The 143,673-nt window shown below is 41.9% G+C and overlaps 8 protein-coding genes and 1 long non-coding RNA gene across 11 annotated transcripts in view; 2 read left to right on the top strand and 7 right to left on the bottom strand.

Annotated features, from left to right (window-relative positions):
- LOC115787363 (peroxidasin homolog) overlaps positions 1-809 on the top strand; it is a 6,325-nt gene extending 5,516 nt beyond the window's left edge. Inside the window, exons 5-7 of the mRNA XM_030740041.1 lie at positions 1-141; positions 231-356; positions 586-809. The exon at positions 1-141 is cut by the window's left edge and continues 117 nt beyond it. Coding sequence (XP_030595901.1) covers positions 1-141; positions 231-356; positions 586-782 — 464 coding nt within the window. The 3' untranslated portion in view covers positions 783-809. The remainder of the gene's footprint in view (positions 142-230; positions 357-585) is intronic.
- Positions 810-31,266: 30,457 nt separating this feature from the next.
- LOC115787182 (uncharacterized) lies at positions 31,267-34,839 on the bottom strand. The gene is made up of 5 exons (XM_030739762.1): positions 34,773-34,839; positions 34,274-34,594; positions 33,848-34,099; positions 32,223-32,260; positions 31,267-31,413 (listed from the first exon to the last, which is right to left on the bottom strand). Exons 1-5 carry the CDS (start codon positions 34,837-34,839, stop codon positions 31,267-31,269), a joined length of 825 nt encoding a protein of 274 aa, XP_030595622.1.
- A 10,318-nt stretch (positions 34,840-45,157) lies between these two features.
- Positions 45,158-48,284, bottom strand: LOC115787181 (uncharacterized). The gene is made up of 6 exons (XM_030739761.1): positions 48,064-48,284; positions 46,662-46,848; positions 46,424-46,538; positions 45,571-45,857; positions 45,214-45,284; positions 45,158-45,169 (listed from the first exon to the last, which is right to left on the bottom strand). The coding sequence occupies exons 1-6, from the start codon at positions 48,151-48,153 to the stop codon at positions 45,158-45,160; spliced, it is 762 nt and encodes a 253-aa protein (XP_030595621.1). The 5' UTR covers positions 48,154-48,284.
- A 1,639-nt stretch (positions 48,285-49,923) lies between these two features.
- On the bottom strand, positions 49,924-51,924 carry LOC115787365 (uncharacterized). The gene is made up of 3 exons (XR_004020497.1): positions 51,902-51,924; positions 50,749-50,798; positions 49,924-50,357 (listed from the first exon to the last, which is right to left on the bottom strand). It is a non-coding gene; the product is annotated as an uncharacterized LOC115787365 (long non-coding RNA).
- A 6,035-nt stretch (positions 51,925-57,959) lies between these two features.
- Positions 57,960-73,548, top strand: LOC115787179 (uncharacterized). The gene is made up of 7 exons (XM_030739757.1): positions 57,960-58,795; positions 62,939-65,508; positions 65,591-65,710; positions 70,549-70,695; positions 70,883-71,843; positions 72,133-72,497; positions 72,625-73,548. Exons 2-7 carry the CDS (start codon positions 62,962-62,964, stop codon positions 73,546-73,548), a joined length of 5,064 nt encoding a protein of 1,687 aa, XP_030595617.1. The 5' UTR covers positions 57,960-58,795; positions 62,939-62,961.
- A 5,333-nt stretch (positions 73,549-78,881) lies between these two features.
- Positions 78,882-83,241, bottom strand: LOC115787177 (uncharacterized). Its single transcript, XM_030739755.1, has 6 exons — positions 83,076-83,241; positions 80,456-80,776; positions 80,030-80,281; positions 79,682-79,687; positions 79,521-79,634; positions 78,882-79,066 (listed from the first exon to the last, which is right to left on the bottom strand). The coding sequence occupies exons 1-6, from the start codon at positions 83,122-83,124 to the stop codon at positions 78,882-78,884; spliced, it is 927 nt and encodes a 308-aa protein (XP_030595615.1). The 5' UTR covers positions 83,125-83,241.
- An 8,614-nt stretch (positions 83,242-91,855) lies between these two features.
- Positions 91,856-104,650, bottom strand: LOC115787249 (uncharacterized). The gene is made up of 6 exons (XM_030739847.1): positions 104,321-104,650; positions 93,840-94,157; positions 93,390-93,647; positions 93,144-93,290; positions 92,939-93,052; positions 91,856-92,749 (listed from the first exon to the last, which is right to left on the bottom strand). The coding sequence occupies exons 1-6, from the start codon at positions 104,367-104,369 to the stop codon at positions 92,574-92,576; spliced, it is 1,062 nt and encodes a 353-aa protein (XP_030595707.1). The 5' UTR covers positions 104,370-104,650; the 3' UTR covers positions 91,856-92,573.
- A 9,023-nt stretch (positions 104,651-113,673) lies between these two features.
- On the bottom strand, positions 113,674-116,841 carry LOC115787172 (hemicentin-2-like). The gene is made up of 5 exons (XM_030739751.1): positions 116,763-116,841; positions 116,347-116,442; positions 114,550-114,867; positions 114,107-114,364; positions 113,674-113,768 (listed from the first exon to the last, which is right to left on the bottom strand). The coding sequence occupies exons 2-5, from the start codon at positions 116,393-116,395 to the stop codon at positions 113,674-113,676; spliced, it is 720 nt and encodes a 239-aa protein (XP_030595611.1). The 5' UTR covers positions 116,396-116,442; positions 116,763-116,841.
- Positions 116,842-126,108: 9,267 nt separating this feature from the next.
- On the bottom strand, positions 126,109-130,345 carry LOC115787440 (uncharacterized). 3 transcript variants are annotated; one of them, XM_030740147.1, is made up of 9 exons: positions 130,285-130,345; positions 129,885-129,997; positions 129,261-129,351; positions 128,811-129,173; positions 127,525-127,845; positions 127,114-127,371; positions 126,714-126,833; positions 126,470-126,523; positions 126,109-126,364 (listed from the first exon to the last, which is right to left on the bottom strand). In XM_030740147.1, exons 3-9 carry the CDS (start codon positions 129,313-129,315, stop codon positions 126,159-126,161), a joined length of 1,377 nt encoding a protein of 458 aa, XP_030596007.1. In that variant the 5' UTR covers positions 129,316-129,351; positions 129,885-129,997; positions 130,285-130,345; the 3' UTR covers positions 126,109-126,158. The 3 variants fall into 3 exon arrangements, with proteins under 3 accessions (XP_030596007.1, XP_030596009.1, XP_030596008.1); XM_030740149.1 differs by having other exon boundaries at positions 126,714-126,830; XM_030740148.1 differs by lacking the exon at positions 129,885-129,997 and having other exon boundaries at positions 130,285-130,342.
- Between the last annotated feature and the right edge of the window lie 13,328 nt (positions 130,346-143,673).

The raw sequence follows: 143,673 nt of genomic DNA, 5'->3' as shown, positions 1-143,673 counted from the left end.
CACTGACAAATGCTGAGCTCCTTTCTGGAAATAATGAGGGTAACATCATCACTCTGAAACAGCACATCTCAGGACATCTGGTCTGCTCAGTCAGGAACAACGTCAGTAATGTCTCCATAAAACAAAGGATATCTACCTGTGGTGAGTGAGAACATCATGAATACAAGCTAATAAGCACAAATGTAATTTCATGGTCATCATGTCATTAACTATCTGTTTACTTACTCTAGGCTTTATTTTCATTAACTGCACATCAATGAATGGGACACAGATATCAGGGTGGGTACATAAAGATGACAACACCCTGTGCATTGAACCAACAACAGACCCCATCATGACCAGTGGCAGTACTGCAGGTAAGCAGAATAGAATAGTGTCAGTTCTACCATCACACATATGATACCCATCAATCTAATTGCCAGCATTGATAACCCATGCAACATTAGTAAGTAAAATCTAACTCTAAATCTCTAACTCTAAATCTAAATCTAACTTCTTCTTCTCTGGCTCACATACCATAAATACATAAGTGAAAACTCTCCCCTCACAGCTCTGCTTAACATGTGATTTTGTGTCTCTGAACAGGAAACTCCCTGCTTATATGTGGTTTGAGAGCAGTTGTAGTAATTCTCCTATTAATTGGGATTTCCATCTACTTTGCCTGGAAGAAAAAGAAAAATGAGAAAGCTGAAGCCTCTGCTGTCCCAGAAACGATGAATTATCCCAAGAACTCTGTTCTGATGGTTGAAATGACAAGTTCTGGAACTTACACCAACACTTAATTTCACCTTTTGCCTTCTGTCATTTGACCTGTGTTCACAGGTGTGAAAAAAGCATTTAGGGGGAAATTCTTTTGTTCTTTTTATTCCCCGCTCATTAAATATTTTCAGCATGTTTTTTTTTTTTTTAATTTTGTTCTTTAAAATGATTAAATATTTAATATTGATTTTAGGTGACTTTGTGTCTGTTTTTATAAGTATCTTGGTTCTTGTTCACAAGTGAGGGAAGTGGAAGTGGAAGACTGACTTATGGTTTGGGTCCACATCTGCAGTGATGTGGATGCTGTTGTCCGTTGTAGTGAAGAGAGAGCTGAAAAGTGTTAAGGAGAAGTGTTAAGTAGATTGTATTGTAACTGTTTTTATCTCCTTTTTTATGTTTGTAACAGGTCTCTCTTGTAAATGAGACAATAAGTCTCAAGAGATTTTCCTGTATAAATAAAGGATTAATAATAAAAAATAATATGTAGAGTTATCAATTGATCTGCATCCCTACCCTAAGGCCACGAGCTCTGGGTAATGACCAAAAGAGATCGCAGATACAAGGTAAATAAGAAATGAGATTTCTCCAAGGCTTGGCTGGCCTGTCCCTTAGAGATTGGGTGAGGAGTTTAGTCATTTGGGAAGTTTTGCACAATATTTTACTATGCTCAGTTTGAATAGCTTACAACATAGTCAAATACCTTTTTGGAGCAAAGGTATTAGTGTGAATTACTGCTTACTAATAATGTTAAACTGCTCATGATAAGCTAGCGTATTACCTTCAGCTGGGTGCAATGTTATAAAAACTGTTGGAGATGGAGAATGATCACTTGGATGAGGCCGCAGAATCTCAAAAACCAAGGGGTGGAGCTGTTTGATGGAGCTTCTTTTGTAAGTGGGTAGTAATCGAGAAAGAATTGTGTAGTTCTTTGACATCACATAGCTTCACATGGCTGTGATAGATAATATCAGATAAACTGGGCAAAGGATGTTGAAGATGTTGGAGATGCCAGGGAAGAGGAAAAGGAAAAGACCACATAGAGGATTCATCCATGCAGTGAAGGAGGACATGCAGAGGGTTGGTGTGACAGAAGAGGATGCCAGGGATACAGATCTGCTGTTGTGACCTGTAAAGGAGACAGGGGGTGCTGCAGCACCCATGACATTCCTACTGCCCTTAATGGTACTCATGACTCTGTGGGCAAAACACACTCTTTGGGCATCCAGCCAGAACTATTCTAGTGTCAGAGGAAGCAGATTAGTAACTTTTCAGTTCCTCATTACTGGCAGAGGTAACAAGGAGCTAACATCTGTGCAGTGTTGTTTCACATCGGTCTAAAACGTTTTTCACCTCTTCTCTGTTCCTGTTCTGAAGCCAACCTAATTTTCTTATGCCATCGTCCTCGTGTTTTCTATCATGTGGTGTTGCTCAGCACTGAAATTTGGTACACATAACAGTGCTTTGCCTGCATGAATATTTTTAGATCATTGTTTTCTTTAAAATACTTGCAAGTTTTAAAAAGGAGCTTCACTGAATATATAAATATCTTTAGGGAACAGCAACAACCTCAGTGAAACAAGAAGGGAAACGTAACACATCTTCTTGTTCACTTCCCGGCAGTAACCAAAGGCCTTTGCCCCAATACTGTTTGTAATTAAAATGATATGAGATAAACATAAAACAAGCTTTGTAAACTAGGTTTTTGTGTCAAATTAAAGGCTGCCCTTAAAAGATGTTTTGAAATATAAACATTTAAGAATAGCTATACTGTAAATTGTAATTAGTCAACCATTTTAAGAAAAGCATGCAAACAGATTGTCTTTAAAAACAAAAAAGAAAAAGAAAAATGTACATTGTACTAACAAAGGAATTTTAAATGAACTCTACTTACACTCAAGTTTAAGTAACAAGATTAAAAACTGTACCAAGTACTTAATATTTTAAGTCATTTATACTCTCAGTTTAGTAAAGTCTACTCAAAATTACTATTTTAAACACGGTTTACTCGTTTTATTCAAGTGCTTCAGAGGTCCATAGAGACAAATAAAAAACACGTTCAATTCCCTTAAAACACATTTATGCAATACATAAAATGAAAATGAAGGTAAAAACAGTGAAGTACAGTACTATGGATATTTTATTTCTTTTCTTCTCCTCTTATAAAAAAATTATGTTACAGTAGATGTATCAGTAGAAGGCAGTATGACAGTTAGGTGTGACATCATGAGGCTCAAATGTCAAACAAGTTTAGTCTACCACGTTAGCATTGTATACATATAAAAAAAAATCACAAAGCATAATTTTGTTTCACATGTTATGGTTTAAAACCATTTCAAGAGACTGCACAGATATTTATTTAGTTACATGCAAACTGCAAAAACGTGTAATTTTAAATGCTTGCAGACTTGTTGGAAGACTCTCCTTTTCTGTCCCAAGCGTCAGTCTTTGAATGACACAAAGTCAGGAAAGCTAGAATTTGCCAAGTCAGAAATAAAATAAATGTGTCTTCTTAATCTTAAGAAAATAATTCCAATTTCCAGTTTGGTGACTTTACATTTTTCAGATGTTCCACTTTAAAAATTCACTTGAAGTGAGAGAATAGTTTAATGGAGTAAGAGAGAGCACTGACCAGAGGCGATTGTAATGTACAGCGGCGCAGGATGGTGTCCGTTAGAGGGACGCAGTCGTGGAACACACCGTGGCACCTACTCTAGCTTTAAAAACTCTTTGAAACATTGGATGAAAACTAACTGGAGGTGCACTCATATGTAGATTACTTTTTGATTTTATTAGGGTGTCCTATCTTTACTGTAAGTTTATGTTGTTTGTGCTATATATTATATAGGTGATGTTTGTATTATTCTCTGCTCTTTATTTTGTTGGATGTTTTCTGTTCTTACCTGCCTCAGGACAACGGATGAAAACTAGCTTTTGTGCTAACTCCAGCATATTTACACTGATGCTCATTGCTGATATATTGATTAATATGCAATGTCCTAATTTAAATAAATAATTAATCATCTATGGAGAAATACTGTTATAAATATAGACAACACTGAGTACTAACACTTTCATATTATAACTTATTATTCAGATTTGTTTAAATGATGAAATTGATCAAGCATAATTTAAATAATATTTGATGTTCAAAAAGAAAATTTCAATATTTTAAGAATTGGGTTATCAGGACTGTAAAATATCTACCAGTAGTGACACTAATCCTAGCCAAATGCAAACTAGTTGAAAAAACAGTCAGAAAAGATGAGGAGGGAACAAATGTCAGTGGCCCCCGCCTGTAAAACCATTCCTGTTTTGGGGGTTGTGTCACTGTTGCCCCTCTAGTGCACCTGTTGTTAATTTCATTAACACCAAAGCAGCTGAAACTGAGTAACAACCCCCTCTGCTTCTTAACTGACCAGATCAATATCCCAGAAGTTTAACTGACTTGATGCTACACTCTGATCAAAAAGTGTTCCTTTATTTTTTTTATTTATTTTATTTAGCAGTGTATTAATTTTGTTCTTTGGGTGTTGTTAGATGATCCTTACAGTTACGCACTTACATAAAGCAAAGACCTTCAGGCATCTTGACATCACCAACTTTCAGTCTCTTTAAAGGCACCGATCACTTGAATCACCTGACTTTATGGATATTGGCATACATACAATCATCTCCTAAAATCTTGACTTGGCCATAGTCCACCTCGGCCTTTGCATCCACCTCCACCTCCACCTCTGCTCTTTGTTCAACTTCCTTCCTTTGACATTTCATGACCCTGACATCAGCGTAGGTTACGTCCTCGTCACATTCATCTGCAAATTAGCAAGCAGGGATATCAAAAACATTTTTTTCCTTCATAGCAGTTTTATATATTCTTCATAGCAGTTTTTCTGAAAGCAATCTGAGCAAAGTGAGGAAAACGAAGTTTTATTATACCTTCCTGTTTTGTAGGTTTGTTCTTTTGCTTTTTCCTCTGAGCACAGATGACTGCTGCACCCACAGCTAAGAAACTTGCCAGTGCTGAGAGAACTCCACTGATCACTGGCACATTTGTTGTTCCCAAAAACAAAGAAAGAAAGAAAGAAAAATGAACAGGTCAGCAAACACGTGTTTTTATGAAGACACACTAAGAAAGTAGGAGAAAATAACATCAATAGATCTATTGCAGTAGAGTTATTTTTTACTTACTCATGTACCATAGACAATCACTGCTCACAGCTTGATTGAAGGGTGTGATATTAGTGGAGATTTTATTTGACACTCGGACACTTTCCTTAGACTCAGCAGTTTGTGCTGTCAGTTCAGTACACAGGCTGTTATTGTCTTCATGCACCCACCCTGATATCTGTGTCCCATTCATTGAGGTGCAGTTAATGAAAATGAAGCCTATGAGCAAAAACAGATAATTGACAAAACTGACAAAAAAATTGTCCAAAAGTGATTGTCACAATGTTTTCACTCACCACAGGTAGATATCCTCTCTTCTTTGGAGACATTATTGACGTTGTTCCTGACTGAGCAGACCAGATGTCCTGAGACGTGCTGTTTCAGAGTGATGATGTTACTCTCATTGTTTCCAGAAAGGAGCTCAGCATCTGTCAGTGTGCGTCCATCCAGAGTCCAGCTGTACTGAGGACTGTCCCCTCCCTCAGAGGAGCAGGACACCCTCATCTCTCCCTGGGACAGACACTCAGAGACCAGCAGGACAGAGGACACAGGAGCTGAGAGAAACACACAGATGAGCTTTGATTTGAAATCAGATTTTATAGTCTCTAATGAAGAAGTACAAAGAATAAGAAGAAGAAGAAGAAACAGCCTTTATTGTCCCACAGAGGGGAAATTTGGGTGTAACAGCAGCCGCAGTTATTATAAATATAAATAAAGATATAATAATTCACACTATTAAGAAAAGAATATATATAAAATCAACAAACAATATTAACCTTAATACTACTAATAATAATAATAACACTATATACAATGTACATGATGTGCCTGTGTGTTGAACCTTAACAGGCCGGACTATTTACAGTATATTATATATTATCCTACATTGTGTAGGCTATTGTGGTTTTTGTTGGGAGCAGTGATGGTTATAAAGTCTTACAGCTGCTGGGAGGAAGGATCTGCGGTAACGCTCCTTTGTGCATTTAGGATGCAGCAGTCTGTCACTGAAGGAGCTCTCCAGCTCAGCAACAGTTTCATGCATGGGATGGGAGACCTTGTCCATCAGTGAGTTTATTTTGGTCAGAGTCCTTCTGTCTCCCACCACCTGCACTGAGTCGAGAGGACATCCTAGGACAGAGCTGGCTTTCCTGATGAGCTTGTCTATCCTCTTCCTCTCAGCTGTAGACAAGCTGCTGCTCCAACATACTGCTGCATAGAAGATGGCTGATGCCACCACAGAGTCATAGAAGGTCTTCAGGAGTGTCCCCTGCACTCCAAAAGACCTCAGCCTTCTCAGCAGGTAGAGTCTGCTCTGACCCTTCCTGTAGAGCGCATCAGTGTTATGAGTCCAGTCCAGTTTATTGTTTAGGTGAACACCCAGGTACTTATAAGAGTCCACTATCTCAATGTCCACTCCCTGGATGTTCACCGGTGTCCGTGTGGTGGGTCTGCGCCTGCGGAAATCCACCACCAGCTCCTTGGTTTTAGCGGCGTTGATCAGGAGGTGGTTCCGCTGGCACCAGTCCACAAAGTCCTGAGTCCACTGTCTGTACTCTGAGTCATCCTCACCTGTGATGAGGCCAACTATGGCAGAGTCGTCAGAGAACTTCTGCAGATGGCAGCGTGGGGAGTTGATGGAGAAGTCTGCAGTGTAGAGGGTGAAGAGGAACGGTGCCAGCACAGTTCCCTGTGGGGCCCCCGTACTGCAGACCAGCCTGTCAGAGACACAGCCCTGTGTCCTCACGTACTGTGGGCGGTCAGTGAGGTAGTCCAGTATCCACTCGGAGATGTGGTGGTCCACTCCTGACAGTTCCAGCTTGTCTCTCAGAAGTCCTGGCTGGATGGTGTTAAAAGCACTGGAGAAATCAAAGAACATGATCCTCACAGTGCTTCCAGGCTTCTCCAGGTGGGTCAGAGCTCGGTGCAGGAGGTAGATGATGGCGTCATCCACCCCGATGCCAGGCCGGTAGGCGAACTGCAGCGGGTCCAACGAAGACGACACCATGAGGCGTAGATGGTTGAGGACCAGCCTCTCGAGGGTCTTCATTAGATGCGATGTCAGGGCTACCGGCCTGTAGCTGCTGAGATCCTTTGGATGTTTGGTCTTTGGTACCGGTACCACACAGGAGGTCTTCCACAGTTGTGGTACTTTCCCCAGCTTCAAGCTCAGGTTGATCATGTATCCCATGATGCCACACAGCTGATCTGCGCAGCACCTCAGGAGCCTGGAGCTGATGCCGTCTGGACCAGCAGCCTTTCGCACCTTGATCTTACGTAGCTCCTTCCTCACATGATGAGTTGAGAGGGACAAGATGGAGGTGGGGGATGGGGGTTGTGAGATGGAGTCCTCAGAAGTGAAGGGGGTGGGTGATGGCTGAGAGCTGAGAGGTGTGAGGTCCCAAGAAGAAGAAAGGTTGGCAGTCATTAAAGATGGTGGGGCTGACAGCAGGGGGGACTGGGCTGGGGGAGGGGTGGGTGGCTGGTCAAACCTGTTAAAGAACTGGTTCAGGTTGTTAACCCACTCTAAGTTTCCCACAACCCTAGGGCTTGGTTTGTGGCCTGAAATTGAGTTCAAACTCCTCCAAACCCCACTGATGTTGCTCTGCTGTAGCTGGTCCTCCATCTTCTTCCTGTAGATGTTTTTTCCATCCCTGATTTTCCTTCTCAGATCCTTCTGCACGGCTCTCAGCTCCTCCTTATTTCCTGATCTAAAGGCTCTCTTCTTCTCCTTCAGGAGAGCCTTTATTTCAGAGTTGATCCAGGGTTTGTTGTTTGAAAAACACCGTACCCTCCTGGTGGGCACAGTGTTTTCCACGCAGAAATTGATGTAATCAGTGATGCAGTCCGTGATGCTGTCGATGTCCTCCCCATGAAGGGCACAAAGCTCTTCCCACACAGTGGAGCTAAAGCAGTCTCTCAGAGCTTCTTCAGTCTCCTCAGACCATTTCTTCACTGTGTGTGTCACAACTGGTTCTCTGTGTACCAAGGGTTTGTACACAGGCTGGAGATGAACCAGGTTGTGATCTGAGCCCCCCAGGGGAGGCAGAGGTGATGAGCTGTATGCCTCCTTGATGTTGGCATACAGTAGATCCAGTGTGTTGGTATTCCTGGTGTGGCAGGTGACATACTGGGTGAAGGTGGGGAGAGTGGAGGACAGGGAGACGTGGTTAAAGTCCCCTGAGATCAGAAAGAGGGCCTGTGGGTGCTGTGTTTGGAGTCTGCTGGTAGTAGCATGGAGGACATCGCAGGCTGCAGCAGCGTTAGCAGAGGGCGGCACATACACAGTTATCACAATAACATGTGAAAACTCCCGAGGAAGATAGTGCGGTCTCATACCAACAGCGAGCAGTTCAATGTCCTTACTGCAGAGCGTCTCTTTGATGGTTAGATGTCTGGAGTTGCACCATCTATCGTTCACAAACACAGCCAGACCCCCGCCCCTCTTCTTACCACTCTCCTTGGTTCTGTCAGCACGGATCAAATGAAAGCCGTCCATGTTTATGTGTGAGTCCGGGGTTAGCTCGGTTAGCCACGTCTCCGTCAGGCACATGAGGCTGCTCTCCCGGTAGCTCCTTTGATGTCGCGTTAGCGCCGCCAGCTCGTCCACTTTGTTGGGAAGAGATCTCACGTTTCCCATGATGATGGACGGGATGACGGGCCTGTACCTTCTCCCCTGGCAACGACGACCTATGCCCGCACGTCTCCCGCGTCTCTTCCTTCTCAGTTCGCGGGGAATATCGAGTCGTTCTGCAGGAGTAGGCACAGCGGAGCACCCGATGGAGATCAGCTGGTCCCGAGAGTAAACAATAGGAGCGTGGCCACTCTCGCAGTCTCCAAACATAAACACCATAAAAAGGGTAAATAAAAACAAAGTTTTCCAGAAAAAAGTCTGCTCCATCATGAGGAAAAAGAGCAGAAGATACAGAAACACAAAAACACATCTAATACTAAACAAAATGAGGAAAAACACGGAATTAGTGCGGAGCTGCTGAAACTGGCTGCCTGCTCGCGCGGCGCCCGAAGTGTATAAAATACATGTATCTGAAAATTTGTGAGATATGTTATATAGATCATCAAAACGTGCAATTCACAGAAGCATCTTGGGTCTGTTTTATTATGTTATTATAGCTGTATAAGAATATTTTTAATATATTTTTTTATTGTTGTGTGTGTTTTAAACTATGGCGACACCAACTTGCCAGGAGGACTGCAGATGAAAATTAGCTTATGGCTATAATCCAGCATATTTTACATTGGTTAAATGCTCATTAATATGCACTGTCCTCCTTAAATAAATAAAATTTAAAAAGACAAAAAAAAAAAAAAAAAATCAAAATGTTAAATGTATATCTATTATATGTATATCTGTTGGTTTAATTTCCAACAGAGAATAAAATTACCTTGAATAAACAAATGTAAAGTCCACTCAGCTGATCTTCTTCCATCTGAATCAAAGATTTGAAAGCTATAATTCCCACTGTCTGTGCTGCTGAGGTTACTGACCCTAAATGTTCCATTACTGTGAAAAATAGATCTATGCTCTATGATATTAGAAATAACCATATTATTTTTCACGTCTAGTATCTTTGATGGCGTTTTTAGCAGTTGGTATCTAAGTTTGTCTGAGGTGCTGTTCATCAGCTGGATGTCCACAGTTCCACCCAAAGCTCCATAACACTGAGCTCCATCCTGTCTAGCATCACAGCGAGTTTCCACACCTGCAAAACAAGAACAAAGTTGTCATGGGGACTGGTTTAGCTCACTATATTTGACCTCAGCCCACTAAGGTTAAATATAGTGGCCTGGGTTTGATTCTGACCTGATGTCTTTTGTTCATTGTCTATCCTTCTCCATTTCCCCTTATTTTTCTGCTTCCTCTTTACTGAAAACTATCGAATAAAGGTGCCCAAAAAATACTAATAAAAAATAAATACAGTTGTCACAACTTTGAGAGTTCAATCCTGACCATAAAGACTGCAACATATGCAAATGCACATACAACATATGCACATTCTGTATCTTCACAGTATGGTTCAGGTCAGTGTTGACCTGACCACAGAATTTCATCACATGTTCCTGCAACAAATTTTAAAATGCAGATCTACACCGAAAAAAGAGAATTGTTGAAACAATTATATTATGTCAATATTGTCAGGACTCGAGGAGGAAGAGGACACACAAGCGGTGGCTGATGAAAGCAAGGTGCAAGTTTATTTACAGTGATTGACAGAGGTGCAAAGACAAGGGGGTCCAGGAAGGCGAGGGGGGCGGCGGCTGAAGCGGGTCGAGAGGCTGAAGGAATTCCCAGGTGGTGAGGGGCCAGCTGTGGTACGGCGTGGAGCGGCGGGTTGACGAAAAGCCGGGGTTTCCGAAAGGACGAGCAGGAACTGACACGGGGATCTGAAAAAGGAGCGAACACGAAGAGCAGGTAAGTAATATACATCCACGAAAGCGAGAGTCACACCAGAGAGCCGGTACTAACTGAGAAGTAGTCAATGATCCAGCGAAGAGTGATGGTCTGCTGGCAGCTTAAAAAGACCCTGCCTGATGGCTTGATCCGTAGCAGGTGTGGTGATCTCCGCCCTAGGGAGGCGGAGACACCGGAACCTCCGCTGTGGCCCGCAGGACAAACACACATGTATACAGACACACACACACGCAGACCCTCCCCCTAGGTTATGACAGTACCCCCTCCTCAACGGGAGCCTCCTGGCGACCGAAACTTCTCGGGATGGCGCCGCCGGAACTCCCGCACCATGGCCGCATCCAGAATGTTAGCTCGGGACACCCAGGATCGCTCTTCGGGACCGTAGCCCTCCCAGTCCACCAAGAACTGATAACCCCGCCCCCGACGGCGGGCGTCCATAATGCGACGGACGGTGTAGATCCGCTGGCCATCGAGAAAACGGGCAGGAGGAGGTGAGGCAGCTGGAGGGCACAAAGGACTGGTGGCAACAGGCTTAAGTTGGGAGACATGGAAGACGTTATGGATGCGCATGGTACGAGGGAGTTTGAGGCGGACAGACACAGGGTTAACGATGGAGTCGATCTCGAAGGGCCCCAGGAAGGTGGGGGCCAGTTTCCTAGACTCGGCACGGACTGGAACATTTTTCGTGGAGAGCCATACCTTTTGGCCTGGTTGGTAGTCCGGCGCAGGGGTCCGATGGCGATCAGCGACGCGTTTGTTTTGCTCCTTCGTCCGAAGCAGAGCTGCGCGGGTGGACCTCCATAGCCGGCGACAGCGGCGAAGGTGATGCTGGACGGAGGGAATGGTGAGATCCTCCTCGATGGCAGGGAGGAGTGGCGGTTGGAAACCCAAGGAGGCCTCGAAGGGGGACACCCCTGTGGCGGAGGAGGAGAGAGAGTTATGTGCATACTCAACCCACGCCAAGTGGGAACTCCAGGTGGCCTGATTGGTGGACGCCACGCATCGTAATGCTGCCTCCAACTCCTGGTTGGCCCGTTCCGTCTGCCCATTTGTCTGGGGATGATAACCAGAGGAGAGGCTCACCTTGGCTCCGAGAGATGTACAGAACTCCTTCCAGACCTGAGATGTGAACTGGGGCCCCCGATCCGACACGATGTCTTCAGGAATCCCATGGAGCCGAAAAACGTGGGTGGTGAGAAGCCGGGCCGTCTCCAAGGCGGAGGGGAGCTTGGGTAGCGCAACGAAGTGGGTGGCCTTGGAAAACCGGTCGATAATGGTCAGGACCACGGTGTTTCCTTCAGAGGGAGGAAGTCCTGTGACGAAGTCCAGAGCTATGTGAGACCATGGTCGCTTAGGGGTGGGTAAGGGCCGGAGGAGACCTGATGGAGGTGACAGAGAAGGTTTATTTTGTGCACAAATGCTGCATGCTGCCACGTACTCACGGGTATCCTTAATCAATGTAGGCCACCAGAAATAACGCTGGAGGAAGGCCACAGTGCGATTGGCCCCGGGATGGCACGTGAATTTGGCTGCGTGTCCCCATTGCAGTACGCGGCTTCGCACTCGAGAGGGAACATAAAGGCGGTTGGGGGGTCCCGTCCCAGGATCTGGTTCAGTCCGTAGAGCTGCCTGAATGGCGGATTCGATCTCCCAGGTGATGGCTCCAATGACGCAAGAGGGAGGCAAGACAAACTCTGGCTGCGAGGAGGAGTCCGTGGAGCTGAACTGTCGGGACAGAGCGTCGGGCTTGACATTCCGTGACCCAGGTCTATAAGAGATCGTAAAGTTAAATCGGGTAAAAAACAAGGCCCACCTGGCCTGCCGGGGTTTCAAACGTCTGGCGGTTCGCAGATAGGCCAGGTTCTTGTGATCAGTCCAGACCAAGAAGGGATGCGTCGCGCCCTCCAGCCAGTGCCGCCATTCTTCCAAGGCTAGTTTGATGGCCAGCAGCTCCCGGTCCCCTACGTCGTAATTCCGTTCTGCCGGGGAGAGGCGGCGAGAGAAGAAGGCGCAGGGTCGGAGGCTACCCATGGACTGTTGGGACAACACTGCCCCTACCCCCACGTCGGACGCGTCCACCTCCACGACGAATGAGTTGGATAGGTCAGGTTGGATGAGGATGGGTGCGGAGGCAAACCGACCCTTCAGGAGCGCGAAAGCCTCTGCAGCGGCGGGGGTCCATCTGAAAGGAATCTTGGGAGAGGTGAGAGAGGTCAGAGCATGGGTGATGGAGCTGTAATCTTTAATGAAGCGGCGGTAGAAATTGGCGAAGCCCAGAAAACGCTGCAGCTGTTTCCGATCCGCTGGCTCGGGCCAATCCAGGACCGCTTGTACCTTAACTGGGTCCGCCTTGATCTGCCCTTTACCAATAATGTATCCCAAGAACGCCGTGGACTCCACATGAAACTCGCACTTCTCCCCCTTCACGAACAGACGATTCTCCAGTAACCGCTGCAACACCTGCCGCACATGTCCCTGATGCTCCTGTAATGAGGATGAGAAGATCAAAATATCATCGAGATAGACAAACACAAAATGATTGATGAAGTCCCGGAGTATGTCGTTTACGAGGGCCTGGAACACAGCTGGCGCGTTGGTTAGGCCGAAGGGCATGACAAGATACTCGAAGTGGCCGAGGTGAGTGTTGAAGGCAGTCTTCCACTCGTCTCCCTGCCGGATCCGGACGAGATGGTAAGCGTTCCGGAGATCCAGTTTGGTGAAGATGGCTGCCCCCTGCAGGAGCTCAAAGGCAGAGGTGAGAAGTGGCAAAGGATATTTGTTGCGCACAGTGATTTCGTTCAGACCGCGGTAGTCAATACAGGGCCGGAGGGTCTTGTCCTTCTTGGCCACGAAGAAAAACCCCGCGCCCATGGGAGAGGTGGAGGGTCGAATCAGACCGGACGCCCGAGCTTCGGTGATATATTTTTCCATGGCATCCCGTTCCTGCGGAGAGATGCTGTAGAGGCGGCTGGAGGGGTAGGGCGCCCCCGGGATGAGGTCGATGGCGCAGTCGTAAGGCCGGTGGGGAGGCAGGGAAACAGCCCGGTCCTTATTGAATACTTCAGCGAGGTCGTGATAGATCGAGGGGACGCCGGACAGGTCAGGTGGGGTCCCCTCCCCCAAATCGGTGGACCGAGGGAGAGAGGGAGTTGCGGATCTGAGGCAGCGCTGGTGGCACCGCTCACTCCAACCCGAGATGCTGCGATTCGCCCAGTTAATCTGTGGATTGTGCAGTTGCAACCAGGGAAAGCCGAGGACGATGGGCGTCTGTGCAGAGTCAAACAGGTAAAAGGAGAGCCGTTCAGAGTGATTACCCGACAGAGTCACAGAAAGCGGTTGGGTCTTGTGAGTGATTTCAGAAAGCTTGGCGCCGTCCAGAGCGGAGACCAGGAGAGGCGTGGGTAGCGCTGTGGATGGAACACCCCACTGCTGGGCGAGGGCACGGTCCATGAGATTTTTCTCAGCTCCGGAATCGAGGAGTGCCAAGACTGTGTGACTGCCTGATGGAAGATTTATCCTTGTCTGAAGCGTGAATCTGGGCAGGGAGGAGCATGCGTTAGCTTGACCCGCCAGTATCCCCACCATTACTGACGGGCGCGGTCTTTTGGGCAAACAGGGCATGACGCGATGTAGTGGCCCTTTTTGCCACAGTAGATGCACTCCCCCGCCTCCCATCTCCGTCGTCGCTCAGAGAGAGACAGCCGTGCGCGGCCGAGTTGCATGGGTTGCTCCTCCGCGCCGCAAGGGGGCGCCGTAGCCGAGCTGTCGTCCGCTAGGAGGCTCCTCCGGTCCGCGGAAACCGCCCGGCGAGGGGCATGCTGGGAGTTGTAGTTCCTCGGAGTCCGTCGTGCTCTCAGGCGGTCATCTACATGGATACACAATGAAATCACGGCCTCCAAGGACTGAGGCAAATCCCTAGTGGCAAGTTCATACTTGAGATCATCATTAATATTGTTCAGGAATACTCCCCTGAGCGCCTTTTCCTCCCAGCCGGCCTCCTCCGCGAGGATCCGGAAATCCACGGAGAAATCCGCCATGCTCTGTTGTCCCTGCCGCAGGCTGAGCAACTTCTGGGATGCGGATTCAGGGCGGGTGCCTTTATCAAACACCTCCTTAAATCGAGACAAGAACGCAGGGAAAGACAGATCGGGGTTTCCCCGTAACACAGCGTGCCCCCACTCTAATGCTCTACCGCGGAACAGATTGACCATAAAACCAATCTTTGCACAATCAGAAGCGTAGGCATTTCTCTGTTGCCGGAAAACGAGGGAACATTGGGTGAGGAAACCTCCACATTTCCCTAACTCACCGCGGAACACCTCCGGGATGGGCAGGGCTTTCTCCAACGCTACGGCGGGCTCGGTCGCGGAAGCCAAACCAGCCGGCGGATCTGTCGGCGGAGGGGATAAATCCTGGTGACGGGGCGTAGCGGATGACATGGTGGATTCCAACATACCTCGGAGATCGGCGAGCTGTTGGGTGGCTGCGCCCAGCTGACTGGAAACCAGACGGAGCATATGGTCGTGACGCTGGAGGGTTTCCTCTTGAATAGCCAGGGCCCGATGAACCGGATCAGCGTCCGCGGTGTCCGGTTTTGGCTGGATCATTCTGTCAGGACTCGAGGAGGAAGAGGACACACAAGCGGTGGCTGATGAAAGCAAGGTGCAAGTTTATTTACAGTGATTGACAGAGGTGCAAAGACAAGGGGGTCCAGGAAGGCGAGGGGGGAGGCGGCTGAAGCGGGTCGAGAGGCTGAAGGAATTCCCAGGTGGTGAGGGGCCAGCTGTGGTACGGCGTGGAGCGGCGGGTTGACGAAAAGCCGGGGTTTCCGAAAGGACGAGCAGGAACTGACACGGGGATCTGAAAAAGGAGCGAACACGAAGAGCAGGTAAGTAATATACATCCACGAAAGCGAGAGTCACACCAGAGAGCCGGTACTAACTGAGAAGTAGTCAATGATCCAGCGAAGAGTGATGGTCTGCTGGCAGCTTAAAAAGACCCTGCCTGATGGCTTGATCCGTAGCAGGTGTGGTGATCTCCGCCCTAGGGAGGCGGAGACACCGGAACCTCCGCTGTGGCCCGCAGGACAAACACACATGTATACAGACACACACACACGCAGACCCTCCCCCTAGGTTATGACAAATATGTTATTATGTCAGTTTTTAAAATTCAGTCAACAAGTCAGATCAACTGAAGCAATTTAAGTTACACACAACACACAGTAGGTCAAACTTCATTTGTGCGCTTTCACTTAAACAAAAATAGTAAGTTAAGGGAACAGGTTGCAATTTTTACAGAAACCCAAAAATATACCACTGACCCTAAAGCAGAAAGCCAAGTGAGAATAATTTAAAATATTGCATTACCTCAAGTACAACACAAACGCGATTTTGCAGTGTGTTGAATGTATAAATAGCCTATCAGAAAGTAATCAATAGATTATTAACCTCTAATGTTTCAGAGAGCAGCTCGGAAGGGGAATAACATAGGGGCAAAGCACAAGCAGAGCAAAACACCAGCTGTAGCGCAATTATAATGTTCATCAGCAACTTAACAGTGACAACAGTGGAGGACAACTCAGCGGCAATCATACACGTCTACATTAAGTGTGGAATTGTCGGTGTCCCCAACAAGAGTCTTCAGAAGCTCCAGTACATTCAAAACGCTGCGGCCCGGATACTGAAGGGAGTTCGCAAATATGATCATATTACACCAACTCTTCAGTCCCTCCACTGGCTTCCTGTTTCTTACAGGATTGACTATAAGGTCACTCTTCTTACTTATCAATGTGTTTATGGCAATGCCCCTTCCTATCTTAAAGAACTTCTTTCTTTAAAATGTACGGCACGCTCCTCCAGATCGGCTCACACAAACTTTGTCATCGTACCAAAGACAAATTTAGGGACTATGGGTGACCGGGCTTTCTGTGTGGCTGCCCCTCATGTATGGAACTCACTTCCATCTGAACTGAGAGCGCCTCAAACTTTGGACAGTTTTAGAAAGGGCTTAAAGACTTTTCTTTTTATAAGAGCTTTTAATCTTTGTGCATAATTCTTAGCTATTTTATCTACACCCTGGTGTATTTTAATTTACACCATGGTCTGTTATTTAGTGTGTTTTATACTTTTACTGTTTGTTATAATGTTTTTTGTTTTGTAGCACTTTGATGTTTTTTTAAAATGTAAAGTGCGTTATAAATTAAAGGTATTATTATTATTATTATTATTCATTTACTAAAGTGATGCACTGGCCCGTCTGTTTTTCTGTATAGGTCTCTACATCCTAGCCATCTCACTGATTTTTTGCAGTGAGTGACCATTAGCCACCTCCTGTACATGGATGCCATCAATCTGTATGCCAAGAGTGTGCAAGACACTGACTCCGTGATCCACCTCACCAGAATGTACAATGAGGACACTGGGATATCATTCCGACTGGATAAGTGTGGTTGAAAGGTTACAAAGAGAGGTAAGGTGAGCCAGACTGATGGGGTGGAGATGAAAAAAGGCAGAACAGTGGACACAGAGCACAGCTACAAGTACCTGGGTATCCTACAGGACAACAGGAACCATGATAAAGATGAACAAATGTCAGCCAAAGTCAAAGGATTACAGATGCTCAGACTGTAGGAATAAGATCCAAGCCATCAATACATGTGCCTAATGGTCATCTGATACCCAGCTGGAATAACAAGCTGACCACAGGAAGAGGTACAAAAACACCTCACAATGCACAGAGGTCTCCACTCAAAGTCCTGACACTCTGGGAGTCATGTGAAAAAAAAGTTGAACAGCTCACCGTGAGATACTCCGAGCAACATCAGCAACAGTCCAGCTACAGCTTCCATGTCTGCTCTTCAGCCTCTGTTGACCCGGGCAGCAGTTTTCAGACTTTTTCCTGCAAAAGCAAATGTTTGTGCACTGCTCTGAACAGGCTTCAGTGTGTCCTGTTAGCGATCAGCCTCAGAGGAGAATGTGTGAAAATGCTGGCATCAGGTTTTAGTGAAGTTGTACTTTATTCTCATGTGCTGAGAGGATGAAATGAAGTGGCACCAGTTTTTCTTCCTCTATTAGCCTGCAAGAAAAAGAATTCCTGTGAGACAGACTGAGAGGAAGAGAGGGAAACATCGTCATTCGTACTGAAAGAGGTTTTGAGACTGACAGCTTAAATTCCTAAGAAATACACGTTCCAGTTTAAAAAGGAAAAGTTCAGAAAATACATTTTCAACCCCCAGTGAGGTCAGTCTTCATGCTGAACACTCACTGTTTAAATGTACTTTACACTATAATGGTTAATTTCATATTTTAATACTTAGATAAAAGAAGATTATTTTAAAAATTATAGATTGTTCTACTGAAATCAATTAATGGTTCAGTTTCATCTTTAAACCCTGATAAGGGGTCATTTCAAATATTTATCACTCAATATTTAATATAGAACAAAACTTCAAGATCTGTTTCTGTTTTTACAATAAATGCTTATAATACAGTAATTATAAATGCAGCTAAGTGATATTTGAATTTTTATCATTTAATTTTAAACATAAACATTAAAGGAACAACACAATTAAAACTATCATGGTTTTTGACACAATGCCACACTCTAGTGGTAAAGAATAAAAATAATACTGCCTCAGAATTTATTGTTGGCCAGTTACACATTTGTTGGCTTTTTACTCTTTACTTTCTATACTGTCTTTATTCGAGTCAGTGCAATTTTATTCAATTTTATTTACATAGCACCAAAAATGCCACCATAAAGGACTTTAGCCCCTAAGATGACGGCTTTACAGTATTAAAGAAAACCAAGAGTAATAACTGTCCTTATTAAAATGTCTTTTTTTCTTTTACACTGATTTTAACAGGGGCAACAATAATACTGATAAAATTGTGTCATCAGTCTGGGATCTGGGGATGGTTAACATTTTGGCTCTCTTTTACCGACTTGCATCTGACAACTTCACAGTGGTCAGAAATGCATTATCATCGGTTTTACACCACATCACGGAGTCGATCCATGCATCAATAAAGAAAAAAAAAATTATTATACTTCAACACTAGGCGTCGCTGTAGCCCAGAACTAGGTGTGTTATAACGGTTTTCCTGACTGAGAAGCAGAAGCATAGCAAACAAGTGGCATTCGGTCTTTAAGTCCAACGTCATTTCCGGGTCCAAATGTTCTTAAATAGACAGCAATGGCATAACCAGTGACTGTTCACTGTTAAAGATGATTGTAACCAGGGTTATTATAGTTAACGAAAACGAACGAAATAACGAAAACTGAAATTGAAAAAACATTGTCGTTAACTGAAATAAATAAAAACTAAAATTAAAAGGAAAACACGAATAACTAACTAAAACTGTATTGTGAGTTTAAAAAACTAACTAAAACTTAACTAAAATTATAGATAAAAATGACCTTCCTTTTCTTGTTTGTCATTTTATTTAAAAACCTTGTGGATTGATCATTTTTCCGCTCTCCGAGTTTAAGCTGGGAGCACCGTCGGGCAGCTGTGTGCTTGCTGCGCTCACTGCGCTGGTCCACAAAGTAATGGCAGCGGTCTGCCGAGAAAGCGGCAGAGTCCCATATGGACTTTCTTTGAGTCCGATAATACAGATAGAAGAGTGTCTTGTTGTGAGTGATGAAAAATGTATGGAACACGTCTCAGTGAGGAAAAAACACCAACATCAAAGTCCACCTGAGAAGCGCACACAAGGCAGCTACGGAAACCGCTCTGAACTGACAGAATCTGGCGTTCACCTCCGGAGAAATGTGACTACTCCTCGCTGCCACACAGCCGCAAACTTGTGATAAACCTGTTCCGTCCTTGTGCGTTTCCGGCCACTTTATCAGTGAGAGAATAACAATTAGGAACAATCAATGTAAGGACTCGAGGGAATGAAGAAATAACAGGGACAAATATGTTTGCAGCCAAAAAAATAAGCACATAGATTGAGGACCAAAAGAAGTCCCAGCCGACATATAAAACACCAGCACACAACCGTGAGGTAATGAACACACACAATCCAGCTACACAAGCAGAAATGCGACATCAGGTCAGCCACATATCGAGCATCGAGTTCATGTTTACCTTTGTTTCTCCCTGTTGATGTTCATGTGTGTCCTTAATATTACACACATTTAGCATGCAATGCTGTTGTCCTGTGAACAGTTGGTTATTGAATATATTTATTTATATGGTATCTTTTGTTGAGTTTTTATTACACAAGAGTTACCCTTGTACCTTGAATCTTGCACCTGACAAAGTATGAAAAACTAAAACTAATACTGAAACTAACGAAACTAAATTAAAACTAAGCAATAAACCAAAAATAAAAACTAATAAAAATGAGCAAAACCACTCTGAAAACTAATTAAAACTAACTGAATTAAAGAAAAAAAGTAAAAACTAACTAAAACTAAACGATAATGTAAAATCCAAAACTATTATAACCCTGATTGTAACATACCTTATCAACTGCAGCCATTTCCGCTTCTTTCTCAACAGTAAAATGACAGCTGAGTGTGTTTGTTTTTTCTTTCTACGTGCCTGATTAATACGTGCACACAACAAATTGGCGACAATGTTGTGCAACTCCTTGCAACGTTCCCACTAGCCTACTGGGGAGACAAACTCGGGAAATATGAAACTAAACACAAAACGCTGGGCAAACGGCCCAGGACATGACAGTCTTAAGATTTTGATCAGGAGTGTATATCAAGACACCACCACCCTTGGCTCCCTCCCTATCTCTCCTGAACGTGGTATAACCAGGGATGTTAAGAGCTGCAGAAGGGGCATATTTAGAGAGCCATGTCTCAGATAAACAGAGGTAATCCAGATTTTACATCTAATACTCCGTCGTATAAATACTCTTTGTCGACTCAACAGGCAACTTTTAGACAAACTCTATTTTACTCAGATGCAAACAGGCACACCTACAGTACACTGACCATGTTTCTTGTTTGTGATCAGCGTCAGATAATAACTTGTAAATATAAACCTGGCAGGATGTGACTACTTTCTCAGTATTTCCGTATTAACTGTTGAAAGCAGTTGTCATTACTTGTAAGAAGTGATCAGTTTCAGATGAAAATGTCTCAGCAGGCATGAACTGCAAGAGCAGGAAGGATGTGACTACAATAGAACTATAGGTAGAAAAAAAAGAAAGAAGTTGTCTTTCAATTTAGTGATGCTAAAACTCCCAAACCAATAATAATGCAGTTTCACTTTAAATAAATAAATTAGATAAAAATAAGTTTATATGCACTTTGAAGCCAGTCGTGATAAAAATGGAGCATGTGAATGAGATATACAAATTTGATTTAATCCATTTAAATAACAGATTATTTCAAAGGAAAGAATGCCATTGTTCACAAAAGGAAGTGAAACAATAATAAAGCTCAACATACAAACCACAGGTATACATACAGCTTTTACGACAAAGAGCCTCTAAGTTATTCCACTTGCTCATATTCTTGTCCTTCACTGTATTTCAAACTAGACTGATGAATACAGGCTATAGCAGTGTTTTGTTGTTATAATAAAAGCAGTTTGAACAATGTGGATGTGTTCATATTCTTACATTTGTATACAATACAGTAAATGGAGGAAATGAGACACTAAAATATGAAAACATTACTAATACTCAATACTCCATTACAAGCAACCACATGATGTAAGGCCAAATGCAGTGGCCTGGAGTTGACTCTGACATGACACCTTTGGCTCTGTGTCTTCCATATGTTTATGTCTCTTCATCACTAAAATTGATCTAATAAAGGTAAGAAACCCCCAAAAAGTAATAATAAAAAAAAAAAAAAGATCTTACAACACTGAGTGTTGCACAGTCCTCACCAGAAGGACTGTGCAACATATGCAAATGTTTACTTCACCCTTATATACAATATTGCTCATATTTGATATCTTAGCAGTATGGTTCAGGTCACTTTTGACCTGGGCTAAGAATTTCATTGTAACGTGTGTCTACAAAAAAATTTTAACTACCGATCAGTTTAAAGCCTGTCAACGTTTGGCATTAATAAATGGAAGATTAATTTCAAATTAAAGTTTTACAGAGCAGAAAGAGTGTATTTTTTGGGGGGGTGGGGGGTGGAAAGTGCGCTGTTTAACATGAAAACATAACCATGGCCACAAATATTTTCTGAAAATGGTGAGAGCATTTTGGAACTCATGGGATTTGTTATATAACCATGTATAACCGTCACAGCTGTTAATGACCCCTCACTTCTATTTCATAAAAATGTCCTCACATTTTTCTTTTCTTTTTTTTTTAATGTTGTATACATAAGAACCTTAATTTTTACATACATATTGACTGAACAACAATCATCATGGTACATTGTTTGCACAGAGATGTAATTTCCACAACCTCCACCCTCCCCACTGTCATGGTCCTGGGCCGTCTGCCCAGCATTTTGTGTTTAGTTCTGTCTTCCCTGAGTTTTGTTGTTTTTCAGTTGTTTTGATACGTTTGTTCCCCTCGTCCCTGTCTCCCCTGCTCCATGGTCTTGTCATGATGTCTTGTCCCTGACCTCCTGTGTTTTCATGTTGAGTTTATTCCTAGTGTTGTGACTAGTCTGTGTCTCTGCCCCGTGTCTGTGTGCCAGTCCCCCGTATGTAGTCTGCGTGCGCCTTGGTTAGTCACTTCCTGTATTATTTTGACAGTCGTATGTTCCCTGTGCTTTGTGTTTAGTTTTGCTTCCCATGTTAGTTTCATTTGCTTCACCTGTTTTGCCCTGCTGTTTCTTCTTGCCCTAATTACCTGCTGTGTATTTAAGCCCTCAGTGTTCATCTGTTTCTTGTCGCGTCGTCTTCAGTGTTCCCTCGCTGTGTGTCTCCCTGCTCCTCCTCAGGTTTTGGTTTAGTTCCTTCCCAGTATAGGTTTGTTTTGTATTTTTCCAATAAATCCTGTTTTTTTGAGTCTGCATCCTGGGGTCCAATTCTGCCTGCCACACACACGCCATGACAGAACGACGCGACCATTTCAAAGACCCCGCGGACTCAGACCTGTGTGAACGGCAGCTAGCTGTGCAAGCTCACCTGCAGGAAGTGGTGAGGAGGAAGCCGTGGCTGGCTCCCGAGTACGAGGGACAGCTCCGCCGCTCTCACCGCGCTTGGGGAGACTCCAGCTGGGTTAAAGGGTCTCCGCGTCAGAGCTTGCCGCTCTCTCCACCTCCGCCGCCACAGCCCTGTTCATCAGCCGCACTGCAGCAACCGCTCGATACCACTGCCCCACCTCTGCCCCAGCCTTTAGGGATTAAGCTGGGCGGGTTCTCCCTGGCATCAGATTCGCCTCCACCGGCCTCGTCATGCCCCAGCACACCTCCTTCACAACCCGCTACGCCGGCACGTAAGCGGAATTCCCGGCGCCATAAAAGCCGAACGGAGCCAGCAGCCAGGGATAAAATGACAATGGACTCTCTGCAGTTTTCAACCACTTCCGACTCCACCACTGAATCTGTCCCTCCTTTCCCCGGCTCGTCAGACATGATTAACCACACTGCTCCACCGTCCTTGACAGCCAGATCAGACATTTGCAACAAGGCATCCAAGCTCTGTATCCTGTGGTTCCGGCTACCCAGTGAGGAGCTGGGGAATACCATCGCCCACAGGATACATGACATGTTGACAGAAAACACCTGGCTTATGGATTCCTTGCCCCGGCTAACCCAGTGTTATGCGGAACAAATACTTCATTCCGCAGCCCTCACTTTCCCCTCCGTGTCTCCCAAGGTGACTGTTTCCAATAAACCGGCTAAAGAAAAGACTGTGTGTTTCACACCTGGACTCAACCCTGACGCTCCATCCTCTGTGCCTCATGCTCCTGCACCCGCTTCTGTTCCGCGGGTGGGAGCACCAGCGCCTCAGTCACCAACGCCGCTTGTAACAGTCACCCCTCAGCCACTTCAGTCAGCAGCAGCTCCAGCAGCTCTCCCTCAGTCTGCTCCCACGCAGCCAGCCCTCCCTCAGTCTGCTCCCACGCTGCCAGCTCGTTCTCATTCTCCCCAGTCAGCTGTAGGGTTTAATCCCGGGATCCGGGATTCCCGGGAAATGCGATCAGAACCATTTCCCGTTTCCCGGGAAACGTTAGACGGGAAACCGGGAAAAAAGTCGCGCGCGTCGTTTTGACTTTCAGAAAGAAAAGAAAGCTTCAGAATGTTAAATTTAAGGAAATATTGAGAGAAGGGTTCGTTTAATGCGAAAAGCATTACTCTTCATTTCAGGCACGTTCAGCCTCCGTTTAAGGCTGGCTTCAGCCTTCATCTCAAGCGTTTTAATAGAGGTATTACACAGTTGTGCTTTTTTCCTCTTTTTGTTGAAATCGTAGGCAATGTGTTTACCCTAAGGTATTTTGTATTATATAATTTTATATTATTATATATTGTTATATTGCATTATATAGCCTATAAAATATGCCTGCCCTAAACAATAAAGAAATATCTGTTTAACTTCGAGTGTTTCTTTTCCTCGTTTGCAGCCGCTTACTAACAATCATGAATTAGGATACGGGCCTAATGTGTGAAGAAATTATCATGAAATAGATTGCTTTAACATATTTCGCTTTTAAAATGGAGTTGAGTAAAATGTATATTTTTTAGGCTATAAGGATTGGCCAGTTTTTCAAAAGACGATTCACAGCGAACCTACTTTAACCCTCAGACACGGTGTTATAAATTTGCTGTTGCCAGAATGGCAATGACCAAGTCGTGGAGCATTACTCAAGGCCCTGTGTTATGTCATATTATAGTGTAGTACGGTAGTTAACTTTTCAATGACTATTACAGCGTTCCACTGGTGGAGATATAGTGCAACAGATGTCGCCACGACAGCGTGGCTCAGCCTTTATCAATGCTGTGGAGATGAACCGTATTGTTTTGCACCAGCAGTTGTAAAATATCTTGGTATAATTCCATGTACAATGGAGGAATATTCAAATTATATTTGTTAAGGGAGTGTTGAGGAACGATACAACACCGCATAGCTCGAGCACTCGAATGTCGAGATGTAGGTTTTATTGCGTTAATCAAGCCGACGTTACCCCCTACTGGGCATAACAGGACATAGCTGGAAAGCTACCTCTACAATATCACAATAGGTTAAGGCCGACACAGGCTACAGAAGGCCTAATTAAAATAAAAAAATAAATAAACTTTTTCCCGGGATTCCCGGGAAATGGCTCGTCATTTCCCGGGATTTGATTCATGTCATTTTCGGGAAAAATATTAAACCCTAGTCAGCTGTGACGCCAGCTCATCTCCAGGAGCCCCAGGTTCTGCCAGCCTCTGTAGCTCTCCTGGGCTCAGCTTCCCCGGTGCTAGCTCTTCCCACCTCAGCACCTCAGCCTCAGCCACCCACGCCGCCTGCAGCAGCTCCTCCCCAGTTACTCCCGTCTCATGCGGCTGTAGCTCCAGCTCCTCCCCAGTTACTCCCGTCTCATGCGGCTGTAGCTCCAGCTCCTCCCCAGTTACTCCCGTCTCATTCGGCTGTAGCTCCAGCTCCTCCCCAGTTACTCCCGTCTCATTCGGCTGTAGCTCCAGCTCCTCCCCAGTTACTCCCGTCTCATTCGGCTGTAGCTCCAGCTCCTCCCCAGTTACTCCCGTCTCATTCGGCTGTAGCTCCAGCTCCTCCCCAGTTACTCCCGTCTCATTCGGCTGTAGCTCCAGCTCCTCCCCAGTTACTCCCGTCTCATTCGGCTGTAGCTCCAGCTCCTCCCCAGTTACTCCCGTCTCATGCGGCTGTAGCTCCAGCTCCTCCCCAGTTACTCCCGTCTCATTCGGCTGTAGCTCCAGCTCCTCCCCAGTTACTCCCGTCTCATTCGGCTGTAGCTCCAGCTCCTCCCCAGTTACTCCCGTCTCATTCAGCTGTAGCTCCAGCTCCTCCCCAGTTACTCCCGTCTCATTCGGCTGTAGCTCCAGCTCCTCCCCAGTTACTCCCGTCTCAGTCAGCTGTAGCTCCAGCCACCTCCCAGTCTCAGTTAGCTGTAGTTCCGGCCTCCGCTCAGTCTCAGTTAGCTGTAGTTCCGGCCTCCGCTCAGTCTCAGTTAGCTGTAGTTCCGGCCTCCGCTCAGTCTCAGTCAGCCTCAGCTCTCCCTCGCCCTCAGTCAGCTCTAGCTCCAGCCGCTCTAGTTCTCCCTGCCTCAGCTTTGCTCCCTCCAGTGGTTTCTCTTTCTGTGATCCCCTTGGTCAGTTTAGTTTCACCTCCAGTCCCTTCATCTTCAGTTTTAGTCTCAGTCCCCTCATCCTCCTCAGCTTCAGCCCCCTCGTCCTCAGTCACCTCAGTCCCCTCTTCCTCAGTCACCTCAGTCCAGTCAGCTTCCCCAGTCCCCACAGCCAGTGCTTCAGCTTTGCCCCCTTCAGTGGCGTCACTTCCCTTAAATCCCTTGGTCTCTCCAATCAGTTTAGTTTCATCTTCAGTTCTAGTCGCAGTCTCCTCGGTTTCCTCCGTGCCCTCTGTCCCTCAGGTCCCCGTAGTCCCTCAGGTCCCCGTAGTCCCTCAGGTCCCCGTAGTCCCTCAGGTCCCCGTAGTCCCTTACTCTACTTCCACTTCTGGTCCCTCAGTCCCTCAGGTCCCCGTAGTCCCTTCAGCTCTCCCTAGCGCCCGGCCTGCTTCCACGCGGCCAGTCGTCTCCCGGCCTGCTTCCACGCGGCCAGTCGTCTCCCGGCCTGCTTCCACGCGGCCAGTCGTCTCCCGGCCTGCTTCCACGCGGCCAGTCGTCTCCCGGCCTGCTTCCACGCGGCCCCTAGTGCCAGTTCCCTTAGCTTCAGTCCCTTCCGTTTTGGTCCCCTTAGTCTCCCCGGTCCCTCAGGTTCCCTTTGTTCCCTCCTCTGGTCCCTCAGCTCCTTTAGTTGTGGCTCCCCCGACTCCAGTTTCCCCGCAGTTAGCTTCGGTCCCCTCACCTCTCCCGCAGTCAGCTTCCCCAGTGTCAGCTTCCCCGTCCTCAGCTTCCACACTCCTAGCTCCCTCCGTGTCAGCTCCCTCAGTGTCAGCCTTAGTTCCCTCCTGTACTTCCATTCCTGGTCCCTCGGTCCCCCTAGTTCCCTCAGCCTCCCTGCAGTCACAGTCCATAGTGTCAGCTCCCTCGCCCTCCATAGTGTCAGCTTCCACGCACCCACCATCACATGCACCTGGTCCATCCCCCAAGCAGCCCCAGCTGCTCAGTAAAGTAGCTGTGTGCCCTACACCGCAGACCCAGCCTGCACATGCGGAGCCTCACCTTGTAGGCCCCGTTCAGCCCAAGGGTCCGGCTCAGTCGGAGCCGTGTTTGAAGCCCAAGGGTTACGCTCAGTTGGAGCGTCTGGCTCAGTTCGAGCCTCCTGCCTCGTCTTGCCGCCGCCGCCTGGAGCGCGGTCGGCCCCCAGTCTGGTCTCCTCGTCGCCGCCGCCGCCTGGAGCGCGGTCGGCCCCCAGTCTGGTCTCCTCGTCGCCGCCGCCGCCTGGAGCGCGGTCGGCCCCCAGTCTGGTCTCCTCGTCGCCGCCGCCGCCTGGAGCGCGGTCGGCCCTCAGTCTCGTCTCGCCGCCGCCGCCTGGAGCGCGGTCGGCCCTCAGTCTCGTCTCGCCGCCGCCGCCTGGAGCGCGGTCGGCCCTCAGTCTCGTCTCGCCGCCGCCGCCTGGAGCGCGGTCGGCCCTCAGTCTCGTCTCGCCGCCGCCTGGACCGCGGTCGGCCCCCAGTCTCGTCTCCTCGCCGCCGCCGCCTGGAGCCGCGGTCGGCCCCCAGTCTCGTCTCCTCGCCGCCGCCGCTGGAGCCGCGGTCGGCCCCCAGTCTCGTCTCCTCGCCGCCGCCGCTGGAGCCGCGGTCGGCCCCCAGTCTCGTCTCCTCGCCGCCGCCGCTGGAGCCGCGGTCGGCCCCCTGCCACGATTCCTCGTCGCCGCCGCTGGAGCCGCGGTCGCCCGCCTGAGAGGTTTGGACTCTGCCTTTTGGCCCCTTGGCCTGGACGGCCCCCTGAACTATGGACTGTTTGTTCCCCCTGGCCGTTGCTCTTTTTGTTTCTGTTTTTGTCATAGCTCCTGAACTGTTCCTTGTTTTGACCCCCTGTTTTGGACTTTGGAGCTCTCCGGCCTTGTGCCGTCGCTTTTTGTTTCATCCAGTTTTTTTTTCTCATCCCTGTGTTTTGTCCCTGTTTTTGGACTTTGTCCCGGCCTTGTGCCCCTGCTGTTTTTGTTTTGACATTGTGATTTTTGATGTTTTGCTCCCTGCCTGGTTTTGTTTTTGTTCCGGTCCCTCCGTCCTGGTCCCCCGCCTCCCTCCCTGGTCTGGTTTTGTTTCCTGTTTTGGCCGTCGGGTGCCGGCCTTTGAGGGGGGGTGCTGTCATGGTCCTGGGCCGTCTGCCCAGCATTTTGTGTTTAGTTCTGTCTTCCCTGAGTTTTGTTGTTTTTCAGTTGTTTTGATACGTTTGTTCCCCTCGTCCCTGTCTCCCCTGCTCCATGGTCTTGTCATGATGTCTTGTCCCTGACCTCCTGTGTTTTCATGTTGAGTTTATTCCTAGTGTTGTGACTAGTCTGTGTCTCTGCCCCGTGTCTGTGTGCCAGTCCCCCGTATGTAGTCTGCGTGCGCCTTGGTTAGTCACTTCCTGTATTATTTTGACAGTCGTATGTTCCCTGTGCTTTGTGTTTAGTTTTGCTTCCCATGTTAGTTTCATTTGCTTCACCTGTTTTGCCCTGCTGTTTCTTCTTCCACACTATGGACCCCGCTGACATTGCGCCTGTGCAAGCTTTAAAACAAAGGAACCCCACCAACATTGGAGAAGTGAGGAAGCTGTTGGGATTCATCTCATACTACCGTAACTACAGTCCCAACTTTTCGCGTATAGCAAAGCCGCTGTATGACCTTCTCTCCACAGAAAAGGCTGGTTCCAATGAAAAACACTCAAAAACTAAAGCTAACAAAAAGACACAAAGCAAAGGGGGTCAGTTGCCATCATCTCATGCAGTAGAGTGGTCAGCCAAACATCAAGAAGTGTTAGGCCAGTTGGTAGACTTTCTAATTCAGCCTCCAGTCTTAGGTTATCCTGATTTTGAGCAACCATTCATCCTGCATTGTGATGCTTCTCAGGAGGGGCTCGGGGCTGTGCTCTACCAGAGACAAAATGGAAAGTTGGTGGTAATAGCGTATGGATCCAGAATGCTAACTGCCCCAGAGAAAAATTACCACCTTCATTCAGGGAAGTTGGAGTTCCTCGCCATGAAATGGGCCATATGTGAGAGGTTCAGAGACTATCTCTACCATTCACCACCTTTCACGGTTTATACCGACAGTAACCCTCTCACATATGTGCTGACAACAGCCAGGCTAAATGCCACTACCCACAGGTGGGTAGCTGAGCTGGCCGACTTCCAGTTTTGTATTAAGTATTGACCTGGCAGAGCGAACAGGGACGCGGATGGCCTCTCACGCATACCTTTGGATATGGAACAGTATATGCAAACCTGCACTGAGGCGGTGACATCGGAGGTCCAGAACAGTGTGACTCAGGCTCTGACAGTGCAGATGCGGGCAGGTGAGCCCTGGCTTTGTCCCCTGACTATTTCAACCTCTATAGCTGGACAAAAAAAGGAGGTGGGGACGCCTGGAGTGGAAATCCCAAAACACACGCTGAGAGAGGCTCAGAAAGAGGATCCTGTAATTGGTGAAGTGCTGGAATATGTTATCTTTAACAAATGGCCAAAAGTTGGAAAGCGGACACACAGTAAGGATACGGCTGCTCTGATAAGGGAAAAACAGAAACTGCATCTTGATGAGGAAGGTTTACTGTATAGGAAAACTTCCAAGCGAACACAGCTACTCCTGTCCAAGAGGTTCCACACGCTGGTGTATAGAGAACTTCATGAGGAGATGGGTCATCTGGGAGTAGAGAGAGTCATGGCCCTCGTCCGGGATTGCTTTTACTGGCCTCATATGCAGAGGGACGTGGAACACTACATAACACAGGTGTGTAGCTGTCTGAAAAACAAGCGCCCCAACAAGCCAATCAGAGCACCCCTGACCAACATCGTTACAACTTACCCGTTTGAGCTGGTCGCCATTGACTTCTTGCATTTGGAAAAATGTAAGGGGGGATATGAATATATCCTGGTAGCAATGGACCACTTTACACGGTTTGCTCAAGCTTATCCATGCAGAGATAAAAGTGCCAAAACAGCCGCAGAAAAGATATTTGGAGATTTTGTTTTGAAGTTTGGGTTTCCAACACGGCTCCACCATGACCAGGGGAGGGAGTTTGAAAACAAACTGTTTGCTAAACTTGAAGAATATAGTGGAGTTAAAAGATCCAGGACCACCCCATATCACCCTCAGGGAAACGGCCAGGTGGAAAGATTTAACAGGACACTGCTGGCTATGCTCCGAAACCTGCCGGAGGGAGCAAAAGCAGACTGGAAGGCATCCTTGGCTAAAGTGGTTCATGCTTACAATTGTACGCGCAGTGAAGCCACGGGGTATGCACCTTATTTTCTGTTGTTCGGGAGACACCCCAGACTCCCTATTGACCTGATGTTTGGTCTCACAGCAAAGGATCAAGGCTCATCTCACAAAGATTATGCAGAGAAGTGGAAGGCTCGCATGGAGGATGCGTATAGGCTGGCTTCAGCAACAGCCCAAAAGGAGAGAAAAAGGGGGAAAGTGCTTTATGACAGGAAAGTTCATGGGGCAGAGCTACACCCGGGATGCAGAGTGCTGGTCCGAAATTTCAGTGAAAAGGCAGGACCAGGGAAGCTGAGGTCATTTTGGGAGGATCAAGTGTTTGTGGTGACACAAAGAAAACAAAATGACAGCCCAGTGTATGAAATTAAGCCAGAGAATGCTCAGGGGAGGGTCAGGATCATCCACAGGAACCTCCTGCTACCATGCGACTTCTTGCCGGTGGAAAAGGACAACTTACCTGCAAAGCTGAGAAAGAAAAAACAGAAACACAACAAAGACAGTCATGAGCAACCAGCACGAGAGTACAGTTTGGAGGATGAGAGGGAATGGAGAGGAATCGTTGGACTACCAGCAGAACAGAGAGAGCAGGGAGAACAGCGTTGGGGGGCAGAGACACCAGAGGTCAACCCAGAAAGAGGAGCAGGGGCTGTAGACAATCTCAGTGAGGAGTATCAGAGTGATCAAGAGGGGGAGATGACAGCGACCGAGGAGAACAACAAAGATGCCCAACACACTCCTCTACTCGAAACAGAAGGCAGTGACCAGGAGGATGCTGAACAGTCGCATGTCAACGTGAAAAAGTATCCTTCTAGAATGAGAAAACAAAAGTTAACATTTACCTATCATAAGTCAGGACAGCCGATAATGGCGCAGGAATAGGTAGCTGAGGCAAAAGTACAGCAAAATTAAAGTTAAATATGACATTCAAGTTGTTTACAAGTAAAGAAAAAGTTCAGAAATGTTATTAGTTGTTAAGTGGGTAGAAACCCTGTTGGGATTGTTTGGTTTCTAATATGGTGGAAAACACATAATTGGACATGGTAACCTGTCATGTCAACCGCAGTCTTTGTTGTTTAGTTAAGAGGCTACATCTAAGTGGTAAAGCCTTACTCAGAAGAGATGCAGATACCCGTCATAATGATGGAAGAGGGCAGTGGACTGTTATCGTGCACAATGACACCTACTGCAAGTATATGGCATGAAAGGGAGATACATGTCATGTATTTCACTGTGATCAGCAGCGATGCAACTTCATGGACTTTACCAGACTCTGACTCCTGTAGAGATGTAACCTTTCTAGATGCAATGTTGTATTGTCATACAGAGGCTGACAGTATTATACTGGCGGGACGCCATTACAATTTGGAGGGGAGAGTGTGAGGGAGCGTAGGTAAAAGAAGCCACCCCACCCCCCCTCAAAATTATTTGACTTTATTATAAATGTTGTGGGAGAAAATATGTCGATCTCTTAGTTGTATACAAACTGTGTTCCAGCGTCAGACATGGTACGACGCGAGCAGCTATTCTCCTGCTGTGCCACAAGGGGGAGCATCCTCATGGAGAGCAAGTTACGCAGGGGTAAAGAGGGCTGGGCCACTCCATGTAGGCAGTACGCCTAGAGTGAACCCAGAGAGAATGTGAGCTGCGAGTAACTGTGCTGTGTCTGTGTGTTTACAGGTAAATCTGTACAAACCAATGTAGTTTTATTGTGTTGTTCTGTTTGTCCATAGAGTTGCGTAAAAGGTGGGAATGTTGGCCGTGGTATCCCCGAATGTGTATCAATGGATCGAGGCGAGTAATGGTGTAAAGCGGCCGTGGAGCTAACGATTAGCAGCATCCGCTAATTCACCACCTCGCTGACTTAGATAGAGGCCTGAGGGCACGGTAGTGATCTTGTACGAGTACCTGACTGTGATTACAGCAAACGGAGAGAATTGCAGTGATGATTTGTGTACAATTGTTCTTGTGTTTTTGGTTATCTGATGTTTGAGGGAAAAGAGGGCTGGGCCACTCCATGTAGGCAGTACGCCTAGAGTGAACCCAGAGAGAATGTGAGCTGCGAGTAACTGTGCTGTGTCTGTGTGTTTACAGCATTAAAGATGGGCGAACTACAAAATACACTGTTTTATGCACTTTAATTCAAGTGTGCAACACATAGAATAAGAAAAGAAAATTGCAGACTGACTGCAAACACAAGGAATGAAGAGAGAATTTTGCTGCAAGTGCTGTTTTCACACCCATGAACACAGGTCAAATGTCAACAGGTGAAAGGTGACTTTAGATGTTGGCATAAGTTGCAGAACTTCTCATTTCAACCATCAGAACAGAGTTTTCAGGAAATTCTCTCTCAGATGCTTCAGCTTTCTTGTTTTTCTTTTTCTTCCAGGTAAAGTAGATGGAAATCCCAATTAATAGGAGAATTACCACAACTGCTCTCAAACCACATATGAGCAAGGAGTTACCTGTTCAGACACACAAAAATCACATTAAGCAGAGCTATGAGGAGAGAGTTTTCACTCATGTGCTATGCCAAGAATGAAGAATATGATATAAATGAATACGCTTCATCAGAGTGACTTTTCACTCATTATTGTGCCATGGGTCATCACTGCTGGCAGTTTGATTGAAGAATGTAATATTGTTTTAAATTTGACACTACTTCAGTCTCCTCACCCATATTCTCATCTGTTGTTGGTTCAGTGCACGGGGTGTTAGTGGCTTCATAGACCCACCCTGATATCTGTATGCCATTGATTAAGGTGCAGTTAATGAAAATGAAGCCTATGAGCAAAGAGAAATTTTATGAAAAATATTAGGGCTGCATAAAACGATTATTTTAGTAATCGAGTATTCTATCGATTATTCCAGCGATTAATCGAGTAATCGGATAAGAAATACTTTTTTTTATTAACAGTTTATCTGCATATTTTAACTTCCGTACTGCAGTTTCTCGCCATGTGAACAAACAGCGGTGAATGGAGCAGCTACAAAGTTCTCTTTTCTTCACCTTAACACTTGCTGATCAGGTGCTTGATGAAGGACCTCCAGCTGTTTCACAGATTTAATGGTGTTTACTAAAAGAAAAAGCTGCTGTTTTGGACGCTTGAAAAACGTTTCCTTTTTCACTACTTGAGCTTATCGTCACAGCTCCGCCTCTTAGCGCTTGCGCAGTTTAAACCGCTGCCTGCTATGAGTGTTTTGAAAAACTAGTGGCTGCGGGAGCCATGGCGCATGTGTGAGTAATGTTGTATGCTTTGTATTCACAAGCATTCTCGAAAATACGTTTCTACTGCAGGTCTATATTTAGTCACTAATAAGGGATTAAAGTATAAAAAATATTTTGAAGGAGCCCCTCGGTCCTGGGGGGCGGGCCTTCCGGTACCAAACCATCGCTAGTGCTAATGGCCCGCGCTCGCTAGCAAACCAGTTCTGGTAGCTACAGCTGAAGTAAAGACAAAAATAGCAGCTGAAATTCTCAGCGAGCACAACACACACAGACACACAGAGAGCAGTGGAGGCGTGGAAATGCATGTCAGCGACAGTTGCCACCCGTCCCGTAAAGTACGGAACACGGCATGTTACGGAGCCGTATTCCACGGAGTCCCGTAACATACGGGGTTCTGTATTTTACGAGACAGGTGGCAACTCTAGTGATGATCCACTCTGTGTTAAATGAAATCCATCGCAGCGACGGTGAGCTTTTTAGAATGTGTGCTTGTGTATACGTGAGTGATTCACACTCCAGTCCAGTAGGTGGCGGTAATGCAGTTCTATGTTGGTTTGCCAGCCCCCAATAAACCCACAAAAAAAACGTCAGCACTAATGCTGCTAATGCTAGTGAGGAGCGCCGCTTACACCGAGACAGCTGAGCGCTGCAGAGTTTAAACGAAGCATCGACACAGTAAATTTGTGTCGATAAATTTTTAGAATCGATTTAATCGAGTTAATCGATGAATCGTTGCAGTCCTAAAAAATATACAATGTTACCATAATTAAAGTCACAATCAAAGTTGTGATTATTAGCTTTTATTCATAATGTTCTCACTCACCACAGGTAGATATCCTCTCTTCTTTGGAGACTTTATTGACGTTGTTCCTGACTGAGCAGACCAGATGTCCTGAGACGTGCTGTTTCAGAGTGATGATGTTATTGTTTCTAGAATGGAGCTCAGCATCTGTCAGTGTGAGTCCATCCAGAGTCCAGCTGTACTGAGGACTGTCCCCTCCCTCAGAGAAGCAGGACACCCTCATCTCTCCCTGGGACAGACACTCAGAGACCAACAGGACAGAGGACACAGGAGCTGAGAGAAACACACAGATGAGCTTTGGTATTACAACAGGTCATTATTTGTCATTTACAATGAAGAAGGGGGAGAACACAAAATAAACCTATCTAAAAATTTGTAGGATGTATTGTGTAGATTATCCAAATAATGTTAAATTTATTTGGGATTTCCTTAAAGGGGAAAAATTACCTTGAATGAACAAATATAAAATCCGCTCGCCTGTTGCTGTTCCAGTTGCATCAAAGGTTTGGAGGTTATAATTCCCACTGTCTGTCCAGTTCAGGTTACTGATCCTAAATGTTCCATTACTGGAAATAAAGACAGATTTCTCTTGTGTCTTATTGAGTGTAATAATATTATTTCTCACAGTGAGTAATGAAAATGTATTTTTCATCAACTGTAATCTTAATATTCCTGAGGTGCTGTTAATCAGCTGGATGTCCACAGTTCCTCCCAAAGCTCCATAACACTGAGTTCCATTCTGTCTGCCATCACAGTGAGTTTCCACACCTGCAAACAAACAAACAAAAAAAAAACATGTGGTGTCTGTACTGTTCTGTTAAACTATATATGCATATATGGTCTCTTTCCTTAAGGCCTTATTGATTGTGTAAAAGAAGTAACCTGAGCTTTAAGGTTTGGCCTCAGGCCAGAAAGAATGCAGAAGGGCCTCTCGTAGCTCTCTGGCCTTCCATATAAGGAGATGACCATATGTCCACATATAGGTTGTAGGTTGAAGCTGTTTTCATAGCCATATATGGAAAGTTAGGAATGTGGTGGGTTTCACCAAGTATATAACCTTTGTTCTCCCTTTGTTGAGTTGAGTTAGGGCGATTGGAAATTTACCCTGTCCCAGGCCGCAAAGGAAAAAGCGCCAGTTTTGACACTGTCTGTGTCTTTGCAATAAACTTTGTATATATGCAAGACTTTGTCAGCGAGGATTTTTTCTCCAAAGAATGCAACCATCCAAAGGTACGGCAAATTCTGGCGTCACGAACCGAGACAGCTGGTGGGAACTGCAGTTGTGCCTGAAGACTCAGCAGTCCAGCTCTGTGCTCATGAACCGGCCGGAGGGTGAGTGCATGCTTCCTTATATGGGCAGCTGTTTCTCGTTTGAGCCTTTTTCTCACACTGTAAAGAACCTGTGTGTAGGAATTTTTTGGATGTTTTTTGGAGAAACCCTCGTTCTAAATTTTTAAAGGAGAAGAGAAGAAAAAGAGAAGAAATAGAGATAAAATGAAGAAGTGAAATATTCCAGAGTAATTAACAGGGCCCTGTGTTTTGACTTCATTCTTTTGATAGAAAATACATGCAATTGAAGATTAATTGAGCACCTCCTGCACCTTTTATTAAATGAACATAAGTTTAATTTTTAAAAATACTACAATTTGGTGACCCAATGTGTAAGGCAGGACTGAAATACATTTGGACACAACGGACAGCTACAGAGGCCTCTATAAAAAGCGGGTGAGCAGAACCCATTTATCTAAAATATCTGCTGATTGAAGAATACTAAATTAAGTTGGAAATTGTGTCTATGATGTATGATTTTGACATCAGAAGAGCGAAGTCAAATAAAACAGTGAATAAAGTAAGTTAAGAATGTAGTAAAATAAGAATTAAAAGAAAAAGGGACACGGGTGAGGGCGGTGAAGGTTGATCACCTCACTATGGAGCCCACCCTCTGGGTTTTTGATAGGTTTAGAGGTCCTTGCGGTCTGTTTAGGATATAAAAGCAACCATGTAACGGTTTAGAGGGACCGATGTCTCAGAACACGCTGCAAAAAGCTGCCAACCCTTAAATGTTCGGGATGCAGGGTTTCGAGGCCCCTCAATTAATTTTGAATCATAAAAGCAAGCAGTTTGGGTTTTGAAGTCCTTTGATTTAAGATTAACTGTAAAAGCTGCCCCCCCCCCCCCCCCCCCCCCCCCCCCCCCCAAAAAAAAGGGAAGTAGGGTTTCGAGGTCCCTCAGTTTATTCTAAAACAGTAGAACGAGTAATTTGGGTCCAGAAGTTCTTTTGCTTCAGAATAAATTGTAAAAGCAGCCCCCTGACACGGAAGGGTTTAGAGTTCCCTCATCTTATTCTTAAGACTAAAAGTAGGTAATTTGGGTGTAAAAGTCCTTTTCTTCTTTAGAATAAATTGTAAAAGCTAGCCCCTGTAAAGAAGAAATAAGATGTAATAGAGAAAAGTGAAATGAGTACTGATGAAAAGGAATAAGAATAAAGATAAGGAAAGAAATAGCCGCTTAATTGGGTTAAGCCTTCTATATGGAGCTGCTTTAGGCAGGCCTAAATCCTGATTAAACAATAGAAATGTTTTCTTAGGTCAGTTTTTTTTTGGGGGAGGAAAGCTGGAAGTGTAGAAAAGTTCTATGGAAAAGGTTTTCATTGACAGTGCTGACGAGTTGTGTATGATATAACCTTCTATTTGAATTTGCACTTCATTAGAGGTAGCATAAATTATTATCCTAAAGCAGATGTGAAGAAGCGGCATTAGTGGTAGAGAAGAAAAGTCGACTAGTCTGTGTATTTATGTTTCATGTCGAGCGAGACGTGTGTGTGTGTGTGTGGAGATGGTTTCTTCCTTTGTGAGGGGGAGACTCCACCTGACTTTCCTGGCTCTTGTGTGTAAGTCTAAATGTGTTTATGTGAAAAGAGACTTGTTTGTCCTTCATGTCTGTGTGTGCCGGCCTGTGAGAGTGTTTAAGGGTGTGGCATCCCTGTGCCTTTTCCTTTGTGTGAGAGCTGAGGAGATTTTGTCTTTCTCTTTTTTGGGTGCTTGAGTCTATGTGAGGAGTGTGTGCAAGTGCAGAGTTGTGTATCTAATGGTAGACACCCCATTTGTGTGTGTATGTGTAACTGCAGTGCACTTCTGCACAGATGTGTGTATGTTAGCTACTTGGAGAAATGTGTATGCATAAGACTCTGTAAGTTCTTGCATTCCTTTTTCTTTGGCATATGTATGGAGAAAAGTGATTTCAGTGTGTGTGTGTGTGTGTGTGTGTGTGTGTGTGTGTGTGTGTGTGTGTGTGTGTGTGTGTGTGTGTGTGTGTGTTAGTGCTAGTGAGTTTATGTGCTTTTGTGTGTGCAGAGAGAAGACTAACTGGGTGTGTAGGCATATGTTTATGTGAATGGATTGATTAAGTGTGTGAGGAAGCACTCCAATCTTGTGTGTATGTGCCCCCCCCCCCCCCCCCCCCCCCCCGCCCCTTCCTTTGTCCAGTGAGCAAAAGGCGCTCTGTGTGTGTGTGTGTGTGTGTGTGTGTGTGTGTGTGTGTGTGTGTGTGTGTGTGTCTCCTGCATCTGTGAACGACGTGGAATGGTGTATGTGTTGAAATGTTTGTTTAATCTTTTTGATAATTGCTGCTGGACAGTGATTGGAAATAACGGTTTCTGAATGTTATGTTATTACTTAGAATATAATAAGAATACAACACATGAGCTGCCCTAATTGTTAAAAGTTATGAGCCCTTGTGAAGGACAAAATCTATGAGCCTCACAAGAGACTTTGATAGTCATTTTTTTCCCTGGAGACTTTTTTATATATATATATATATATATATATATATATATATATATATATATATATATATGCATTTAAAAAAAAAGAGAGAGAGAGAAAAGAAAGAGAAGTCCTTTAATTGATTGCTAGAAAGCTCATCTATGAGCCCCAAAAATATATAGGACTGATATGTACTCAAGCATGAACACTTTGTGTGTGAGAGGTGTTTTGAGAGTGTACAAAAGGCCCCATAGTTTATGTCTTCATATTTAGTTATGTTACTAGTGTGTGGAGAGTTGAGATTTCCCACAGTCCTGTGTTCCTTGAAGTAGTCTCGCATTTTTACACCAGCCGAACGTCAGATCAGACAGATGCGAGCTGGGGATGTTCTGTGCCACTTAGCGAGTTTTTGTTCATAAGAGAAGTGTGCGTTTATGACCGAAGTAAGTACATGTTATTAGAGATGGTTATATTCCTCTGTTTATAAGTTAAGCTTGTTAGTGGTGTGATCGGTATAAGCTAAGCAAATGGAGGCTAGCTCCCGTGCTATGCAGTCTGAGTTAGCTGTGTGCTACTTATGTAGCTATGTTAGTCCCAGAGTAACAAACATATATAGCTCATACTGTATTCTTGGATGTTTATTGGTACACCTAATTGTGTTGAGTTATACTTACTATTTATTTTTCTGTGTTGCAGAACCACACATACACACACACCTTCATGTATAGATGTGGATCTTCACCTAGCCCAGTGTATTCGGAGCTAGGTCTGCACCTTGTAAGAACCAGGGCTAACTAATAAAGCCCATATGTGAAGCTGCACTTCTGTCTCCCTGATTGCTGCCTTCTATGCGTGAAGTCAACTAGATTAGTCACATCAGTCAGCAGTTATCATCCTAGCCTTAAAGTAGTGTTCTGGCCGACACTCCAGGTTGAAGGTGGGATCCAAACACGTCCAGCATCTTACAGTCCGCTGAGAGATAAGCTATCTCCCCTACAGAGAGTGAAATAAACTCTTCTTATTAAAGAAATAAATCTTTTTGTCATATAGAGTGCCATATGGAGAAATAATTTGATGTGCAGAAATTGTTTTAAATGTTAAACTAACCTTTGCCCCCTCTCCTTTTTGTTTGAGTGAGAGAGAGAGAGAGAGAGAGACCAAGGGGGGGAGAGCTGAGTTGATATGATCCAGATGTGCCTGGTGACTGAATAGCCCCGCAAGCTGACTTCAGCAAAGGCCAGTGTTTGTTTTTTCTTGTCAATCAAACTCCTTTTGATAAAACACCACTTTCTAAAGCTCTTTAAACACACTTATTTTGCCTTCATTTATAAATTATATAGGCACATGCTTTGGTTTGGTGTTTTATACAATATATTTGCTTTCATTTTTGCACAGACTTGGCACAGATTGACCGTATGTTTAGTGAACACAGTTTGAATTAGTTATTAAAAGTCCATAGGTCTTGAGTTTGATTTATCATGTATTGTGTTTGAGTATTTTGGTGTTCCATATAATATTTGCTTACTGGTTTGACAAATTTATACTGCATTTTGACGAATTTGTTTAACAAAAGACCGAGTGTCAAGTGAAATTTTTCGCAACAGCAGGCTTGCTGTTTCTTCTGGTGTTGGCAAACTTATCGTTACTAATTGTGCTACAACTATTAGCATTAAATAAGGTCGATGATATTAATCGCATAAGTGAATAAATAAATAAATAGATTATAAAAAAAAAAAGGGGGGGGAGTAAGCCAAAGATTCAAGAAAACTTTTGATTTTACATTTAAATAAGGGAATAAATATAACTGCTAAAATGTCTAAGAAAGACATTAAAACTAAGCAAACAATCACGCCAATCGAAGTGGTTCAGCAAAGTAATCCTTTGATTAAACCACTTATCGTAAAAATGTCGAATAAATGGCATAAGCGAAGGCCAGATTTGGAAAAACCTTGGCCAAAGGTAGGAACTCTTAACCCAGAAGTGATCAAAACCATGCAGGTGCTTGTGTCCACCTACAAAGTAAATCAAAAGAAGGGAAAAGCAGGAACGACGAAAAGAGAAGAGACAAGTGGAGCTTGGCATTTTACAGCTGTTTGACATCAAAGGACAGAAGCTGGTACAAGCTACAAAAGAAGAGAGAGAAAAAAGCTTGAAAGAAATTGAGAAAAATACAAAACGAACAGAGACATTGATGGAAAAAATTAATCTGCCGTTTTCGCACCTGACTCCAGTACAAAACCCACCTCCTTACGAACAGAAAGTGGAGTTTGAAGATGTCTACCCACAATTACCAGTACTCAATCGAGATGGTAATTAGTGTAAATTAAATTGCACATTCAAATGTACACCAGACAGCTGTCTGGTGGATGTGCCAGAAGATGTGACTTATCAATTATCAATGGAAACAGAGACTGAAGCCTCGTTAGTATTTTGGATCAGAAATCTTGACACCGATTTCTTGGAATCAGTCAGACTATGGGAAAAATTTATTGTGGCAAATATGCCAAAAGCAAGACTTCCTGAATACCCATTGCATTGCACACTTAAGTACTTCAAAGATGCTACAAAAGCAGATCCAGAAGAATGGTTGAGTCGTCAACCAGAACAAGTTCAACTTTCTTCAAATTGCATAATTTTGGGACCACAAGGAGCAGCTATGAAGATAGAAAAAGTGAATTTTTGCAGAAAGAATTCAACATTGAGAAAAGTGTGCCACATGTAACTTTGCTGGTGTCTGAAGAATACGAGCAGAAGGACCTTGGAGAAATGATGGAAAAAGCAGAAGGAGCTAGTTATGCTCCACTTAAAGAAAACCATGCCATCTGGATAAGGATCGTCGATTTATCAAAATCATGATTTCTACTCAAGGAAAAGGACAGCCATAGGCTGTACAAATGACTTGTGAATCTATTTGCAGTGTTGAAGTCGACTCAAATTTTCGTGAATCCACTACCAGTGCAGAAACCGGATAACTCTTATCATTTGGTACACGGCTTGAGAGCAGTGAATGAAGTGGTTGCTGATTTTCCAGCTGAAGTTCCAGATCTGCATACTCTGTTGACTTAAGTCTCACCAGAAGCGACATATTTCACAGTCTTGGACTTGTGTGGAGCATTTTTCAGTGTCCCACTCAGTACTGAAAGTCAAGGTTTGTTTGGATTTACATTCAGAGGACAACATTTTGTTTACAGACGGTTACCACAAGGATTTAAGCACAGCCCTCATATCTTCAATAAAGTGTTGAAAGACGACCTGGAAGGAATTGGTCAGGTGCTAAAGAGCACTGTCATTCAGTATGTGGACGACATTATGCTCTGTTCACCCGACGCAGAAACGTGTCACAAGGATTCAATGAAGTTATTGGCAGAGAAAGGACATAAGGTTTCTCAGAAAAAGCTGCAGTACTGCCAGGAGAAAGTGGTCTACCTGGGACAGGTAATAACCAAAGGACATAGAAGCATTTCTGACAGTCAGTTGGAAGCAATTCGAAAGGCTCCAAAGCCCAAAACCGTCCGAGAGATGATGACATTTCTTGGGATTGCAGGCTATTCTTCAGCGTGGATTGAGGATTATGCTAGTCTGACAGGACCATTGAGAGCTATGATTAAGGACACTGGAAGCTCTCAGCTTCACTCTATGCTCTCTTGGACACCAGATGGCTTTGTAGCCTTTGAAACAATTAACCCTTTAACACCGAATGTGTCCCATGTGACACAACATACTTCAAAAGTGCCGCCGTTCGCGGACTTCTGGCAACAAATACCATAATACCCCTATATGGCTGTGACGCGCAATTTCTGGGCTTTCAGGAACCGTTTGCATTTTTTCAATAGGACAAACGGTTGCGGAGTTACGATAATACGTCAGCTGATCAACGTTCCTTTGATCAGCCGACTCCGAGCTGATACGCCACGTCTCAATCAGCTGTTCGCTGCTATTGAGGGCAAGAAACGGGCACTTCAGCAGCGATCGCCCAGCGTTAAAGGGCTAAACAAAGATTGCGAGAAGCTCCAGCTTTGGCGCTTCTAGATTACTCCAAGAACTTCTTGCTCTATGTGTCCACCTCTTCAGGAGGCAAATATGGGTGTGCAGTCCTATGCCAACCAACTGGCACAGGAACAAATCCTCAACCGATTTCTTATTTCTCAACCGCTTATTCAGAAGTGGAGCAAGGACTACCACCATGCTATAGAGTCTTAGTGGGAGTCTCACTAATGTATAAGAAAGCATCAGCGATCACGATGGGTTATCCAGTGACAATACTTACTCACCATAGTCTTCGAATTTTGTTGAACTATGGTAAGTACACATTGACTATGCCCAGACTTCGAGAATATCACAGGTTGCTGGAGCAAGAAGACATCACTTTGATGAGGTGCGTCACAACGAATCCAGCCGAGAGCTTGCCAACATTAGAAGACGGTGAACCACATGATTGCGTGCGAGAAGCTGAGAAATATTCTAGGCTAAGGTCAGATCTACACGCCCTCCCATTGCGTGAGGCAGATCTGGAGTTTTGGACCGATGGGTCCTGTTATCGTGTGGGTGATAAGTTGAGTGCTGGCTATGCAGTAGTAAAAGTACAAGGATTAGATTTTGTTGTGGAAAAGGCTGAAGTCATACCTCAGCCAGCATCAGCACAACTTGCTGAATTTGTGACACTGACAGAAGCCTGTTTGCCTGCAGAAGGTAAGCGAGTAACAATTTATACTGACTCCGCTTATGCACATAATGTGTGCCACTTGTTTGGAGCAGTATAGAAAAGCCGAGGGTTTTAGACAGACAGATGGTTCGCCAATATGTCACCATGAACAAATAATGAAATTGTTGCAGGCTATGATGAAGCCTAAAGAAATAGCGATAGCTAAGTGTGCAGTACATAAAGCGGATATGTCAAGGGTCACACAAGATAACAAAGCGGCTGATGAAGCTGCAAAAGCAGTGACTGGCGCTAATAAAGTGGGTGAAGTTTTTCTGGTCACTCATGAAGTAGGTTTAGAAGACAAAATCACGCTTAGGGATGTAATCTTAATGCAGGAAGCTGCTCCTTACCTTGATAAACAGCTATGGCTTGATCGAGGTGCCACCCAAGACTCTATGGGACTTTGAAGAAACCATGAGGGACTCATAGTAGCTCCCCCAGACCTTTTAGGTCTGATAATTCAAGAAGTGCATGGGTTAGCTCATGTGGCGAGAGGAGAACCCAGATAGCAAAATGACTCCGCCCCCGATCCCCCCCGGATGTGCCACTGACTCCGTAACGGACCCGCAAAACCGGTCCGTATCGGAGTCCACTTGCACAGCGGGACGGATCAGTAACGGATCAGGATCACGGTTGAGGAACAGATCAGGACCGGATACAAATCGGACCCGTCCACGTTTCAGGTTATCCAAAACGGATCCTTTACGGAGCCGTCTGTGGAAAAACTGATCCGACACGGATCCGTTTTGAATCCTTTCATATAACAGCTTATTTTGGCCAGAATATTTTCAGTATCCCTTATTAAAAATTGCTGTAGCCATGCTAGCTACAGTTAAAGCTAAAATATCTATTTGGACATGAAGACTGATTTTAGGGAAAATGAAAAATCTTTAACAATTACGGCATCCTTATCTAAAGCCTAATTTTCCATTTGAATAACAAGATGAGCATATGAGTATTACAAAAATAATGGGATCATAAATGTATCAAGAATACTGTTTATTCACTATAAATCCTTTAACACTTCTTTATTCTTTAACAAAATGCAGTAAAGGAAAAAGTAAAATGGCAAAGAAAGGAAATACTATCACAAATTAATTAAGCAGGTGATGCATTGATTCATTACTGTACTTCATTAAAACATTAACAGACAAATAACTGAAAGATAACCATTTTTGGAACAATAACAGTAACAATAACAAACTGAAGTCCTCAGCATTGATTCGGGATGGTAACAGGAGGACGCCGCCTTCTTCCTCTGTCTGCTGCCAGATTGAACCATCGTATGGCATGTTTCCGAATCTCCTCTTCTGTGGCAGCACGGGACACGTGGGTCTTTCTTACTGCATCTATACACACAAGGTATATGTTACATGAAAGCTTTGAAATCTTTCCAGCAGCTTGTTGAATCTATACCATGAAGAATTAAGGCAGTTCAGAAGGCAAAAGGGGGCTCAACCTAGTGCTGGCATCATGTACCTAATAAAGTGGCCAGCAAGTGTAGCATGTTGATTGTAAGCTTTGGACATAGTGGGGAAAAAACTCCAAAAATTTACAACTCATCTTTAATATTTAACAGCATCAGTTATTGCCAATCAATGCAGTCATGTCCGGGTATCCAACTATGTACCACAGAGGAACATCACAGATCTCAAAGGGGAGTTTTTCATTTGAAAGAGTGCTGTGATCAGTGAGTGGAATAAAGGTACACCTGAAAACTGTCCTCCAAAGCCCATAACTGGCATTATCAATGAAATGATACAATACGACTCTCAGAGTTAAAAGATTTGTGCTTCATTAAACCATGACAATCAGATCATTTGCAAAATCTATTACAATTACTTACCCAAGAGTACTGTTTTTGATGCCATCTGGGAGAAACCTCCCTTTCCATTGGCCCCTGTCCAATTTATCTTCTGTCCAATGTCACTGTGGAACATGCGGGAAAGAATGTTCCATGTGATACTTCTTGCATCATGCCCCCCGATGGCTGCCAGTGAAGAAATCTAAAAATGGAGAGGAAATAATGGGAAAAGTTTAAACACATTTCACAAAAAATAAGTTGCAGGCAATTAAACACAACAACAAAAGACAGCTTCATTTGTATTTGAGTTATCAAAAAGGTCCCGTGTGCCAGCTCAAATGTGGGTATATAGAAAAATTAAAAAATAATCATTTTACATTTTTCCTGAAAGGGCTATTCATTTTGCAATTCTTACTACTTATCCCTGGTCAAAATGGTAATATGAAAGTACAGAGTCTGCATAAAAGCACTTTGTGCTGCTGGATGGTCTTCCTCACTTTTATGACAGGTGCTTTAATTAATTTTACCAGTGCACATAAAACAGTTTAATACTTTTATTAAACATAACTGATTGTTGTCAGTGTGATTAAATATAAATTCACTTCAGCTGCACAGCCAACACACATAAATGCAAACATACTTTGTAAATTTATTTACACGTATTTCTCACATTTCATTTTAAAAAGTTAGGAATGCCATTTGAGTTAAGTGGAACATTTCCTTATTCACAAAGAAGCATTTCCAGTCTTTCAGTGAGAGATACAGATTATCAATTGAACACGGGTATTGGCAAATAACCACATCTTATCCGGACTGTAAAAACCTGGATCTGGCTGTTCGTAATATTTAACATTCAGCTTTTCATTATAAACAGCATCATTCGTATTATACAAAACCATGACATTGACAAAAGTGGGATTTCTTTGTGTTGAATGTCAAGTAGAGTGGTAATCAGATGAAAACTCTCCACACTCTGCTTCAGGTGAGAGTTAGCAGGATCTTTGAGCCATTTCTCAAAATTCTCCACTTCCTCCATTGATTGTAGTGGAAACTGTACAGGGTCAGGTATTTCTCTTTCTTGGACAGTTGAGTTCAGCTTGTTGGTCAGATAGTTTACTTTTAAACTGGATAATTGGTCTTGTTGGTGTTTAATGTACTCCAGTAAGCTCAATATTTGAACTTCTGCAGCTGTTGGAAGAAGAAATGAGACAAATTTGCTGTAATCTTTTCCAATAACTGGATTACATGGCAAATGGCTATAGTGTAGTATTCATATTTACAAAGAATACAATATACCGATTATTCAAGCTTACTGTATACACTTTTGGAAAAATCAGTGTACATTCAGGAAGAAATGCATTGTTGCATTCGATGAGTTTATTTTCACTTGGATGTTACACTGAGAATAACTGAATTTGTGATGTAATTATCAGTCATTGAAAGGTGAATACTAGCTGTTTAAGAGATTGCTTACCAGAGCAGGTAATTGTGTCTGAGCCATACCGTCCCCCTTTCCAAGTAGGCCTGTAGACATGGCTTGAAGAAGGAGTTGGCTCATCTCTTGGTCTATTTTCCATCTGGGCAAGCAGTGGTGGTGATGGAGTTTTTGCAGAAGAAGCAATTGTGTGGATGCTAGCTCCAGTGAAAGGTGGTGGTTGGATAACTGGAGCAGGTGGTTGTAGTGGGCGTCTTACTGCAGCTCTGGCTTTCCTTTTCAGGTAAACTTCTTCTGTGTCACTGTCAGAGTCCCCAAAGAAATGACTGTCAAGCAGAATAGAAAAATAAAAATACTTAATACTTCATTTGTCATTATTAAAACATGTATTTTTTTACTTTACTCAAGCTGTACACTACTCTAATTGCTTTCAAATTCTGTGATTTGAATACCATCCATTCTCTTCTGCTTATCCTGTTCAGGGTCATGGGGGGGGCTGGAGCCTATCCCAGCTGTCATAGGGTGACCTGTCACAGGGTACACCCTGTACAGGTCACCAGCCTGTCATAGGGCCAACACAGAGAGACAGACAGCCATTCACACCTATGGGCAATTTAGAGTGACTAATGAACCTAACCCCAGTAAGTGCATGCCTTTGGACTGTGGGAGGAAACCCACACAGACACGGGGAGAACATGCAAACTCCACACAGAGAGAGGGAGAGAGAGAGAGAGAGAGAGAGGCCCGGGCCAAGGGGGAATCAAACCCAGGCCTTCTAGATGTTATTCTGTTATGTTAGTGCTAACCACCACACTACTGTGCTGCCTGTGTTTTGAATAATGATGACCAAAAAAAGCAAATCTAGAAAGAAAAAAAAAATGTATATACTAACATTGCCTTTGGCTTCCTTTTTGGTCGTATTTCCTCCTCTTCCTCTTCTGACTGAAGGTCTGATGTGCTGCATGTAAGCGATTTCTTCAGAAGCTGTCGTGCCTCAAAGTACTGATCTACAAATTACAAACTTGAGTTTACAACAGATAACACAGTTGTCTTTAAACACATAAAATATAATAGCAAATATATTTCAGTATTTAATTAAAATAGGCAGAGGTGTATTAGAAATTGCATACCACATGATTTGATAATTCTGATATCGTATGTCTTCCAGTCTGGTCCTGGTTCCTCTACATTTTTTACTGCCTTATCCACTCTTTCATCATTTCTATAGTTGGGCCAGTAGGTAGCACCATCACAGCACCAGTTTTCTGGTACTACTGCTACTGCTTTGTTGCTCTGGAACTCGACCAAATGGAACATCTTGAAGTGGAAAAAGAAATCAAACAACAACAAATAACAAAAAAAAGAGCTGCAACCAGCAACACTACCACAATTGCTTTGCTTAGAAAATAATATAACAAAATGGTATCATCCTCGACATTTTAAATGCCTCTTAGAAAAAAACAGCCTTAATAGCTATTAAGTTATACTGCCAGCAAGGACAATAGACAGGTACAGAGAAAAATCTGATGGGTCCCTAAAAGGCATGGAACATTGGTATGGCCACAAAACCATCTCTATGAGGCAAAACAGTACATTTTACAACAAGCTCTGACACTTTAACACACTTGAATGAATCTGATGTTTGTGAAATTTTATAAATATTCAGATAGTCAGAGTTAAATGGATAATCAAAGAACAAAGATTTATCTGAGAATTTCTTGTATACCACATAGACTCCATCACTGCACTCTACAATGTTATGTATACAACAAATATCATTTCCAATAACAAAAACATTATCCCCAGTTGAAACTTTAACAGTCCACTTATCACAGGTCATTTCACCATACTGTGCTTTCACTGACAGTCCACCTATAATTGGTCCAACATAATGTGGCTTTTTAAAAGAGGTACAACTTAAAGGAGCTTCCATAATTCTAATTTCAGACAATCGACGGATTATTTGGGCAAGGGGGAACTCTGGTTTCCTGATGAGCTTTTTAAGCTTATGCAGATAATTTTCATAAGGAAATGCTGAAAATGAGTCCAGACAACCATGTAGTTGCACATCACCTGCTAGATGGACCAAACCATGTACATTATAAACAATTTGATCTTTTCCATATATTTCACCAAAGTGACTAACAAAACATTTCAGCAAAGTACGGGCATACTGTGTGTGGCAGGACAGTCTAGGACTAACTAAAATAGCAACACCAGAGAAGACTAGCATGAAATTATAGTACATATTTTGATCCAGAAATGTGCCTAGCATTACAGGTCCTGTGTACAGGAGAAACTGTCTAAATTCTGTGGCCTTCCAACGATCCAATTCCCTCAGAGATCTGGGCTTCCGTGCAAACTCTACAGGAATAAAGGAACGCATTTCTAACAGTTTTGCTGACATTCTTTCCACTATGCTTGCAGGCAATCGAAAATTCAGAGGACCCCTGAGCCAGATGTGTAGCATTCTTCTAACAACTCCTAAACAAACTAAATGCATGTAATCTAGAGGGAACTGTGAAACCATACCCACACTACTGCCAATAAATGGATGTGGTCCTTCATGATGATGACTCTCATCGGCCATGTTTGTGAATGATTCATCTGTCCGTAGGGCATAGTCTGCACATGGGTATGTCATGCGTCTGTTAATATAGTTTCCAGGCTGCACACATTTGTCACATCCATGGTAGGCATTGTGGTTCTTTGTGTTTTTAATAAAGGACCTGGCTGGTGTGTCACAGATGACTGTATGCAGCTTGAGGTTTAACTGTTTACCTTCTAAATCAAAACCATTTTCAAGCTGTTGTAACTCTGTAACAAAGTCTTCAAGGAAGTCTTTTGCTGAACTTGGTTTCTTTGGTCCACAGAACAAACCTATAACTACAGGTTCCTTCATGGGAACACTTAATAGTAGACCAAGGATGGGCCACAACTGCAGACAAGAACTCTTGAACAAAGGAAGTCCATCTATGTTGATTTGTAACTTCAAAGTGAAACTGTCTGCTAACGTGTGTTTGAACTTTAACAATGTATTTCTAAGAGAAGCCAGAATGCCAAAATAGTGGTACTGTCCTCCAGCCCTTTCAAGAATTGAGTATTCTGTCTCAGTTCTGAGGAGTGTCCTGAGGAGTGTCCTAGCATCCTTTGGAATCCTTCTTCCTGCTCTTGTCGGAGACGGTCGCACTATCTCTCTCTCTCCCTGCCCTCCCCATCTCTCCGCTTGCTGCTTGCTGTGAGAGCGTCTTCTACACACTGTCCGAATAATAACAAGATTGAAACATGGATCTGGCAAACTGGGCATTCTCCATCATTGATCGAATTTTTTCCACTATGAGATCCGGGACAGGGGAGCCTGTGTGTCCGAGTGGAACAGACCCGGTTGGATACGTCATTGACTCTTGGAGCTCGTGGAGACCGGTGTGCTTCTCAGCCCTTGGAGTGGAAGACGTGGAAGACGCATATATATTCGGCTTTTTGGTGGTGGTATCTTCTCTGTTTGGGCTCGGTGGATACCTGCTTTACTGGCAAATTAAGAAAATCTGGACGGCGGTTCGACATCTGCAGAGGCTGCCGACCCAGGTGGAAGGGCTGAGCAGAGCCGTACAAACTCAGACTCAAAGCCTGGTGAACCTGAGCCGCAAGATTAGCGAGCTTGCAGGCGAGAGGGGTTAGATCAGGAGATATAGTTCGGTTCTGCACAGTGAGGACGGCAATCAACGAATTTGGAATATTGGATTTTTGAATGGTTTCCCAGTAAGACTGAAGGCTGTTGGAAAAACAAGCAGCCTGTTCCAAAACAACATTTGTTATCAGGAATTCGGCTCCCCTGCCGGCCTTGGGTTGGCAACCATATCTCTCTCCAGGGCTCTGTGTGCGGCTGCTCTTCCCCCCACTCCGCGTTGTGATTTGTGAAGCTGGGTCTTGTGTACCACGGCCGCTGATGAAATTCCACCACTATCAGCGAACTGTTTTGGCTGGAACCTGGCATCTGGCTCCACAATGCCCCCACCTCTCGTCTCCGTCTGCATCCCCTCCTGACCTGACCTCACCTACCGCCGCTGTCCTAGCTTACATGTGCAAATGCTTTGCTAAGGTGATTTTTTTGGACCCTGGTATAGTGCTCATTTTGAGCACTGTACCAGATGACTTTTTTTTTTAACCTAACTTCCCCATGATGTGTTGTTTTCTCCTCCTGCCAAAGGTAGCGCTGCAAGTCGGCTGCATGACCCGAGGACACATATCCCCCCATGTGTGTTGTGTTTTGTGTATTCTTGGATGGTGTTCTGTAACTGCAATTTCCAATGTGTGAACTTGTTCACCCACATGGCAATAAAACTTCATTCATTCATTCATTCATTCAATATCAGAATGGTAAATGGGAAGTATGGCCAATAATGCTGTCAAAGCGACCAAGGAAATACGAAATTGTATGGCCCAGTGGGATAAACTGTCAGAGAGTGAAACCGAGTCTTGGAGTTCATCATCAAAATGATCAGACTCAGATGTCTGAGTCTGAACATCACAAGCAGCATCCTCAAAATCCTCAGACAGGCCTAGATCTATCTCCATGCCATCTTGCTCACTAAAACCAGCACCGGTTTCAGTGTCTAGACAGTGTGGATTATCAGTTCCAGTGTGACTTTCATGAAAATGCTCTTCACTGATGTGTCCATGGTCAAGGTTCCTCTCTGTTGTCATCTGAAAGTCAATTAAATTTGTGGCGTCATCCCGCATTTGTTTAAGTCGGTTTTCTACGTCTACACGGGCCCTCCTTCTTAAGGTGGAGTTGGAGACAGGTAGAGTCTTTCTATTCATTTTATCTAAAAATAAAAATTTTAGAAACACATTTTTGTTATTATTCTGAGACCAGACAGGATTTTAAAGCAGGCAAACAAGCCTCAACCTAGACCACAGGACAAAACATTGAAATGACAGAACTTACACATTATAACAGAGAAGAAGCTGTTATAGCCACTTATACTGGCAATAACAGCTATTTTTTTAAAATGAAGAATATATTATAACAGTCAAAGCTTAACGTCCATTACAGTTGCTTTTTAAGTACAGATGTGCGTGTGCAAGATTTCTGATAGCATATTACAAGCTCAGGTTTCCCTCCCCTTGTAACACACACATAATATTTCTGGCAGAAATTATTTGCAGTTTTAGAAAAAGTGTCTAAATGAACTCTAAGATTGAATTTTGGCTTACTTCAGTGAGGTAGCAGACAAGGTGGAGGGGGGAAGGCAGGCTGAATTGATCTGTAACAGAAGACATAAATAAAATTAATGATTATAATGATGAAACTACAGAAAATCTTTCTTTTTGTGGCATGTTGGATATTAAACTTTGGTAATTTAAAGTATTTTAATTGTATCAATAGGGACTTTCAGTAAGTCAGAGTCCAAATATGCATTGTGGAAAAGTTTAAGGTCAAGCAAAGACAATAAATAGGGTTCATACACTTTTAACGCACAGGAGTTGTTGAATTTACTCGCGAGAAGTGAATACCTACGCTTGGGGAATTTGCAAGGATTGTTTTCTTCAGACTTAATTATAATTCCATACTGATCTTATCCATTACTGGAATTTGCGGTTTTCTAGCCAACCAGCCAACAATAATTAAAGCCCCACTCTGGCCGGTTAAAAAAATGTGACCTCCTAAAGGTCCGCTCACTCTCTCACAGACTGTCTTCTGGGGAGATGCTCATATGCAGACGTGCAGGTTCGTTTCCATCTCATAAGTTAACTATTCAGATATTTTTTAAGGCAGTTACAGTTTTAAGCAGTTTCAAGCACTGTGCCCCAAAATCAAGCACTTTTCAATCCTTGAAAGGACAATTTTAAAATGGAAGCATTTTCAAGGATAAGAAAAAAAGAATTAAATTTGAATCAAAAAGTCTTAGCAGAGACATAACTAAATCCATTTCTAAAGCTTATTAAATACTTTACAGCAACACCTGAAATCGTGAGACCCACTTTAACCTCTCAGATTAAATTTGGAGAACAATAGGCTGTGTTAGCTTAACTTTACCTGCAGTCAGTCCTGGAGAGGCTCAATAAAATCCTTCATGTGCTCAGTCTGCTGTAACATCAGCTACCTGGACAGTTAACCAAATCACATCGCCTTCCCCACCGAAATAAATCCCGGAGGAGGTTTTTTTTTTCTTTTAACCTCACAGCTTCCCGCTGTGTTAGCTAATAGGCCAGTAGCTAATGTGCTATAAGCTAACTCCGCTGCCACAATCTCACATTTCTGAATAAAAAATAAATAAAACCTTAATTATCTCCTACCAGGATAACTTTACTGTACAGGTAAAGCCATGAATGAAGAATATTTAACAGAACAGCTTACAGTTCTTACCTTAGAGAAGCTCTGCTCCTGAGCTCCTTATGACAGCAGTCGTTGACTTTTGAAAAAGAAAAAAAGAGGGGGGTGGGGAAAGGCGCGAGTTTGCTGAAGGGCTCCGCCGTGGAGCCGTGGCGGAGCCGCGTTTTGATAATCCGCTGTCAGTAGGTGGGGCGGGCCCAGTCCGGAGAGCAAGAAGGGTGGGGCGGATCGGCTGACTTGAAGGCGGATCCGCCCCGAAGTGTTTTGCTATCTGGGAAGTCAAGAGAAAGATCATTAAAGAGTATGGTTTTTGGGCACCATGTTTGCTTGAACAGATTGACTATGTGTGGCAGATGTGTGATCTGTCTGAAAAATAACGTTCGAAGGGGGGGTGACGGTTCTTCCTGGTCACATTCCGACTCAGAGGGGTCCAATGTGTGAACTAGTTGTGGACTTTGTTGACATGATAAAACCAGTTGAAGGTAAGAGATACATGCTCGTAGTGGTTGATAGATTTTCAAGGTGGCCTGAGGCCTGCCCAACAAAGTGAAAAGATGCTCAATCGATTGCCAATTTTCTGTGTAAAGAAGTGATTAGCAGATGGGGATTTCCAGATCGTATCACTTCAGATAACGGGAAGGAGTTTGTTGATAAGACAGTGAAACTGATTTTGAAAAAACTGGGGATTAAACTGTTCTTGGTACTGTTTATCACTCGCAAAGTCAAGGAATTTGTGAAAGAATGAATGATGTACCTTTTATACACCGGAGTTTAAATTTATCCCATTTCGGAATAAATGGATAGGAGGTCACATAACTCGTATAGTGATACTAATAATAAGAGGTTTGATTCCTGCTAGAGTTTCTACAGTAATTGAAAAGGCTCAGGAACAATTCACCACAACAACTATGATGACAACCTTAGCTCAGAAACAATCTACCACAATAATTACTCAAGAGACAATGACAACTTTGGTTCCAGAAGTAACTAATAGTGTTAACATTACAACCCAAGCTACTACTTTGTTGACAACTTTAGAGGAAGTAAGTAAAGAAGTGAAGACCAATTTCACCAATAAAATACAACAATGCCTACTGAAAGTATGGTAAAGGTGACTCAGACACTAAAGGTTACAACTTTGAAACCTGAAAGCGAAGTAAACATAACTCAGATGTCTGTAGAGCTCAATGAGAATAATCACAAAGAGACTTCAGTAATGAGAGAACATATGACAGAAAAGAACATTATACAAGCACCTGTGACAACTCAAGAGATTAGTTTAAAAATGGATGAAGAATTTTTCAATGTTGATTTGTTGCCAGAAGAAATGACTGACCGTTATCATGCAGTTCAGAAGAGAGATGCTCAGTGGAAAGCATATGGGTTTGATTCCTCTGTATTGCAAATAAAAGACCTGTGAGCCAGTAGGAACTTATGTTTCCAACAGTTAACACATTCTGTAAAATCTGTTAAAAGATTGAATTGTCTATGTGTGGTCAAAGTTCCAACACCGGGAACATGGCCTTCAATTTTAGAGACTGTACCAGAACCACTGCTCCCTATGTGTCAATCTTATGTATTATCGTGGTTGTTATATCAACAACAATCAGCAGAAGATATAGTCATGGCATTGTCAGTGCATCTGTTTAGACCTAGGTTAAACTGTTCTTGGTTGAGTGAGCTGCCATATTTAAATTTACTTGATCAACATGAAAATGCAATAACAGCAATTCCGGATGCAATGGTGGTAAGACCTGAGAGAGCTGAAGATTGTTTTTGTTCTAATAATACTCACCAAGGACCTGGGATGTTTATGGGCATTTTGGACTGTACCAAATATATGATGGATTTTGGTGAGCATAAGCCTAAGAATGTAAAGGAGTTGTTTCAAGTGACTTTTAAGATACCATATCAAAAACAGAGTAAAACCGTGAGTGTGAAACATCAACTGTTGCCTGGTAATGTAACTATAGGAAATTTTTAAAATATCTGGTGGGTTTGTGGTGATAAAGCGTATATATTTCTGCCATATGGGTGGATAGGATGCTGTTATATGGCAACTTTGAAATTGCCATATGAGGTTTTCACTATACAGAGGGGTGAAGCACCCAATAAGAACCAATCCAATGAAATTTGGGGAAATAGGAGAAAAAGAGAACTTGCTCAATTTCATAACTTGGAATCTTACCATTGGAGAGTAAATCTGGGAGAAAAATGGGGTATAGGAATTTTTCCATGGTATGGTGTTGTGTTTTTGGCAGATCATATTGATAATATTACATATACTCTACAGGGTTTTGCGAATGAAACTATTAAAGGATTTGAACTTTTGTCAAACACGCAAAAAGTCACAGATTGACACTGTTGAAACATGATATGGCTCTTGATTATGTTCTGGCCAAACAAGGTGGCCTATGTGTGACTCTGAATTTAACAGGAGATGCTTGTTATATATTAATACCAGATAGTTCAGATAATATCACTGGTGTCATTGATGCATTGACACATATTAGAGATATCCATTTTGATCTTCCTTATTGTACTCTTAATATTTAGCCTTATTATACTCCTAAATATTTACTCTCATATTATTACTTTCCTTATTTCTTTACTGATGTTTATTATAACAGTGTGATGTTTTCCAAGGGGGGAAATGAGAGAAAAGTAAGATAAATTGGAAATGCAAAAATGGAAAATAGGAAATTTAACATTTATCTAAAAAAATTAATAAATAAATAAATAAATAAAATAAAATTTTTACATACAAACAAAAAAAATGTCACTTTGGAATATTTCAGTTAATTTTCCCAGTAATTATGCAAAGCACAGTCTATGTAGCGCTACTTATGCAAAATCTGTTGACAGACATGTAAGCTTATTTGCAGCACTCCTTCTTGAACTAATAGTCATGTCTTTTATAGTGAAAATATGGTAAAATCATCAATGATTTGACAACTAATTTAACTGAAAGAGTAAGACTTATATCAAAGCCAATAGTCATGTCTCAAATAGTGGAAATACCATGGAACTGCTATTTTTACTTTAAGTGCATATTCACTGACCTCATTACAATTAAAAGTGATTAAAAAAAGCAAAAACAAACAAGATCACTGCTAAAAAAAACTCAAAAGAAATAAAAGAAAACTGATCACTAAATTACCTCTTTTAACTTCCATTAAGATGTAAAAATGTACTTACTGCCTAAATAATGCCATTACTTGCTGATATATATGTTAGTATCAATAAAGTACCACATGAAAAAAAAAACCTGAGCAGCTTACCAAGAGAAACTCCCAGTAGCATCACCATCAATCCAAGCACAGCTTCCATGTCTCCTCACTGATTGGTTTGTTGACACAGCTGGCAGTTATCAGGGTACTTAAACAGCATGCACATGCATCCAACAGTTAACAGTCAGAAATGGCTTCTGTTCCAGACCAGCATCTTTCGAAAAGCTGGGTTCACTCTGTATATGGACAGATGAAAAAGGAAGTGAAATCAAAATATTCATCACTTAGCAGAAATAGAAGGAACGTCATGGAGCCTCTTCTCTTAGAGTTTTATTTTTACTTATTTTCTTGATGTAACTATGACAGAAACACACTGCAACTCTAACACTATCCTGATAGTGCTCCTATTCTGGATTTGGGAGACAGACACCCTGTTAGAATAGATAAATGTTTAACTGTTTTTCTATGTATCACAGTGTGTTCATCATAAACATGCACATGACCATCAGATTGTAAGCACAAAACGTACTCACACACACCCGGACCCTCCAGGTGAGGAAAGCAGGTAACGCCTGTTTCCTGACGTCACACACACATACACACACCCCCACACACTCATGTGAGGCTAAAATAAAAGAGCCGGCAGGAAGAAGGAAGTCAGACTCATTCGGACCCACACATGAGTGTTGGCTGACTGAGACTATCCCTGCAGGTTAAAAGATCAACTACGGGTTTCTGTGTCTTTCTTTATTCAACGGTGGTCCGAACCTAACACAGCATCTCTATTTTTAAGATTAGGCTTAAAACATTCCTTTTTGATAAAGTTTTAGTTAGGGCTGATCAAGTGACCCTGAAACATCCCTTGGTTATGATACAATAGGCCTAGGCTGCTGTCTTTCACTTCACTCACCTCTTTTCACTCTCTGTGTTTATGCACCACTCTCAGCCTGCCGTTAAAAACAGCCTTATACGTCATTTGCACAGCAGAAAGAAGAAAGTTTTAAAATAAAATTAATCAACCTCTAGCATTTGTACACGAAAGGGCGTGTGCATAATGCATTTGGTTTTCCCCAGCAAATTCAGATGAAATATGAAAATGTGGATTTTCTCAGATTTATGAAAATCTTTGGGGACTAAATGGCATTAGATGCCATGGGAAAGTCTTAAACATTAAATAAGGGTATGTGTAAGTTCAATAAGGAAGATCTGTAATCACTCATCTTCTTCCCCAGTGCTTGGCTGCAAGTTTATTCTTCACATCACCTCCATTTTCATATGCTGTCAAACTCCAAGCTGTTATAATTGCTCTAGTCCAATTATCTTTCTGCCTTTCATCTTCAAGCCAATCAGCCTCCACTGTGCGTACTTCAAGTCTCACCGCTTACCTGTCACTCTCCCTTGCAGACTCATTCGTGCAACCCACCTCCTCCCCATCTCCACGTTCCCCAAGTCATGCAGTGGTTCATCCAAGCCTCCATCTTTATCTTCACCACCGACAGCATCTAGTTGTCTCCTTATTGAAATGAAGCCTATAAGAAAACAGAAAATTGACTAAAATATACAAAGTTTTAAGGGTTAAAAATGTGCATGCAAGACATAAGTATGGATTAAAAAGAAAATTGAAATCGATAAATAAATTAAATATAGATTATAAAGAGAATTTATAAGTCATGGGGACTGTAGTACAATTCATGTAATGGGCTATAGGTTAAATAAGTTAAAAAAGCAGATGCCTCAGGCATTTTTGTGTGTTTTTTGTTTTTTTTTTAACTTTTATTTGTTTTGTGTTCTAATTGTGCTTTTTGGGCAGATTCAGTTATAATGTAATTGTACCCGTTACTATCCCAGGATATTACTCAAAGATGTCACTGGCTGGCGACAACACTCAGGAGGAAAGTAAAAACCTGCTTGGAGGCACAGCTGGAGGATAAACCCTGCAGTCCAGCTGTAAACAAGCCTGTGTTTCTGCCTCTTTGTTTTAATATACCCCCACCCACCCTCCTACCCCACCCCGCAAAGATCTGAAAAAAGTTTTAAACATGTGCCCATACAAATATGTATGGAAAGTCTACGAACATATACACAAGTCTCTAAAACTAACCATCAAAATTCTAAAAAGGAAAGTAAAACACACATCATATCGCACATACAAGACATTTCACATTTTAGTGGCGTTTACAGCACAGATTTGTGCTCTTATCAAAATTGCACAATCAGCATCAATTAGTGCACTTGTACACTTTGGATAAACGATATTTTTTAATCTTTTTGTCCTTGTATTTAAATGTCCCAAAATGTTTGCCCGAGGGCAGCAGTACAATCAGAAAGTGTCCGTGGTGGGACGAAGCTTTCAGGATGCTCTGGGCTTTTTTTAGGCAGCAGGACCTGTACAAATCTTCCAAGGAGAGAGCATGAAATGATCTGGAAGGTAGTGACGACCCTCTAGATTTCCTACACAGGAATTGATATTTTGCAGCAGTTTCTTCCTTTTCTGTGGCTTTCTCGCTTTCTGTCCCCTAGTTATTATGTGGTTATCAACACTAATTGTACTGTAGTTGTATGTACTGCATTTACATAATAAAATGTTTATTTTCAGCAACATCATTTCTTGTTAACAAATAAAATATTTTTTTCCACTTTGTGCAAACAGTATAATAAAGTAACTTTACCAGAGCAGATCAAAGACCAACCACACTTACAAGCAGGAAGAAGGAAAGGCCGGTTATCTTCAGCAGCTGAGGAAAATAGCAGAGCAGTCACTACAAGATGAAGTACAGTATTCATATGAATGAATGAGAAAACAGCAAATCACAAACATATTTATTATACTGATATAAAAAGTTACAAAAAATGTCATGTTTCACATAAAACCTCATTTAGAGCTCTTCAGGATATTTTTTTTAAATATTTCAAATATTTTGTTCTGATCCCATTTCCCTGTGCAAATTTTTTGTTCCAATTCTGTAGGTAACACAGATCCTGACTGAGATACATTGAAGTGCACTGTAAGGCCCTGTTCAGGAAATCTTTGCTTCACATAACAAAGAAAATGAAAAAAAGATCATTTAGTACCAATTTTAAAAGACCTGCCCCTGAATTTATTCATCAGCTTCGTTTTTTGTGCTTGACTCCATCCTGCCATGTTTTCTGCAGTTGGCTGTGGCAAACACTCCAACAAATGTGGTGAAATCTGGAAAGCCAGCGCAGAGCGTGATGTTCTTGTTGTTGTCCTGGAATCATGAATGCAGAACCTTCCCATCTTGAAGTGCTGTAATTCAGCCTGTTCATTCATGATCTTGTGGGCTTCCTCAAGTTGCTTCTTCAAGTGGGCAGTTCAGCATAGTCATGATCAAGGTGTGGAGGGGCTGTCTCGTCACTGGAAGAAGAAGGGAAAATAACATTAAGCAACATTTTTTACAGGAGAGCTCAAATTAAAGCAGTGATTAATCTTCAGTCTAATGTGGAGGTTGTCAAGGAAGTAATTACAGCCCTCACTTTATCAACATTGTTACCAGTTTTCACTCCAATGTGCTTGTATACTGTTTATGGCTTCCCGGTTTATGCAATTTCTAAATGTTTTAGCTTCTGATGACTCAGCAGGGAGCTTTCACACAACCTCCTCTACTTTACCCAGATGCAGTCATGCTCAGCCCACATGGCCCATCTTTACTGTCTGTGATCAGCTCCAGATAAGAAGGTGTGAACTCAGACCTGGCAGGATGTGGCTATAATTGTACAAAAGAAACACGAAAGCAGTTTCCAGTAGTTAATATATAAAGCTACTGATTCTTTAAAGTAATCTTTACAGTAAAACAGGTTCAAACATGAAGAAAATACTGTCCATATAAGGTATATTTATATTATATAATACATTTAAATAACTCATAAATATAACAAACCTCAGGTACATTTAATGATTGTTGTGCTACTCAGTGAATTGGCAGCAGCCCTGAGCACTCCTCAGTGTCGACTGTGACTCCAAATGGTCTCGGCCTAGTTCTCTCAGTTTTATTAGAATTAATTTGCAGTGCAGGTTTTGGTATTTGTGTCTTTAGATTTTGTATTAATGTCTCTAATCTACAAAATTGTTACAAAAACAACAAAACCATAGCATTTCAGTTATTTATTTATTTTATTTTATTAGTAATTTTTTAATTTCATTTTGTTTTTTAATAGGTTTTCCTTTGCCCCTGTCATTTGATTTATTTTTCTGGTGGCAGTTTGATTGAAGGGTGTGATAGTAGTGGTGAATCTATTTATTTATTTTTTAAGCCTGTCATGTCTGGCAGTTTTTGCAAGCAGAATGATGTACTAAATATATTTGCTTTTACAAGAACAGCTCTATAGGTTTTCTATAGGCTATTCTTGTTAATGTTTGTATTTACTATTTTTATATATATTTTTTTTTATGCCAGGCCTGACAGGCAATAAGGAAGGGGTAAGAAAAAGAGAGAAGTAGTGGGGAATTTTTTTTTTTTTTTTGACCTGTCATGTCTGGCAATTTTCGCAATCGGAATGATAATCCGAAGGCATTATTGTACCAAACATATTTGCTTTTACAAGACGTGCTCTATAATTATTTTCTGTAGGCTATTCTTGTTAATTGTATTTTTTTTTTTTTTATTTATTTTATTTTATTTATTCTTGCCAGATCTGACAGGCAGAGAAAGAAGAAGAGAGAGATGGAGAGGAAAAAGAGAAAAAGGGAAAAAAAGAAAAAAAAGGGGGACGGGCAGGAAAAAAAAATAGAAGAGCTACACATACTGTACATACATACACCTTCACACATATATATATATATATATATATATATATATATATATATATATATATATATATATACATATACACACACACATATATATATATATATATATATATATATACATACACACATATATATATATATATATATATATATATATATATATATATATATATATATATATATATATATATATATATATATATATATATACATATATATACATACACACATATATATATATATACACATATATATACATACATACACATACATACACATACCCATATACACATATATATATATATACACACACACACACACACACACACAGAGTCTTGCTGTACTTTGTAGTAATGTATATGTATTCCTCTGTCATGGAACGTACTCAATAATGAGGACAAGAAGCCGCAACCACCCTCCCACGGGATCTAGAGGCAGCCAGAGAAAGACCCAGGGGACATGGGTCATCCACAGCCCACCAGGAGCACAGAAGACCCGAGACCACACATTCCAATGGCAACTGCGCGCACACCAGAGAGGAGGAAGTCCCCAGACGGGGCCCCCACGGCCAACGGGCAAGAGCCCAGAGAGCCAGAGGCAATGAGCAGCCCGCCCCTCCGGCAGGCCGGCCCCCCCAGCACGAGCCAAGAATGCAGCCCCAGGCGCCCAGGAACCACCCGACACCCAGCAGAACCCCCCCCCCGACGTCAAAGAGGCCCAAGCCACCCCCAGGCCACAGCCGTCAAGGGAGCGGGCCAGAAACCACGCCAGGACACCCGACCATGCACCCCAGGACCCCCAGGCACCCACATCCCAGGGGCGGCCGTGACAATCCGTGGGGAGCAGCGGGGAGCGGTAGGCAGGGATAACTCCTGGCCTCCGCAACCGTGTCCCATAGGGGCCAAGGCTCAACAAGCCACAGACCCAGGACCAGCTGTCCACACGCACATACACGTCATATATTCATACACACACATACATGCCAGTCACACACCCATGCTCATATACACAGACCATACATGGACATTCAGTGTGGGCAAGCAGGCACCAGCACTGAGCCAGCAGCGCCCCAGAGAAGCAGCCAACCCAGCCCCGAACTACTAGTCAGTCCCTACCCCCGGCAGGGTGCACGAAACCCGGGTGTGGGAAGACCCGCCCACCCCCTCCTCCCACTCAAAATGTTTGGGATGATATGTTCGGTCTATGTGGGTGCATGTATGAATGAATGTACATGACGTATGAAAGCTATAGTGCTATTAAAATTGGGGGGACAGATGTAACATGCGCACTGGACAACAGCGCCCATCCACACCATCCCCCCAGGGCCCTCAATGTCTAAGATGTAGATAAAATTGAGGAGCAGGCAACAGCGAACAAATAAGTGGAGCCACTTCAGCGGCTCCCCCCACTAGCCACGGTGTGATACACCTGCCCCCCAAGGCCCTATGTGTACTATGACGTTCTGTGAGCTGTACGGTGTAATTAAAAAAAGGGGGGGTGGGACATCATGCAATGACCCCCCCCCGACCCTACGTGTGTGTTGTGTTGTTGATTGAATAGGAGGAGGGGAAGGGCCAGGATACATATGACCGGGAGTAGTGACTACCCCCGGAGGAAGAGAGCCAGCTAAATACTGGCTCATTGGACACCCAGGTTTCCTACACCCAACCGCAGGGCAGGGAAGGTAGGTCCAGGGCCTGCAGTGGCCACACCCCCAGGGCACCGCCGTGCCCAAGGCCAGCACCCACCACCCACACCGTAGACAGACACAAACATGCATACCTACACACACACACTTACACCCACACATATCTATACCCACACATACACACACACACACAAAAAGACGACAAGAAACAACACGCCCACACTCAAAAGACAACAACAACAAACATCCTATCCACACACATACACAAACACAGTGGTCCCAAGTCCAGGACCAACCAGTCCCCCGTGAGAACCGCTGCCCCCACACCTGAGCGCCCCACCCCCCCAGAGGACATGCGGGCACCCCAGCATCCCGGAATGCCGGCCAGACATCCCGACGTAGGCCAACCCACCCCACACGGCGGTGCGCCCAAGGGAGCGCAGACCCCTCCAGCACAGGAAGGGGCCCAGCCAGGAAACGGGCGGCCCCGGGCACCAGGGCCCCAGACTCACACCCTAACCCCCGCAGAGGGGGCCGGCCACCCAGCCCAGGGCTAGCCCTCACCACCACAGGCACCCCAGCCCCCAACCCAAAGGCCATAAGAGCATCCATCCAAGCCCCTCCACCAACCAGGGCCCGCACACAGACACCCCAAAACAGTAGCCACAGTCCTCCAGTCCGGGAACCATCAGACACCCGGGCCCCCCGGCCCGTCCCCAACCACCCGCCAGGCCCCAGAAGAGACGAGACTACAGCCAATCACCCCCACTAAATGATGGAATTGATCAGCGGGGACCAGAGATAGTCAAATTTGTCCAGTTGTTTTTTTGAGTTTGCAGACATTCTCGCTAGACTAATGTGATCAAAAAGTAAATTTCTATAGTGAGTAATACATAAATCAGTTTTTGATTTCCAATTCATGAGGATAGTTTTCTTAGCGATGCATAAGACAGTAAGAACTAAATGTGACATATTTGCTTCCATATCTAATTCACTTACATCACCTAAGATGCACAGTTTGGGTGAGGCTGGGATATTACAATTAAACCATGTGGATAAGTCTTCACATATCTTCTGCCAGAACCTTTGAACAGGCACGCAAGACTGTTGTGTTATGTAGCGTCATGCCACTCCACGCCACTAGGTGGCGCTGCTAATAAAATGAAAAATGGTAGGCAGAGTGAGAATGAGAATGTTTACATATACCTTACGGTACTGTGCTCCTTCGTTTTTAGGTTTGTGCCTGATGTGCTACATTGAATAAATGCACTGAGATATACAAGAACGTGCTTTACTTGTCACACTACTACAAATTGGCGACGAGGGATCCTGCGTGTTTTTTTTCTGCCGATGTTTTTTTTCTTCCTGCTGAATTAGCATGGCTGCTAACGTTCATCCACCACCGTTGTTTTTACCTTGCCCAGGAGAACCTGCTTTACCATTCAACATGTGGATGCGTATGTTCAGCAATTACTTGCTGGTAATTAATGCAACAGGGAATGCTTGGCCTGATGCCCGGAAGAGAGCGACATTATTACACTGCTTAGGAGCCGAAGGTCAACGAATTTTCTACTGCCTAACAAACACAGGTGACACTTTTTCTTCCGCTGTTGCTGCTTTGGAAAAACACTTCTCGCCTAAAGTCAACATTGTTGTAGAGCGGCATGCTTTCAGAAAGCGAACACAAGCACCACATGAGACAGTTGAGCAGTATGTGACTGCCTTACGTGACCTTGGTTCTAAATGTGACTTTGATGATAAGACAGAGGAAATGATCCGTGATCAGTTAGTCGAACACATTTCCAACTCCAGCATAAGAGAGAGACTTCTGCTCGAACCTGACCTGACATTAGATAAAGCTGTTACTCTCGCAGCACAAATGGAATCCGCAGCTTACCAAGCTAAAGCACTAACAGTTAACAGCAACAGACATGTCCAAGCCATACAATCTCGTTCATACTCAGCTACACAGCGTAATAAATCTGGTGTTCGACCTGTTAAGTCACCTTCTGCTACATCAACGCCTGCTAAAAGTTGCTTTAGGTGTGGTTCAAACAAACACCTTGCTAATGCTCGCCAGTGTCCAGCTGCTAAAGCTACATGTAACCTCTGCCAAAAAGTTGGTCACTTTGCTCGTGTCTGCTGCTCATCTAAGACAAGACAAGTTCGTGAAGTTCAGCTACCAGATCTAACTGTGCTATATTTGGGAGACACTTTGCATGCATCAAAAACCCTACAGTGTGACATTGAATTAAGCACGCCTACTTCACCTACCAAGACCCTTCGTCTCACTGTCGATACAGGCTCTGCAGTTTCCATACTGCCTCATCAAACCTACAAAGAACACTTCATTGGAACACCACTGTGCCCCCCTGACCTCCGCCTAGTTACTTATACAAAGAAAACAATCCCTGTACTAGGCTGCTTACAAGTTGAAGCAAGTAGAGGAATTACTACTACGCCAGCTACATTTTTTGTTGTAAAACAGGGAACTCCTCTTCTTGGCCGTGACTTGATGGAGACACTGCACATCTGCATCGCTGGAGGTGCTGTTCTTCCTCCATGCACTGCCCCTGCTGCTCCCGTGATGACAACAGATGGATCACCTACATCGCCCATCCCTGCTGCTCCTGATATAGGCTGTGTGAAATCCTTTGTTCATAAAGTAAAACTAGATCCTTCAGTTAAACCTGTACGGCAGAAGCTTAGACGCCTTCCTTTCGCAGTGAGAGCTCCAGTTGCAGCCGAACTGGACCGCCTCCTGAAAGCTGGAGTCATTGAACAAATCGATGCATCACCATGGGTTTCACCAATTGTGGTAACAGGACGTAAAACAGGAGGAATACGACTGTGTGCAGACCTCCGTGAACCAAACAAAGCTGTGATCACAGACTGCTATCCTCTGCCACATGTGGATGAGTTGTTTGTCAGTTTACAAGGTGCCACACTATTTTCTACGATTGACCTGGCCAATGCGTACTACCAGCTGCCTCTGCATGAAGATAGCAGAGATTTAACTGCATTCATTACACATGAAGGTCTCTTCAGATTCCGCAGAGTTCCTTATGGACTTGCCTCCGCGCCCTCAGCTTTTCAAAAAATGATGTCTGAGATTCTCCAAGGTCTTCCTGGTGTCCAGAATTACCTGGATGACCTCATCATCTACGGTAAAACTCCTGCTGAGCATGACAGCAACCTGAATGCAGTGCTTCACAAGCTCAAAACTGCTGGCCTGGTGCTAAATGAAAACAAATGCCACTACAGAAAGACATCTTTACGCTTTTTGGGTCATGTCATAACAGCAGATGGCATTCTCCCAGACAAAGAACACATTGATGCTGTTTTGAATGCTCCTCCACCCACTGATGCTGCTGCATTGAGGTCCTTCCTTGGGTTGGTGTCTTGGTATTCCAAGTTCTTGCCCAACTTTGCAACTATTGTGGCTCCAATGCGTTCTTGTGGAAGTGGAACAAGCAACTATGTATGGACCACTGAAGCACAGAAAAGCTTTGAAGAAATTAAGCAGCTTCTGGTGAACAGCCCTGCTCTTGCACTGTTTAATCCTAACCTACGCATCGTGATATCCACTGATGCCAGTGATTATGGACTGGGTGCTGTTTTTGCCCAAGTTCAGCCTGATGGAACAGAGAAGCCTGTGGCCTTTGCTTCCCGCACACTTTCTGCACCTGAACAAAAGTACTCTACTGTCGAGAAGGAAGCACTAGCATGCGTGTGGGCTACAGAGAAATGGAGAACATACTTATGGGGTCGACGCTTCACCCTTCGAACGGACCATCAAGCTCTGACCACACTTCTGAGCACAAAAGGAATGAACAGAGCTGGAATGCGCATTGCACGATGGTCTGCCCGCCTGTTGTGTTTTGACTATGATGTCGTTTACCGACCGGGTTCTCAGAACTACACAGCAGATTGCCTATCACGCCTGCCTCTGCCGGTGATTTCGGATCTGGTACCAGACGCTGATCCAGAAATGGTAGCTCAGATTTCTGCTACTCTGTCTGCTCTTTCTGTTACTGACTTTGATTCAGCTTGCTCCTCATGTCCTGAACTGACAGGTCTGCGTGTGCAAATGGAAAAAGGCTGGCCCGCCTCCATTAAATCAGTCAGTGATTCACTTGCTCCTTACTACAAGATCAGAGATGAACTCTCCACCTACAATGACTACATTCTCAGAGGTACGAGACTCATCGCACCACTTTCTGTCAGACATGCACTGATTACACTTGCACATGAAAGTCACCAAGGAATTGTGCGCACAAAACAGCGCTTGAGAGACCTCTACTGGTGGCCAAAAATGGACTCACAGGTTCAGGCTGCCATAACATCATGTGTCATGTGCCAGTCCAATGACAAAACTGCTCAGACACGCCCTGCCCCCCTTCAGCCTGTACAGCTGCCAGACGGGCCATGGAAAAAACTTGGACTTGACATTGTAGGACCGTTTGACACGGCTATTCCTTCCTGCAGATTTGCCATTACACTGACTGATTATTATTCTAAATGGCCTGAGCTTGCTTTCTCACACACTGTAACTACGAATGACGTTGTTCAATTCTTATCATCGGTTTTCAGTCGTCATGGCAACCCTGAGAACATTGTGACAGACAATGGCACTCAATTTACATCTGAAGCCTTTGCATCATTCCTCCAGAATAGAGGAATATCTCATTCCAGATAGGTGAGAGGGTGAGGATACGGAATCCACTGCACGTTCCAAAAGGTCACCCTAGGTTTACCCCTCCTGCAACTGTCAAAAAGATTAAAGGTAAACACACCTATATGCTGAGTGATGGAAGGAATTGGAATGCATCCCACCTTGCACGCTGTGCTCCAGTTGCTGAACAGGATCCTACTGCTACAGGACTGGAAAATGCCCAGCACGATTCATATCCTCTTCGGAAGCTTCCACGTGCAAAATATAAACCTAGTTGGCACAGAGATTTTGTCATGTCATAAACATTGTGTAGAAACATGTTGATAATTGTTACCTAAGATTATAGAATGGTTGAGAAAATGCTATTACCGCCGTTGGTTACAAAAGTCTTCGTTAAGTATTGACATGGGTTAATTTGTTCACTACAGGAGTAAAGTTGAGAGGACATTTCATTAAAATTACAGGATTACTTTTTGTTACTAGTACCTTTGATGTACAATGCTGTTGCTACAATGTGCAGATAATTTTCAAATGTATTTTCTTAATGGGTTAGCCTCTTTAGTCAATTCTGTTAAAGTATTCCTTGGGAGGAAATTCAAACCTTAAGAAGGGAGGAAATGTTGTGTTATGTAGCGTCATGCCACTCCACGCCACTAGGTGGCGCTGCTGATAAAATGAAAAATGGTAGGCAGAGTGAGAATGAGAATGTTTACATATACCTTACGGTACTGTGCTCCTTCGTTTTTAGGTTTGTGCCTGATGTGCTACATTGAATAAATGCACTGAGATATACAAGAACGTGCTTTACTTGTCACACTACTACAAAGACCATATAGCATGTATATAATTCTCAGCGTGCTCGCCTGAACAGTGGGTGCATATATTTGAGTGTCTGAGGCCCATTTGGAACATTTCGTTGTCCTGTATAGTGTATTCTATGCAGAGTTTTATATTGTATAAGTTGTAAATTTGGACTTTTAGACATTTTGAAGATGTTTAAACATATATGTGTCCAGAAGTTTTCATCTGGATTGATGGAAAGATCCCGCTCCCATTTTTCAGTTGGGAGGGAAATTGAATCATTAATTTTAAACAATAGCTTGTATATTTTTGATAGCAATTTAGGGGTACAGAGATTTAGAAATTCTGTTACCCATACAGGTATTTCCAAGTTCAGATCATTTAAATTAAATCTTGCCTGTATGATGGACCTCAGTTGCTGATATTCCAGAAATCTACTGCTGCTGATTCCATATTTTGATATAAGTTCTTGAAATGGAATAACGTTTCCATCTTGAATAATGTGCTCTATGTTATTTATACCCTTCTCATGCCATGACAGAAAATTCAGTATTTTCTTTTTCTGGCATATATCTGGATTGTTCCAAATGGGTGTCAGTTTACTTGGGATAAGTGAAGACTTAGTTATTTTTAAAAAGTAGTGGGGAATTTAATGGACACTATGCTAGTACCTGCAGTACTGCCTCTGGCTGTGGTTGGGTCTGTTGTTGGTGCAGTGATTGGTTCAATACACAGGGTGTTTTTATCTTCATACATCCAGCCTGCTAAATCTGCCCCATTGATTGAAGTGCAGTTAATGAAAATGAATCCTATGGTAAGATCAAACAAACAAATAATTTATGACATAATAACCATAAAAATGTAATTCATGCTCATTAGCTTTTCTTTATAATGTTCTCACTCACCACAGATAGAGCTACTCCGTTCTTTGAAAACATTACTGACATTGTTCCTGTAATGCTCCATTACTGGGAATGAGGGGAGATCTATTTTCTATGGTATTAACAAGAAAACTGTTCTTTCTCCTGTCAAGTACAATCAGTTTATTCTTTAACAGTTGGTATCTAAGTATTCCTGAAGCATCAGCTGGATGTCCATTGTTCCTCCCAAATCCCCAAAAAACTGAGTTCCATTCTGTCTGCCATCACAGTGAGTTTGCACACATTTAAAAATGTTTAAAAAGAAAAAAAATAATAATTGGGGCCTTTTCTACAAGAATAATAGCAAACAATGTAGCTGCAGCAACATCAACGGAATTCATATGAGGAATTATATTTGTTATGAAGTATTTTTATTCTGTAATACATATACTTAGCACTATATTATCTGTTGGATCACCCAGGGTTTTGCTACTATATGAACACCTAATATGAAATATTAGGGAGCTGGCATCTGGGCTCCACAATGCCCCCACCCTCTCGTCTCCGTCTGCGTCCCCTCCTGATCCTGACCCTACCCACCATACTGCTATCCCGGCTTTATATGTGCAATATGCTTTTTGCTGAGGTGTTTTTTGGAACCTCGTAAGGTGTTCTTTATGAACACAGTATGAGATGATTTTTTTGAACCTAACTATCCCAATGTATCTCTTTCTGTCTCTCTGCTAAAGGTAGCGCCGTTGAGAAACGGTTGCATGACCTCAGACATCTGTCCCCCCCTGTCTGTGTTATGTTTTCGTTTTGGATGGATGTTCTGTTAACTGCAATTTCCCCATTTGTGGGACTAATAAAGGCATTCTTGATTCTTGATTCTTGAAATATTTTAGTTTAGCTGGTATTTTTGATTAAATTGATATAAAATGAAAAACAATATCAAATTACTTTTAGTAGTGCTGCAGCCATAAATACACGATCGCTTAAAATTTTACCCTATTTGTTGCTTCAATAAGGTATCAAAATAAAAACATACATGGCATTATAACTTGCTTTATGCTTTTGTTACAGGCAGAGCCTTCCCCTTTAGGATTGCAGCCTTGTGGGGGATGTATTGCAGGTGGGAGGGGCCATGTGGTAGGCTTGGAGGGACCGCCCATGTGTTAGTTGTCCTCTGCGCTGCCCTGGGTTGTGTGTTGCGGGCTAGCGCAGGAGAGGGAAAGAAAAGTGTGTTCGGGGGCGGATGAAAAGAAATAAAGTTTTGTTGCTGAAATCGTGGGAGTTGCTGTCTTTCTACGCCTGGCGGAAGCTGACCCGCTGTGAAGAAGCAGGCTTGTTACCCACTACGAGCCGAGTGAAGAATACGCCAGGGGTCTCCTTACCACGGTTGGGAGCCGCGATCTGGTCGGGTAACACTGGGGGCTCTTGTCCGGGATTAAGCTCCGCAAAGGATGGCGAGAGAGAGAGTGCTCCGAACGAGAGAGAAAATGGCAGCACGTGAGGATGCCGAGCGCAACACCAAGGTAATGCACCTTAGCAGGAGTGCTAACCCATTTTTGCTGGAGCACACGGAGACTGCTAAAGTTAATATGGACTCACGTCTGTGTAGATTCTCAGTCATCCAGGTCATAGTAGTCTCTGGAGCTTGAAAAAGGCGACTGGACTTCTTTTTGTTTCTTGAAGACGTTTCACCTCTCATCCGAAAGGCTTCTTCAGTTCTCAACCAAAAGGTGGAGAGACCCAGGTATTTAAACCCCTATGGGCGTAGTCCCCTGGAGGTGGTTATGACCCTCTATTGATCATGTGCGTGAACACATGTGCCCAGGTGTGAAGGGGGCGTGGGTCATATTTAATCAGTGGTTTCAGTTGAAACCAATTTAGGACTCCGCTCCATTGTTTCCTGTGGCCTATTGAGGTCACTGGAACAAAGGTGTGAATGGGGGTTGAGACGTCTGGGAAGGGAGCTCAGGACAGCACCGTAAGCGGGGGAAAGTTGGTGACGTAATCCACCTCCTCTGTTCAATGATGGTTGTTCACAGTGGACATAGATGGCTTCTTTCACTCCTCTTTCAAACCATCTGTTTTCCCTGTCCAAAATGTGAACATTGGCATCCTCAAAAGAGTGCCCTTTTTCCTTCAGATGCAGATGTACTGCTGAATCTTGTCCTGTCGAGGTGGCTCTTCTATGTTGTGCCATTCGTTTGTGAAGAGGCTGTTTGGTTTCACCAATGTAGAGGTCCGAGCACTCTTCACTGCACTGAACAGCATACACTACATCGCTGATCTTGTGTTTGGCGGGTTTGTCCTTGGGATGAACCAGTTTTTGTCTTAGGGTGTGACTTGGTTTGAAGTATACTGAGATGTCATGCTTGGAGAAAATTCTTCTGAGTTTCTCTGACAAGCCTGACACATATGGGATGACAATGTTGTTCCTCTTGTCCTTCCTATTCTCTGTAGTTTGTGTTTGGCCTTCATTCCTGTGCATCTTAGCTGATTTGATGAAGGCCCAGTTGGGGTAACCGCATGTTTTGAGGGCTTTCTCAATGTGTGTGTGTTCCTTATGCTTCCCTTCTGCCTTAGAGGGAACACTTTCCGCACGGTGTTGTAGGGTCCTGATCACCCCAAGTTTGTGGGGTGATCAGGCCAAACACAAGATCAGCGATGTAGTGTATGCTGATCACTACAGAGTCCACGGCTGTGTGTGGATTATCGGCCCCTAAATGAGCGCACCATCAAAGACGCTTACCCCCTGCCACGCATCCAGGACACCCTGGATACGCTGTCCACAGCCAAGTACTTCAGTACACTGGACCTGACATCCGGGTACTGGCAAGTAGAACTGACCCCTAGAGCCCGCAAAGCAGCTGCCTTTTGTACTCGAAAGGGGCTATTCGAGTGGAACGTGATGCCCTTTGGGCTATGCAATGCGCCGGCCACGTTCCAGAGGTTAACCAGTCCTGGTTGGGCTGCAGTGGGAAACGTGCTTGGTATACCTCGATGACATTATTGTCTTGTGGCAGGATAGCAACCAGATGTTGGAGCGGCTTGAACAGGTCTTTGCTAGGCTATGCAAAGCCAACCTAAAGCTAAAACCTTCAAAGTGCTGCCTTTTCCGAGAGCAAGTCGCCTACTTGGGGCACATCATCTCGGCCGGGGGCATTGCTACTGACCCCCAGAAGGTTCAGCAAGTGATTGAATGGCCTGCACCTCGGAATGTCACAGAGGTGCGACAGTTTGTTGGCTTGGCTTCCTACTACCGCCGCTTTGTGGAGGACTTCGCCACAATAGCCAAGCCACTCCATGAACTCACTAAGATGTATGCACACTTCAAATGGACTGCTGAGTGCCAGGAAGCGTTTGAGGAATTAAAAAGGCGTCTTACAGTAGCACCCATTTTGGGCTACCCCCTGGACCAGGGCGAGTTTCTCCTCGATACGGATGCCAGTGACTGTGGGATCGGCGCAGTCCTCTCCCAAGTACAGGGAGGCGAGGAGAGGGTCCTGGCTTATGGGAGCAGGCGGCTGTCAGCCACCGAACAAAACTACTGCACGACCAGACGAGAGCTCCTGGCGGTTGTAGAGTTCACGTCCCATTTCAGACAGTATTTGTTGGGCAGGCCCTTCACGGTTCGCACTGATCATAGCAGCCTCCGCTGGTTAACTAGGCTGAGGGAGCCAGAGGGTCAGCTCGCCCGCTGGTTAGAGAAGCTGGCAGAGTACGACTTCAAAGTGTTGCATCGGCCTGGAAAAAGCCACCAAAATGCCGATGCACTTTCCAGGAGGCCATGCCGTACGTCGTGCACCTGCATGGCTCCAGATCCCAAATTCAACAGTAGCCAGTTCCAGCATAAAGGTGTGCAGTGCAACCTAATGGACCCCCCTACCGTCATTAACCCCCCAGGGCACCCTCGAGTGGGGGTAGTGGACCCTCAGGTCGGCAGTAGCGATGGTTCTGTAGGTCACCCAAGCATCCACCGGTTGAGTGAGTTGCCCCACTCAAAACCATTCAGTGGGTGGACCCCAGAGCAGCTTGCAGCTGCCCAAAGGGCTGACGCAGACATAGCCCCTGTGGTGGAATGGATGGAAAAGGGGGGGGGGGGGTCGGCCACCCTGGGCTGACGTAGCCGCTTGTGGACCCGCCACTAAAGCCTACTGGGCACAGTGGAAAAGACTGTATCTAAAAGATGGTGTGCTGGCGAGGAAGTTCCATTGCACTGAAGGCAAAGTATTCTACCCCCAGATCTTACTGCCTCACCCTTTTCGCCGCTCAGTGATGCAGCAGATGCACGATGGCCCAGTGGGTGGTCATTTTGGGGCAGAGAGGACTCTGGCGCGCCTGAAAAACAGATACTACTGGTATAACATGAAGGATGATGTGACACTATGGTGCCGCACTTGTACAAACTGTGCCGCAAAGGCACGGCCACTGAAAACCCCACATGCAGCGATGGGCACAGTGCGCGTTGGCGCCCCCATGGAGAGAATTGCAGTTGACCTAATGGGGCCACTAAATGAGACAGAGAGGCATAACCGTTTCATACTAGTGGTGCAGGACTATTTCAGCAAGTGGGTGGAGGCCTATGCAGTCCCTAACGAACAAGCATCCACGGTGGCAGAAAAGATTGTTTCAGAGTGGGTGTGTAGGTATGGGGCCCCCCAGTCATTGCACAGCGACCAGGGCACCAACTTTGAGTCGGCTGTTTTCCAGGGGATGTGTGCTTCTGGGGATCAAAAAGACACACACTACCCCGTTCCATCCACAGTCTGATGGCCAGGTGGAACGTTTCAATGCTACCCTCCAGAAAGCATTAGCCGCCACTGCAGAGCGTTGCCACTGGGACTGGGATATAATGATCCCGTATGCTGTCATGGCTTATCGGGCAACCAAACACAGTTCCACAGGGCTGACCCCTAACATGATGCTTTTCGGACGAGAGGTAACCGAGCCCCTTGACTTGGTTGCTGGTCTGCCACCCGACGATATGCACAACAACACTCTCCCACATTATGTGGTGCAGCTCAGGGAAAGGTTGGAACTTTCTCATCAGCTGGCACGGGAGGCCCTTGGGAAATCTAGTGAGCGTGCTAAGAGACAGTATGACAAGAACAGCTGCCAGGTGCAGTACCCAGTTGGTGCTGCTGCAGTGTGGTATCTGGTTAAAGGGACCAAGAGAGTGAGACACAGAGTCCGCAAGTTCCTACCTTCCTACGAGGGACCTTACTTTGTAATAGGCCAGTTGGATGATCTGGTCTACCGCATTAAAAAGGGACCAAGAACAAAGGCTAAAGTGGTTCATCATGATAGGCTTAAGCCTTATCACTCCAGGACTCTGCTGGACAATGGCTGGGTCTTCCAAGAACCCGATCTGACAGCAGCGGCTGAGGTACCTCCTCCAACGCCCGACGAGGATGACCCCGACACCGACCTCGGCCCCCTCAACCTGTGGGACACTCAGCCAACAGCCGATGGTCCTGATGCAGGAGTTTCCTCGGGAGCTGTTTCCCCACTACCTGCCCTGCAGCCTCCGCATGGATCCCTCCAGCCCGAAGTGGATGTGGCTGGTGGGCTGTGCCCAACTGCGAGACCAGACCGTCACCCCCCTCCAAGCACCACATCCCGTTGCAGGCCGCAGCGGAGATGGAGGGCACCTGACCGGTTTGGTGACTGGTTAATGGACCAAGGCTAATGCAGCCTAAAACTGAGTCAGGGTGTAGGCGGATCGCTGCCCTGCTCAGTCAAAAAAAAAAATAAATAATGTTGTAAACTGGTAAGCTTGACTGTTTTGTAAGGACTGTAAGGGTATAATTTCATGATTGCATTGTCCTGCTTAATTTGTTGTTTTGGTCGTGATTCACAGATACTGTGTAATGCCTTAGCTTAAAAAAAAAAAAAGAAGAAGAGAATAATAACAGTAATATTGGTTTAACGATATGTTCATACCCTCAAGGGAGGGACAAGAGTTCAGGTTATGCAGCCCTAGGGCGGTTCCATGCCCAGTGTGAGTCCCATTGTCGTTAGGCTGCCTGGTTGGGTGAATGGGATTGCCTATGTTTAGTTTGTTTTGTGTGTAAAACATGATTTGTTATGGACATTTAATTGCATCCCTTTCCAGAGTGGAGGATGTTTACACTCGTGTGGGAAGTTCAGTGCCTTCATCTTGAACCTGGACTATCCTCCACCAACGAATTACTTGTTTATGGACTGTGGGGAGGAGAGTGTTTTTCTTAGCAGGATCTCTTTTGTTTTACTTATTAACGTTATAACATGCTGGAGTGATGTTAAGGGTTTAATCATCATCCAGAGTGGGGGTAGTGTTACAGGCAGAGCCTTCCCCTTTAGGATTGCAGCCTTGTGGGGGATGTATTCCAGGTGGGAGGGGCCATGTGGTAGGCTTGGAGGGACCGCCCATGTGTTAGTTGTCCTCTGCGCCGCCCTGGGTTGTGTGTTGCGGGCTAGCGCAGGAGAGGGAAAGAAAAGTGTGTTTGGGGGCGGATGAAAAGAAATAAAGTTTTGTTGCTGAAATCGTGGGAGTTGCTGTCTTTCTACGCCTGGCGGAAGCTGACCCGCTGTGAAGAAGCAGGCTTGTTACCCACTACAAGCCGAGTGAAGAATACGCCAGGGGTCTCCTTACCACGGTTGGGAGCCGCGATCTGGTCGGGTAACACTTTTGTCCATTTTTTTGGTTAATGTTAAAGGTGATAGAGGCTCAAGAAAACAATCACTACAATCATAAAGAATTTTCAGAGTTACTAGTGTAACTTTGCGAATCCTTTATGACTGTAGTGATTGTGTTACTAGTATGATACATTAATGTATCCTAATATAGTGTAACTTCTACACATAAGGTGTTGGGGGGGGGGGGGGGGGGGGGGGGGGGGCATGTAGTTTCTCAATATATGCGTCACTCGCGGTAGCGGCTACCGGCTTCTGCTAGTATTTGCGGCTCTCACTGTTTTGTTTTCCGTGGAAACATGGGTTCAAATGGCTCTTTCCGTGTTGCAGGTTGCCGACCCCTGCTTTAGACATTGCGGGTTTTGGGGGTTAGTTGTGGGTGTGGGTGAGAGCTGCTGATCGGCAGTCAGGTGCACATCTTGCTTCTGTCCCCTCAATTTTTAGAGCATTCTAGTTTTCATACAGACATAATCACTTTTTACACTTCATACACTCACATTTTCCGACACATACACCCAACATTTCAACTTCCAGATGAGTGGGGAGGGGAGCAGGCAGGTCTTTTCACATCCCTGCTTTCTGCATGAGGGATGAGGGTTGCCTGTGGTGTCGGAGGTGGGGCTGGCTGCACTCTGGAGTGACTGCTGGCTCTGGGGGTACTCATTAGTCCACTAGTGATGGGAGGTTCGGAGCCAGCTCTTTAGGTTCGGATCTTTCGGCTCCCAAATGGCTCTTTACTTGTTATCATTTGCAGCCTTGTATTTTAGCCTAAATAAGCAAACATTAATGGTTTGTTTTCTGAGAAGCCCTTTTGCCTATTTTGTGCATTTGTTCTGTTTTTTAAAAAAAATTCTTACTTTTGTTTAGCATTTTAAATAAACTTTTAATGGAACATAGGACAAACAAACAAACACACTGACTTATTTAGCTTTGTGTGGCAATAGGACAGGTTATAGTTGCAGTTTTGGGGAGGGCAGTGGATGCAGCACCAGTTGTTGGTTCGAGACCAGACTCACCAGGGTCAGTAGACGGAGACCTAGCTTGCCCTCTGTCCTCCAACTGCACCAAAGCATGGACAGTTCTTATGTGTAGGTGCAGGTTTGTGGTGAAACCTGCTCTAACTGTAATTTTCAATTTACAGTGATGTTACTCTGCTCTGCTATTTCCAGTTTCCTTAAATTGCAGCCAAATCCTGCAGTTCTTTTATGAGTATCTCTCATATTCATGTGTTTTTGGACTGCTGTCTCCCACCATCTTGCTGTCTGTACCTGGACTACGCCCACACGGTGGAACATTTATCTCCCCCTCTGCACACACACACACACACACACACACACACACACACACACACACACACACACACACACACACACACACACACACACACACATATGCAACAGAACAAGAGTATATGCTTGTTTTCTGTTCTATACTTCTTTTTCAGGTGCTGTTTGTTGTTTTTTATTTTGTCCTCTTTTTGTTTGTGTGCTTTTGTATTTTATTATACATGCAGCAATTGGTGAGTAACTAAAACAAAATCAACCTAAATTAATGAATTAATTAATACAGCCACAGTGCAATCCAAATAAATACTGTACAATTTGTCAATAAATACAACTATATGACTGGAATCATGGCTACTGGAAGACCACTCCACACAGAAACTAAGAAACTGTTGCCACTCTTTGTGCCTTGAGATAATTTATAGGAGAGTTCAAAGAGCCAGTTGAGATTCTAAACCTGTACAGGAAAGTAGATATGAAAAAGCAGTAATAAAATAATGTCAAGAATAAGGAACAAAAATATTTTAAGAGCAACCATTTAACTGTAAAAACAAAGACCAGTGTGCATTGAGGAAGTCAGTCTTGTGCAGCAGGTACAGTTTCAGCTAAGAAGGTGTAAATTTAGACCTGGCAGGATGTGATTATTATAGAACAGCAGAAAGAAAAAGAACGCTGTTGCCAGCAGTTATCATCAAGTTACTGATACTAAAAATCTCACAAAAATCATTTAATTTTCCTGTCCCACTTAATGTCTTCTCATGCATTGATACATATTTTAAATAATGAAGCAAACTGACATTTCATTTAATACATCTGAATAACAGATTCATTCAGCTCTCAAACACATTCACAGATGGTAATCAGTGTTCTGCTCAGTAAGTATTTGGTAGCTGCTCTGAGGATTCATCAGAGTAGATGCATTCACGTAGCCTTGACCTCATTCTCTTAGTCTTACTAGAGTAAAGATGGCAGCAAAATAGTATTTAAATTTATTTAAGGCATTTGCAATTTTGTAATTTTATTTTGATTTTTAATTTGTTTCCCTTCACTTCCCTTCAACTATTAGAATTAATTGGAGTTCACATCTGTACCTTCTCAGTAAGGAGTTTGTGTGACTATATATATATATATATATATATATATATATATATATATATATATATATATATATATAAAACTTTCCACACCCAGTCCATTTTCAGTGATTCCCTCACACACCCAAAATAAATAAATGGTATATCTAAAAAAGTTACAGTCCTTCTCTGATACACGACTTACATTCAGAAGCACTACATACGTCCCACAGACAGGATGTGACAGGATGCGTGGACAGTCAAACGGTTAAAGGGCAGCTTCACCACTGTCTGTCCTGCTTCCACACTTTGTACTTACAAGCTTATTGAAAGGTACAGAAATTTTAAATTGCTGAACCTGAAGAAGTAAAATTGCTTAATTATCTCTTGGATTATCAAATGCTCAGCAATCTGTGATTATGAGGGTAGCTAAACAAAACTTTTTTTATTTAAATATTTAGCCAAGACGGAATCTAAATTAAAGCTTTGAATTGTTCATATATTTTTCAGAGATTTGTACATCAGTAAAGGTTACAAAAGAATTGAAGTGCAGATGCCAAAAAGATGAGAAACTAATGAACTGCAGCAATCATCACAAGGTTTCAGTATTTGTAAATATGTCTGTCAATTACCAAATGCAGACTATAAATGTTAATACAGATAGATTGTTACAGTGTGGCTGTACAAAAGAAAAATATATGAAAAGCTATTAACCTAAAAAAAAAAAACCAAAAAAAAACCATCTTAATAAAAGCTTTATTTACATTGTCATATTTTGATTTAAGATTTTTTACATAAGAATGATAAACTATTTCCATGTTTATCCCTAAATGTATGTTTGGTTGTACTCTAGTTCAGAGTGAGAAAACAAAGAAGAGACTGATTGTGGTTTATCTACATACCAAAAAAAAAAAAAAATCTTCTACAGCCAGATGAGCGGGTTGTAACTGATTCCACCACAATAATTTGTTTTTGTTCAAAAATCTGTTAATCTGATTCAGTGAGCAGTTAATCTGCTCACTGAATCTAGTATTATTGTACAGGCAGAGCTGAATGGCACAAACATTTTCCTGAGTCAGAGCATTTCCTTGATATTTGTACTGAAACCCAGCTGTCTACTTTCCATCATACTGGCAACTAATGAAGATATTTAAAACATATTATTATTATCATTACTGATTTATCAAGCAGTTTGACCATGCTCGTAATACTCCAAGCTTTTACTGTGTGTGATTGTATATGTTATGATTTGATGCTATATAAAAACTTTGAAAGTGGCACCAGGGTGAGCAGGCTCCCGACCCGTGGCCCTTTCCTGCATGTCTCCCCCCCATCGTTCTCCCCTCTTTCCTATTTATCTTCACTGTTCACTATCCAAGGAAAGCAAAAAGGTCCAAAAATTTCTGAAAGTAGCTTTATTTCAAAAAGTTAGTAAAGTGTCTACATTTTAAAATCAATGAAGAAAGGAAAAAACAGAGCAATACAACATGAAATATCTTTTGTGACTGATGGTGAAGCTGTGGGTGTCTGTTTGTGTTATCACTGTCTAAAAGGTTTGGTTGAACCGACATCTGTACAGAAAGTCACCCTTTTAGTTTAATCATTTCTATTTAAAGGCTGATCCAATTACACTGTTACCAAGTCAAAAGCTAAACAAGTTCAAATAAAAGTAGAAAGACTGCTCCATGACAGTCATAACCTTCGTTCTATTGGAGCTTCCACAGAATACAAATGCAGAAAACACTCACAGTGCTTGTGTAACCTCCTATGCAAGGATAGCAAAATTAAGCCTGGAGGTCACCAAAATCTGCATGCATTAATTTTACAACAGAAGTGGAATGAAAGCCAATAAAATCAATATGCATGAACTCATATGGTTTGTGTTTTTCTGATGGGAAATCACATCAGAACAATACAAACCATCTTCAGGCCTCTTGTCATCACCTCCTCCCTCAGTACTGCAGTCCCTGTAAAAGCACTGATCACTTAAATCACTTGATTCTACGGACATTGGCATACAAACAACCATCTCCTGTTGATTCAGTCAGACGAGGTCCTTGTGAAAACCTGACTTGGCCATACTCCACCTCCAACTGTATGCTTTGCTCCACTTTCTGCCCCTGTCCCCTCATGATCTTGATCTCACTATAGGACACTTCCTGGTCGTTTTCTTCCTCTGCAGAGTAGCAAGAAGAAAATATTAAATTCTTTGAACCATTAAAATAATAACGAAACATTCTGTGAAACTTTTTTGGAATAAAATAAACAAACAAACAAAACTGTATTTACTATGATGTCTGCTGTAAAAACAGCTGGTCACATTTAACGCAAAGAATGGAGACAGTGTAAATTTGTTTGTTTGATGATGCCCAGATTTCACACTAACTCTTAAATAGGGGTAAGTAGTGAGTTTCAGAACTTGATTTGTTACCTTTGGATAGAGCTGTTTCTTCATGTTTCCAGGTTTTGCTGGTATTCACAAATTTAATTAACGTACAGATTGACAGAGATAAACTCAAGGCTAGAAGTAAAATAGCTCATTCAAAAAAAAAAAAAAAAGGTAAACTATTCTGTATATCTGCAGCAGCAAAGAAAGAATGAAGTGAGTGGAGGAAAAAGAGGTGCTGTACCTTTTTTCGGATGTATGTTGTTTTGCTTTTTCGTCTGAGCACAGATGACTGCTACGCCCACAACTAAGAAAATTGCCAGTACTGAGAGAACTCCACCAATTAATGGCAAAATGCCTGTTTGAAAAAGCCAGAGACGTATGCTGATGTGATTACCCTGTGACCCGCTTCTGTTTCTGTTTACAGGGAAAAATCCACTCACACAAATAACAAGTCTGAAAAAATATATTTTTATGAGGACAGGCAAAGAAAGACATCACTTAATGCACATCATTCTAGTAAGTTTACACTCACTACTGTACTATCAGTTTTCACGGCTTAAAGAATATGATACTAGTGGAGGTTCTTTTCTGTTTATTTATTGTTGGACTATGTTACAGTCTGTTATTGGTTTAATATGTTTGGTGTCATTGGCTATGAGCAAACAAGCATGTAATTCATCAAAGAAGTGCAAAGTGACCATAATAATCACTAATTGATTATTAGCTTTTATTCATAATGTTCTCACTCACCACAGGTAGATATCCTCTCTTCTTTGGAGACATCACTGACGTTGTTCCTGACTGAGCAGACCAGATGTCCTGAGACGTGCTGTTTCAGAGTGATGATGTTATTGTTTCTAGAAAGGAGCTCAGCATCTGTCAGTGTGCTTCCATCCAGAGTCCAGCTGTACTGAGGACTGTCCCCTCCCTCAGAGAAGCAGGACACCCTCATCTCTCCCTGGGACAGACACTCAGAGACCAACAGGACAGAGGACACAGGAGCTGAGAGAAACACACAGATGAGCTTTGGTATTACAACAGGTCATTATTTGTCATTTACAATGAAGAAGGGGGAGAACACAAAATGAACCTATCTAAAAATTTGTAGGATGTATTGTGTAGATTATCCAAATAATGTTAAATTTATTTGGGATTTCCTTAAAGGGGAAAAATTACCTTGAATGAACAAATATAAAATCCGCTCGCCTGTTGCTGTTCCATTTGCATCAAAGGTTTGGAGGTTATAATTCCCACTGTCTGTCCAGTTCAGGTTACTCATCCTAAATGTTCCATTACTGGAAATAAAGACAGATTTCTCTTGTGTCTTATTGAGTGTAATACTATTATTTCTCACAGTGAGTAATGAAAATGTATTTTTCATCAACTGTAATCTAAATATTCCTGAGGTGCTGTTAATCAGCTGGATGTCCACTGTTCCTCCCAAAGCTCCATAACACTGAGTTCCATTCTGTCTGCCATCACAGTGAGTTTCCACACCTGCAAACAAAGAAACAAAAAAAACCCCATAAAAACAAAAAAAGTCACATTTGTCACAAAAGCATGTTCAGTCTCTAACAGAAGGACTGTGGCAACATATGCAAAAATTAACCTGAAATGGAAATAGCAGTTTTGTTGCTGCTGTCTGTCTCAGTTTGCCTCTCCATTACACCATCATGGGCTACTGTAGTACCTAATATAGAGCCATTTTAAATATTAGTAATGGGATTTTATGAAAAAAAGTAAATATGTCTGCTTTGGTTAAAAAAACAAGATGAATTCTGACTTTGGAATATTTCAGTTAATTTTCCCAGTAATTATGCAAAGCACAGTCTACAGTATGTAGCGCTACTTATGCAAAATCTGTTGACAGACATGTAAGCTTATTTGCAGCAAAGATCATAAAAAAGAGAATATTTAACTATATATATATTTTTTTTTATTTTCTCGGGCTATAAGGCGCACTTAAAATCCTTAATTTTCTTCAAAAATCGGCAGTGCACCTTGTAATCCGGTGCACCTTATGTGTGAATTCTTGTTGTGCTTACTGACCTTGAAACAATTTTATGTGGTACACTGCGCTCAAAAATCTGTCGAAATGTTTTAATGCGACTTTGGTAAGAGATGCTTAAGTACACAGCCTACAACAGGTGGGAGGGGGGTAAGACCCAGCCTACGGTTTTCAAATAGTTGAGCGCTGTCGTCTGACCGCCGATGGCCGAGGAATCCACACCACTGCACCATTGCGTGGTCTGCAGCGATATTTCCTCCGGTCTGGCGGATCAGTTCAAAGGCCTCATTGAATTCTCTAAAACAGTCCTTCATCGATTCACAAAATGACTCTACTGATGATATTAGACAGGAACAAGCTGTGAGTGCAGCGCAGCAGGTGTGGAAAGCAGCCAAAGCCGCCAGAGATAAATTCAAAACGAAGTGGAAGCATTGTTCCAAAAATAGAAACCGTATGCAGTACACCGCAGAAAACTATGATGGATTTTATTCTACATGTTCCTGGCCTATTTTCATCTATACTGCCCCGGATATTTATGTGTAATCTAGCGATCAGCGGCCGGTGCTGTTGCCAACTTTTGTGCAACAAAACTCGCAGTACGAGCACTGTATGTATACAAAACACAGTGACAGTGGAGTTTTCAGGTTTCCGGTGTTGTTTTTTTTAAAAATATTTTTCTTTGCTGATATCGGTAAATAGACAGGTGCACAGGATTTATGAAGGGCTTATATAGAAAATGAAGAAATGACTTGTTCTTACCCTCATTAATAAAGAATATATTGCAGCGTCTGTTACAACGTTGAAGAAGATGGCGAGAGATTGCCAGCAAAAGTTGCCCTTTTATTAACAATTAAATGGTTGCTGTGTGCCGCAACCAAAACAAAACAGTAACAACGAGACTGACTCGGATAATGACGAGAGGGAACCCGGCATGCTTGATGCCGAAATCGCCCAACTGTTCAACTCAGACACTGAAGATGAAGAATTTAAAATGTGAGGGTATTTTTCTGCATTTGTTACAACTGAACAATATTCTGAGTTATTGTGAATGAGTAGAATAAAGTACGACTTACCTTCGCTCTACATGTTTTATCATTTACCTTATAACCCGGTGCGCCTTATGTGTGAAAATAGACCCGTTCATTGATAGTGCGCTTTATGGTCCGAAAAATACGGTATATACATATATACACACACGGAACCGTTTACACATTCATCTCTAAATTTGCCGTTGGCTGTACTCCAGCTTAGTTCAACCATAATTGTAGAAGCAATTCAAATGCATTATCATTGCTCTGAGTTTGCACATTTTCTAGATATTTGCATGATATTCGTATTTCATTAGTGACTGTGCTCAAAACTCCAGAAGTGAATAGTGGCAAATAAGTTAGATCTAATTTAACTTTCACTAAGACTTCAGTAAAATCAGCTGTCACTGGTGGGTTTGATTTTAGACTCCCATAAGATTTTATTTTGTAATGTTCCTTTAGTAATGGCGACCAGTTTGGGATGTACACCATTTCTCGCCCAGTGGCAGCCAGGACAGGCTGAGTTACAGCCATAACTTTGTTCTATCAGAGCTTCAACAAAATACAATTATTGCAGAAAATATTCAAAGAAATTTTTAATGGAAATTTAGTATGAGCTGCTAACTGGAGGGTTTTTATTTTATTAAGATTGATTGTGTAAAGGACGATGTCAGAATGTGTTCAGTGACAAGATTTGATACCACAACTGTGACACATGGCAAATTTAAAAGAAAAACAAACAAACAAAAAAATAGCTCACCATAAGAGACTCCTAATAGCATCACCTGCAGTCTAAACACAGCTTCCATGCTTCCTCTCTGTTCAACCTCTGTCGACTCAGTAGGCAGCGTTCAGACACACTCCTCTACTTTACTCACATTCAACAGGCACAGCCTACATTGACCATGTTTCCTGTTAGTGATCAGATTCAGATAAGAACATATAAGTTTAGACCTGGCAGGATGCAACTACTATCACATCGCTCAACCACTTTCAGTATTAACTAACATTAACTACTGAAACAAGCTGTTATTAGTTAAAATCAAACTATTGATACTAAAAATCCCAAACAAATGATGAATTCTGCTTGTCCAACTTAATATTTTCTGATCAATAACTATTCTGTAGTCCTTAAAGGATTATGAGATTTTATTAAAAATTATAATTACAAATCTTATTTGAAGCCAGTTGACTACACTCATAACAAAAATAGAGTCTATAATGCATTAGTACATGCGTTCTTTTTAATAAATAAGAGATTACTTTAGACCTCAACCTGAAATCATAGCTCCAGAAGAGTCTCTGGAGCTTGAAAAAAAGGGTGACTGGACTCCTTTCTTTTTCACCTCTAATCCTAAAGACTTCTTCAGTTTTTAAACTAAAAAAAGGAGAGACCCAGGTATTTAAAACTCAGTGGGCGTAGCCCCCTGGAGGAGGTTGTGACCCACCATTTTTCGTGCATAATCACATGCGTCAAGGTGTGAAAGGAAGCATGGTCATCACAATCAGTGGTTTCGGGTGAACCCATTTTGGGACTTTGTCCCAAGTGACCTATTGAGGTCATCTGAACAAAGGTGTGAATGGGAGTTGAGGCGGGAGTTAGAAATAAAGTTAGAGTTAGAAAGCTAAACTTTTACAGAAAAAATGAAAATAGATATAAAATGGCATAATAGTATAATGTGTTTCTATATTAAAAAATAGCACAATCAACCCGAGAGCTGCATCAGGTCACGGAGGTCTCTTCTGCACTGTTTGACTTCACTCTGGGTTTAACTGACACTCTGCTGCCCAGAGCCGGCCCGAGGCATAGGCGACATATGCAGCTGTATAGGGCCCCCTGGCCACCAAGGGGCCCCCAAGCTCACCTACATTTGTCATGAAACTTTTTTTGGTTTGTTTTAATTTTTTACAAATGCCAATTTCCTAAAAGAAAGAAGAGACTATTCCAACTGTCCAGATTTGTACACTTGTAACAACACTAATTTAATGAGTAGGCTACACTCTAATATTTCTGTCTCAGACTGATGCTAAAAAGCTAATCCATGCATTTATTACTTCTAGGTTGGACTATTGCAATTTGTTATTATCAGGCTGTCCCAAAGGCTCCCTGAAAAGCCTTCAACTGATCCAAGATGTTGCAACTAGAATACTGACAGGCACTAGAAAGAGAGCATATTTCTCACATATTGGCTTCTCTTCATTGGTTCATAGTACTGTATCACCTGAATAGAGCACTTTGCTCTCAGACTGTTGGTAAACCACAAGTACTGTAAGACTTGTGGTTCCTAGGATACTTAAGTGTAGAATGGGAGGCAGAGCCTTCAGCTTTCAGACCCCTCTTCTGTGGAACCAGCTCCCAGCTTGGATTCAGAAGACAGACACCCTCCCTATTTTTAAGATTAGGATGACTGTTGGGTTTTCTCTGTAATTATTGTAGGGTCTTTACCTTACAGTATAAAGTGCCTTGAGGCGACTGTTTGTTGTGAGTTGGCACTGCATAAATAAAATGGAATTGAATTGAAAAATTAAATTGAAAAGGCTGAAACAATAATACATCCTAAAAAAATTAATAATCAACTTTAACCCTCAAGCATTAATAACGATTAAGTTCAGGTTACAATGAAATGTATGAAGGGGGCCCCAAATAAAATCTTGCTTAGGGCCCCTTCAAGGCTTGGGCCGGCTCTGCTGCTGCCCACCCCTCCATTCTTGAGGCAGTTGCTGGAATCACCATTTCCTGGCTCATCTGATTTCATCTTGACTGGCCCGTCAGAGGTAAACCTGGCGATGAGTGCTGTCTTATTCGTGCTAGTTCCAGCTTCTTTCTTCGAGGGGCTGTGGGGAGAGCACAAGGAGCTTGCATCCTCCATTCTTTTTTTTTTTTTTTTAGCCTGTCATGTCTGGCATCTTTCACAATCGGAACGATGATCCGAATGCACTGATGTACCAAACATATTTGCTTTGACAAGAACAGCTCTATATGTTTCCTATAGGCTCTTCTTGTTAATGTTTGCAATTTTATTTTTATTTATTTATCTTTTTATTTAGTTATTCATGACAAGTCTGACAGGCAACAAGGAAGGGGCAAGAACAAGAGGTGGGGGGGAGAAAAAAGGGGGGGGGGATAAAAGGAAGAAAGGAGATAGAAAAAAAATAAATAAATAAAAGGGGTTGATATACTCACACACACACACACACACACACACACACACACACACACACACACACACATCCATACACACACCCATATGCACATACATATACACACACACACACACACACACAAGTTTATTGTTTGTAGTAATGTGTGTGTATGCGCCTTTGTCATGCAATGTATTCGATAATGAGGGCAAGAAACTGCAACCATGCCCCCCGCGATCCAGAGGCAAATAGGGAAGGACCCAGGGGACCCAGGCCATCCACAGCACAGGAGCTCAGAAGACTTGGGGCCACACATCCCGATGGTAACCGCGTACACTCCCCAGAAGAGGAAGGAGGGAGGCCACAGACGGAACCCCCACAATCCAGGGGCTAGAGTCCAGAGAGCCAGAGGCAACGGGCAGCCCACCCCCCCCCCCGGCAGGCCGGCACCCCCAGCACGAGCCAGGCATGCGGCCCCCGAGGCCCCAAGCGCCCGAGAGCAGCCCGACACCCGGCAGAGCCCCCCCACGCGCCAAAGAGGCCCAAGCCACCCCCAGGCCACGGCCGCCAAGGGAGCAGGCCAAAAACCATGCCGAGACATCCGGCCACACATCCCGGGACCCACGGGCACCCACACCCCAGGGGCGGCAGTGACGACCAGTGGGGAGCAGCGTGGAGCGGTAGGGAGGGGTAACTCCCGCCCTCCGTGTCCCACAGGTGCCAAGGCTTGGCAAGCCACCAACCCAGGCCCAGCTGTCCACACACACACACTCTCACAAGCACGCACGTACACACACACACACACACGTACCAGTCATTCCCTCATGTACACACACGCACATACACACGCACGCACATTCGCATGCACCAGTCACACACTCATGCATACACACTCACACGCACATACACACACACACACGTACCAGTCGTTCCCTCATGTACACACACGCACATACACACGCACGCACATTCGCATGCACCAGTCACACACTCATGCATACGCACATGTAACATACATGGACACCTAATGTGGGAGAGCGGGTACCAGCACCAAGCCAGCAGCAACCCAGGGAAGCAGCCAACCCAGCCCCGAACAATGAGCCAGTCCCCATCCCAGGCGGGGTGCATGGAACTGGGGTGTGAGAAGGCCCGCCCGCCCCCTCCTCCCACTCAGCGTGTTGGGGGGGGCGATGTGAGTGTATGTGCTGAGAAGAATGTGTATGGCTGTGTGAAAACTACAGTGCTTTTAAAATCGGAGGGACAGATGTAATATGAGCACTGAATAACAGCGCCCATCCACACTGCCCCCCCCAAGGCCCCCCCCAAGGCCCTCAATGTCTAAAATGTAAATAAAATTGAGGTGCAGGCAGCAGTGAACAGACAAGTGGGGCCACCTCAGCAGTGCCACCCACTAACCACTGTGTGACACACCTGCCCCCCTAGGCCCTATATGTACTATGATGTGTTGTGAGCTGTATAATGCAATTAAAAAAGGAGGAGTGGGACATCACGCAGCACAGCGAGCATGTAGTCTGCTCTCAGACTACATATGAGCAAGGAGTTACCTGTTCAGACAGACACAAAAATCACATTAACCAGAGCTGTGAGGGGAAAGTTTCCACTAGTCCAAATGAAGAAACTTGTATAAATAAATTCACTTTATCAGAGAGTTTTCACTTACTATTGTGCCACGGGTCATCACTGCTGGCAGTTTGATTGAAGGATGTGATATTGTTTTTAAATGAAACTACTTCAGTCTCCTCACCCACAGTCTTGCCTTTGGTTGTGGTAGGGTCTGTTGTTGGTTTAATACACAGGGTGTTGGCTTCATAGACCCACCCTGATATCTGTGTCCCATTGGTTAAGGTGCAGTTAATGAAAATGAGGCCTGTAAGCAAAAAAATGGATGATTCATGAAAAATATACAAAGTTACCATAAATAAAGTCAGAATCAAAGTTGTGATTATTACATGATATTATCACTCACCACAGGTATATAAATGACACAGCTCGGGTCCTTCGCAGCCCACGTAGACCGCAAAGGGAGGACGTGAGCAGCTAGCCTTCATATCAGCATCGCCTGCCTTCACCGCTATGTAGCTCATGTCGCCTAGCAACCGTGAGTGTGAAGCACAGCTGTGTAAAAGCAGCTGGTTAAACAGAGAACGAACTTTTTCTCCTTTTTGTGGTTTAATTTTAAATCCTTAATTCAAAATAAGCTGTTAAAACAAGCATGACACATTTCAACATCAAGGAATACAACTGAGCGAATGATTAATTTCCAACTATATTAAGTGAGACATTAATGTTGAATAAAACTATCCAGTTATGATGCTTAACTTTAATTTCAGGAGTTTGCTTATCACAGGAGCACTTCCACCCTTCGTTTGTCTGTGTAGTAGACTGGTGGGAAAATAAACAAAATTTTGAAGTTTAAGCTTATGTATATTGATTCATTCATCAACCAAACTTAAATTAATATTTATCATGTTAAATATTTAAATGTGATTAAAATGTGATTAATTTCGATTAATTAATTAGATTATTTTTTTAATCGAGTCCCACCCATAATAAATATATGAACAATATCAAATTTTTTTAGACAACAAGAATATTTTTTACTGCAACCATGAAAACAAAGAACAGCATTAATATAACACATTAGTATTAATAAAGTGTCACCTGAAAAAAAAGGAGAAAAAAAAGCTGAACAGCTCACCATGAGAAACTCCCAGTAGCATCACCATCAGTCCGAGCACAGCTTCAATGTCTCCTCACTGTTTGGTGTGTGTTGACACAGTTGACAGCTATCAGTTTTCTGACAGTTGACAGTCAGAATTGGCTCCTGCTCCTGATCAGCATGTTCTGAAAAGCTGGACTCACTCTGCGTATGGAAAGAAGAAAAAGGAAGTGGAAGCAAAATATTCATCACTTAGCAGAAATAGAAGGAACCTCGCAGAGCTTCTTCTCACAGAGTTTTATTTTTACTCATTTATTTCCTTAATTTAACTACCACAGAAACACACTGTATCTCTAACACGATCCTGTCAAGCACATAGTGCCCACTTCATTCAGCACTCTTTTGTAATCTAATGCAATTCAACAGCAGTCCTGCTCATATACAGTCCCTTTCTTCCAGTGTGTGATTTTTGTCCCTCTGATCACAATAAGATGGTGGGAATATGTCTGTGCCTGTCCTGTGAAGACCACGTTCTGGAAAAAAAAAAAAAAGTTTGTCATGAGCTCGGAAACACAGGCCTGCATCTTTTTAAGCACATTAAAATATATTAACAACAACAAATCAGCTGAATTAAAAGACTTGAGTAGTGTAAGACTGTCAGTATCTGAGGGTGGGTGGAATAAAAATATTAATCAGAAAAGAAGGTGAGGTTTTGGCAAAACAGCTGTTTTAAATGTATTACATTCAGTGAGCCCAGTGATTCCTCAGAGCTGCTAATCTCAAAGTGCTGGCTGAGCCTCCACCTGCTCAACTTTCCTGTTTTATTAGAAACGGTCGGAGCTGCTGTCTCCTCTCCATCATTATCAGACGTTTCCTTGCAAATGTACGAAAGGAGTTATTAACAACCTTTGTCACATTGTCTTCTCTCTACACGGTTGGCCAAGGTTGGTAGCAAGAGGATAAATCACTGGAGCTCGTTTGCTTACTAATGCAAGATGTGTTTCCACACAAAGCGAAGATCGTAACTGATCTCAGAGCAGTGAAAGCAGCAGGTTGCCTCACCGCTGCTCTCCCATCAGTTTACTGTCAAAGATGTTTATCCACAAGACGCATATGCAAACCACCAGAAAAGCTGCTGGCCTCTCAGCTCAAGTCATTCTTAACGGGATACAGAGACACCCGTAGAAATGGAGACTGCTACGGTTTTCTATGAGTGGCAATAGCCTATTGTGGCCACAAGATGGCAGTAATGTGAAGGACGGGTGCTACCAGGCCAGGATTTTTATGACAGCGCTCTCTGCGATGAAAGGAGAGAGACCACTTTACTTTGGTTTGTTTTTAACTCATAATAAGCCACAGCATTACCTTTCATCAGGATACATGGTTATAATATCTGGTGCATAAAGTTTTAGCCAATAAATTTCCTCATAAGGAGCACTGATGTCCAAAGTGTTTAAACTGTTTGTGGGGAGATTCATCAGAGACAGGTATGGAGTCAGAATAGTGCCACTTGATTTTGGTATTGAAAAAATATATATAAATGGCATTGAAAGATAAAAACTGAAACTGAAAAAGGAAACACTGACATTGATGTTTTTCTTTTCTTTTCTTTTCTTTTCTTTTCTTTTCTTTTCTTTTCTTTTCTTTTTATAATATAAAATAAACACTAAAAAAACTGCACCAGAACATAAAATACAAACACTGAAAAAAAATCGTAGCCAGGAAAAAAAAAAAAAAAAAAAATATATATATATATATATATATATATATATATATATATATATATATATATATATATATATATATATTTATTTATTTTTTTTTTTTATTTATTTATTTTTTTTAATCAAAAGATAACAACAACCCTTTCAATGCCAGTTTCAGGTTTTATAACATTTTTTCAACATCACAATCAAGTGGCACTACTCTGGCTCTACAGATGTAACCATGTTTGTACTGCAAGCTGGAGAAGCGCTCAGGTGAGGCCACTGATCTTTGCAAACAGTGGGACAGCATCACGGTGAACAGGGAGATTGAGCTCCTTAAACTGGCCTCCATTGTGTCCTCTTTATAAGCTGGTAGTTATCAAAAAATAAAAATAAAAATCGGAAATTTGCTTCCATGGTACTGTGATACCTTGTGACAACTGACAACTTCCTAGATCACACATGTCTTAAATGAAGAACAAAAAGATTGCTGAAAACACTTAAACACCTTTATTTATTGATCTGTTTTTGCATTTGTCAGGCAGTTCTGTGCCTTTTGCAACAGATAATACTGCAACATCTAAAGGAGTGTCAAAGGAAGTAGATTAATTACTGGCAGAGCTAACAACTTTATAAAGTGTGCATTAACGCTGTTGTTGCACAGTGGTTTAAAACCCTTTTCTTTCTTCCTGTTCTGAAACCAACCTAAATTTATCCCACCATCCTCCTCTTGTTTGTTCTCTGGTGTTGCACTTTTTATTTAATGCTATATTTTGCCTTACGTGCATTGCTTTGCTCCTGCAACCATTTCTAGATCATTATCATCCTTACAATAATTGCATGTTTTTAATAAGGAGTTTCACTGAATACTAAATATCTTTAACCTATAATACCCCCCCCCCCCCCCCCCCCCCCCACACACACACACACACACACACACGCACACAAATCAGGAATGGAAACTTTATGCCTCTTCTTTTTGATGATGTTAAAAATTTCTGCTTACATTACTGGTGGTGGTGGTGGGTGTGTGTGTGTGTGGGTGGGTGGGCGTTTCCGTGTTAAGCAAACAGAAACCATGTAGACAGAAGTAGGTCACATGGGAAGGCTGGTCATGTCAACATTTGTCTTTGACATTTTCCCCCTTCAAGCCATTTTCAGTAACAAATACAGTGCTTCCCATTATGGGATTTTTAAGACTTGTGTGCAATTCAGAGTGACCAGAACTTACAGCAGACGGCTGATCTACTGCATAATGCCTTTGAAGAATACTGCCCCCGATGGCGATCAGTAGTTGGATGATTCTCATCTTTTGGTAGTTGAAGATGGGAACACTTTATTATTATTATTATTATTAAACAACTCACAATTGTGTCACATGAAGCAAAACATGTAAAGTAAAATGGAATTTATTGGACTTATTTTTCCGTTTACAATATTTAGATGTTCTTTAGTGCTGTTAGCTGAACTCTAACTGTGGTGGACCGGGACAGACAGATGCAACAAAAACAATGTTCCTGGTTTAAGTACACATTTATATATTTTGCTCAGTGCCCTTCTGGTGGGGGGCCTTTTTATTAGTGTTGTGGTCCTTTGAGAGGAATTTTGGCCCTCCAGCTGATGAACAGCGCCTCAGAAATCCTTAGAGACCAGTTGTTAAAAATCAATGAAAAGTACTCACTGAGAGAAAGAATAAGGTTTTTCTTAATACCATACAATGCTCTATTTCCAGTAATGCAACATTACTGGGAATGAGGTTCGATAACCTGAGACGGACAGACAGTGGTGAATATGTCGCTGAACCCTTTTATTCAGGTGGACATACATCAGGCAAGCAGAGTCTACAGCAGTTTGTTCAAAGTAATTCTTCCCTTTTGGGAAATAAAGCCTCTGAATAGAATGAATTGTGATTGCCATTTCACACAGAATAGTGAGGGACCAGTAGCACCAATATTATTTAAAAAAAAACCTTTATTAACAATAAGGCACACCACATCTTTAGTTACATTGCAGAGTTGTGAAATCAAATTAATTCTAATAGGTTATCTATGAAATAAATCAAAGGGCAGGGGCTGGAGCTAGCACGGACAGAAAAACAGGTTAAGCAAAATTACAAATTTCAGATTTTAATAATTAATTGAAATGCTATTTCACTGATGTTTTAATTTTTAAAAGACCTCATAAAAAATCCCAAATACCAAAAACCAATGACTCCTTTTAACATGAACAAAACTAAGGGGAGTAGACCAAGGCCACTTGTGTAAACAGTCTATACTGAGGAGTTAGTCTACTTAAACTGGCTCTGAGCTCATTGTACGTACAAATGAGCTGTCAAGACACTGACAAAGATCCCAGATTGATCACAGAACATTATTAATATTGATATTATTATATCTATAACAAACAGTTTGAAAGTTTGCCAGTCAAATTCATAAAACATGTTGTTTAATGTTTTTTCAAAAGTTTTTTTTTAATTATTCTGCAGTGGTCCAGACAGTATTTTTGTAACACAGTAAATGATCTACTAATAGATGCACTTATGTCCTGTTATAATACAGAACTGGAGTTAAAATAAAAAAGTAAATAAAAAAAACAATCAATAAGGATGAGTATTGATGGTTTGTATTTTTCTCATTGGAAATCACATCAAATTAAAGACGTTAAAGCATTTTCACATCACCTCCTCCCACCTTCAGTGATGCAGTCTCTGTAGAAGCACTGACCACTTAAATCACCGGACTTTATGGATGTTGGCATACAAACTATCGTCTGCTGTTGGTTTAGTTTTCCGAGGTCGCTTTGCAGACTTGACTCGGCCATACTCCACCTCTGCTATTTTCTCCATCTGCTGCACCTGCTGCTTTATGTCCCTGACATCAGCAAAGATTTCCTGGTCATCTTCTTCCTCTGCAGAGTAACAAGAAGGGGTGGCTCAAATATTACAATCAGGGAATTATTATAGGAATAGTTTGACTTTCTATGTGTGTGTGTGTTTACCAATAAACGCTTAAAAGGTTCATTTAAAATGTCAAACAGCTCTGTAAAACTTATATTAAAAAAAAAAGGAAATAATGAAAAAAAAAGAAAGTGTTGCACCTTTGTTTGCAGGTTTGGGGTTTTCCTTTTTTCTTTGAGCACAGAAGACTGCTACACCCACAACCGAGAAAATGATCAGTGCTGAGAGAACCCCACCGATCAGAGGCAAATTGCCTGTTTCAAAATTAAACAACGTTTAAGTCAGCAAACATGTTTTTATGAAGAAAGAAAATGACATCAATGGATCTAATTAGTTTCCACTTACTAATGTACCATGGGGCATCACTGTTAGTTCCATTCTCCTCACCCACAGAGGTCTGTGTTGGTTTAATACACAGGCTGTTATTGTCTTTATGCACCCACCCTGATATCTGTGTCCCACTGACTGAAGTGCAGTTAATGAAAATAAAGCCTACAAAAACAAACAAACACATAATTATCAAAGATGTACAAAGTGAGCATATTAATTACTCACTGGTTATCAGATATAATTCATAATGTTCTCACTCACCACAGGTAGATATCCTCTCTTCTTTGGAGACTTTACTGACGTTGTTCCTGACTGAGCAGACCAGATGTCCTGAGACGTGCTGGTTCAGAGTGATGTTGTTACCCTCATTGTTTCTAGAAAGGAGCTCAGCATCTGTCAGTGTGCGTCCATCCAGAGTCCAGCTGTACTGAGGACTGTCCCCTCCCTCAGAGGAGCAGGACACCCTCATCTCTCCCTGGGACAGACACTCAGAGACCAGCAGGACAGAGGACACAGGAGCTGAGAGAAACACACACAGATGACTTCTGATATTAAATCTTTCTCATTCTTTACAGTCTCTAATGAATAACAGAGAAAACATAAAATACATGTATGGGAAATGTTGTGAGATATATAATATACAGTAGATTACCAAAACAGTGCAAAATTTAAATCAATTAATGGCTTAATTTCCCAACAGGAGATAATTACCTTGAATAAACAGCTGTAAAGTCCGCTCGCCTGATGTTCTTCCCTCTGAATCAAAGGTTTGAAGGGTAAATTTACCACCATCATTCCTGCTCAGGTTATTGATCCTAAATGTTCCATTACTGGGAAAAACAGACCTATGTTTTATGGTATTAAGAATAGCCTTATTATTTCTCACATCTAGTATTCTTAATGAATTCTTGAACAGTCCATATCTAGGTATTTCTGAGCTGCTGTCCATCAGCTGGATGTCCACACTTCCTCCCAAAGCTCCATAACACTGAGCTCCATCCTGTCTGCCATCACAGTGAGTTTCCACACCTGCAAATTAAAAAAGTCAACAAATGCATAAATTAAACAATTTGGAGTGTTCAGTCCCCACCAGAAGGACTGCGGCAGCATGTGCAACAATTTACTCAAAACATTAATAGCAGTTTTATGGTTTCTGTCTGTCTCAGTCCCAACGATTCAAAGAAGCATTATTGGCATGTAGATGAGAATTACACAGGACTGAAACATAGTCAAGGTTCAGCTAAGTGCTTTATTTTCCTTGTGCTGATCTTTCTTGAGATGACCATTTACAAAATATAGCTGAAAGATCACAAATCCAAATGCTAAAATGAATGAATTATTTTTATTTAGCTGCTGTAACTTCATCATCATTTTAAATTTTGTAAGTACTGTAGGCCATGCTTTTCTACAAAAAAACAAAATGCTGGCTGTGAAATAGGACAGTTTTGGCATTTTGTCTGTAAACTACATTTTACTGGATTAAAATAAGTTGTTAAGTGATTTTCCAAAATGAGAAACAAAGAGGACTGGGGGAAAGGACAGATTTGTTATTTTTTCCTTTTTTTTTAATGGGTTCAGCTGTCACAGTTGTATTTACTTTAACTCCAAAATCATGTTGAAATTATCTCAGAATGTGGTGTTAATGTTTAAATTTAAAGAAGTCAAATAAAATTCAGAAGCTGTTATAGCTGTTATATATGAGAGTAAGGCAAACGCTGGGTTCTTGGGACTTGGGGCGACAGTGGATTGTGACAGTGAGAGGTTATAAAGATGTTGGTGAACACCTCTGCCAGCTGCACAGCTGCTGAGTACCCTCCCTGGGATTTCATATGGACCTGCAGCTTTCATACGGCGGACACTGCGGAACACTCTCTGGATATCATCTGTGCTAACAGTAAATGCCATGCTGCTGGTTCGTTGGTGGTGATGTGGTGGTCTTAGCCTCCATTCCATCCATCTCAATGCAGGCAAAGATGTGATTGAATTCCTCAGCTAGCGAGTCACTGTCACTTTTGATTGCATCTTTGTTCCTTTAGAGGCCTCGTTTACACCAGAATGTTTTCAGATGAAAATGGTAAAGTTTTGATTCATACTTGATGGCGCTCCTCAGGGTGGACCTAGTGTTCAGCATTTTCTGACATGTAGGCTGTACTGCGTTCTTTCAACAGCAACTTGAGATCCCACGTCACCCATGGCTTGTTGTTTGAGAAACACATACAATTATTATTATTGTATCCATCTATATTCTTGCTGTAAACATGGTCCAGTGTGTTTTGCTCCCTGGTGAGACTTTTCACATGTTGACAGAAATTAGGAAGGACTTTTTTTCATATTTGTTTGATCAAAGCAACTACAATAAAAATCCCATCGGGGTCAACAGACTGTATTTTGTTGATAGTTGCTGCCAGGGTGGCAGTTGGTGGAATATACACAGCCACGAGAATTATAACTGTAAAAGGATGAGTGTTAATGTACAGCCGGTCATCTACTAATTGGAAGGTTGGTGGTCCTGGCTGCTCCAGTCTGCATGTCAAAGTATTCTTGGGCAAGATACTGAACCCTGAGTTGTTCCTGATGCGTTCATCGGAGTGTGAATGTGTGTGAATGAGACATGTTGTATAAAGTGCTTTGAGTGCTGATGTAGAGCAGAAAAGCGCCAGTATATAAGAACCAGTTTGTTTACCATTTACATTAACTCATTTCATTTGCTTATATCGTCCACTCACCATGTTATAGATATTGCATCTGTAGATTTGTTATTTCTCAAGTCACCTCTGCCTTTCAGTGTGTCATGGGGTTTGACAATATTAAAGACCTTGGTGAAAAAAAGGTCAGTGCTCCCTTCAAATACCAATGCAAATTTTGTTGACTATTTTTAATACATTTAAAACAGACCTCTGCCTAGACTCCTACTTGGGTGTTTCAAACCCAAGATGGCGCCGCGAATGGATGCCCTGGTACTTCGGTGCGCTCTGTTTTGTTTGTTTTTGTGCGTTATTTCTGTGTCTGGACACTCTTCTGGGTATTCTTACACCAGAGAAGAGCTTTTCAACATTAGGTCCACAACACCTTCGGATTTATTTCCTGTTTTTGTCGCATCTGCGGCGGATTTATTACACACTCTGGCCCAGAAAGTGAGACGCCGAAAGAGAGGGAAGCGCGCTGGCGTGCTTGTGAGGCTAAGGAGACGTGGATTACGCACAGCCTTACCTGGGATTTTCCTCTCCAACGTGCGTTCACTTAGGAACAAAATGGACGAACTGATACTGATGAGGAGCATGAATAGAGACTTTTCCAAATCCTGTGTGTTATGCTTCACGGAGTCATGGCTGTGTGAGGAGATACCGGACTGCGCGCTCCAGTTGGAGGGATTTCATCTCCTCCGCGCAGACCGGCAAGCTGCACTTTCCGGCAAGGCTACAGGTGGAGGAGTCTGCTTCTACATAAACAGTGGCTGGTGTACGGATGTGACAGAGATTGCTAAGCACTGCTCTCCCTCACTGGAATATCTTTTCATTCACTGTAAACCGTTTTACTCTCCGCGGGAGTTCGCTTCATTCATACTGGCTGCTGTTTACATCCCGCCGGACGCGGACGTGCACGAGGCCCAGTGCGCGCTCACAGAGCAGATTCTGTGCATGGAGCGGACATACCCGGATTCTCTTATCATCGTACTTGGGGACTTTAATAAAGCCAGCCTGAGACAGGAACTTCCCAAATATAAACAATATATCACATGTCCGACCAGAGAGGAGAAGACACTAGACCACTGCTACAGCACGATAAGCGAGGCTTATCACGCAGTGCCCCGCGCTGCACTCGGCCTCTCTGACCACGACATGATCCACCTGATCCCCGCGTACAGACAGAGGCTGAAGCTCTCAAAACCTGTGGTGAGGACAACAAAGCAGTGGACCCGTGAGGCTGTGGAGGAGCTCCGCACATGCTTCGAAACTACAGACTGGGACTCAATGAGGGCTGCCTGTGACAGTCTGGATGACTACACGGACACTGTAACCTCGTATATCCACTTCTGCGAGGACAGCATTGTGCCATCACGCACCAGGGTGTGTTATAACAGTGACAAACCCTGGTTTACTCCCAAACTGAAGCAGCTGTGGATAGAGAAGAGGGAGGCTTTTAAAAGTGGGGACAAAGACTGCTACAAAGAGGCCAAGTACAGGTTTAGCAAGGAAGTGGCCACTGCTAGATCACATCACTCTGAGAATATACAGCAGCAGATCTCAGAGAACGACGCGGCCTCTGTATGGAAAGGTTTTAGGCAGATTACCAACTACAAGCCTAAAACCCCCCACTCCACAGACGACCTACAAACTGCAAATAGACTGAACGAGTTCTATTGTCGTTTTGATGGTCAGTTCAGCAGCCTTCACACCTCCACCAGTCCCAACTACAATACAGCCAACACAAATATTCACCCCCCAACCTCCCCCACTCCCCACACCTCAGAGAAGCCCACATCATCAAGGACTCCCACCCCAGAGTCCCCCTCCTCCCCCACCCCCACAGTCTTTTGTATTCAGGAGGACCAGGTGCTAAAGCAGTTCAGGAGTGTCAAAGCTCGCAAAGCTCCAGGTCCAGATGGTGTCTCACCTGCCACACTGAGACACTGTGCTAACGAGCTTGCCCCATTGTTCACGAATATCTTCAACTCCTCACTGGAGGCTTGCCACGTGCCTGTCTGCTTTAAAACCGCTACCATTGTTCCTGTCCCCAAGAAGCCAAGGATCACTGGACTAAATGACTACAGACCTGTGGCACTGACTTCTGTGGTCATGAAGTCATTTGAGCGTCTGGTGCTGTCCCACCTCAAGTCCCTCACAGCCCCCCTTCTGGATCCCCTGCAGTTTGCCTACAGAGCCAACAGGTCTGTGGACGACGCCATCAACCTGACTCTGCACTTCATCCTACAGCATCTGGACTCCCAGGGAACCTACGCCAGGATCCTGTTTGTGGACTTCAGCTCTGCCTTCAACACCATCATCCCTGATCTCCTCCAAGAAAAGCTGTCCCAGATGAACGTGCCTGATCCCATCTGCAGGTGGATCACTGACTTCCTGACGAACAGGAAGCAGCACGTGAGGCTGGGGAAGAATGTCTCGGACTCCCGGACCATCAGCACTGGCACTCCTCAGGGCTGTGTCCTCTCTCCTCTGCTCTTCTCCCTGTATACCAACTGCTGCACCTCTGACCACCAGTCTGTCAAGCTTATTAAGTTTGCAGACGACATGACTCTCATCGGACTTATCTCAGACGGGGACGAGTCGGCCTACAGGATGGAGGTCAAACGTCTGGCGTCCTGGTGCAGCCACAATAACCTGGTACTGAACGCCCAGAAGACAGTGGAGATTATAGTGGACTTTAGGAAGCACACAGCCCCTCTACCCTCCATCATCCTGACTGACACCCCCATCACCACAGTGGACTCTTCTCGCTTCCTGGGAACTACCATCACCCAGGACCTCAAGTGGGAGCCCACCATCACCTCTGTCATCAAAAAGGCCCAGCAGAGGATGTACTTCCTGCGGCAGTTGAAGAAATTCAACTTGCCAGCAAGGACCATGGTGCAGTTCTATACTGCCATCATTGAGTCCATCCTCACCTCCTCCATCACTGTGTGGTACGCTGGAGCCACCACTAGGGACAAACAGAGACTACAGCGCGTTGTGCACTCTGCTGAGAAGGTGATTGGCTGTAACCTCCCATCTCTCCAGGACCTGTACACCTCCAGGACACTGGGGCGTGCAGGTCGGATCACAGCCGACCACTCTCACCCTGGGCACAGACTTTTTGACCCTCTCCCCTCAGGCAGGAGGCTACGGTCCATACGGACCAGAACCTCCCGCCATAAGAACAGTTTCTTCCCCTCTGCTGTTGGACTCATGAACAATTACCCTAAGACTGTTACCACCACCCTCCACAAACACTGATGACCCTATGTCTATGCACCTGTCTGATTGCACTGATGTACATATTAGTGGAATATAGTCTACATTCTTCTATCTTTTAATTAGTCTCTGCACTGTATATTTTGTAATTTTGTAATATTGTGCTATAGTTATAGCTCTAATATCTCTGTATATTTGCAATTTGTATACTTGTATATTGTCTTATAGTTTTTATACTTATTTGTTTTTTTTTTTTCTGTAAGCACGAAGTACCGCAGCAATTTCCTAATGCTGTGAACCTGTTCACCCATATGGCAATAAAAACCTTCTGATTCTGATTCTGATTCTGATTTTGATGGTCACAGTTTAACACGCACAGCTGCCTGCTCAATGTAACGTAACATCATCTTCTACAAAAAGCAAATGTGGCTTATCTTTGATCAAAACAGACAGCTGTGCTGCCGGAGGCTTGTGCTTACCCTCAGAGTGACTTATTTAATTTAAAATGATAGATGGGCTTTAAAAGAGGATGACGGACAGTGAGCAGGATGGAAATAGACTGAAATTTTATTACAGAACCAGGTTGGAATAATTCATCCAAATATCACGGCAAAGCTTGTAATAGACATGCTGATCCACCATGTGAATGTTACACTTTGCCTGTCTTGTACATGAAATGAACTGTAAAATGTTGGATTCGATTATTATGCCCTTTGTTTGGGCATACAAACCTCCCATATCTCTAAGGCACACTTGCAGAAGGCCAGAGTGGACGGTGGCTTTGGTCTTCCAGTCTCTTGTTATTATTACTGGGCTTGTAACGCAAGAGCCTGGACATTCTGGACCTCTGGGACAGCTGGGGAGGGAGCCTCTTCCTCTTCCTGCCCTGGCTGGCCTCAGATTGAATCCCACATCCTGTTACAACAAGCTTCAGCCTCTCTGCCTGCAATTTTATTCTCCAAATCGAATATTCCTTCTAAGAGGCTCACTGCTGATTTCATATTCAGGAACTCATTTAAGATTTTGACACAAATGAAGAGTTTTAAAACTGCCAAATCTGTCCATCTATGCCCGCCTGTGCCATAACCCCTGCTTCAAACCAGGTCTGCTGGATCCTGTCTTCGGTCTCTGGTCAGGTAGAGGCCTCTCCTCTCTCATAGACCTGTTTATTGATAAGCAGTTTCTGTCATTCCCACAGCTGCAGTCTAAATTTAATTTGACCCCAAATCATTTTTTTCGTTATCTGCAGGTTAGGAGCTTTGCAAACCAACTTAGCTCAGATTCAAATCAGCTACCAATGCAACATATTTTCTATGATCTCCTTATTAAACCTCCCACTTCCAAACATCTTGTTTCACAGTTTGTGAAAGTTTTCTCTGCAACTACATCATCTCTTCATATTAGAGATGCGTGGACCAAAGATATGTGGGTTTCAATCTCTGCCACACTCTGGGATCGTATTCTGATAGGAATAAAAGATTGCACCATTAACGCTAGGCTGCAGCTAATCCAGTTTAAAGTGGTACACCGCCTGCACTATTCTAAAGCATGGTTAAGTAAAATATTCCCAAATAAAATGTCTGTGACAGGTGCAGACACCCTAATGCCACCCTGGGACATCAGTTTTGGCACTGCCATAATTTAACAGCTTTCTGATCCGATATTTTCTCTCTCTATCGAGCTGCATACAGACTGCAGATAACCTCTGACTGTCTCATTGCCATCTTTGGGGTATCTGACTCTTGCCCTGCTCTCCCTCTGCCCGCTCGACAGGCTGTCTCATTTAGGATGGGTGTAGCTAAACGTGTCATTCTCTCAGAGTGGAAATCAGCCTCACCTTCCTCTTTTAAGTGCTGGCTGAATAATATGGTTTCCTGCTTACACCTTGAAAAAATACGCTACACTCTCAGTAACGATGTTTCCAGATTTGTTAGGATTTGGGGGCCATTCTTTGAACATATGAGCAATTCTGCTGGTGTGAGTCAAAGTAGCAGCTGACTTACTTTAATTTGGTAGCCCCGTCCTCTCTCTGCCTGACTATTGCTGGGGTATGACCTACCTGTTATTCCACATGTAATTTTGTATATCATACCTGGATAGGTGCACACTTCAAAGAGTGCTTCAGTGTAAACATGCAAATTGCGTGTTTACACTGAAGCATTAGCAGGGGGCCGCATTTTATTTAAAGCCAACAAGCTAGATGGTATTTATATTTGGCCTCGCTACAATTATTGTCTTATGTTTATTTTTCTTAAGTAATCTGTAGTGTGGTTGAATGTAGTTGAAATGGCTACTAATCAAGAAAAAAGTGGTAGCAACTTGTTGGCTTTAAATAAAATATGGATATAATTGTAAATTGCATGCATATCCATTTCACGCCTAGGACAGGAAAAAAGCATGACATCCAAACTGTCTATCACACACTTTGTTGTGATACTGCCCATTTGTTTCCAGCAGGCGCAGCGCGAGGATTATGATTTTGGATGGGCCTGAGTAATTTGGACTGGGCCTTGTGATTACAGAAGTTGCCTCACAACTTTTAAGATTAGGCTTAAAGCTTTCCTTTTTGATAAAGCTTATAGTTAGGCCTGGATCAGGTGACCCTGAATCCCCCCTTAGTTATGCTGCAATAGGCCTGTTATTCATGTCTGACTCTCTTCCACAGCATGTCTTTTGTCCTGTCTCCCTCCCCTCAGGTTTCTTCCTGTTAAAAGGGAGATTTTCCTTCCCACTGTCACTAATTGCTTGCTCATAGGGCTCATCTGATTGTTGGGGTTTTCTCTGAATTATTGTAGGGTCTTTACCTTACAATATAAATCACCTTCAGGGAACTGATGTTGTGATTTTGTGCTATATAAATAGCATTTATTTGAATTTAAATTAATGTATTTAATACTACCACTTCTATTTACTACAAATGGGTATGCCACATAAAATGAAAACAAACAAACAAACAAACAAAAAAACACTGCCCAATTTTAAAGACCAATATAGGCTATCTGTTCACTTAAACACCAAAATCCAAAGTGTAATTAAACAAATAAATAAACCAATTTATAGATGAGAGAGAGACTGTTTGGTGAGCTGCACTGTGAGTAGACTGAGAGCAGGACTGTGGTGTAAATGTCTCCACAGAAACCATCTATGCTTCTGAAGAACTTTTGAAGAGAAAATTTAAAAAGGCAGAGACTTTCAGCTCTAACTCCCAGCTGTTCTCTCAGCTTTTATACTTTCAACAGAAAATGCATCTGCTGCATTAAATGACTGTCATCCTCACTCTAACCCCTCACTCACATTCTGCACACATTTTCACAGCATTTATTTTTCTCCCACTGAGACTGGTATAAATAAATGTGAGAAGGTTTGGTTCAGTATAACCAAATAAACCATCATGCCCATGTCACATGCTGTGTACTATCCACAATAGTACATAGCATGTGCAAATAAAGGAAAGTTTCTTCATGCTCTGCTGAACAGCCTCTTCATGGTGATGTGGTTGCTCAGATTTAACATGTATGTGTTGGACTGGTCAGAATTCACCTGTGATGATTTAATGCATGCTGTTTAATTTATTTATTCCTTTATTTTTTATAAACAAAAACACATTTAGTAAATACTTCTCTGGAGCACTCAGGATGGGCTCCTGAGGCTGGTAAAAAAGCGCTGTTTAGTTGAGCATGAAATTGATGTCACCGTCAGTTTAGAGCACCTGGAGTTGATCGGTGTCTTAAAACGGAGCTGCAGTGCCTACCACTGATTTCACCAAATAAAACAAAACAAAACAAAAACATGCCACAATCAGCATTTGATACTATCAATATAATCTACAGACTTTACAAAACAATATTTTGCTCAAAAATAAATATGTTTAATGAAGCTTGCTGATCAGACTCACAGCTGTGCACCTCATACAGTTTCCAGGCATGCGCCATCCTTAAAAGGCCACTCAACACTTGAATGTCTTTTTCTCCTGTATATGGTGTTCTTATGGCAGCCTCTTAAGACTTGGTGATTTAGGAAACATGCCTGTGCTGAGGAATGATAGTCACATCTTGACACAGGGGCCACAGGCATTAGCTTGTAAAATAAGCAAATGTGCTTCATCTTTCATCGGGTTCAGTTCGACTCCTGGATCTGTTCAGCTCCGGTATCCCAGCAGTAACTTATCTGACTGAAAACTGACATGGTTTGAAGGAGGAAGTGGAAGTGGATGGATGAAGTTGTGGTGAGCAGCTGACTGGAAACGCCAAAAGATAACTGAGGATTTTATGTCTCTCTTTCTTTTTTCTCCAGGAGTTATTGCAAGAAGTCATTTTTATTTCAGGAAATAACATGTCCTAATCGACAGATGGTCTGTCTCACTCTGTCAGTAAATAAATGTGCAGTGGTGAGTTTAGAGCACTTGCAGCTGATTAGAGTCTTAAAATGGAGCTCCAGTCTAAGTGCAGTGGACCTTATGGAAATAATTTATCGTAGCTGCTATTCTGGTGCAGACTAACCCACATACACACACAATGACAAACACCGTTTTAGTTGTCATCGTAAGGTTGTGCTTGTGGGCCACCATGTAGAGAGGTTCACGGGTTAAGCTGATCTACTTTGGCTAACAGTCGAAATGTTGATTTTGGCGACTTAATGTTTTTTATTTTAAAAAAATTACACTGACAATTTATATGGTCTAAATGTAACGTTAATGAAAGTCATGACGAAACAAACAAACATATCTTAAACTTCCATTCTCGCGTCTAAAATGACACAAGTGTGACATCTGAAGGTGGTTACAACGGGTTGAAGTGGTAACAAACACACCAGGTAATAAGAAAACCAGTTAAACTGAGAGGCCGACTCAGCAACCCCGCTTCTGCTTTATTTCTCTCCGCCGCGTCCTGCGTCTGAAGCGCGGTATAGTGATCCACGGAGCGTCCTCCTCCTCCTGATCGTAGATCCTTTTTTGGGATATGTTCTCATTGGAAGTTTATAGCGAAATCTATCGCACAGCAAGAAGTAGATCCTCTCGGTTATAAACGGGATTTGCGCGTGAAACAGACTAAAAAACAAAAAACCGAAGCAGCGCCGTCCGAAGGAGAGCATCTATGGATAAGACTTATAAGTCTTATTGTGTTCAACACATTCGTAGCTGAATTTAGCATTTTTTTTTCTTTTACTTTTTCCCCACATACTTATTTTATTGTCTGTACTGGATCGTGTGGATGCAAGACATGTTATTGATGTGTAAAATTAAACCTTAATGAAGGAAAACATGAAGAAAGTTGAGTAGCTCACCATAACAGACTCCGAGCAACATCACCAACAGTCCGGCTGCAGCTTCCATGTCTGCTCGCTGTTCAGCCACTCAGCCTTCAAACGTTTTCCCTCAAAAGTAAAAGTGTGCCAGCTGCTCTGAACAGACTGCAGTGTGAGAATATGTTGGTTGTCTTTTCATGTGTTCAGAGGATGTTAGAGTGCGGTATCAGTTTTACTTCCACATTTAGCCCTCAAGATAAAGAGAACTGACGTATGATGGACTACGAGGAATAGATTGAACTGTTCATCATATATACCGAATGAGGTTTTGAGACCGACTTCATCCATCCATCCATTCGCTTCCGCTTATATCCATGTTCTGGTATTAACAAAAGAATAATGGCAAGCTAAGCAGAAGACAAGCGGTAGCTCATGAGCACAGTAAAAACAGCAATACATTTAAACCTCTACCAAAGTGAACAGGTCAGGTTAAGATGTAACCCTATCAATGTCCATTCCCAGGATATTCATCGATGTGGGGGTGTGTGCTTGTGCCTCCGGAAATCCATCACCAGCTCTTTGGTTTTTCCTGCATTGATCCCTGTACCTGTGGAGGACCAAAACTGACATAATTAGAAATGAAAGCAGAAAAATATATATATATATATATATATATATATATATATATATATATATATATATATATATATATATATATATATATATATATATGAGATGGTAATGCTTTTCTAACATAAGTGAATAGTATGTATGTAATAGTATGTATTGCTTAGCTTTTTATATATGCCCTCTATATTATCTTTATAATAAAAATTTTACTATTAAAATTTGCAGCAGCTTGAACTATTAAAGGAGTTATTTTTGCATTACAAACATGTACAGGGAGGTGATTAGTGTGACTGGCAAAGCTTGCAAGGTCACATGACATAATGAAATCTATGTTAAAATTGACATATCTCACTTTGCAGGTCCTCTTCCAGATCCTCACATCATGGCCAGCAGGGAGAAACTGAAAGACACACGTCCACAACCAGGGATATGCAAGCTGCTGCATGGGCTTGAAGGGGATGAGGAGCTTATCCTCTCAATGAGACAGAGGCTTGATCATTTCTATCATGACATCTACATGGATGTCTTCTTAAGTTGAAAATCCTGAGGAATTTAGTTTAATGTTGAAATGCAATTGATATGCCTTTTGTAAATACATTTTCTCTGCCAATGCAAAATGGACCTAAATTGTGTATGTGCTAATATATATATTTTTTACCATCACTGCTCCATGTACAGTGTTTAATATAATTAATAAATGTTTGCAAGAAACTGCCACAAACCTCGTTTATTTGTTCCACAATGGAAGCATTTTTCTCCTCCATGTGTTCCATTGGCCAAATGTGTAAAATGTACAAAAATATGCAATTTAAATGTAAAAGATGGACATATGCATATCACTCAAGACAAGCTATTTACAAAACATTTTACAGAATTCTTCACATCAATTCATTCATTAATAGCTATAAAAAAATGTTAAAAAAGCCCAGGATAGATATACAGAGCGATTTGATTTCCAACACAGCTGCTTGCAGTAATGAATGTTCATCCAAGAAGTGTGAGTTGTAGGGAGGCTCTGACCTGGTTTGTCTCCTTTCAGACACTGTCACACACTGTCCTCCTCCACAAAGGATTTTAAAACTTGGCCCCACATCTCTCCTGATCGCTCTCCCTCAACAGACACGCATTTCTGCGTCCAATAGAAAATCGTGGAAACTCAAATACAGAGTTTTTTGTTCATTATTGGAACAGCATGGCACACTGTAGTAACATCTTGATGACTGCGCCATGCTTGTTAGGTGGGCTGCTGCTGAGAAAGATGGACACAAGAAGAAAGCAAAAAGAAAATTATGAATCACATCAGAACATGGAAATGGTTTGACATATAGCTTTTAAGTCAGTATTTAAAAGACTATTCTAAACAACAGTGTTGGAAGATGTCAGTGATTTTTACATTAATATAGAAAGTAAACCTTTTAACATTACAGCACTGACAAGCAGCAGTATACATTTTAGCTACCTGTAGCTAAAGTTGATGCTAGTTAGCTTACTTTCCTATCGGAGACTGTTTCTTTTATACACAGATACAGAATGATAAAATGACAGTGGTGGATAACGTTACCACGGCTAACTAACATGTAAATACTGTTATTGTTAACATTACCTTTCGCTATATCATAAAGATGATGAGCATCCGTGAATTTTCCAGATAGGTCTCTGACAATTGCAGAAGAATTAAGTCAGCTTGCTAGCTTAGCTGAAAGCAATACTGTCAGTGATGACTGTTTATTGTTTCGTGTAGATATTTTGAATGAGAGGCTACTGCATTTAGCTACAGACACGGATAATGAAGCTGACCCATTAGTTCTCCAGATTTTGGAGGAGGTGGCGTGTCGCATGCGCAAGTCTGTGTACCACACAAAAACTGTTGGCAGACCTGGATATTTGCTGCCCGCAGATGCCTTGGAATAGTTTTTGCTTGCGGGTGTGTCAGTTACGGATACTGCCGAACTTTTCGGGGCTGCTAAACGGAAGTCAAAGGCGCAGGCATGCATAAGAAGGCCGCCCTCCTCATTTGCACACTGAGGCAAAAAAGGAGGCAGAAATGCACACGGTAAAGGAAAAGGAGGCAGAAAAGCAGGCAGAAATGCACACGGTAAAGGAAAAGGAGGCAGAAAAGCACACGGTAAAGGAAAAGGAGGCAGAAAAGCAGGCAGAAATGCACACGGTAAAGGAAAAGGAGGCAGAAAAGCAGGCAGAAATGCACACGGTAAAGGAAAAGGAGGCAGAAAAGCACACGGTAAAGGAAAAGGAGGCAGAAAAGCACACGGTAAAGGAAAAGGAGGCAGAAAAGCAGGCAGAAATGCACACGGTAAAGGAAAAGGAGGAGACAAGGAAATGTAAAAAGAACAAAGGCTTGTATAAGGAAAAGGCAAAACAAAATATATATATTTCTTGACGAAAACGCATGTGTAAGGAAAACGTAAAAGAAGAAAATATATACATTTCCTGATGAAAACGCATGTATAAGAAAAAGGAAAAACACTATATTTACATTTCTTGATGAAAATGCATGCGTAAGGAAAAGGCAAAACAAAATATATACTATATATATATATTTCTGCTTTTATTTCTAATTATGTCAGTTTTGGTCCTCCATATGTATCAGCGCTCTCTATTCCTTGTCATCCCCGTCATGAGACCGACGATCGGAGAATCATCAGAAATTAAATAATGGTTCAGGTTAATCTTTAAATATTTAAGCCTAATCTTAACCTGAAAGATATTTCTTCAATAAATGCGTTTATTCTGGCTGCATGAGCTCTCAATCTGCGATGCAGCAGTTCTTTATACTGCATTTCTGCATAAAAATGTGTTGTTTATAGCCATAAAATAGTTATTGAGGGTGGAGTGATTCAGCACTACTGAAGGCCTAGGTGTGAAATACACGCCACTGCAAAATATGTACAGTCACTTCTGTTTCACACTTGTCTAAACCTTGTTTCTCTCTGTAATGTTCCTGTTCTCAGGCTAACTTAAGTTTCTCATGTCGTTGTGACTGAAATATAATGTAATTTGATTAATGAACTGTGACAAGAATCAGAGAACAGGGTGGAAAACACAAAATTCTTTACTAAAAATAAATAAAATTGAAAATTTGCTCAATAAAATTGAGCAATATGCATTATATTGGTATCTAGATATTTCTGAGGTTCTATACATCAGTTGGCCAACCACAGTTCCTTCTAAAACACTAATTTCTTTGAGCACTAACAAGTGAATGTAGCTCACCCAGTAGTTATGAGCCAGTTGTGTCAGTCTTTATCGAGTGATAGCAAACTTTTAAATTGAATGTTAAGGTCTCCAACTGTCAAATTATCTTTTGGCTCATCGTATGCTCAGTATACCCTAAAAGCTACTCAATAACTAACACCACCACAGTTTACATTTAAAAATTACACAAGACATAAACAAACATGTTTAATTAAAAAAAAAAAAAAGTCAGTCAGTGATGGTCATGAACATGGAAGTGAAAAAGACCAACAAGAAAACAAATGACTGCATTGTGTTAAACTGTCTTCACTCATTTAAAGTACAAATAAGCTGCCAAGATGTTGAATACGTGTCCCCCTACCCCATATGCCTGATAGAGGACAGAATATTATCAGTACAGTTAAGTCCAGTTGGACTGTGATATAAGCCTTCTCATTGGCTTTAACTATCAATGAGCCCTTCTTCCAAGGGAGATCCTGTCTGGTGACAAGAATTAGCCAAATTCCCAGCAAACTGATCTCAGGTGGAGCATTGCTGGTTGCTCATATCCAGCAAGAGATGACAGGGATGCACTAGGAACCAGCCACTGTGTGCGTAAGAGCTCAACTGACAATTTAGACCTTTGAGTTAGATTTCACCCATCACTGCGGACGATAATCCAGTTTCTGTTGAGGACCGCTTCTTATCTAACATTAGTAATGTCCAACATTTAGAGCCAAGTTAGCTAAAATATGCAGCCAAAATAGTTTGGGCCAAAGTAAACACAATTTGTAAGCAAGTACAACCATGACTCTGAAATCATGGTATTAGCAGAGTGTTGAAAAGAAAGGAAGTTGCTACATTTTCCACCTTAAAAGCATTTATAATTTAAAGTTTTTTTGTTTAAAGGTGTTTACATTTAGTTGAAAAGTTTAATGATCACATGAAAAAAATGGACATAGTCGGCATTGCCAAAAGAATTCACTCACCCATCCAAATCACTTAATGCCACCTTTGCAACAAGTCCAGTTGTGAAATATTGCAGAGTCAACTGTTAGTGGTATTGACACAGTGGAGGTGATTGAGAATGACAGTGACTCAGCCATGAAGTGGTAGGCCATGTTAAACCACAGAGCAGGGTTATTGGACAATTTCATGCTGCCAACTTTGTGGGAACAGTTGGAGGATGGCCCCTTTCTGTTCCAACATGAATGGTAAATGGACTAGTTCTTACTTCTCTACACTGGTGTGCACACTAGTGTGAAAAGCAAGGTCCATAAAGACATGAACAGACACGTTTGGTGTGAAGAACTTGACCAGCCTGCAGAGTCCTGACCTCAACCTGATAGAACACCTCTGGGATGAATTAGAGTGGAAACTGCAAGCCAGGTCTTCTCATCCAACATCAGTGACCTCACATGTGTTACTGGAAGAATGGTCAAAACTGCCAATAAAAACACTTCTTAGCATTGTGAAAAACCTTCCCAGTAGAGTCAAAGCTGTTATAGCTGCAGAGAGTGGGATGACATCACAAAGTAGCAAAAACAGCTTGCGCATGAACATTGCACGCTAGCTTCCCACATGCCACACAGAGACCCGGGGTCAACTAGGAGGAAACGCCAACTTCTTATAGTGGAAATCCTAGTCAGCTCAACAGTGTGCAGGTGCGCAACAGTGAATGTCTTCCAGGTGTGTGATTAGTGGAGTGATCATCCCCACAACGCTCTACCTCTGCCACAGAGCACACAAAGAAAGCACACACTCACTGAAGAGAGAAAGTGAGAGTAAAATGGAAGACAGAGAGAGAGGAATGAGTCAGTCCAGGAGGACAGGGGAACCATGAAAATTATGATAATGTGTTTATTCCAACCTATTTATACTTATATTATTTATCACTGCTGCGTCATACATCTGATCTACGATTAAGCAGATTGTTTGCCAACATGACCATTTTAACTCAAGACTGCTTTTTTATTAAATATCAAATCCAAAAGTATGAGAAACTCCCATATCTCCTCAGCGTGTTGACACAGTCGGCATCTGTCAGAGTGATTCCTAACATGTGACAGTTAAAGTGTGAATGGTATTAATAATAATAATAATGTCCACAAACCTCAGCTAAAGTTATCCCAAAGAAAGCTTCCACTTGATGTCATAATTCAGTTACAGTCAGTTTCACATCAAAGTAAGAATCATAATGAAATATATTTCTGTGACTCTTGCATACATGTTTTCCAAAAGTAGGTCAATCTGTAAGCTGCAGAACTTAACACTGAGGATAATATTCAGTGACATGATCCAATCATATCAGATTATGGCACAAGATACAACAGTTGCTGCAGGTTTCAAATAATTAAATGCAGTTCACCATAAGAGACTCGTAATAACATGACCTACACTTCAAACACAGCTTCCATCTTTGCTCTCTGTTCAGGTTTCAAACTCCCCTTCTTTACCCAGATGCAAACAGGGACAACCTGCACTGACCATGTTTCCTGTTAGCGATCAGCTTCAGATAAGAATCTCTGAACACTGATCAGACAGGATGTGAACACAACAGAGCTGCAGAGAGAAAAAAAGAAAGTTGTGTCTGTCATTTTAGCCATAATAAAACTTTCCAGCTTCACTGACACTTCTAACATTTACAATTACATTAAATCAACAAGCAAAAGAGGGTTTTATGCACCTTGAAGTCAGTTTAACAGTCATGACAAAATACAGTGTGTAATCAAGCCATACATATTTTATTTAACAAATTTAAATGAGAGATTATTTCAAACCTTGAAACACATTAACAGACAATGTTGTGCTGCTCAGTGTTTTAAGTTGTGTGTTGAGGATACATGTTATATTTCACCTTACAGTGGCAGATTGTCACTGTGCACAGAAGGAAGTGAAACAACAATAACGGTCACCAAACAAACCACAAGCACACATGCTGCTTTCCCCCGGAAGAGCTTTTTTATTGTACTTCTTGGTCATATTCTGCTCCTTCACTGTACTTAAATGTAGACAGATGAACATAGGCTGCTGCACAGTGGAGGGTTTTGTTTTTCTTCTTTTTCCCCACCTTTTATCCAAGAGGCTGAAAAAAAAAAACTTTGAACAACCTCTTGGATAAGAGGTGATAACACCTTCAAAAAAATTGTCACCTTGTTTTCAGGCCTTTGAGACCATCGTGACCTGGATGACTGAGAACCTGCACAGACACAGGTTCTATTCAATGCTTGATGGGGGAAACTTGAGATGGGCAATATTACTGATTAACTGGGTTTGAAATTTTATTATTTGATTTTAAATCCTGAACACTGAGCTAATAATGGAATGAAAACTCAGTGGGGTTTTTTTTGACACTAGCGCCCTCTGGTGGATGCTTTTAATACTTTTCCACTCTAAAGTCAAGACCTTACAATATTAGAGAAACCCACCAATAACAGCTGCCCGTAACAAATTGTTTTTGCCATTTTTGCACATCATAAAGATCTCATGTGTCGCCTGCGTAAAGACTTGTCAGAAAGTATATTCATATATATGAAAGTAAGTTATTAAGTGTTGAGCTTAGCAGTTAATATTTACAATCAAATTTTTACTATAAATAATTGTTCAACTGGTACTGTGTAGAACTTTCTATATTTTATACTTTGCTTATTTCATTCAATAAAGATATCTGACATAGGAAATACAGCGATGAGACAGCTGAGAGGCAAGTGAATGATGGAACTAGCAAGGCCACATATTCAGGATTAAACACGGTCCTTAGTGTGTATGATGTGTTAACATTATACTCCTGTGCTGCTTTGTAGGTGAGGCAGAAATCGACCTACTGTGTCATCGCTGGATTACTTGTTACTGAAGGCCTTTACACATATTCAGCATTTTGCTGGTTTATTTGTTCTGAATTCCTGAACTGATTTATTGGTATGCAACATCTTCACAGTGGTCAAGTAGGTCTCAGATGTATTATCATCAGATCTTGACTTCATCACAGTGTCAAACCAACAACATAAAAAAGATTTTTGAGATGTTTTGTTTATGAAAGTGCTGGTTTGAATGACTGTCGTCACATCATTTACTGTATAACAACTATAGTCTCTGGAGACTACGATGACCTGGATGACAGAGAACCTACACAGACAGATATGACAGCTATAATAAAAAATACTCTCACGTAACTGTACTCAGTACAGTTAATATCATCAGTTATTGGCCTGAAAAGGAAGGATTACTCTTTTTATAAGCTGATGATTATCCAAAAAAATAATTAAATAAATAAAATGTGTTTCCATGCCACCGTGATACTTTTGACAGCTATCATAGTTAACATCTGGCAGCTCACTGTGAAAGGTGCACCATTTCATGTTACCAGTGATTGGGCTACATGACATTAGTTGACCATGATGCTTGGCAATTTAAAGAAAAAAAATCATTAATATCACTTATTTATTACAATGTCTGAGATCACACATTTCTTAGATAAAAAAACAGGACTGCTGTTTAAAATGTTTTAACACCAGCAGTGTCAAAGGAAGCAGATTTACAACTACTTCTAACTACATTCTGATTACTGTACTCCCAATCAGAATCCTCAGTGATGATTTTAAACATCACATTATAGTTTGCATCCAAATATCACATCACATTTGACCTCTGACCTCATTTTTATATTTCACATCTTCCCTTTCCCAGAATGTGTTCTAAGAATGAAAACAAATGAGAATGAATCAACATATAATGAATTAAAAAAAAAAAAAAAAAATTTGATATTTGATATAAGATAGTACTATTTACACATTTATAAGACCTCTAACACTCCAGACATGTCTGTTAAACTGGCTCTTCACTAGTTTTAAATACAAATTAGCTGCCAAGATGTTAAATACATGCCTTACTCTGCTGCTCAATTGTTGCAAGAATATTATCAGTACAGTTAATATCATCATTAAAACAAGCAGTCTGGAAGTACTTGAATACAATCTAGTATTGACAACACTTTCTGCTAGGTTCATTACTTTAATTTATGTGATCTGATCCCACCTTTAACTTGTCAAAAAAAAAAGGTAACAAATGAATAACCCCAGACTGCTGTACTTACTGTACAGTCACAACATTTGTTCTATCAGAGTTTCCACAGAATAAAAAGCAGAACATGCTCAGAGCTTCTTGTGGGAAATCACAAGTGTGAGCTGCTAAAATGTAAAACATGATTACTGAATAAAAACAAGAGATAAATGTAATTCTAAATGCTATTTTCACAACATGGAGATGTGAAATTTCAGCAAAAGAAGGTGACACAAGTTGCAAAACTTCACATTTCAAGCATCAGAACAGAGTTCTCTGGATGTTCCCTCGTTTGTGGGACAGCAGAGGTTTCAGCCTTTTCATTTTTCTTTTTCTTCCAAGCAAAGTAGATGGAAATCCCAATTAATAAGAGGATTACCACAACTGCTCTCAAACCACATATGAGCGAGGAGTTATCTGTTCAGAGACACAAAAATCACAAATAAAGTTTGAGCTGTGACAAGTTTTCATTTATTGGGCTATCTGGGGTGGAGGGAGTCATTTATTTTGGATTATGTGATATTGTTGGAAGCTTGGAAGACTGCTACACCCACAACTGAGAAAATGATCAGTGCTGAGAGAACCCCACCGATCAGAGGCAAATAGCCTGTTTCAAAATTAAACAACGTTTAAGTCAGCAAACATGTTTTTATGAAGAAAGAAAATGACATCAATGGATCTAATTAGTTTCCACTTACTAATGTACCATGGGGCATCACTGTTAGTTCCATTCTCCTCACCCACAGAGGTCTGTGTTGGTTTAATACACAGGCTGTTATTGTCTTTATGCACCCACCCTGATATCTGTGTCCCACTGACTGAAGTGCAATTAATGAAAATAAAGCCTACAAAAACAAACAAACACATAATTCATCAAAGATGTACAAAGTGAGCATATTAATTACTCACTGGTTATCAGATATAATTCATAATGTTTTCACTCACCACAGGTAGATATCCTCTCTTCTTTGGAGACATTACTGACGTTGTTCCTGACTGAGCAGACCAGATGTCCTGAGACGTGCTGTTTCAGAGTGATGATGTTACCCTCATTGTTTCTAGAAAGGAGCTCAGCATCTTTCAGTGTGCGTCCATCCAGAGTCCAGCTGTACTGAGGACTGTCCCCTCCCTGAGAGGAGCAGGACACCCTCATCTCTTCCTGGGACAGACACTCAGAGACCAGCAGGACAGAGGACACAGGAGCTGAGAGAAACACACACAGATGACTTCTGATATTAAATCTCTCTCATTCTTTATAGTCTCTAATGAATAACAGAAATCACAAAATACATGTATCTGAAATGTTGTGAGATATATAATATAGATTACCAAAACAGTGCAAAATTTAAATCAATTAATGGCTTAATTTCCCAACAGGAGATAATTACCTTGAATAAACAGCTGTAAAGTTCGCTCGCCTGTTCTTTTTCCCTCTGAATCAAAGGTTTGAAGGGTAAATTTACCACCATCATTCCTGCTCAGGTTATTGATCCTAAATGTTACTTTACTGGGAAAAACAGACCTATGTTTTATGGTATTAAGAATAGCCTTATTATTTCTCACATCTAGTATTCTTAATGAATTCTTGAACAGTTCATATCTAGGTATTTCTGAGCTGCTGTCCATCAGCTGGATGTCCACACTTCCTCCCAAAGCTCCATAACACTGAGCTCCATCCTGTCTGCCATCACAGGGAGTTTCCACACCTGCAAAATGTGATTTAAAAAAAAAAAAAGAAAAAGAAAGATAAACAATTGTGATTTCTACAACACAAATAACAATACAACAAATAAATTGATATGCGGGTTTTTACTTTACTAATTCATATTGTTGTGCTAAATTACAACCTAAAACCAAATTATTGTTTAGGTTATTGAGTATTTTGATTAAATGTGTATCAAATCATTTTAAGCAGCAGTGCACCCATGAAAACATTGGCTTTAAATATTTCACTCATGGGTTACTTGCTGCAGTAATGTATAGTACAAAAGGCATTAAATCTGGCATTATTTTTTTGGCCTTTCAGTTTTATATGCTACAGCTAACAAAGGCTCCAGGATGCAGTTGCTACAAGTGTAACACACTTGCAACGTTACACTTGTAATGTCCAACATTTAGAGCTATGTTAACAACTAAATATACAGCCAAAATAGTTTGAGTCAAAGTAAAAGCTCCAAAATTTGTCAGCAAATACAAATACAAAAAATCTAAATGTTTACATGAACAAAACTGTAAATAAATATAAAGATGCCATTATGAGATTGTGTGTTTATATGAGGGAAACAGAAAAACAAGAACATTTTTATTTCAACTACGAAAACAAAGAACAGTGTGCAGACAGGAAGTTGGTTTTGTGCAGCAGGAATGAACAAGAATAGCATGAATGACTACAAACCTATGCACAAACTACAAATCTCTCCATTTACCTGCAACTGATATATTTTCTAAAGAAAGCGTCATAAATATACAGCTGTTGTCTTGATTAGTTGAAACCATCAGTCATTTTGGCAAATCTAGTCTTTATTTGCCAGTGTGACTTTTTTTTAACTTGTCCTGTCCCCCTAAGTAAGCAAAATTATGGTCTGCATGGTCTGTTGTGGCAAACAAATTTGCTTTGCCAAGAGGAACTCTATTTCAGCTCCTCTATAGGAGAAAAGACAACACACAAGTAATGGGTCACCAACTGCTGCATCTGTAGCACATTAAAAAAAGTGTATGCGCACGTGTGTGTGTGCGTGCGTGTGTGCAGGAGCCAAAGCTCAGCATGTCCCAGATTCAGGCCCAGCAAGTTACACATACAGTAGCAGTCAAAAGTTTGGACACACTCACACATATTGGCCACAAAATGCACATACACATAAATACACACACACACACAAACAAAAAAGGCAAAAAAAATTGCACAAAGATGCACACCCATACACATTAACTGATCCTTCAAGTGTAGTTGGGCAAATGCCCCCAGAGCCAGCAGTGACCGTGGCCTCTGAACGCCCCGCCAGCACAGTCCAGGGAAAAAGGAAGTGTAATTAACAAGGAAGGGCGGGTGGCTATGTGGCGCAATGGGCAAAGCAACGTGAAGGGCCTTACCCACTGTGGCCTACACAGCACACGTGCCTATGCTATGACATCATAACACACTGTTGATATAGAACAAAAGTCTAAAAAAGCTGAAAAAATCTCACCATGAGAAACTCCCAGTAGTATCACCATCAATCCGAGCACAGCTTCCATGTCTCCTCAGTGTTCAGTGACACAGTCGGCAGCTGTCAGACTGCTTCCTTACACGTGACAGGTAAAGTGTAAATAGTAATTATCCACAAACCTCAGTTAAAGTTATCCCAAAGAAAGCTTCCACTTGATGTCATAAGTCAGTTCCAGTCAACTGCACATCAAAGTTTAAAAAAATAAATTGTAATGAAATATGTTTCTGTGACTCTTGTGTAAATGATGTAGGTGAACCTTTAAGCTGAGAACTTAACACTAAGGATGATTTCAAAATCTATTCATTGACTGTATTTGATACCACAGCTATCAGATACATCAAATACAGCTATCAAATATATCTGCTGCAAGTTTCAAATAATTGAACACAGCTCACCATAATAGTCTTCTATTAGTATCACCCACACAAACACAGCTTCTATGGTTCTTCACTGTTCAGCTTCTGTCAACTCAGCAGGCAGCTTTCAGACAAACGCCGCTTCTTTACCCACATGCAAACAGGCCCAACCTACACTGACCATGTTTCCTCTTAGTGATCAGTTTCAGATAAGAATGTGTGAACTCAGACCAGGCTGAGTGTGAACACAAGAGAGGTGCAGAGGAAAGAAATAAGTACTCTATCAGTTCAAACTGCCAAACCAAAACCAAATTTTCTTATTCAAATAATAACGCAGTTTCACTGACACTTGTAATATTTACAACTAAATTAAATTAACAAGTAAAGGAGGTTTATGTGCACTTTGAAGCCAGTTTCATGCAGTCGTGACAAAAATACAGTGTATAAACAAGCCATACATATTTTGTTTAATACATTTAAATAACTTACAGTACTTCAAACCTTGAAACACATTCACAGACATTAATGATTGTTGTGTTGCTCAATGGGGTTTTTGTCTGAGGTTCTATGTCTTGAGATTAAATGTTAGTATAAGGAGAGATTTTTATTATAGACAAAAGGAAGTGAAACAATACTATTGGTTGTCATGCAAACCACAAATACATGTGCAGTGTAGCTCTACTATTCTTTTTCTCTTTTTCATTATATCCAGCTGCCTCACTGCATTTAAATCTAGACGAGGGGTCAGCAACCTTTAACACTCAAAGAGCCATTTTGACCTGGTTTCCATGGAAAAGAAAACACTGAGAGTCGCAAATACTACCGGAGGCTGGTAGCTGCTACCAGCTTCCCCGAGTGAGGCATATATTGAGAGATGAAAAATAAAAAAATAATAATAAAATCATTTTAATATTTCAAGGTCACAATTTAGAACTACAACAAAAATCCATCTAACAAAATGTGTCCCGAGTGCTGTTTCCTTCCACTAATGGATTTGCAGAAATCACGTAAAAAGCATACACACACACACACAAAAAAATAATCCAGATGTTTTATCGATCAGCTGCTAAAAGCATTTCCTGCATTTGAATATCAGCCACCTGTAGTTTTTTTTTTCTTGAAGGCCTTTCACAGCTCCACTGGTGCTGAAAACTAATGTTTGACTATGGCTTTCTGAATACAAATTGGGTGCAACTATCGATTATTTTAGCAATCGAGTATTCTACCAATTATTCTATTAATTAATCAGATAAAAAATTATTTTTCGTATTAACAATTCATCAGCATATTTTAACTTCCGTACTGCAGATTTCTCTGTGTGAAACAACGTAGATGGAGAAGCTACAAAGTTCTCTTTTCTTCCTGTTGCTGATCAGGTGGTTGATGAAGGACCTCCAGTTCTTTACTGGTTGCCCAATCCTGACCTCACCGTCTCAATAACGGCTCCTAGCCTAGTGACAAACGACCAAAAAGTGCTTTAGTTTTCGAGATACCCCTACCGGAGGTAGAACTAAACCCAACCACATTTTTCCTCATCTCTAGGGCCTCCCCTATATGAAATGGATTCTTGGCCAAAAATATTTTACTGCCAAGATGGTTAGATTGATAGATATTGTTATATACCCCAAAACTAAAAAAGAGCCCAAATACAGTCTGTCCGCATGGGGGTTAACCCACAAAAACTGATGTATATTAATAACACAAGGCCTGAGAGTTTTCAAAATAGGCATGTATGCAGTCAGGATTTTGCTTTACCCACTAGAAAAAACTGGATGTGAATATCTTAAAGTATGGGGTAGATAGAGACCTTGGAACACATATCTAAAATAGGCGAACATGGAAAAAAAATATTTTTGCAAAATGTTTTCATTTACTTTGCAATTGCTTTGCCAAGGATTATCATAGAAACACATATGATAGCTTGTTGGAAAGGTGAGGTTGTGCTGAATCCATCAATACCAAATATGTAAATGTGACCTGCATAATCAGGGTGTTATGTCACTTAATGTATGAAGTACCCCAACTGAAAAGTATTGAGAAAATTGAGTCTCCAGTCCCAAGCTTTATTATGCTGCATGTATTGTCATATAACACAGTAGGCTTGTTGAATTAATGTGCTTGTTTTCTAAATCCAGCAATACCACATATGCATAGTCATTTAAAAATGTGTGATCTGTCCCAAATGAAAGAATACACTGCATTTCATTGCAATATACTACACTGTACTGGTAAACTCACCAGAGATGAGTGAGTAGGACAGGAAACAACAAGAGAGTATAACAGTTTGGCCTTGATGGGCCTTTTTAATAAAACCATAACTTAACACACAGTATGAATCAAATTCCTGACTCAAATCAAACAAAAGGCCATCCAACAAACCAAACAAGCTTGGAGGTGGAATTCCTCCTTTTCTCGAGCTGCAGTGTCCAGTTTTAAGCCTGAGGCTTTTAGCAGAACACACTGCTTCTGGTAGCCATTCTACAGGTAGGCCATCTCCAATAAATACTTTGTTGAAATCGGCTCCCCATGATGTCACAACTGAAACACATCACTTCCACTCTTTCAAATAATCATCAGTAACAAAATTGGTCATATTTGTACAGTTTGAGAAAGAGCAGGAGCAGAACTGCATGCATGTCAAGCCCACTGACAGACACTGGCATTTGCTGATCCCACTGCAGCTGCTGTCCTTACAGTACAGGTGTGTAGGGTCATGGACCTCTTTAGGTGCTGGTACTTTCTGATACATAACCATCAACAGTCAGTCAAAGATCTTGAAAGGCAAAGAAGAGGCACCATTCAAACAGCAGTTTTGGGGTATATAACAATATCTATCAATTTAACCATCTTGGCAGTAAAATATTTTTGGCCAAGAATCCATTTCATATAGGGGAGACCTTAGAGATGAGGAAAAATGTGGTTGGGTTTAGTTCTACCTCCGGTAGGGGTATGTCAAAAATTTGGGGGCATTGTCACTAGCCTATCCGCCTCTTTGCGCTGCAGAGGACTGTGAAACAGATGCTGCTGTTGTTTTTGTTGAAAAACTGGGGGCTGCATGAGCTTAATGCTGTAATGCTTTTTATTCACAAGCATTATCCTAAATACGTTTCTACTGCAGGTCTATTTTTAGTCGCTAATCAGGGAACAAAGCATAAAAAAACATTTTGATGGAGCCCCTCGGTACTGAGGGGAGGCTCCCGGCACTACCATTGCTAGTGCTAATGACAGCCCCCTCTAGCAAACTGGCAGTGACGTGAGGTTTGTGACGGATGAGGCACCGACTGTCTGGAGTCGGATATTTACATATATCAGGGCCGTTTCTCAAACCTCAAGTACACAAGTACAAACTTGTCAAGTACGAACTTGCGGACTTGACAAGTACAGACTTCCCAAGTACGGGGGATTATTTCTCACTTGGAACACCAGCGGCCGTGATGTGCTCACCATGTTCGGACGGACATACACCGACTGTCAAACTCGTCTTTGGAGGACTGCTTTCACATAAGTCTGAGAGCTGTCAAGCCCAATGCTAAAAAGACAACACACAAGTAATAGGCCGCCAACTGCTGCATCTGTAGCACATTAAAAAAAGAACAAACAAACATCACGTGTGTGTGTGTGTGTGTGTGTGTGTGTGTGTGCGTGTGTGTGTGTGTGTGTATGCGTGTGTGTGTTAAAAGTGCAAAGGGCAGACTTCTGTCCTGTTGAACCTCATTTTAATATTCTTGACAGTTCATTATATGAAATGTAAAAGTGACGTGATATTTGGATACAATAGTGTGTTTGTGTGTGTGAGTGTCAGAGAGGAAATGTAATTTCTCTCATTAACCAAATGCAAATATTTCAGTCTTGTGATTTTTTTGATTTTAAGTTATTTGTATTTTTTCTTTTTAATTGAATATTTTCAACTCTTATGGTAACCATGTCTTAGTTCTACACTATGATTCATTCATGTGTACTGTGTTATTGTGTTTCCTCAAGGTCTTGCTTGCCTCTGAGTTTGAGTTTCTGTATCATGTGGTTTGTATTCAGTTTTGCTTTCCTTGTCTCCTTAGTTAGATTCAGTTGGCTTGTCTTCCCCTGCTGTCTCTTCCTGATTACCTCATGTGTGCATATATTGTCTGTGTCTTCCCCTGTTCTTTGTAGTGCCCTCGGCTTTGGCTCCACTCATGTTCTGTGTGTTTCCTCCTAGTTTACTTGTTAGTGTATCTCTGACTCCAGTCCAACCCAGTCAGTATTTAGTTTATTTTCCCTGTGTGATCCAGTAATAAAGCTGCATTTCAATTTAGTCCTGAATTGGGTTGCTATTCCTGTCCGCCACACAGCCGTTCCATGACACTGCCTGTCCGCACATTGTCATTGAGTCACTGAGCATCTCCTTTGTTGTCCCCATATTTAGGGGTTGTCTCTGCATCACTTGGCCGATCTGCACCATGTGGCCAGTCTGCTCACCTCACTTATGTCTTGTCATTTTTGTTGATGAGACCCACCACTGTTGCATCGTCCGCAAACTTGATGAAGAGGTCGGTCTTGTGAACGGGAGTGCAGTCATGAGTCAGTAGAATAAAGAACAGGGGGCTGAGCAAAAAATCCTGAGGGGCTCCTGTGCTCAGCCAGATGATCCATGAAGTGTTTCTCCCAACTCTGACTGCTTGTGGTCTCCCGGTGAGGAAGTCCAGCAGCCAGCTGGACAGTGAAGTGTTCAGGCCCAGATTGTCCACCTTATGAATAGGTTGCTGAGGGCTGAGGTGTTAAAGATATCTATGAGGACATCCTTGAGTTCCTCATCATAGGAATATTATGATATTATGTTAGCAAGATCCTGTTTGATCCTGTTTGAGTGCTAGTTTAAAAGCTGCAGCCGTACTGTATGCTGTATTAAGAATAAGTAAAAAGACTTTTCTGCTCTATAACTGCTGCTAGTTTTGCCATCTGTGCGCCTTATTAAGCAACCTTACAGTAAGCCACGTGTTGTGGAGGCCAATTTGTGGTCTACAGAGACCACTTGTGGACATTAGTGATCGTGCTTGGGCCTAACCGAGCAGAAGGTGAGCCTATTGATATTTATCTGACACCCACCACCACCACCACACACACACACACAATGGTGGAGCGGGCTGCAGCTTTTGTAAAGTGGAGATATCCACATTAATTGTATTTTATTTTTATATTGCATAAAAGGACAAGGGGGTGATGGTAACAGGCGACAAAGACAGTGATGAGCCGTCAGGCTTGTTCCGCTGTAGCCTCCATTTTTACTTGTTCATGCTTCTAAAGTCGAATCACTTTCAAGTCTCTTTGGGCCGGTTTCCAACTTCCATTCCATGATTGTTCTTGATACCACAGCTGCTGGATGTTTCAGATAATTTAACACAGCCAACCTTAAGAGAGTCCTAATAGTCTAAACACAGCTTCCATGTTTCTTCTCTATTTAACCTCTGTCGACTCAACAGGCAGCATTCAGACAAACTCTGCTACTTTACTCAAAACAGGTACACCTACATTAACCATGTTTCCTGTTAGTGATCAGCTTACCACCAAAGCATGTAAATTTAGACCTGGCAGGATATAACAACTTTCACAGTATTACAGTATTAACTGCTGAAAGCACTTGTGTTAGTTACCATTAGTTGTCATTAGTGATGAAATGCATGAACTGAGAGCAGGCAGAATGTGCTGCAGAGAGAGAAAAGGGAGAAGATGTCAGTTGTTAGTTTAGTGAAAAACTCCTAAGCCAATTTTGTGTAAATTTCTTGTCCAACTAATTGTGCAATTTCTCTAACACTTTTAATATTTAATTTAAATTAACAAGGAAAACAAGTTTATGTGGACTTTGAAGCCAGTTTAACACAACCATGACCAAAAAAAAAGTGTATAATCATGCCAAACTTGTTTTATTTTCTAAATTTATATAACAGATTACTTTGAAGTTAAAAACATTCAAAGACATTAATGATTATTGTGTTGCTCAGAAAGTTTTCTGAAGTTCTGTGTATTACATGTACTGTAAGCTTTCACCTTACAAATATAGATTTTCATTGTACACTCAGCTGCTGTGAAGGAAGTGAAACAACAATAAGGGTCAACAGACAAACCACAAGTGCACAGGCAGCCATGAAGAGCCTCTCTTCACAACAGCAGATCATCTATCATAATTATTAGAGTAGGCCATGATGTTGTGATGGGAAGGCAACATGAACAGCAGCGGAAACCTGAAGCTACTGCTCCATTCCCTGGGCATCCTCTCATTCTCCAAGATTCTGTTTAACAATGTAGCTAAAGAGTCTACTTCGCTCTCTCTCCTGTGGACAAACCACCTTTCTGCTCTTGATTCTCTTTACTGCTCCCCTCACTTCCTTCTTGTTAATCTAAAAGAGAAAAATGACCTTTTCATTTGTGTAGAGAGCAGCTAAAAAAGAGGAATGGCAACCAAGGAGTACAGAGAGACAAGAGTCGCAGGTAAGAAAATGTAATTTATTTAATATACATAAAATCCCTATACCCTACAACCAACTCAAAGATGAATCCTTTCCAAATAAAACAATAAAAGACAATAAAAATTAGCCCACCCACTGAAAGACGCAGACACACACACACACACACACACACAGAAAGAGAGAGAGAGAGAGAGAGAGAGAGAGAGAGCAAGAAGGCCAGCAAAGGAGGACCCAGGGGCCATGACACACATGTTTCAGTTTCCAGTTTAGTCTTCATCTGTGTTTGGTTTCTTATGTACTTTGTTGTATTCTATTTCCCGATTAGTTATCATGCTTTCCCTGTGTTCCCTGTTACATGATGTTAGTTCCTTTTCGTGTCCAGTCTGTCCTAGTCTCATCTCTGTCTTCACTGACCCTGTGTCTGTTTCACCTCTGTGTGTCCTGTCACTGTGGTTGACTCTCTGTTTAGTTGTGTCAGGTTAATCTTATCTCCCCCTTCCATAATGTCTCTTTTCCTCTTTTCTGTGCCTTAGTTCACTGCCTGCTCAAGTTAGTTGATTTTTACTCCCTTTTGCTTTCCCCTGTGCTCCCATCTTTTCTCTGTTTTGTTTATTTTCTGCCTGTGCCAAGTTTGTAAGTTTTAGCCTTGGTCTCAATGTTAGTTTCTTCCTGTCTTATGTTGATAGTCTCTTGTCTCGTGTGCCTTGGGTTTACTTCTACTTTCCCTGTCTTTTTCTCTGTGATTAGTTTCAGCTGCTCTCCCACCTATTGCCTGTTCCCTTGTTATCCTTCTGTGCATTTACTGTCTCAGTCTCCCTTTGTCTTTTATCAGAGTTAGTTCCTCTTTACATCCCTCTCCTTCTTGCCTGGCTGTTCCTGTCATTCAATTCAATTCAATTCAATTCAATTTTATTTATATAGCGTCAAATCACAACAAACAGTTGCCTGAAGGCGCTTTGTATTGTGGGTAAAGACCCTACAATAATACAGAGAAAACCCAACAGTCAAAACGACCCCCTATGAGCAGCACTCGGCGACGGTGGGAAGGAAAAACTCCCTTTTAACAGGAAGAAACCTCCAGCAGAACCAGGCTTAGGGAGGGGCAGTCATCTGCCATGACCAGTGAGGGGTGAGGGGAGAGAAAAGATATGGTGTGGAAGAGAGCCAGAGATTAATAACAATTAATGATTAAATGGAGTATAAACAAAGTAAATAAGGTGAATGAAAAGAAACAGTGCATTATGGGAACCCCCCAGCAGCCTAGGCCTATAGCAGCATAACTAAGGGATGGTTCAGGGTCACCTGATCCAGCCCTAACTATAAGCTTTATCAAAAAGGAAAGTTTTAAGCCTAATCTTAAAAATAGAGAGGGTGTCTGTCTCCCGAAACCAAGCTGGGAGCTGGTTCCACAGAAGAGGGGCCTGAAAGCTGAAGGCTCTGCCTCCCATTCTACTCTTAAGTATCCTAGGAACCACAAGTAAGTCAGCAGTCGCCTGCTCTGGCCCCTGGAAGACATTTGACTATGGTCGCTGGTGTCTCTAGCTTCACGTTTACAATTATTAATTCACAATTATCTGTTCCCTAGCTCCAGAGTTCCCTTGCTTTACTGTGTTTCCCAGTTTAGGTTTTGAATAGTTTTCATTTTCAGTGACCGATGTATCTTATGTTCTCATTTTGGACCTATGCCATCAGCCATCAACTTACTTGTAGTTTACTCCTGTCTGCCTGCCTCTATGTCCTGTATCTGGGTCCTCGTCCTAGCCTCCGTGACAATCATGAGTTGGCATGTTTAGTTTTACCTGACTTCTAACTGTAACTATTGTTAAAATGTAAACATATAGATGCTAGGGCATGATCACAACCCACTGGGTGTCCTTGAGCATTGTTTTTAAAGGTCCAGAGTTGTGAGTAATCCAAACCAAGATGTTTTTGTAGACCTAACCAAATGGTTTTAGTTCCTAAAACAGACAAAAAGATGATGAAAGCAAAACTAAACAGTGGGTGAAACAGAACTTGTCCTGTCTCCAGGTTCCTCCTCCACCACACTCTACTAAGTTTTATAAAGATCTATGTTTAAAAAATGTCCTACACAGCATTTACATACAATATAGAAATCTTAAAAAAAAAAAAAAAAAACTAGTCACCTGCAACTTGATAACAGCTCAGATAAAGTTCTAAGTTTTATTGATTTGATTTATATTATGCCACAACAAGGAAACTAAATTAAAGATTGTTTACATCAATGATGTTGATAAAAAAATAATAATGTTGATAAAATATAGAACTAAAACAAACTCCAAAGAGATGAGAAACTAAATAATTAATGACATCCTTCAACCATCTCAAAGTATATGTTGGCCAAAATTTGGAAATATGTGTGTAAATCACCAACTGCAAAGTATAAGTTTTATTACATTTTCCAAACATATTGTTACAGAGTTGCTGTACAAAAGCAACATATATTCAAAAACATCTTTAGTTTAACAGAAGCTTTATTAATAGTGTTACATTTTTATAAAGGATGCAGAGATTATTACACCAGAAAGATGACAGTATTTCCATCCTAAAAGTGTCTCTGGTTGTTTATCTAACATGTAAATTAAAAAAATTAAATAAGACAGTAGAAGCCCAGTTTTTATTTAAGTTTTTTGAGCTGACTTTGAACATGTCCCTGGTATTTGTACACTAGCAACTGTGCACATATTTAAAATTCCAGATACGTCTGTTACACTGGCTCTACCTACACTGGTATGTGTCTTGCCTAAATCACAGACCTGTTACAAAATATATAAGTAATGTTATTATTACTATAACAACTTGTTTGACAGAGCTCAAATCTATAATACTCCAAGGTTTTACAGTGTAATATTTCTTAAGATGCTATAATTCAGTGCTATATAAAGAAAGCTGATCTAAATTGTATTTAAATAAATAAATAAAGTGTCTTTGTTTACAGTGTAAGAAGTATTAAGCAGTGTAAAAGCACTGATTACCTAAATCACCTGATTTTATGGACCTTGGCATATAAACATTCAATTCCTCTTGGATCAGTTTGCTGAGGTCGCTTCAAAAACTTGAAGACTTGGCTATACACCACCTCAGGTTTCACCTCCACCTCTGTTTCCACCTCCAACTCTGGCTCTACCTCCTCCTCTGATTCCACCTCCAACCCCACTATATGCTCAACATGCTCGTCTTCTTCCTCTGTAGATTAGCAAGCGGATAAAATTAACATCAGTGAATCATTAAAATAATAGTTTCAGTTTTTATGCAACTTGATGTCTTTACAAGAGCAAAAAACACACAAACCATATTGACTGTCATTTCTTCTGTAGACTGCCAAATGGTCTCTCTGATTCTGACCTAAATTCACATAAAAAAAAGAAGTTTTGAATAGTTAATTTGTCAGTTTATATGAGAGAGGCATAAAAAGAAACTACTAGCAAGAAAGCAAAAAAAAAACCCATAAAAAACAAATGTAAAATGTTTTCTGTTTATTTATAAAAGAGCACAAACACAATCTGAGTGAAGTGAGTAAACAGGAAGTTTGTACCTTTTGGTTTTGTAGTTTTGTAGCTTTGTTTTTTCCTCTGAGCACAGATAACTGCTAGACCCATAACTAATAAAATTATCAGTGCTAAAAGAACTCCACCAATCAGTGGCAAAATTCCTGCTTCAAAAATAAAACACACAAAAACAAGAAGAAAGGCAACAAAAAGTGAATATTACATCAATTGATCCACTTCATTACAATTAGTTTTCATTTGCTGAAGAATCATCAGTCATCACGGCTGACCGTTTGTTTCATGGATGTGACATTAGTATCTCATTGATCGAGGTGCAATCAATGAAAATGTGGCCTATGAGTAAACAATTTAGGAAAGATGTACAAAGTGACCATAATCAACACAAGCTGATTATCAGCTTGTATTCATAATCATGTTCACACTCACCACAGGTAGATATGTTCTGTCCTTTGGAGACATTACTGACGTTGTTCCTGACTGAGCAGACCAGATGTCCTGAGACGTGCTGGTTCAGAGTGATGTTGTTACCCTCATTGTTTCCAGAAAGGAGCTCAGCATCTGTCAGTGTGCGTCCATCCAGAGTCCAGCTGTACTGAGGACTGTCCCCTCCCTCAGAGGAGCAGGACACCCTCATCTCTCCCTGGGACAGACACTCAGAGACCAGCAGGACAGAGGACACAGGAGCTGAGAGAAACACACACAGATGAGCTTTGATTTGAAATCAGAATTTATAGTCTCTAATGAAGAACAGGGAAAGCACAAAATACATGTACCTGAAATTTTGTGAGATATATCATTTACCAAAATACAGTTATATTTGTTAGGAAAAAAATGTACCTTGAATGAACAACTTTAAAGTCCGCTCGCCTGATGATTTTCCCTCTGAATCAAAGGTTTGAAGAGTATAATTACCAGCATCTGTCCTGCTCAGGTTATTGATCCTAAATGTTCCATTACTGGGAAAAAAGGGAAATCTACGTTCTGTGACATGAAGAAGAACTTTATTATTTCTAACATTTAATATTTTAAATGAGTCTTTCATCAATTGGTATCTAAATATTTCTGAGCTGCTGTCCATCAGCTGGATGTCCACAGTTCCTCCCAAAGCTCCATAACACTGAGATCCATCCTGTCTGCCATCACAGTAAGTTTCCACACCTGCAAATAAAAAGTAAACATTATTGTCACAATTGTAAGTGTTCATTTCCTGTCAGAAGGACTTTGGCAACATTTACAGATGTTTACTGTGAACAGAAATAGTGGTTTTGTGGCTACTGTCTTACACCGGTCTGTGACGGAAACACAATTACAGTTCAGCTGACAATACTATTTTCCATATGGTGGAAAACAGTATTGTATTTTTTTAAGATGAACACTTACAAAATATAACAAAAAAAATCCCAAATCCAAATGATAAAATGAACGATGTCACTCTAGCTGCTGTAGCTTCAGGGTTCTGCTGCTGTTCATGTTGCCTTGCTGTCACACCATCACTAAAAAGAAATCTTAATTATGAACTTACCACTTATAAACCAGGTTTTTATAAAGTATGATGTAGATTATTGTATTTGACTCTGAGTACAATAAAAATAGTATCCTTCAAAAAGAAGGTAACTGTGTTTGTAACATAGAAGATCCTGATGTGAAACAAGTCAGTGTGTTCTGAGGCTTCAGGTCATAAATGCAAAAAATAATGCATCCTGCATGTTTTTCTCAGCTAACATTACAGAATTAACATTGTGGTTGAATACTTCATTAACTGACCCCAACACAGGCATCAAGCACTGTTTCTTTTATGAACATTGCTTTTTAAAAGTTTCTGATTTACTCTTGTTTTTATCTTTGATTATTTTTTTCTTTCTGTGAAGCAGAAAGTGTAAATAAAAATAAATAAAATTTGCTTGTACTGATATTTGTTAAACATCACCATAACTCACAATAGCTGGTAGTGTTAGACACTAAAACAAAACCACACTGAAACTTTTGTTATGCAAGCGCAAATTTCCTCTTACAGAACAAAACCGACTATAACACTTCATTTACAGTTAAGTATTATAATTAGGTTACATTTCTGAGTAACATTATAATAGCACCAAAAATCATAAATAAGTTCCATAACTTGCCTTCAACTCTGTTGTTGTCTTTAACATCCAGGGTGAAATGAATGTTTTTCTCTCGGACTCCCTCTGAATTAAAGACTTCAGCTCTGTATTGACCTGAATCATTCCTCCTCACATTTGTGATCTTGAGTGTCCCGTTGTTGATTATAAACAGGAGTCTGTTGCTAAATTTCTCGTCTGTTGTTATCCTTCCTTTCTTCAGATTGAACACAGTTATGGTCCCACTGGGAAGCACCTTCAAACACTTCATTTCATGGCCACTAGCGTTAGCCATAACCTGGATATACACAGTTCCTTCAAGAAGAGCTGAGCACGGCCATGTGTTCTTGGTGAGACTACATGTAGTCTCATCAACTGGAGAGAGAGCTGGAAAAGATGCATCCAAAAAACACGAGCTGAAATTATTCACACTACAAATGCAAATGTTTGGCTTCTTTATGAGGACGATCTTACCATGAGTTCCCCCTGCTACCAGCACAAGAATAAGAAACAGCTCCATGCTCTTCATTCATCCACGTTGTGGTTTTAATCTTTGAAACTGAATCTAGAAAATTATGAACAAATCTGAGTATAACTTGTATACCAGTATATCTGCTGGGAAACTCAACAGTAAATGGGTGATGATATAACACATGATTTTGGAAAAAGGCAGGAAATAAAATGTCTCGCTTCTGCTTGCCAACACAAGTACAACAGAGTCAAATCTCCATGCTGCAGTGAACTGATCTTAAGAAATATCCATCACATGTAAGCAAAGCATTTCCCCTCCCTGTTGTAATTACATATACAAAACTGAGTCTAGACAACGCTATGTGACTGGAGTCACACTTTGAAAGTGTGTCAATCCCACACAGTCTGTTGGTTACAACGTCTTCACATGTGTTTGAGAAAGAACAGGTACCATCTGAAGTGACAAATTAATTCACAAATAGTCCAGAAGTTCCTGTGGTGAGAGCTTTACTGTTTAACAGGGTGTGTAGGAGAGATGCCTTTTTATGTGTGTGGGTTTGTATGAGTTTGCTTCCTGAAAGGAAGGGAAATAAACAATATAGAAAGAATATAATGTGAGAAACCTACTAGAAAGCAGCTCGCTAAAAGGATGCAAATCACTGGCACAACACGGAACTGTGAGCAAACGAAGAAGCTTCTTATCCATCAAAGCAGGCTGAATTCATATTCTTATAACTGGCCTGCAGTATTTGGGTAAAGAAAACAAATTAAACCAATGTAACTCTATATGTGCAGCTGTAAATCACTTGAAATCTGCTTAGAACAAATGTGAAATAACAAGGTTTCAAATGTAAATTTCATGAAGTCACTGTAAATGTAATAAAATTAAACACTGCAAACTCTGCACATGTGGAAGCAAGCTTTACATTTTCACTTTCTCTTAATTAGGCTCAGTAAGCATGAGGAGTGATGCTGAACATGAGCAGAAGAAGAATCAAGAAAAGAAGGATGTAGATGGCTTACTTACATTTTAATGGATGCATGTAACAGCACACACTAAAACACTAACACACATATAAGCATTCAGCTGGAAGTGAGACAAACTCATCTGTGAGAAAAAAAACCCCACATGGTTACTTCCTGCATTACAGAGCCGAGATGGAACCTACCACTCAGAGAGGGGTGCAGTGAAACTGTCCGAGTGGTACTCACAGAGGTTACTGTGACTTTTGTTTTGAATACTTCTCCTTACCCTAAAAATGGAAGTGAGAATTATGTCTGTGCACACATGTCAACCAACCTGTCCAACCTGTAATCTCATAACTCTGACACAATGTGGAAAAAATGTACCTGCATGTTAGTATAACACACTAGCTTGCAGAGTTGCACCTGTAAGATCAGCTCATATTGTTGAGGTTATAATGTTCACTTCTGCACCCCAAATAGGTTTGAAACACTTTTGTTTAATATATATAGTATGTGTTTTGTTTTGTCCAAGTACTGTTTGTTTTGGTATGTTTTATTTTTCTTATTTTAACAGGTGCAGCAGTTAGTTTCTCTACTTTTGTGTTTCTCTACTTTTTCTCTACTCTATCTTTTTCCCCTTTTTTCTCCCCTTTTTTCTTCCTTGCTTTTCTATCAACTCTGGGGTTGTCATAAAACATATACATTTGCATGAACAATAACACAAATGAATGAATAAATAAAAGAAAAAGAAAAACACTAGCAAGAGGAGCCCATAAAGAATCTATAGAGGTCAGTGTGGAAAAGCAAATTTAAATAAATAGGCACAACAGTGCAGTCATAGAATAGAATAGAACAGAATAGAATAGAAGGCTTTTATTGTCATCAAAGTTATACTGTGTTATTCTATGCCCATCAGTGAAAAGTTAAAGTTACCGAAAGGTCACAAGACCTGTAGATTTTGGTGAATATGAAGCTACCACAAAGAAAGTGAAATGGCAGCATGTACTGAGAAATAGTGGTTGTCTTTTTTGCTGGTTATCTTCTATTTCACATGGAAGAAAATGCAGTGTGAAGTGAGAAAGTATGAGCTAGTCATAAATGGTGAAAATTAGCTAAAACTTAAAGATTAGGCTAAAAAAAAAAACGTGAAACAACAGAAAATATAGATTATCATACAAGAGCAAACAGGTAAACTGCAGTTTTTGTTTATTCTTATTGTACTAACATAGGAAGAGAGTTGGAAATTTTCCAGATATAATAGACTATACGGATAAGTCCTGAGAGGAAGCGAGAGAAACATTTATGACTTATTCTAAAAGAGGTTTTGAGACTGATAGCTAAAGTTACCAAGAAATCTATGATCCTGTATTAAAAATAAATGATCAGTTACAGAAACATGTACATATAACAAAACAATAAAATAACCATAAAAATGTTTTAACACATGGTAAAAAATATATATTAAAATACATTTTCAATCTTTGCCTGTTTAAACAGGTCAGCATGTCAAATAGTGTTTACACACACTACACTATAATGATGAATGGCATATATAAAAACAGATTACAGAAGAATACATATAATTTGTACTACTACAAAATAGTTAAAGTTCATCTTTAAAGCCTGGTAACAGGTCATTTCACATATTTAGCACTCAAGGGGTTTTTTTTTTTTTTTGTCTTAAAACTCACAAAAAAAAAAAAGAAATCCAATCCAATAACAGAAAGCCTGATAACAGCGCTCTCTAGTGGTAATGAATAATAACACTGCTGCAGACTTTATTGTTGACCAGTTAGAGCTTTATTGCCTTTCTTTACTTTCAATACAACTATAATTAATTTCAATGTGTTTTTATTCTGTTTTACTTAAATAATCCCAAAAGACAATAAATAAATTAGAGATGGTGAGCTGAAGCTTCATGAAGCATGAACTTTTCATCCAATTGGAACTTCATTTGCTCTACTGCGCATCAAGGGGTCAGTTAATGTAAAACAGGCAGAGTGATTATAATCTTTGAGTGACGCTTTGAACAGAATAAATTAATAAATGTCTGTGATGCTAATACATAAATTCTGAACTTATTTATATGGTGTCTGTCTTTATGATATAATGGTGCAGTCAAAAGGGAAAGTGGAAAGCGTTGCAATGTGAATATGATTGTGTCACTTAATTGATTACTATGTGCAAACCTTATTAGCACAGCAAACCTCTTTTTCACAGCTTCCATCGCAAAAAAATTAAGCTCGAATAAACTGCAAACAAATGTGCAATAAAGTCCAAAATCCAAAAACTGTGTGGGGCGATCCATTGCATTTCACTGCCGCTTATATTTCAAATGGCACACCAAGCCCACAAACCCTTTCCAGAATCAGCTGCATGGTATGGTGATGCTTCTGCGAGGCTTCAAATGCCATAAACACCACCCTCGATACACGCTTCACAAAAATCTTCCTGGAGTACTCAACACATACTTTGAAACCTCTGGGAAGTTCCGCTTTTTTCAGAGAGCCAAATCTTAAGGCTCGGCTCCCAAAGAAGATCTTGCTTGGCTCTTTCAGCCCCCAAATGGCTCTTTACTTATCATTTGTAGCCTCATATTTTAGCTGAAATAAGCAAAAATGAATGGTTTGTGTTGAGAAGCCCTTTTGACTTCAGTCTTTTTATGATAAATGTTATAATTGCATTATTTTGTGCATTTGATCTTTTTCAAAAACATTCTTCCATTTACCATTTTAAATAAACTTTTAATGACACACTGGAGAAATATAGACACTGAAAACAAATCTACAATATCAACAGCAGAACCACACTCTTAGTGACTGTCCCTGACTATGGCTGTGACCCACCTAGTGCAGCAGGTCCTGTAAATGTCCTCCAGTCTGAGGAGCTGTGTGCCAACGATCCTCGCAGCAGTCTTGATGTGTTGGCCACCGTGTGCACAGTCTGTGGTGTGCCGGTGAAGAAGTCCTGCTGATCCTGCTGCTCAGGTGTGCGTTAAGACCCAGTGACGCTGCATCCTCTGCTGACCTGTTCACAAACTGGTATTTAACCAAGGAGAGGATGCTGTTCTTAAAGTTTCCCAGCATGAGGCGCTTGAAGCACTTCATCACCACCGGTGTCAGGGCCACTGCCTGAAAGTCCTTGAGGATACCTACTGGCTGATTGTTTTTGGCATAATGATAACGTGTTGCTGACGTGGGGACAGAGACCTCCTCCAGGGAGATATTGAACAGGTCTGCGAGCACTGCTGTCAGCTCACCTGCACAGACCTTCAGAACTTGTCCTGACTACATGCACGTATGTGCATGTGACAATAAAAAGCTATTTGTTTGTTTTGGTATGCCTCACCTTGTGTCACATACATTGGGATTCAGCACAGTTGAAATGCTCCTCAATGCACTTCTTGTAGCAGTGTGTCACTATTTGTAGCTGTCCCCCATAAAACAGCAGGCTAAAACTGGCAGTGATTGGGGCATTTCTGTATGTAGTTTACATATTGTATCCCTGTATCCGCATGGATTCTCTCCAAAAGACACACTAGTTACCTATCCAAGGTGTAAAAAAAAAATTTTTCCTGGAAGAAACCAGACGCAAAGGCTGAGATGGAGGACCAAACAGCAGCACATTCACCCAGACTGCTGAAGTTCCTGTATGAACTGAACAAGTCTGAAAATCCCATGAAAAGCTGAGTTTATTTTCTCCAAGGCTGAACATGCAGACTGGTACATGGAGAGAGGCACCAAGAACACACATGTGCACATCTTGAGCACAGCAGAGAAAAAGGTGAGTTTGGAGAGTGTTTTTTGAACCAAGGACTTTAAGTGTTGTCATTGCTGAGGATTTTTATAGAAAATGGACACAAAACCCCAACCATGGACACAGATTCACTTAGCAGCTGACCACACCCTTCTTATGATGCTTTGCACATTGTTTGCTCCTTACTGTGAAGAGCAAAAGCTAACAAAATAAAGTTTGCCACATCCCAGCACATTAAGTGCTCTTCTCTCAGATGCTGCTGGAGTGTCAGATATGCACAAGGTATTTTTTGTTTTTTTTTTAAGTCCTGTTAGCCTGAGAGGGCTGTGGATATTTATTTGGTTTTGACATAACTCACTATATACAGTACCAGTTGAAAGTTTGGGCACACCCTGTGTCCAATGCGAAAAAGAACATGAGACAATAAATACACAAGAGGTAATGAGGGGAAAGTGGACACAGCGAGGGAGAACAGGTGAGCTGAAACACACTAAGGAGACTGAGGGAACAAGAAAAGGAAGGGAGAAACTAACTTAATCCCTCTGAAGAGGTAGAACACCCCAACTATCTCAGAAAAACACATTCCTAGGTCCAAGACCCAGGGACCATAACAGAATGCATTTACATGAGGAAAAATGGATTTCAGGAAAATAGAAATGCAAAAAAAAAAAAAAGTATAATGATTGTGAGGTTTTTTTTTTTTTTATTAATGTATTGGTTGTTTAGTCATTTTCTCATATTACCTTAGTCTAGAGATGGGTACTCTCATATTTTTGTTGTTAAATAACTACAGATTATAACAAAGATGAAGAATTTTTGAACAAATGCTGGATAGGTTATAATTATCTAGAAATGTATTTTTAAGAATATAAAAGAGTACATTTAATGAAATTAAAGTGAAAGGAATTGCCTGTTAATGTAATATAAACAGGATTTTCCTATTTTACTATTAACAGAAGTATCTGTTAGTTGTACAGAAAATATACTGTAAATAAACAGTATTTTCCATTTTAACATTTACAGAAAAGTCTGAACTTTCTGTAGAAAAATGGAAAATGTTCTGGCAGAAAAGTATCAGGACATTTTCCATGTTTTTCTGGAATTTTTTTTGTACCAATGCGCCACAGAAAGTGTCCTGAGCTATGGACAGTGTGGTTCTCCAGCTGCACCTCAGAAGCGAGAAAAGATCTGCAGCAGATCATTAAGACTGCATTGATGATCACTGGTGACCCTCTCCCATCCCTGGACCAAATCAACTCTGCCCGACTGAGAAAAAGAGCCGAAAAATCAGGTCCGATTACGCACACTGGTCAATGCCTTTTTGGCACCCTCCCTTCTGGCAGGTTCAGGGTCATGAGGGAACTTGTTTCTATTCTTGTTTCTTGTTATCATTTATATGCTGCTGTGAAAAAAAAAGGGAGAGCTGTCAAACAGAATTTTGTTGCATGGAAATGTGCAATGACTGACTAAGAATTTCTAATTTCTAGTTCTTGCCATAATGTGAATTAGAACATTACTCAAATAGGGCTATTCACCGTATATCAACTCTACCAGTTCACAGCACAACTGATGGTCTCACACTAAGAGGGCAATAAATTAACTCTTGAAAAGGCACAGCTGTTATTTGAAAGCCATTCCAGGTGACCACCTCATAAAGGTGACTGAGAAAATGCCAAGATGTGCAAAGCTGTCATCTAAGCACAGACATTCTGGTTTGTTTAACACTTTTTTGTTTAGTAAATAATTCCATATGTATTTCTTCATAGTTTGGATGACTTTAGCATTATTCTACAATGCAGACAATTTTTAAATAATCAAAAACACTGATTTAGAAGGTGTGTCAAGACTTTTGATTGGTACTGTATTTTAAGATATGAGTGATACATTCCCAGACTAGTAGTAACCTAGACATAACATGAGGCCCAACTCCAAACACTCCCAAGAAAAGGCCAGCAACACAGAAACAACTGAAAATGCTTAAGCAGCAGTTTGTCTTTGGCAGTGAGCAGAGTCAAAACAACAAGCAATACTTACCTAGCCAAAAACAAAAAGACAAATATCTAACCTAAGCTTTGAGCCAATGAACAAGAGAAAAACGATAACAAAACAGGCTTCTCATCCCTACATAACTGCTGCAGTGCAAGTATTTGTGTGTGGCAAATATTTACAGTTTTCTATGAACAAAACTGTTTACAAAACTCAGGCTTGCAACGATGAGACTAGTTAAAGTAGCTCACGCTACTCACTCACAATTCTCACACAACACTAGCAAAAAGGACTGGCTGTTTGGAGGGTTTGGAGGACACAAGGAGAGTGGCAAGGTGGCTGTCAGCTGGAGGCTAAAAGGCTACTGTCCATCCAATCATCCAATCCCATGCCAGGCACTTATTCAACCCAACCAATCAGCAGTCTCAAAGCACACACCAAACAGATAAACATTTACACGATCCTCAATCATAACAGGAGACATACATTTGGAGGAGTTTCACCATTTTCTAGAAACAAAGGAAATTTATTCTACTACATTTCTCCTTCTACTGTCTTTTACTAATGCCCTTGGCAGTAAAAAAAAAAACAAAAACTTACAAGCTCATCCTCAATAGTTGTAACAAATAGCTTCACAAGCTTCATATTCAGTGTTACAGATGACCTCACCAGAGGTGCAACAGAGCAAGGGTAAGCTTAGCACAAAGTGCTTTCCTTAAAATGAACAGAACCAAATAAGCCTTTTGTGCTCCGAGGCCACATTATAGCCTTTGAATAGCAAAAGTAGGCAACTACTTGCAGGACACATGAGTGATAGTTACTGTCTATAGACATACAGTATAGTAATACCTCTTATACCATAAGAGGAGATTTTAGCTCCGTGTACTAATGGAGTTGTAGGGCAGGTGTTACTGTTTTGAAAATACAATGGTCGCACCATTTAGTTCGGGGGTTAAGTCAATGATGGGATTAGAGGTCTTATTTTTCTTTGTATATGTTAAAGAATTTCAGCTGCAATATTTAACTGTAAATACTGAATTACAACTTTTTTTTTTTTTTTTTTTTTTTAATTTCAGCTATACTAAATTCAGGGAGAGGAGACCTGATGGCATTATAGCTTTTTGCAGTATTGTTGTGGCTTCTTTATCAGATTTGTTTCATGACAAATGCGCGCACACACGCACACACACACACACACACACACACACACACACACACACACACACACACAGAGCTAGACTGTATCTTGGTTTGTGTAAAAAGTTTTCAGAAAAATACTCAAATAAAGTACAAATAAAAAATACTACTTAAGTACAGTAAGTATTCATTATGTCCCACCATCTGACCACACCACTATCATGCCTAGTACTTACTTCTATGTTCTCTGTGGTCTTTTTTCTTTGAGTATCCCCACAGTACATCTGGGACCCAGTACTTCATTCATGCTGAATTCACACTATAAACCAAATGCTTCATTATAAAATGCAGCAACAAGTGCCAAAAGCTGAATGAGAATCTGAATGCGAAGCAGAGTGTTCTCTTTCCACGTTCATCATATTTAGCAGGAAAGCTGTACTTGAAAAATAAAAATACAAAAAAAAAAAAAAAACACTGGCTTATAATGAGCTGCTAAGCGGTGAACAAAATGTGGAATGAATAATAACAGGGAACAAAATTCACCCTAAAACTTATTTCCACAACAAAATGGACACATGACAAATTGACAGCAGGTGAAAGGTGACACTAAGTGTTGCAGTAAGAACTTATTTCAGTCATTAAAACAGAGTTCTCTGGTGAGGCCATCGTTTGTGGGACAGCAGACCCTTCCAATATTTTTTTTTTCTTCCAACTGAAATAAATGCAAATCCCACTTAATGATACGAGTACCACGACTGCTTTCAAACCAAATATAAACCAGGAAGTACCTGTGTAAACATGAAAATAATATTGTGAAAAGCAAGGAAACAGATGATTCAAGACATAATGGCTTAAGAATTAAAGTGTTGATTATCAGTTTTATTTATATTGTTCTCACTCACCACAGGTCGATATCTTCTCTTCTCTGGAGACATTACTGACGTTGTTCCTGACTGAGCAGACCAGATGTCCTGAGACGTGCTGTTTCAGAGTGATGATGTTACCCTCATTATTTCCAGAAAAAAGCTCAGCATCTGTCAGTGTGGGTCCATCCAGAGTCCAGCTGTACTGAGGACTGTCCCCTCCCTCAGAGGAGCAGGACACCCTCATCTCTCCCTGGGACAGACACTCAGAGACCAGCAGGACAGAGGACACAGGAGCTGAGAGAAACACACACAGATGACTTTTGATATCAAGTCAGAATCTTGGTCATGCTTTATTGTCACGGCTGGGTGCAGGCAAGGCAGGGAGGACCCCAGTGCAGGACACGGCGAGAGCAGGGTTCGAGAGAGGATTTATTGATACTTTCAATAAATACAAAACAGCAAACTAAGAACTGGAAACTCAAAAACTAGAGTCCAAAACACACAGCGAAAAACTGACAAGGACCTGAACACTGAAATAAAATACACTGAGACTTAAATACACAAAGGAAACGAGGGGTGAGGGGAAACAACTGGGAACAACAGGTGAAATGAATGAGACTGATGACAAAGGGGAAGCAAAAAAGCACAAGGAACACAAGACTGTCAAAATAAAACAGGAACTGACTAAACATAACAGATACTAACCTAAACACAGAAAATTTAAGGCAACAATACAAAAAAAAACAACAAAGGAAACCAAACCGCACACTCAAATAACAAACAGAGAAACTAAAAGCAACACTAAGAAAACAACCTGAAAAGTACAACAAAAGAAAGCTACACAAAAGAACTCAAAACGCTGGGCCACCGGCCCAGGATCATGACATTTATAGTCTCTAATGAAGAACAGAGAAAGCACAAAATACATGTATCTGAAATTTTGTGACATATGGAGATTAGAAAAACTATGTTAGAGTTGAATATATATATATATATGGATTAATTTCCTAACAGGAGAAAAAATGACCTTGAATGAACAACTGTAAGGTCTGCTTGCTTGATATGAATGATGGTGGTATATTTACCGACATTGTTCCCGCACAGGTTATTGATCCTAAATGTTCCGTTACTTAAAGAAGGAGATCTATGTTCTATGGTATTAGAAAGAACCTTATTCTTTCTCACATCCAGCATTGCTAATGAATTCTTTAACAATTTAAAACTACAATTTACATTTGTCTTTGCATGTTTTTCCTTTCATCTTCAAGTGCTGTGTGCTGTACATTGCTGTTCTCCTCTCTCCTGATGTTTACATTTCTGATTAACATTATAATAGCATCAAAAATATAAAATCATAAATAAGTTCCATAACTTGCCTTCAACTCTGCCATTGTCTTTAACATCCAGGGTGAAATGAATGCTTTTCTCTCGGACTCCCTCTGAATTAAAGACTTCAACTCTGTATTGACCTGAATCATTCCTCCTCACATTTGTGAGCTTGAGTGTCCCGTTGTTGATTATAAACAGGAGTCTGTTGCTAAATTCCTCGCCTGTTGTCATCTTTCCCTTCTTCAGATTGAACACAGTTATGGTGCCACTAGGAAGCACCTTCAAACACTTCACTTCATGGCCACCAGCATCAGTCATCACTTGGATATACACAGTTCCTTCAAGAAGAGCTGAGCACGGGCATGTGTTCTTGGTGAGACTACATGTAGTTTCATCAACTGGAGAGAGAGCTGGAAAAGATGCATCCAAAAAACACGAGCTGAAATTATTCACACTACAAATGCAAATTATTGACTTCTTTATGAGGACGATCTTACCATGAGTTCCCCCTGCTACCAGCACAAGAATAAGAAACAGCTCAGATGCAGCCCCTACACTGTGATTTTAATCCTCATAAAATGAATTTCGAAAAGCATGAACAAATCCAGGTATAAATCTGCTGTGCACCTCAGCCCAAATTGACAAGAAACAGTAAACGGGTGATGATATAGGTTATTTTTGAAAAGGCAGGAATTAAACTGTTTCAGCTCTACTTACCAACACAAGGAGAACTGAGACAAACTGATGCCTGCATGCAGCAGTGAACTGCTCTGAGCATTTGCAAATTTTGCACATAATGCATGCTGCATGCTTTTCTCACCTACTGTTACACAGTTTATATTGTGGTTGAACACTTCATTAACTAATCCAAATTCAGGTATCAAGAGCTTCAGTTTAATCTTTGTTTTTCTAATGGTTTCTGATTTACTTGTGTTCTTGTCTTTGATTCTTCTATAATTCTTTCTGTGATGCACCTTGTTAAGTAAAGTCTAAATAAAGTTTATTGCTCTTATTGTTATTATTACCTCGAAATAACACATCACAGTTGATAGTGATGAAAAAACGTAAATATTGGTCGTTTAGGCTTGTTTTATGACCACATTTTAGTATGAAATAAAGCGCCCTCTAGTGGTTTCAGACTAAAGTAAAAAATATGTAAATATGGATGCCCTCAGATTTCTGAAACAGTTATACAGACTAAATGGCATTATGTGTAACTGGAAGAGTGCAATCAATTCAGCTATTCTATATACACTGCTCAAAAAAATAAAGGGAACATTCAAATAACACATCCTAGATCTGAATGAACGAAATATTCTCATTGCATACTTTGTTCTGTACAAAGTTGAATGTGCTGACAACAAAATCACACAAAAATCATCAATGGAAATCAAATTTATTAACCAATGGAGGCCTGGATTTGGAGTCACACACAAAATTAAAGTGGAAAAACACACTACAGGCTAATCCAGCTTTGATGTAATGTCCTTAAAACAAGTCAAAATGAGGCTCAGTATTGTGTGTGGCCTCCACGTGCCTGTATCACCTCCCTACGACGACTGGGCATGCTCCTGATGAGGTGGTGGATGGTCTCCTGAGGGATCTCCTCCCAGACCTGGACTAAAGTATCCGCCAACTCCTGGACAGTCTGTGGTGGATGGAGCGAGATATGATGTCCCAGATGTGCTCAATCAGATTCAGGTGTGGGAAACAGGCGGGCCAGTCCATAGCTTCAATGCCTTCATTTTGCAGGAACTGCTGACACACTCCAGCCACATGAGGTCTAGCATTGTCCTGCATTAGGAGGAACCCAGGGCCAACCACACCAGCATATGGTCTCACAAGGGGTCTGAGGATCTCATCTCGGTACCTAATGGTAGTCATGCTACCTCTGGCGAGCACATGGAGGGCTGTGCAGCCCTCCAAAGAAATGCCACCCCACACCATTAATGACCCACTGCCAAACCGGTCATGCTGAAGGATGTTGCAGGCAGCAGATCGCTCTCCACGGCGTCTCCAGACTCTGTCACATGTGCTCAGTGTGAACCTGCTTTCATCTGTGAAGAGCACAGGGCGCCAGTGGCCAATTTGCCAATCCTGGTGTTCTCTGGCAAATACCAAGCATCCTGCACGGTGTTGGGCTGTGAGCACAACCCCCATCTGTGGACGTCGGGCCCTCATACCATCCTGATGGATTCAGTTTCTAACCGTTTGTGCAGACACCTACACATTTGTGGCCTGCTAGAAGTCATTTTGCAGGGCTCTGGCAGTGCTCCTCCTGTTCCTCCTTGCACAAAGGCAGAGGTAGTGGTCCTACGGCTTGGTTGTTGCCCTCCTACGACCTCCTCCACGTCTCCCGGTGTACTGGCCTGTCTCCTGGTAGCGCCTCCAGCCTCTGGACACTATGCTGACTGACACAGCAAACCTTCTTGCCACAGCTTGCATGAATGTGCCATCCTGGATAAGCTGCACTACCTGAGCCACTTGTGTGGGTTGTAGAGTCCGTCTCATGCTACCACGAGTGTGAAAGCACCACCAACATTCAAAAGTGACCAAAACATCAGCCAGAAAGCATAGGTACTGAGAAGCGGTCTGTGGTCCCCACCTGCAGACCCACTCCTTCATTGAGTGTGTCTTGCTAATTGCCAATAATTTCCAGCTGTTCTCTATTCCATTTGCACAACAGCATGTGAAATTGATTGTCAATCAGTGTTGCTTCCTAAGTGGACAGTTTGATTTCACAGAAGTTTGATTTACTTGGAGTTATATTGTGTTGTTTAAGTGTTCCCCTTTTTTTTGAGGAGTGTATAACACTTTACTTGAGTACTTCAGCACCCAAAGCTTTTGTGTAACATTCCTTATGTATACAAGTACTTCAGTTTTGCCCTCAGATTCTTTGGCATGCCAACTGGAACAGCCTGAGATTGAACCATCGAGCCTTTAATAAAGATACTGTCATTCTACCTCCTGAGCTATGGCAACGTTTCACATGGCTGTGACCTTAAAATGACACACAACGCCACAGATAGCAGCGTTCATTTTGGAAAAGTACATAGGTCATATTTCAGGGCTTGCAGAGACAACAGATACTTATGTTTGGATTGGAGGCCATCTTGTTTAGATACCCATGAAAACCACTGAAAATTTCCTGTCACAGAACCACATCCACTATAATACTTGTTCTTCACAGCTTTAGCTGGTTGTTACTGAGAAATAAAAAAATGATTAAATCCTTTCATCTTCTAAACTTTACTGCACAAGTGCTGTGAGCTGTACATTGCTGTTCTCCTCTCTCCTGATGTTTACATTTCTGATTAACATTATAATAGCATCAAAAATATAAAATTATAAATAAGTTCCATAACTTGCCTTCAACTCTGCCGTTGTCTTTAACATCCAGGGTGAAATGAATGCTTTTCTCTCGGACTCCCTCTGAATTAAAGACTTCAACTCTGTATTGACCTGAATCATTCCTCCTCACATTTGTGAGCTTGAGTGTCCCGTTGTTGATTATAAACTGGAGTCTGTTGCTAAATTCCTCGCCTGTTGTCATCTTTCCCTTCTTCAGATTGAACACAGTTATGGTGCCACTGGGAAGCACCTTCAAACACTTCACTTCATGGCCACCAGCATCAGTCATCACTTGGATATACACAATTCCTTCAAGAAGAGCTGAGCACGGGCATGTGTTCTTGGTGAGATTACATGTAGTTTCATCAACTGGAGGGAGAGCTGGAAAAGATGCATCCAAAAAACACGAGCTGAAATTATTCACACTACAAATGCAAATTATTGACTTCTTTATGAGGACGATCTTACCATGAGTTCCCCCTGCTACCAGCACAAGAATAAGAAACAGCTCAGATGCAGCCCCTACACTGGGATTTTAATCCTTATAAAATGAATTTCGAAAAGCATGAACAAATCCGGGCATAAATCTGCTGTGCACCTCAGCCCAAATTGACAAGAAACAGTAAACGGGTGATGATATAGGTTATTTTTGAAAAGGCAGGAATGAAACTGTTTCAGCTCTACTTACCAACACAAGGAGAACTGGGACAAACTGATGCCTGCATGCAGCAGTGAACTGGTCTGAGCATTTGCAAATTTTGCATATAATGCATGCTGCATGCTTTTCTCACCTACTGTTACACAGTTTATATTGTGGTTGAATACTTTATTAACTGACCCCAATTCAGGTATCAAGAGCTCCAGCTTAATCTTTGTTTTTCTAATGGTTTCTGATTTACTTGTGTTCTTGTCTTTGATTCTTCTATAATTCTTTCTGTGTTGCACCTTGTTAAGGAAAGTGTAAAAAAAAAGTTTATTGCTCCTATTGTTATTATTTGCTAAACCTCACCATAACACATTACAGT

This window comes from Archocentrus centrarchus, chromosome 10 (assembly GCF_007364275.1).
Source record: "Archocentrus centrarchus isolate MPI-CPG fArcCen1 chromosome 10, fArcCen1, whole genome shotgun sequence".
In the NCBI taxonomy this organism is placed as follows: domain Eukaryota; kingdom Metazoa; phylum Chordata; class Actinopteri; order Cichliformes; family Cichlidae; genus Archocentrus; species Archocentrus centrarchus.
Note: the sequence above shows the minus strand (reverse complement) of the source record. Positions and strands in the feature narration are given on the sequence as shown.

Bases quoted from the DNA above. Each gene is read 5' to 3' on its own strand.
- LOC115787182 (XM_030739762.1), bottom strand. From the start codon at position 34,839: ATGGCTATGAAAACAGCTTCAACCTACAACCTATATGTGGACATATGG. The intron at 34,595-34,772 runs GCCAGAGAGCTA...GTTTGTTTGCAG, and splicing joins GTCATCTCCTTATATGGAAG to GTGTGGAAACTCACTGTGAT. The intron at 34,100-34,273 runs GTAATTTTTCCC...TGTTTCTCTCAG, and splicing joins TTTATATTTGTTCATTCAAG to CTCCTGTGTCCTCTGTCCTG.
- LOC115787181 (XM_030739761.1), bottom strand. From the start codon at position 48,153: ATGCCCTACGGACAGATGAATCATTCACAAACATGGCCGATGAGAGTC. The intron at 45,858-46,423 runs GTTAGTATATAC...TCTGCTTGACAG, and splicing joins AAAAGGAAGCCAAAGGCAAT to TCATTTCTTTGGGGACTCTG. The intron at 45,285-45,570 runs GTAAGCAATCTC...TTCTTCCAACAG, and splicing joins AGACACAATTACCTGCTCTG to CTGCAGAAGTTCAAATATTG.
- LOC115787179 (XM_030739757.1), top strand. From the start codon at position 62,962: ATGTGGATGCGTATGTTCAGCAATTACTTGCTGGTAATTAATGCAACA. The intron at 70,696-70,882 runs GTAGAACTGACC...GTCTTGTGGCAG, and splicing joins TGACATCCGGGTACTGGCAA to GATAGCAACCAGATGTTGGA. The intron at 71,844-72,132 runs GTGAGTTGCCCC...TTCGCCGCTCAG, and splicing joins CCCAAGCATCCACCGGTTGA to TGATGCAGCAGATGCACGAT.
- LOC115787177 (XM_030739755.1), bottom strand. From the start codon at position 83,124: ATGGAAGCTGTGTTTAGACTGCAGGTGATGCTATTAGGAGTCTCTTAT. The intron at 80,777-83,075 runs GTGAGCTATTTT...CTTTGTTTGCAG, and splicing joins GCTATTAGGAGTCTCTTATG to GTGTGGAAACTCACTGTGAT. The intron at 80,282-80,455 runs GTAATTTTTCCC...TGTTTCTCTCAG, and splicing joins TTTATATTTGTTCATTCAAG to CTCCTGTGTCCTCTGTCCTG.
- LOC115787249 (XM_030739847.1), bottom strand. From the start codon at position 104,369: ATGGAAGCTGCAGCCGGACTGTTGGTGATGTTGCTCGGAGTCTGTTAT. The intron at 93,648-93,839 runs GTAATTATCTCC...TGTTTCTCTCAG, and splicing joins TTTACAGCTGTTTATTCAAG to CTCCTGTGTCCTCTGTCCTG. The intron at 92,750-92,938 runs GTGCAACACTTT...GTTACTCTGCAG, and splicing joins CCCCAAACCTGCAAACAAAG to AGGAAGAAGATGACCAGGAA.
- LOC115787172 (XM_030739751.1), bottom strand. From the start codon at position 116,395: ATGGAAGCTGTGCTCGGATTGATGGTGATACTACTGGGAGTTTCTCAT. The intron at 114,868-116,346 runs GTGAGATTTTTT...CACATTTTGCAG, and splicing joins ACTACTGGGAGTTTCTCATG to GTGTGGAAACTCCCTGTGAT. The intron at 113,769-114,106 runs GTGAGTGAAAAC...ATTTTGAAACAG, and splicing joins AGAGAGGATATCTACCTGTG to GCTATTTGCCTCTGATCGGT.
- LOC115787440 (XM_030740147.1), bottom strand. From the start codon at position 129,315: ATGAAGAGCATGGAGCTGTTTCTTATTCTTGTGCTGGTAGCAGGGGGA. The intron at 127,372-127,524 runs GTACATTTTTTT...TGTTTCTCTCAG, and splicing joins TTTAAAGTTGTTCATTCAAG to CTCCTGTGTCCTCTGTCCTG. The intron at 126,365-126,469 runs GTTTGTGTGTTT...GCTAATCTACAG, and splicing joins AAGAAATGACAGTCAATATG to AGGAAGAAGACGAGCATGTT.